This window comes from Schistocerca serialis, chromosome 3 (assembly GCF_023864345.2).
Source record: "Schistocerca serialis cubense isolate TAMUIC-IGC-003099 chromosome 3, iqSchSeri2.2, whole genome shotgun sequence".
Taxonomy (NCBI): domain Eukaryota; kingdom Metazoa; phylum Arthropoda; class Insecta; order Orthoptera; family Acrididae; genus Schistocerca; species Schistocerca serialis.
The window spans coordinates 412,466,795-412,610,973 of record NC_064640.1 but is presented as its reverse complement, the minus strand read 5'-3'; the positions used below and the strand labels follow the sequence as shown (position 1 = coordinate 412,610,973).

The window sequence follows — 144,179 nt, the reverse complement described above, 5'->3', positions numbered from 1 at the left end:
CTCTCACTGTGTGTGTGAAGGAGCTCTGCTGCAGGCATATCCTGACACAATAGTAGTCATCATTCCAAGATAGCGCCACTCACGCATGTACTTGCACGAGATGGCTGCATCCAAGCCTGTAACACTCACATACAGTTATAAGAGTGACTCGCTTCTGTAGATTAATATATGCATGGGGGAATGGAATAGTGGATTGATTGGTCTAGATACATATAACAGCATTCTTAATGTCACCGTGGTGAACAATAAACTATATCTAGGAAGTGGTAAAGTTGTAGAAATACCTCCTGCCTCATGAGATATTCACAATTCAAATGCATTTATAAACTTACCTGTAGAAGGGTTTGAGGTATGTATTAACATTAATATTTCAAAATGGAGGCGAGAACGAATGAACAGGCAATAGACTGCAGCTGGAAAGATTCAATAAGACCACTACTTGGTTTCTGAAGGAGTGAAGTTTTGAAGAAGAAATCTAACAACTTCTACGAATCGGCACAATCTCTGGGTATCCCATCACCAGCTAGAATTATACGTATTGAGTGTATTCGTATATCAACAACAGACGGATTCATGCACTCTATGGCTTCTTCTCTACAGTAGGTCCAGGGTATAAAGTCGTTGAGATGCTAAACAACTTCATATATCTTCCAGTGGCAGTCCTGACATTTGATCATTTCGAGTTGAATATTGTAGAGCAGGACTGTAATTTAGTTGATTTTCGTGGTGAAGAGATAGGTCTACACCTCTATTTGGAGCCACAGGGATGCAAGATATAAAGCCAATGCAGACATCCATCCGTACACCAATTACCAATGAAAATTACAAAGTGATAACACAGGAGAATATATGTTCCTTAAATTGATAGGCCTGAGAATATGCCTATTATGTATGTAGAGCAAATCATCTGCCAGGAATATTTCTCCCACAAACCTTTTGCTTCAGCAAAATTAATAATTCTCATTCAACATTAATTCTCATTCAACATTAATAATTCTCATTCAGCACCAGGAAACATTAACAATTCTGAGCAACAGTTTCCTATACTTAGAAGTACGATTTGTGAAGCAGGATAGAGACACTGCATCGACACCACAAGTCACATGAAACGCATTTACACTCAAGGCTTCTACGACGAATGCAGACGGTTTAAGAACGTCGCCTCTAACGCTATCACAAATGCTGGACGTGTAATAAAGACATTCACCACAAGTGTGGCGGTGTCCAAGCCTACCAGAAACATTAAACGTTCTAAGACTCAGTGAACTATATTATGACTGAATCATACTTCCATTCAATCTGTTGGGATGACCCTGGACTGGCCTACGAAGATATACTGATGTTGGTTCACTTTTTTAATCACATAGATTGTGCTGTCTATGCCAAAGGCAGCAAGAAAGCGTCCTGGATCTGAGAAATCTATAAATATACTTCAATTTGTAACGTAAAGTCATACAACTGCCCACCTGTCTAGCAACTGAAGCAGATGTACGAAGGAGAAGAAGAAAAAGGAGGTAATAGTTTTATGTGCACTTCAGGTAATGCAAATTTACTTTCAAGTTGTATGACCAATAGATGGTGTTTAAAAAAAAAGAAAAAGAGAAAGCTATGATTTGCTCTACTCAGATCATTCTTCTCGCCCTCTAGATACACGTTTGAGCATTTATTCATGGTAAGTATGTGTTATCATCCACATATGTCCTCTATACTGCAGATCTAGCACAGCAGACAGCATTTCAGACATCTCTCCAACATCTTTCGAAGTGGCATCAATCTTGATCCTCTTTCTCCCACCTCCTAACCTGTGTGACGCAATATGCAAGTATTCAAATGATCATTCAACGAACTGATTTATGTCCATCTGCAAATTATATGCTCTTCTTTCTTCATTCCATTGTATTTCACAGCTCATGTGGTGTCAGTGGAGTTCAGCATCTTACCCCATCCAGCCCATGCTGTGCTTTCACTGGTAGGGTGCTGAGGTGGGCAGTATTTAGTCTGTTTGCTTGGGATCATACGTGGTCTGACCCACAGTAGCGCTGCTGTGTAGACACCGCATCTGCTGACTGGTCCTGATGCAGCAGCATATACAACATGTGTGCACTTCCACATATTTAATCTTAGTGGGCAGTAAATTTTCAAGCAGTCGACATAGTGGTTATGTGTTCATACCAGGAAATAGTACACTGTCACACTGCTCTGTGTGTGTGTTTGTACAAGACTGTATGTGGCTTCCACACATTGCTGCATCTGCTTTTTGTTAAACAGAGAGATGCATCTGTCGGTCTGAGGCGATCTTACACCACACACTGACACAGCAGCAATTTGATGAATGCAACCACTGAGATCACATACTTTGATCACACTGAGATGGACTGAATATCAGCAACAACACATGTACTGTACATGTAATTATGATTAATTCATCACCTCCTGCAGAGCAAAGTGTAAACATAACCAGTACAGATAGTGCATTTGTTAATAACAATCGCACCATGAAAAGCGATGTATTAAGACACAACTGTGTAATATAGCAGCTCCAGACAGTGCCTATGTTAAGAACTTCTCACATTCTTCACAGTGATGCGTTAAGACACACTAGTGTAAATATAACTAGTGCAGACAGTGTTCGTACTGAAGTCTGGTAGAAAATTTATTACTTTATCGAAGGTTGTGCTCTGCCTGTATCAGCACCACCACTGTGAAGAAATAGCATCAGCTAAAGCATGTATGCACTTGCAGCAGACAGTGTGTTCTTTAAGACCTCTGGTAAAAATTTTTATTATAGAATGCAGGATTGTTCTCTCCCTGTATCAATACCCACTCTGTGAAGCAGTTGGGCTAGTAATGTAATCTCGGAGCTTGCAATGGCGTCGGCATACTCTGCTCTGATTGATCGAAAATACGGTGTTGGCGTCCTCTGTTCTGACTGGTCGAAAATATCATGGGAGGGAGTTTGGGGGGGGGGGTACACTGTTGGTCGGTTTTGACCCCAACACAGAAGCTAGCTCTCCTGCCAGAGGACTACTAATAGGATAAGCTGTCGGACTGCATGTCATTCCTGTTCCGACAGCAGAAGTGCTAGGATCAGCAGCTATAAAGTCAAAGTGTTCCCACATTGGTCCTGGTACATACCACAAAATATGTCTCTATGTAGGCTACTTATTTGTCGTATAACCGCAATCTGATGATTTCCATTATTTGTTGTGGACGCGGTATTATATCATCGCCATCAATGGCGAGCTGTTCGCTTGATTTCTCAATCTCTGTCAGGAGGAGGAAGGGGGCAGGGGCAACTGGTTTGGATTTGTAGAACCATCACCATTAATGGAAGAACATTGCACTCGTAAGACCACATCCTTATATATATATATATATATATATATATATATATATATATATATATATATATATATATATGTGTGTGTGTGTGTGTGTGTGTGTGTGTGTGTGTGTGTGTGTGTGTGTGTGTGTGTGTGTGTGTGTGTGTGTATGTGTGTGTATGAATACTACATTCAACTAATGTAGTTCTTCTTCTTCTCTCTTATAGTCTCAGTCTCATCTGTGTCGTGTCAGCTTATGGCTGAGGCAGCTTACAGGACTCCCCGTTATGTTGCTACCTGCTAGTCTATGAACACGCAGCGTTCCGTGTGAATGCAGTAGCCTGGCCGCACTCCGCAGTTGGAAGACGTCTGCAGTTGCTAACATTCGCCGTTTCTGTTATTTGTGGAAATCGTTGGAAATTCCATGGTGAGTTTTCATAAAACTTATTAATTTTTTGTAATGAAGTTTGGAGAGCGAGCGAGTTATCCCATTTCATTAGATTACTGTTTGTTTGTATTTGTGACCCAATTGATTTTAAGTGCAGTGCAAATTCGTTATCGTTACCCGTAGTTTTCAGTGGGGCATTAGTTTTATAGAAACGTCATGAAGGTGTGGGAGTACAGGCAAACACCCCTATACTTCTGGAAGTACAGGAATATGAAGTTATCTAGTAAAAAAATGGTTCAAATGGCTCTGAGCACTATGGGACTTAACGTCTGAGGTCATCAGACCCCTAGAACTTAGAACTACTTAAACCTAACTATCCTAAGGACATCACACACATCAATGCCCGAGGCAGGATTCGAACCTGTGACCGCAGCGGCCACGCGGTTCCAGACTGTAGCGCCTAGAACCGCACGGCCACTCCGGCCGGCAGTTATCTAGTAGCTCTAAAAGACGTACAGTACACTTTCTCATCACTTGGCCTCTCCTGTGCAAATGATTGTATCATTACTTTATTGATTATATGAACTAGCATATTTTTTGCTGCTGGAAAGGATGTCGTACATAACTTATGGGTTTGATAGTGCATTATAGATAAAGGTGACAACTACGACATTCAGCTCGGTCGTTTGTACTATTTGCCATACAGTAGCTGGCCTCAGGTACCGGGGTGATTGCTATGCAAAAACAATCGTTTTATTTATTTTCTTTTTTCATCTCCAATTTAGTCTGGCGGTAAAAACATCGAAATCGAACAAAAATTTAAAACAAAATTAATAACCCTCTCCTTATTTTGAAAATTTACAATAGCAAAAATTCTGAACATTTTCCAGCCCTAAATGTGCTGAATATGGTTGTATCAAAAAGCATAATCCAAAGTTTAGGTAAAGTGCCCAGACGTCCCATATTGAAAGGGACAGTCCTGTTTTTCAACCTGTCGTGCCTACAGATTTTGTTTATTCTCTACTATATGATAGCCGTGACTTCGTTTGAGTAGCAGATCATAATGTCAACAAATGCTATATTCACAGAAAAATATTTCTTCTGTGTGACATTTTTAGCACTACAGATAACGATCACTTATAATATGTAACAATGTTTCACTAAAGCGCATTGTAGACATTCACTCAATAATGATATGGCCGCTATTTGGGAGCTTGCTAAACTTTTTGGCATTGTTCTTCAGGTTTCTAACTGTATGAACTAAGGTGTTTTGTACTCCTGGATCTGACTGATTTGCGAATAGTACACTGGTTTCAAGTGGTGCTAAAGGACTGTGTAATAGAGAAAGCTGTGGTATGGTGTGTTTGTACATCTGTGTCTGATTCAGTGATAGCAAACCAGGAATAATTAGTAATGGAGCACATTTTTTTTCTAAGTTTCATTTCTTTTCTGTTTTTGAGAACACAATTTTATGTCCAAAATTTGTCAAGGACCAAGATGTTTGCATGTCATATCCAGTGTTGTCGCTTAATTGAAACAAAAGCTGTTTTTACCAGTTATCTCATAATGCAATTGAACGTTTAAAAATTATTTAAATCTTTTTCACGTTTTCGTTTTGTCACTTGAATCTGAAATAACACCCTCACATAATTCAAATGTTTTATTCTCGACATATCAAAGCTTGGTGCAGATATAATATTTAGCCAGCTATTTCATTTTCTATAGCAGGCTATTACAATATGATGAAACATGTAATGAAGCGTTTGGAGACCTGTGTTCAGTCCTCAGACGGGCCATCAAGATTTGGATATCTGTGGCTTCACTTATCGCACCAGGCAACTTTTGGTATGTTGCCTTGAAAATTCCATGGCCAGTTCCTTTCTCCCCAATAATCTAAAACCTCAGATCGAAAGTTCTTTCTCCAGTAACCACAGCCTTTGACAAGACGTAAAACATCAAGCTTTACTTAGTTTGCTTTTCAGAGAACATGTTCGGCTTTCTGCATATTGATAGCTCAATGTCAGCATGTCGAGGTTCTAGTTTGAAAACTCCTGTTTCACTCAGCATTCACAAAACTTTTACCGTATGTAAGTTAGAAGTTGTGGTGTCACCGCCAGACACCACACTTGCTAGGTGGTAGCTTAAATCGGCCGCGGTCCACTAGTACATGTCGGACCCGCGTGTCGCCACTGTGTGATCGCAGACCGAGCGCCACCACAAAGCAGGTCTCGAGATACAGACTAGCACTCGCCCCAGTTGTACAACGACTTTGCTAGCGACTACACTGACGAAGCCTATCTCTCATTTGCCGAGAGACAGTTAGAATAGCCTTCAGCTGAGTCAATGGCTACGACCTTGCAAGGCGCCATTAGCCTTACATAGTTTGATAGTTAACGTATGAAATGTCTCATCAAGGAATAAAAGTTAAGTATTCGAGGAGCTGCATACTTTTCTTGCTACCATTCACTACTTATCCTGTTCCAGAATTCACGCCCGTCTGCGTTAGATAGCGTGCATTTCGGCCTCCTCTATCTACAAGGTGTTGGCACATTTGCCAACACATCAGAAGTCAAAGTCTGTACAACAAAGGGTGGGTGCCTCACGAGTCCTTCTTCAAACATTCATACCAAAAAAACATGCCTGTAGCATGATAAGGACAGACAAAGAAACAAATAAACAAACGGTCTTAGAGTTCTCCCAGAATCATCATGTCTTCGAAAATGGCTTATCGATCACATAAACGCGACAAATTTTAAGAAAAGGCAGTTCTGCTACAAGCATAATGATGCATCAGTCACATCAACAGACTTTTATCTTTAGATTTCAATACAAACACAACAAATTTTAAGTAAAAGCAAATAAACTTCACGCCTTATCTTTAACATATGCCACACATGTCATTGGTAACTCGTTGTGTTGCACTTACATTTTCAATTAGCTTAAATAAAAATGAATTTTATGTTACTGCTAGTGGTTTAACTCATTTATTATGGCTCTGAGCACTATGGGACTTAACATCTATGGTCATCAGTCCCCTAGAACTTAGAACTACTTAAACCTAACTAACCTAAGGACATCACACTACACCCAGCCATCACGAGGCAGAGAAAATCCCTGACCCCGCCGGGAATCGAACCCGGGAAATCGGGCGTGGGAAGCGAGAACGCTACCGCACGACTACGAGATGTGGGCTCATTTATTATGGTCTAGGAAATTATCGTTACTGCAATAGCTTCAATGAGAAAAAAAGGGTAGCCAACATTTCCCCTTTATATCCCTGAAATCAGTTAGTAGCACATTGTACTAGAATTGGTAACTCATTGACTCAGATTTTTGTTTTATTTAATTGGTCATTACAAAATTAAAATTTAATGATATGAATTAAGAAATCGTCCACTTAAATTGCTGCGAGTTCCATTCTGCTTATGCCCCCCACGTGTCTTTCCTTTCTTCTTCTTGAATATGGTACTACTTACCCCTTTTAACACTAATTTCCTTCATCCCACCGGCAAATCAACGACCACCATCGTAAGTGAAACGAACCCAAAGCATCGACTCATTTTTTCAGCCTGTCCATAAGCGGGCAGTTTTATCTTGTACTCCAGCTTCTGGACCTCGGCTTGATGTGGAGGAAAGTACTGAAGTTGTGACTACTGTTGCTTCAGCTTTTTCCCAACCCATCGAGTCTACTGCGTGCGACAGTTTTAGTAATGTGCCTGGGGTCGCTTAATTCTTCTGAGTCTAATTCGTATACTGGGTCTAGTGTCTCCTATGACACTGGAAATTTCTTAGATAAACATGTTGATGACTACACAAAATATCATCTCTTATCGAATCCTTGGCAACCGAAAGATGACTATGAGTTTCCATTTTCCTTACACATGATCAAAGGTAAAGAGGTGAAGCGATATTTTGGGAATAAATACCTCAGCAGATACCTTTGGCTTGTCTTTTCACATGCAAGCAGAGGTTTATTTTGTAAATACTGTCCGTTTTTTGCTACTGGATGCGTTGGCGGAGGTCAAAAAACTGTGCCTTTGCAAAAGCTTGTGACCAAACTGCTGACAAACTTCAAGGATATTGCAGGGCAGAATGGCGATTTGGAAGCACATGCCAGTCACATTTATCACAGAAGAGCCGTAGAACAGGGGAATGCATTCCTCAATACGTTCAATAAACCTCACTTGGAGGTAATCAACCGTGTACACCAACAGCGCAGCAAAGAGGTGGAAGGAAACAGGGAACGACTTCGTCCTATAGTCGAAACGGTTATTTTCCTTGGGCGGAAAAATCTACCATTTCGTGGACACAGAGATGATGGACAGATATTTCATAAACAGGCAAATTCCGAGACCTCCATTGTTGCTGTGAACGAAGGAAGTTTTAGAGAACTGCTAAGCTTTAGAGTGTCTGCTGGCGATAAAAAACTGGAGCAACACCTGCAGTCAGCTTCGTCAAATGCTACATATACTAGTAAGACAACTCAAAATGCTCTCATTTCATGCTGTGGGAAAGAGATTGCAGAGCAAATTTTGAGTAGCGTACGCTCATCACAATACTATTCAATACTTTTTGACGAGACAACAGATACTTCTCACTTATCTCAGCTGAGCCTTACGTTACGACACGTACTTAACGGTAATATCCGTGAGGATTTCATTAGTTTTGTTGATGCGTTTGTAGAACTTGGTCATACGAATTTCGATGATAACTATCAGTCTGATGAAGAAGACTGGAAAGAATCCAGGAAGCTAGTTAACACAGAAGAGAAGGTAGATGGAACTTCCACAGCTAAGGAGTTATAGTTAACTGGTAAGGCCATTGGTAAAATTGTCCTGTACCAGCTGAAGAATAGGTTCAATCTTCCATTGGAACGTTGTATTGGCTTTGGAACGGACGGATGTGCTGTTATGCTTTCCGAAGTTCGAGTACAGAAGAGTTAAGACACCATGCTATAGCCACAGACTAAATAACTCTATATCCCGTAATTCCAAGGTGCCTGCTGTTTGGGACGCTATATCAGTAATGAAAGAGGTCATTAATTTCTTCGAGACACACCCTAATAGTGTCTTAATGAACACCTTGGGTTGTGCACTCACATCATTTTGTGAGACCCGGTGGGTAGAGAGGTATGACAGTGTACTTCAGTTTTCAGCTGATCTTGTAAAAATTGTGGAGACTCTCGGAAAGATTGCTGAGTGGCATGTCCCGAGCACAGCTGGTAAGGCTGCTCCTCTGGTGTTAAATTTGTGCAGCTCACAATTTGTGTTGTCATTATTGTGTCTGAAAGATGTGCTATCTCTAACGCAGTCTCAAAGTAAACTATTGCAGAAACCTTCTATTGATCTCAATGACAGTGCTACACACGTCAAAAACACTATCGCTGTTCTTGACAGTCGTCGAGAAAATTTGGCCACTAGCTTCAGTAACGTCTGGAAGCATGCAGAGAAACTTGCGGATTAACTAGGCATCGAGCTCAATATTCCTCGCATACCTCGCCACGGTCGACGCCAAGTTTATCGTGACAACCCTCAAACAAATTCGGTAGAAGAATATTAGATTAGATTAGATTAGATTTACTTTCATTCCAATTGATCCGTAGTGAGGAGGTCCTCCAGGATGTGGCACATGTCAGAAAAACAACAATACATGACAAATATTTACAACTAAAACAAATAAGCTAATGTACCATTCCACAGGTCCCAAGTGGAATGATCGTCATTTTTTAATGAACACTAAGAGTCATTTTACAAACACTAATGCACTGAATTTAAAATAAAAACGTTTTTTATTTATTTATAAGGTAATAAACATGTAATAGAACGACTGTAATGCTTATTTACAATAAACACATTACTGCACTGAAATGGTGCAGAAGTTAGATTATACTTACACACACACACACACACACACACACACACACACACAAATTTTCAATGAACAAATTACTGCACTGAAATTGTGCAGAAGTTATGTTGTACTTATATACAATTCAGTTGGTTTTACTAAGAAATTCATCAATGGAGTAGAAGGAGTTGGCCACTATTAAATCCTTTAGGCTTCTCTTAAACTGAATTTCATTGTTTGTTAAGCTTTTTATGGCTGCTGGCAAGTTATTGAAAATGTGTGTTCCTGAATAATGCACACCTTTTTGTACAAGACTAAGTGACTTTAAATCCTTGTCATGATTATTCTTATTTCTAGTATTGATTCCATGAATTGAGCTGTTGGTTTGAAAAAGTGATATATTTTTAATGACAAATTTCATTAAGGAATAAATATATTGGGAAGCAGTAGTTAGTATCCCTAGTTCCCTAAACAGGCTTCTGCAGGATGTTCTTGAGTTCACACCACATATAACTCTTACTGCATGTTTTTGTGCCCGGAAAACTTTAGCTTGGCTTGATGAATTACCCCAAAAAATAATCCCATATGACATTATGGAATGAAAGTAAGCATAGTATGCCAGCTTTTTCATTTTTACGAGGGCCATTCAGAAAGTAACCTCCGGTTGATTTAAAAAAATACACCAAGTTAAATAAAAATATTTTAATATATACATCTTACAACTACATCTTTGCACTATTTTTCTACATAGTCTCCATAGCGATTGAGGCACTTATCGTATCTCTTCACAAGCTTTGAAATTCCTTCTGCATAAAAATCACCCGCTTGTGCCTGGAGCCAGCCTGTGACCGCATCTTTGAGCTCTTCGTCGTCATCAAACCGCTGTGACCCGAGCCATTTCTTCAAATGCATGAAGAGGTGATAATCACTTGGCGCCAGGTCTGGGCTGTAAGGTGGATGGTTGATAACGTCCCACTTGAAGGACTCAAGAAGGGCCGTTGTTCTGCGAGCAGAGTGAGGACGGGCGTTATCGTGCAAAAAAACGATACCGGAAGTCAGCATACCACGGCGTTTGTTCTGTATAGCCCGTCGTAACTTTTTTATTGTTTCACAGTACATGTCTTGATTAATGGTCGTACCACGTTCCATGAATTCAACCAACAACACCCCTTTGGCATCCCAAAACACCGTTGCCATCAGTTTTCTGGCAGAAAAATCTTGCGAGGCTTTTCTTGGTTTGGTAGGCGAATTTGAATGTGCCCACATCTTTGATTGTTCTTTTGTCTCAGGGTTCACGTACTTAATCCAGGTTTCGTCACCAGTCACGATTCTGTTTAACAATGGTTCTCCTTCGTCCTCATAACGTGACAGAAAGTCTAATGCAGAGGCCATTCTTTGAGTTTTATGGTGGTCGGTAAGAATTTTGGGCACCCATCGTGCACAGAACTTACGGTAACCCAATCTTGCTGTCACTATCTCGTACAAGAGAGTCTTAGAAATCTGTGGAAAACCAGTAGACAACTCCGACATTGAGAAACGTCGATTTTCACGAAGTTTTGCATCAACTGTCTGAACGAGTTCGTCAGTCACCAATGATGGTCTACCACTCCTCTCTTCATCATGAACGTTTTCTCGTCCACTTTTAAATAAACTTACCCATTCATGGACAACTCCTTCACTCATAACTCTTGGTCCATACACGGCACAAAGCTCACGATGAATAGCTGCTGCAGAATATCCTTTGGCTTAAAAAACCTTATGACAGCACGCACTTCACATTTGGCGGGGTTTTCTATTGCAGTACACATTTCAAACTGCCACAAAAACTAAACTAGCGCAGGTACGACGTTCACTCGACCACGGCTTGATGCCGACTGACCTGTTGAGTGCGTGAACGCACAGATGGCGTCGCTACTCCCCCCACAACCCGCACTGTGACCAATCGGAGGTTACTTTCTGAACCGCCCTCGTATATCCCCTATGTCTGACAAAATTCGCACTTCAAACAGAAATTTGTTAAGACGCTTCAGAAGTTCTGTGGTGTGCTCCTCCCAGTTGAATTTATTATCAAGCTGTAATCCCAAGAATTTAACACTGTCCACTTCTTCTATCTTCTTGTTATCGTATGTTAGACATATACTCTTGGGACACCCCTTACAAGTTCTGAACTGCATGTAGTGTGTTTTTTCAAATTTTAGTGACAAAGAATTAGCTAGGAACCAGTGATTAATGTCCACAAATATTTTATTGGCTGATCTTTCTAAGACTACACTTGATTTGCTATTTATTGCAATGTTTGTATCACTGGCAAACCAAACAAACTTGGCATCTGGTAATGTTACTGATGAAAGGTCATTGATATACACAAGAAAAAGTAAGGGCCCCAAATTGGAACCTTGTGGGACCCCACATGTAATTAGTTCCCAGTTGGATGATGCCTGATAGCTTGATACATGTCTCTTTCCTAATAACACCCTTTGTTTCCTGCCAGAGACATAAGATTTGAACCATTTTGCAGCATTTCCTGTTACACTATAATATTCTAGTTTACTTAAAAGGATATTGTGATTTACACAGTCAAATGCCTTTGACAGGTCACAAAATGTGCCAGTTGCCTGCAATTTTTTGTCTAATTAATTAAGCACATTTTCACTGTAAGTGTAGATAGCCTTCTCAATATCAGAACCTTTTAGAAAAATAAACTGTGACTTTGACAGTATGTTATTTGAGATAAGATGGTTATAAAGACGACTGTACATTACTTTTTCGAAAATTTTTGAGAATGCTGGCAACAGTGAAATTGGACGGAAATTTGATGCTATTTCTTTATCTCCCTTCTTAAACAGTGGCTTAACTTCAGCATATTTCAGCCATTCAGGAAATATTCCACTGATAAACGACTGGTTACACAGATAGCTTAATATGTTACTTAGCTCAGAATCACATTCTTTAATTAACTTTGTTGATATTTCATCATACCCACTAGATGTTTTTGATTTTAAAGATTTTATGATGGACATTATTTCTGTTGGGGTAGTGAGGGTCAAATTCATATTATGGAAGTTACTTGAAATGTCTGGTATAAGGTAATCCATAGCAGCATCTACCGAACCTGATAACCCCATCTTTTCAGTAACAGTTATAAAATGTTTGTTAAAAAGTTCTGCAACACTACACACATGTCACCAATGTGTCATTTACTCTTAATGCTATTTGTTCCTCTTCGTGTCTGGTGCTACCAGTCTCCTCCTTCACTATATGCCATATTGTCTTTATTTTGTTATCTGATATGACTATTTTTTCCTTGTAATATATTTGCTTTGACATCCGTATTACAGTCTTTAATATTTTGCAGTATTTCTTATAATGTGCTATAGCATCAACATTGGAAATGTTTCGGATTGACAGTTACAGTTTTCTTTTTGTTTTACAAGATACCCCTATTCCTCAAGTAATCCATGGCTTCTTTGTAGACTTTGCTCTAACCTTGGTAAGTTTTGGGGGAAAGCAGTGTTCGAATAAGGTAAGCACTTTATTAGCAAAAATGTTATATTTTTGATTCATGCCATGAGCACTGTAAACATCAGTCCAGTGAATGTCTCTGAGGAGTGTCCTAAAATAATCAATTTTTGGCTTACTGATTCCCCTCTTGAGCTCAGATTTAACAGATTTTATATCCTGTTCAGTATTAACATTTAACAGAAGGAACTGCATATCATGGTCTGAGAGGCCACTGACTATTGGTTTTGTAATATAATTTTGTTCATTGAACTTTTCTATAAAGATATTATCAATGGCTGTTTGTGAGCAAGTGGCTATCCTAGTGGGGAACCTTACAGTCGGAATTAAGTTGAATGATAGTGTTACTAACTCAAATAAGTTCTTATTGGGAGAGTCTTTAAGGAAATCTACATTGAAATCACCAGCAACCACTATTTCTTTGTTTTTGGTTGTTAAATGGGCCATTACAGCTTCAAGGTGGTTTACAAACAGATTAAAGTTACCTGCCGGTGCTCGATATACACTTAAGATTATGAAGGATTTTTTGTGAAATTCTAATTCTGTTGCACATGCTTCCATATGCTGTTCTAGGCAAAATTTATGAATGCCTATGTTCTTAAATTTATGACAGTTCCTAATGAATGTGGCAACTCCCCCTTTCTCCATTTCTGATCTACAAAAGTGAGATGCTAACCTAAACCCTGTAACACTTAAAAGTTCTATACCAGTGGTCACATGATGTTCAGAGAGGCAGATTATGTCAGCTGGGTTTGAAGACTCTAATTCATCTATGCAGATAGTTAATTCATTAATTTTATTTCTCAGTCCTCGACTATTTTGATGCAATAAAGATAGCTGACATTTCACATTGACTGAATTAAAATTGGGTGGAGTTAAAATATCTGCTGACAGCTGAAAATTCTTAACCAATGGCTGTTTATGCTGATGTAATAAGCTGGAATTATGTTTTTTGATTTCTTTCTCAAACTGAAGGTTTGTCTCAATTTGAAGGTTTGTCTCAGTCTATGCTCCCCTACTGGAATTCATTTTAACTGCTTTACGAGAAAGATTCTCTGCTGAAACTTTGGATGTGTTCAGTCTTTCTGTTTTCGGTCCAGAAAGTATTGTGAAGATCTCTGCAGGTGAAACTGAAAAAATTGCAGAGTCACTCACCAACCGCTTCGGTTCGTTGCTTGATGTGGACAAAGGGATTGCTTCTCTTATCTTACGGGATGAAATGTTGTTGTGGATAGAGAAATGGAATCAAGAAAAGAAACGACAAAAAGAGCTTCCAACCATTGCCATTGACATATTGGCTAGATGTGATAAGGATGCATATCCTATAATACATAAGCTTTTATTGGTCCTGGCAACGCTTCCAGTGACAACTGCACCTGCTGAAAGATCGTTTTCGTCGTTGCGGCGCCTGAAAACTTATTTAAGAACATCGGTAAATGAAAACTGCCTCGTTGGTCTTGCACTAATGCGTATTCATTACCAGATTCCTGTAGACATAGAAAAAGTAATTACAAGATTTTAAAAAAGTTGGTGTAGAAAGAGATTAGAATTTAATATTTAAGAGCAGTATTGTGAATATACATATTTAATATTAAATTTCATTTTATTTATACTTTTGCATTTTTATTTTATTTCTTATTTTTTTACAAGAAGAAAGAAAGAAATTTCTTATTGTTAGTATTTACATTCATGAGGAAAAACAGCTTATTATGAGCATAAAATGACGTAATTAACAATATCATATGATTTCCTGAACACAGTCAAATACCCTATTATAACTTATCGCAGTCGTATCGTCATTGCTGCATATAAACACATGCGCGAATTCGATGGCAACATTCTGTCAAATGAAAGCAATTGGTGAACTAATTTCGAAAATTTAAGAATGGAAACAAATAAACATTAGCATTTTTATAGATTATTTTACATTAGCATACAAAAACAGAGTTTTTCAAGTGCACATGTTGTATTTGAAGAATATTTTTTAGGTAATGCAGTAAGTTATTTCATTAAACACACTTAACACGTAGTGATACACAATTAAACTGTGTGTGTGTGTGTGTGTGTGTGCGTATAGAGTATTAATGGTTTTATTTGGAATTAATTTTTTGGAAGGCAGGTACCAAAAAATTTGCCCCCCTGACCGAGATCCTGGATCCGCCCCTGATCCTACAGGATGCCTAACCCTCATGTAGCTCGCAGTGCTGGACTGTAATTGTAGATGATTGCATATGTATGCACTGATATGTATTTCTTCTACTGCAGTTCTTATTACTACTTACATCTGCAAGCATTGCTTAGGAGTTGTTCTTGTTTCTAGATGCTATTGACACTGAGAATGGGCCACCCAGGCCATAACGCCTTTTTCATCCATTTAATCACAGGGTCACAGGTCACAAAAGTCATCGGATACCTCCTGATATTGTGTCAGACCTCCTTTTCTACATCTACGTAGATACTCCAAGAGTAGAACAAACTATGTGTCACCCCACTCTGCATTGTAGCCAAATGTATTCACGATGGAGGATCCAGGACGGTGGCCATAGATATGGCAACATCGAAATGACATCATGGCAGGAAGTTCAAATTTTGGCGGGCAAATAGGTCAATTGGGCTACCTCCACTAACCTAACACCCTCCCCCCTTCCCTCCCCTCCACTAGAAAATGGAGGGAAGTTCAAATTCCATCACAACAATGCAATACACCACGTCTACCTCCACTAACCTAAAAAAATGGCGGGAAAATAGGTCACTTGAGCTACCTACACTAACCTAAGTCATCTGACCGCCACCTCTCCCTGGGAATTGGCGGGGAAAGGAGTCATCCTGTGCTGGGTAAGATAGACGTAAGTCTTTATTTTCAGTCTCTATTTAAACAATTTGAGGCAGTAGCTCTATCCATTGTGTAGACCATAAGGTCTGGAGTCCAACTGACCTAGTGCACAGTACTGCCACCAGAGGGCGCTGTCGTCCCATGGCTGTCTGGGGTAGGGAAATAGGCGTGAAAAGGACAGTCTGTGCTTGATAGGATGTACATAAGTCTTCATTTTGCAGGTAGCTTTTATTTAAACAATTTGAGGCAATACCTACATCCAGTGTGTTCCCCACAATCTCCTGAGTCCAACTGACCTACTACACAGTACCGCCACCAGAGGGCACTGTCATACCTCCTGAGATGTAATACAAGATGGCGGTCTGGGGGGGGGGGGGGGGGGGAATGGCGGGAACAAGACTCAGCCTGCACTGGGCTATTAGAGATAGGAAGAAGTCTACTTTATTTATTTTTGGATCAATTTATTTAGGGACGTATTTAACATAGTTTATTTATTACACTGATACAAAACACTCGCCCTGACATACTTGGGGTCACAGTAAATAGTCTGCAGACCTGCAAACTACTCGCAAATAATTCAGTACACTGATGTGCAGAGACGCAAACAACTCGTGAATTACCGACATAATGCATTACACAGCATACAGGTACGCAAACTACTCGTAAATCACCGAAATAATGCGATACACTCATGTACAGACACACAAATAACTAGTACACTGTCGAAATAATGCAATGCACAGCCTAGAGACACGCAAGCAACTAGTAAATTCTCAAAATAATACAAGTTAAACGCTCACAACACTTAAACAACCGAAAATAATGCAGTACACAAACACTCAGTGCATGTAAAAAAAAGCTTTCGAACTATCGTCAAACGTTAACTGTTCCAACATGCGCACTTGTCGACGCTGCTGCAAGCCACCGCCGGACGCAAGCCAGCGCCGGAGCGTGAGCCATTGCTGAATGCCTCTGCAACCTAAACCAAGCAGGTAAAAGTTGCTTCTACAGTTAGAGTTCTTCTAGTGTTATAATGATGTTACATGTCTATGTAAATGAGAGCAAGATCACCCTCTGGGCCATGCGCACATGTTTGCTGTTGCTGGTGCGAAACCTCTCCACCTGTTGATACTGACGTCACAGGGCGTGCTATAGAAATCTGTTCCAATGCTTCCAAGAATAGCACAGCCTGCATTGTTCCTAGCGATCCTAACAGGGCATGCGAGCTGCGTCTAGCCATGCACATTTGCATACTTGGCCAGTCTGGCTGACACATCGGCGCGAAATGCTCACGTGGCGACTCAGCATCTAAAAGGTTCTCATTGTTAAACAGACGTCACATGGCAATGTAAAATAAGAGCCAAGTCGACCTCTCGGAAATTGTAAAGTGCTGTAGAAATAGTTCACGATGTCCTGACAGAGACTGTTTACGAAAATAGCGCAGAATAGCGCCGAATGCATTCTTCCTTATGGTTCTAACGAGGCATCCCATCCATCACGTGTCACCCTTCCTGGAAATCGCTGCTCCTCGACCAAATCTTGTCGATTAGTAGGTGAAGTAATGAACACGTGCGTAAAAAAGCACTAACATAATGCATATACAGCCCGCAATAGAAGGTGAAGAAGAATAAGTGGGGTATGATACAAGACAAAGAATTCTTGTCTTACGTTAGAGAGCATCACTCAGTTACAGAGAACAACTTGTGGGGGCGGCAGAGAAAAGAGTCAGGGTGGCAACTTGGCACCCAGCTGATCACAACAATGTAGCTTGCCTCTTCAGGACGCACCAGTCTGGGAGGAATGGAGTCATGGTAGTGGTAACTGTATCAGTCTGCATACTGTATAGATATTTTTCTAAACGTTTTTTTTTTTGGTTAGTGCTTCAAATTCTACAATATGATCACAAGGATCTTTATCATCCAAGGATGATTACTTGTGTTCATTTTGTGGTATGTATTATGTTCTGCCTTCACATGTCGTCTTCAGACGTGACAGGAGTCGTTGTCGAGGATGGTGTCGCTAGCAAGGCATAGTGCTGTAGTTATGCTGTAGTTAGTATATTAGACAATTAGTCATATGATAATAGGTAGACAATACGTGGATTTAATTGCGTTATTAGAATAATGCATACTGGGAATAGGGTTAATTATGACATTAGTATTTTTTTCTGTGTTTTGAGCTTGCATCTATTTATTGTTTTGGATTAAGGTTTCGTAGGCCATAAGAGATCTCGAGTCTTGTACCATTACTTTAGATTGGTAATAACATTAATGTTATTACGTAAGAGGGCCAAAGTCTTGTAAATAAGTATAGTTTACTGTAAGCTATTCAGTCACTAAATTTTTCGGACATGGTAGTGGCAAAATTATAATTTCAATTGAAGACTAGTGATTAACATTGTTAGTATGTAATGTATTCGTAAAATTGTATTGTAAAAGTATTGGGGATGATGACCGACATGCAATCCATCAGTATTGTACAGGTGAAGCGAGGCAGGCTCCACGACATAACCTGAACCCAACTCCGGGGTCACCAGGCCTGGGGGAAAAGCCTGGGACTGTGCCAACGTGCTAACAGGCACCCTGCCGAGCGAACACTGGGGCCCTTCCAAATTCCAAAGCAGCTAACTGGCACATGGTTTAACAAAGCCAGAGCCTGGCCCAGGTGCAGTGCTGTACTTGGGCATGTGCAAGGTGTCAGCCACAGCAGACTGCGTAGCGCCTGACCAGAAGAGGACTTCCCTGCAGCTCCCCTTCACAGCAAGAGAAAACGACTAGAAGCAGATGCACCTGCATGGCGACAATGGTATCGACCAATAAAATCAGTAGCTCCAGTGCATAATGATGACATGCACTGTCGACACTATACTCTTTTCATGCTTCAATCTCCCACCCAATTGGCCAAACAGCAGGTTCAATGCAGTTCGTTCTAAGAAGTGTGGACACTTATATACTAATCCAATTTCTCCTCCACTCGAGAGACTGAAACATGAGCGATCAATGATGAATGATTCGATCTGAAAACCAGCTTTCAAATCCTTGTCGCTGACTAACAAATCAGTGGTAGCACCCCATCCAGGCCATCCTATTCCTTGCTCAGCCCTGAACTAATCATTTTCTTTCCTCTCATCAGACAGCTGTCTCATAATCATGTCAATATCCCATATGAGGTGAGAGCCACAGAGGGAATGAGGCACATGCCACGTTTCAGTCACGACTGAGAGACCTACAGAGACTTCCTGCGAGGGCTGACGTTATCTCCCATAGAGATGTTTACCTGTGATGAGCTGATGAGCTACCTTGTCATGGTGTGAGCCACCTCTATCGAAGTGGCAGGATGTCTGGTGCTGCTAAATCAGTGGGTAGCTTCCTTCAGATAATTTCATACAATGCTCGCTGTCAATGACTTTTTTACTGCAAACTCAAATCTTTTTTCTACATCTACATCTACATCTATACTCCGCGAGCCACCTTACTGTGTGTGGCGGAGGGTACTTATTGTACCACTATCTGATCCCCCCTTCCCTGTTCCATTCACGAATTGTGCGTGGGAAGAACGACTGCTTGTAAGTCTCCGTATTTGCTCTAATTTCTCGGATCTTTTCGTTGTGATCATTACGCGAGATATATGTGGGCGGTAGTAATATGTTGCCCATCTCTTCCCGGAATGTGCTCTCTCGTAATTTCGATAATAAACCTCTCCGTATTGCGTAACGCCTTTCTTGAAGTGTCCGCCACTGGAGCTTGTTCAGCATCTCCGTAACGCTCTCGCGCTGACTAAATGTCCCCATGACGAATCGCGCTGCTTTTCGCTGGATCATGTCTATCTCTTCTATTAATCCAACCTGGTAAGGGTCCCATACTGATGAGTGTTTGTGTTTTATTCTAGGGGTGTAAATTTCTTATGTATATTTGATGCCACTGGGGTAACATATTTAATTCTGTTGAGTTTTTTTATTGTGATGTTGTTTGGATCTTTTGAATTGTCTCATGTAATGTGATATATAAATATGATTGTTTATCACCACCTACTTAATTTCACATCCTATAGATGCCACACAAATACCGATAATGTTCCAGCGTGCTGTCAGATGTATGAGTGCTGAATATTTGTTGCAAATTTCCTGTATCAAGTACTGAATGTCAGCTGAAAGGACCATCAGTCACCTGCATTCAGCGTACAATCCTCTTTAGGAACAGGATACTGTATGTGTGAGAGTCAACTGAACCAATGTGAAAGTTAAACTGTTGTAATAAGATCATTTGCTTTCTTGGAGGATGACCAATGCGTTTGTGTTGGGTACACAAAAAATAGATTTTTAATTGTTTCAGAGTGTCTATGAAGCTGCAGGGACCAAATAGTCCTATAATTAACAGCAACTTCCAGCACAGCCTTCTGCCAAGTGTCCAACTTTCATTTGTATGGATGACTTGCTCATTGAGTGGGTGTGGTGTCCAAGAGCATAAGTCAGTGTTGGGTAAGGTGTTGTAGTTAATTGGAAAGAGAGGTTGGCTGCATCGTTAACGCTTCCACCAACTTTGTATCCACGCTGATTTTTTTCTGATTTGATTAAGATGCAATGTAAGTTCCAATTTCTCAGGCTTTTTCTTTATATGAATGACACACTATCCTAACATTAAGTGAGCCAATCACTATAAGACAAAATCTTTTGTGAGTGAGGGGCTGTGAAAGACGCCAAGTTCCCATGGCATGTTCCCTTCCCTTTTTTTGGCTTTGATTCAACTTTTTCCTGTTAAGTTCCCAAGTGGTGATGGCCAATTAAGGTCACTGGAGTAATGAAATTTAGAATGAGAGCTTTGATTTTCCTTAGATAGTAACTGGGTGACGGGGCTGGTGCACTTTATTAGGTGTGGGACAACGAGTGATAGCATGGTTACCTGAACGACAAGAGCAGAGTATGGCCCCGCTCATCGCACTACAGGAGGCTGCCTGGCGTTTTCGCCTTTTGTAGTGAGACGAGCAGGATGGTTGCGAGATGGGCAGCAACGTGGCCGGCGCCTTGCAAATCGTTTTAGTGCACTGGCGCCCACAGTTCGCCTACCAGATGACGCTGGACGGCTGCCTTGTCTGCGCCGGTTCGAAGAATTTAATGTTTGCGTCCATATGGGGGTCGACCATGGAGGTAACTATTCTTACCTCCATGGGGTCGACAGTACGGCGCCCACGTAGACGACGGTCTTCCAACGGCCAGAGGCAGTTTCAGGCCTACACTTTCCTGAGTGTAGACTGAAAAAGACCATCTGATTGGTGAACCAGCGTGACGTGCGCTGACACAAAAGAAAGCACTCCAAATTTTCCGGGCGACCCACGATAGGAGGAAAATTTACTGTAATAGTGTGGAGGGAAAGGAGCGGCAGAATCTAAGTGTATGACTGGCAGCTGTTTCTGTGTCCTCTCACGATTAGAGATTTCCTTGTGTGCTGGGAACAAGGCGCTAATCTTTTGGTGTGAAGGCGAAGTGAGGAGTTCAGTGGATTCGTTTCTGGACGGCCAGAGAGATCTGTCATGTTTCGCTTCTCGACGGCCAGAGCTAACGTTAGAATTCTTCACTTCTGGTCGGCCAGAGGTAATCGTAAGAGCCAGAAGTATTATTGTCACGGTAGTCTGGGCAGAGCCTGTCTGTTACCTCTTGGTGACAATGGTTGCTTTTGTCTGTCGTTTCGCGTTCGTACTATTTCGGTCAGGTCTTTATCCACGGACGCAGACTGCCACTTAGAGCAGCTGCAACATCATCCCGTCTAAAAGGGACCAGGTAAAACATAGTGAGGTAGTTGTAGAAACGATGGGTATTGTAGTTGTAAATTGATGTAGCTGTGTTGGGAAAGAACCACAGTTCCAAGCCCTGATAGAAAGCACTGAAATTCAAATAGTTACAGGTATGGAAAGCTGACTAAAGCCAGAAATAAGTTCAGCCGAAATTTTTTCAAATGACCTAACAGTGTTCAGAAAGGATAGTTTAAATACAGTTGGTGGTGAAGTATTTATTGCAGTCAAAAGTAGTTTACCTCATAATGAAATCGAATTAGATAGTTCCTGCAAAACACACATAAAAAAACTTTGCATCACCTCAGTTCCGAGAGTTCCGGAACATGTACATAAAATTTTAATAGAGATCAACATAAACATCTTTCCTGCCCTTTTTATTGCTCATGAAAACTGTGATATCGACATTCGATACCACACTTGTTAGCGGTTGCAGTTATCGACCGCGGTCCGTACTAGTATCGCTGTACCCGCGAGTCAAGACTAGCGCCACTGGCGCACGCTGTTTAGCGTGCCCTCGGCCTGCCACTCTTGCTCGGGACGTGAAGTAGGTAAGTAGTATAGCCTACAGCTAATAGGAAGCAACCTCTAACAATGCGCTTAGTTAAAGTAATGCCTCCTGACTGTGAAGACTCCTGTACCACCAGTTAAGTATAATATATTATTTTTTACCAACGACTTCTAATTATTTTAGTCGTTGTCGACCCAGACCAAGCAGCCAGCTCCTTATCGACTTCACTGACAAACCTGCTGTATATGCAAAGAAGAGATGTGTATGTTTCTATTTAGCATTGGCCACCAGTCATTCACATTGGTGACGAGTCGTTCGTCATCATCATAACAAAAACCACACATTGCATGTTGTACCATACAGCGAGACCTTCAGACGTAGTGGTCCAGAATGCTGTACACATCGTTACCTCTAATACCCAGCAGCACGTCCTCTTGCATTGATGCATGCCTGTATATGTCGTGGCATAATATCTGAAAGTTCATCCAGATTGTCCCACTCCTCAATGGTGATTCGACGTAGATCCCTTAGAGTGGTTGGTGGGTTACGTCGTCCATAAACAGCCCTTTTCAATATATCTCAGGCATGTTCGATAGGGTTCATCTCTGGAGAACATAATGGCCACTCTAGTTGAGCGATATCATTATCCTGAAGGAAGTCATTCACAAGATGTGCACGATGGAGGCGCGAATTGTATTCCATGAAGACGAATGCCTCGCCAATACGCTTCCAATATGGTTGCACTATTGGTCGGAGGATGGCATTCACGTATCGTACAGCCGTTACAGTGCATTCCATGACTACCAGCAGCATACGTCGGTCCCACATAATGCCAATCCGAAACAGTAGGGAACACCCACCTTGTTGCACTCGCTGGACAGTAAGTTAACATCTTAGGTCATCAGTCCCCTAGAACTTAGAACTACTTAAACCTAACTAACCTAAGGACATCACACACATCCATGCCCGAGGCAGGATTCGAACCTGCGACCGTAGCAGTCCCTCGGTTCCGGACTGCAGCGCCTAGACCGCACGGCCACCGCGGCCGGCGCTGGACAGTGTGTCTAAGGCATTCAGCCTGACTGGGTTGCCTCCAAACACGTCTGCGACGATTGTCTGGTTGAATGCATATGCGACACTCATCGGTGAAGAGAACGTGATGCCAATCCCGAGCGGTCCATTCGGCATGTTGTTGGGCCCATCTGTACCGCGCTGTATAGTGTCGGTGTTGCAAAGATGAACCTCACTGTGGGCGTCGGGAGTGAAGTTGCGCATCATGCAGCCTATTGCACACAGTTTGAGTCGTAACACGACGTCCTGTGGCTGCACTAAAAGCATTATTCAGCATGGTGGCGTTGCTGTCAGGGTTCCTCCGAGCCATAATCTGTAGGTAGCGGCCATGCACTGCAGTAGCAGCCCTTGGGCGGCCTGAGCAAGGCTTGTCATCGACATTTCCTGCCTCTCTGTATTTCCTCGATGTCCGAACAACATTGTTTTGGTACACTCCGAGACGCCTGGACACTTCCCTAGTTGAGAGTCCTTCCGGGCACAAAGTAACAATGCGGACGCGATCGAACCGCGGTATTGACAGTCTAGGCATGGCTGAACCACGGACAACACGAGCCACATACTTCCTTCCTGATGGAGCGACTGGAACTGTCGGACCCCATCCGTCTAATAGGCGCTCCTCATGCATGTCCCACATCTTTGGACGGGTTTAGTGACATCTCTGAACAGTCTAAAGGACTGTGTCAGTGATACAGTATCCTCAGTTAACATCTACCTTCAGGAGACCTGGGAACTGGGGGATGCAAAAACTTATTTTGATGTGTGTAGTATGGGCAGAGGTTATATTTGACAATCGGACTAAACTATTAATTGGATCGTTTTACCGACACCCCGACTCAGAAGATATAGTTGCTGAACAGTTCAAAGAAAACTTGAGTCTCATTTCAAACAGGTACCCCACTCATACAACTATAGTCGGCGGCGGCTTCAATCTACCATCGATATGCTGGAAAAATTCTACGTTTAAAGCCGGCGGCAAGCATAAAACGTCATCCAAAATTGTACTGAATGCTTTCTCAGAAAATTATTTTGAACAACTAGTTCATGAGGTCACTCGAAGCATTAATGGTTGCGAAAGCATAGTTGACCTCTTAGTAACAAATAATCCTAGACAAATAGGGAGTATCATGACGGATACAGGGATTAGCGACCACAAGGCAGTTGCTGCTAGGCTGAATACCGTAACACCCACAACCATAAAAAAGAAATGCAGAGTACATCTATTTAAAAAAGCTAATAAAAATGCTCTTAACGCCTTTTTAAGAGACAGTCTTCATTCCCTCTACTCCTTCCGATCTGATCACGTAAGTGTAGAAAAGATGTGGAATGATTTCAAAGAGATAGTATCGACGGCAATTGGCAATTGAGAGGTATGTACCACATAAATTAATAAGTGATGGTACTGATCACGCGAAATTCCCAAGATTGGCAAAGTTTTGCAGATGTTCGAAATATAGCGCGTACTTCAATGTGAGATGCTTTTAACAATTTCCGCAACGAAACTCTGTCTTGGAATCTGGCAGAAAACCCAAAGAGATTCTTGTCATACATAATGCACACCAGTGGCAAGACGCAATCAATACGTTCACTGCGCGATAACAACGGTGAAGTCACTGATGACAGTGCCAATAAAGCAGAGTTATTAAACACGGTTTTCCGAAAATCCTTCACCAAAGAAAACAAAGTAAATATTCCTGAATTCCAATCAAGAACAGCTGCCGAGATGAGGAACATAGAAGTAGATATTCACGGTGTAGCAAAGCAGCTTAAATCACTTAATAAAGGCAAGGCCTCTGGTCAATATTGTATATCAGTCGGGTTCCTTTCAGATTACGCTGATGCAATAACTCCATATTTAGCAATTATATACAACCACTCGTTCACAGAAGGTTCTGTACCTAAAGACTGGAAAATTGCTCAAGTCACACCATAACCCAAAAATGGAAATAGGAGTAATCCGCTAAATTACAGGCCCATATAACTAACGTCGATTTGCAGTAGGGTTTTGGAACATATGCTGTATTCGAACATTCAAATTACCTCAAAGAAAAATGTTCAAATGTGTGTGAAATCTTATGGGACTTAACTGCTAAGGTCATGAGTCCCTAAGCTTACACTACTTAACATAAATTATCCTAAGGACAAACACACACACCCATACCCGTGGGAGGGAGGGAGAACTCGAACCTCCGCCGGGAACAGCCGCGCAGTCAATGACTGCAGCACCTCAGACGGCTCGGCTAATCCCGCGCGGCTACCTCGAAGAAAACGATTTATTTACCCACAGTCCGCATGGATTCAGGAAACATTGTTCTTGAGAAACACAACTAACTCTTTATACACATGAAATAATGAGTGCTATCGACAAGGGATGTCAAATTGGTTCAATATTTTTAGATTTCCAGAAGGTTTTTGACACCATTACTCAAAAGCATCCTCAAACCAAACTGCGTGCCTATGGAATATCGCCGCAGTTGTGCGGCTGGGTTCGTGATTTCCTGTCAGAAAGGCCTCCATTGGTAGTAATACATGGAAAGTCTTCGAGTAAAACAGAAGTAATATCTGTCATTCCCAAGGAAGTGTTATAGGCCCTCTATTGTCCCTGATCTATTTTAACGACATAGGAGACAATCTGAGTAGCCGTCTTAGATTGTTTGCACATGATGCTGCCATTTACCGTCTTTTAAGGTCATCATATGACCAAAGCGAATTGCAATATGATTTAGATAAGATATCTGTGTGGTGCGAAAAGTGGCAGTTGACCCGGAATAAAGAAAAGTGTGAAGTTATTCACATGGGTAGTAAAAGAAATCCGCTAAATTTCGATTACGCGATAAGTCACACAAATCTGAAGGCTGTGAATTCAACTAAATACTTAGGGATTACAGGAACAAAAAACCTAAATTGGGACGATCACATAGATAATGTTGAGGGTTGAGCAAATCAACAACTGCAATCATTGGCAGAACACTTAGAAGGTGCAACAGACCTACTAAAGAGACTGCTTACACCACACTTGTCCATCCTATTCTGGAGTATTGCTGTACGGTGTGGGATCTGAATCAGGTGGGACTGACGGGTGACATCGAAAAAGTTCAAAGAAGGGCAGCTCGTTTTGTATTATCTCGAAATAGGGGAGATAATGCCACAGACATGATACATGAATTGGAGTGGCAAGTATTAAAACAAAGGCGTTTTTCGTTGCGGCGGGATCTTCTAGTGAAATTTCAATCACCAGTTTTCTCCACCGATTGCGAAGATATTCTGTTGGCACCCACCTTCATGGGGAGAAATGATCATCAAGATAAAATAAGAGAAATCAGGGCTCGCACAGAAAACTTTAAGTGGTGGTTTTTCCCGCGAACCTTTCTAGAGTGGAACGGTAGGAAGACAGCTTGAAGGTGGTCATTGAACCCTCTGCCAGGCACTTTATTGTGAATAGCAGAGTAATCACGTAGATGTAGATCCCTGTGCTCCATCTTGCAGGTGCTAATGTATACGCAGCACCGGCGCAGTAGTCTAATTAATTTGACCTCTCCCAGCTTACACTGTCATCTTGTCATCATACACAGCCATGGCTTGCATGTTTGATCTGTATCAAGGATTCTTATTCGCTATAGATTTTGTTCGCAATAGTCGGGGGTAACATGTTAAGCCATACTTTCACTCATAAAGTTGGTATGGCTCTGTAACGTGATAGTTAATACCACTCCTGTATGCGAATTCAGCCAACATCTCAGTATCCAAGCCACATTATTCTTATTTATGTTCCAGTCAATATTTGTCTCTTTTAATACTTTGGGAATTCTCTCAATAAATCACTCTATGATAGCAAAATTTTTACATCATTTAGTAGTTGAATTTCACCTTTATTAGCAGTGCCCTTTGCCAAATATGAGTGATCAGTTATTAAATTCCAAAATCTTTCTATTATTTAGTAGGTGAATTTCACCTTTGTTATCAGCGCTCTTTGCCAGGTACTAGTGATCAGCTATTAAATTATCATAAATAGAATTATGTGGAAGACACAACTATTAAACTGACCACAGACAGTGCCATATCACAATTTCCTCCATAAATTGTCTGCTGAATGATAGGAAGTGTGGTAGTTGAAGGGGGGGGAGGCGGTTGAGTGTAATAGCCTATCTAATACGGATTTGTCTAATGAATTTAGGTGACATGACCATCTCTAAACTCCACAACCTCTGAAAATTCCATCATTGTTTGGGAACATGAAGTCCATGAATGACTACAAATGGTCTCCAAGTAGCCAAACATAGTGATTCCCAGTCAATGATCGGTTCAGTTGAACCAGAGGACCCAGTCCATTCCATGTAAACACAGCCCACACCATTACAGAGCCACCCCCAGCTTGCACAGTGTCCTGTTGTTAACTTGGGTCCACGGCTTCATGGGGTCTGCGCCCCACTTGGACCCTACCATCAGTTTTTAAAAACTGAAATCAAGAATCGTCTGACCAGGCTACGGTTTTCCAGTCTTCAAGGGCCCATCTGGTAAGGCCACAAGCCCAGGAGAACCGCTGCAGCCAATGTCGTGCTCTTAGCAAAGGCACTCGCATCGGTCGTCTGCTGCCCTAGCCTGTCAACGCCAAATCGCGCTTCACTATCCTAATGGATATGTTCGTTGTGCGTCCCTCAATGATTTCTGCGGTTATTTTACACAGTGTTGTTTGCCTGTTAGCACTGACAACTTTACGCAAACGCTGCTGCTCTCAGTCACTATGTGAGTGCTGTTGGCCATTGTGTTGTGTGTGGTGAGAGGTAATGCCCGAAATTTGGTATTATCGGTACACACTTGACACTGTGGATCTTGGAATATTCAATTTCCTAGCGAGTTCCGAAATGGAACTTCCCATGCACGCAACTCAAACAACTATTCCGTACTCAAAGTCTGCTAATTCCCGTCATGCGGCCATAATTACGTCGGATACCTTTTCACACCAATCACCTGAGTACAAATGACAGCTCAGCTAATGCACTACTCTTTTATACCCTGTGTAAGCGATGCTACAGCCAGGACCGTCAATGGCGTGTTTAACCCCTCCTGACCTTTCAACGACGTCTTTACCTCGTGTGGAACCGTCAGCGGCTAATCTATAGTCACCAGTCGGCTATCAGCAGCTTAGGATCGCACCAGGTCAGTCACATCCCAGTATTTAACTAATCTGTTGTTGCAGGCGCATTTCGGGATCGAATCTTATATGTTCACATAAATAACTCTACCGGGGGCTACCAAGAACCTACTCATTTCGGCAACCCTGTGAGTCCCAAAAGCCGGCCGCGGTGGTCTAGCGGTTCAGGCGCTCAGTCTGGAACCGCGGGACTGCTACGGTCGCAGGTTCGAATCCTGCCTCGGGCATGGATGTGTGTGTTGTCCTTAGGTTAGTTAGGTTTAAGTAGTTCTAAGTTCTAGGGACTGATGACCACAGATGTTAAGTCCCATAGTGCTCAGAGCCATTTTTTGAGTCCCAAAAACACCTTTTTTTTATTTTCACAAAATTTACCTTCATCATCACAGTAAACAATGAATACAAGAAGAAGTCGGCAAAAATGAAACAATCAGTTGTTTCAAGGAAAGAGTTTCACTTTGCAATCACTGGGACATACATTTTTCAACCAATCATCTTTTCATGACATATATTTGAAGGCTATTTCACATTTTGCCTTGACACAATCCAACATCTCGAAGTTTCCATGAACTCATAATGCTTAAAACAAATTATAGTCCTAAATAAGAAGCAAAAATTAGCCTCAAATTTAACAAACTTAAATCAGAAGTACAGACTGCTCCATCAGTAGTACAAAATTCACAATTATGTTGCAGTATCTTTAGATATCATTACTTTCACTGTCAACGATCACCTCAATATGATCACTATAAAAGAACCACGTCACAATCTCCTACAAACACGTAGCACTATCTCTGTAGTGACTGTTGGTTTGAACACTATGAGCGACTCCTACGATACACTACATTCACAAGAGTACCTCAGTGTACCACCAGATGTCGCTGTCTTGCAACAGCGTCAGTGGTTTAATGGGAAAGACGCTGTTGTTTCAAAAAAAAATTAATAAAAATTGTGGATTTATTCAGAAACGACTGGTATTCAAAGGGTTAACATGTGTCAACTCGTTTTGGAAAGCGAGCTCTTCAAAACTGTATATAATAGATAGTATCCCAACATTAAGTGTTATACACTTTTATACTGTGAACCACTATACCCCTGAGACAAGACAGTAATGACTTGGAGGAGAAAACTGAGGGAGAAAGGGGGGGGGGTGGAAGAACTAATGTGGCACGGTGGAGTGGCTCAGTTTCAGACTATTCAGTGACTTCATTTCGAGTGTCTGACCTACTGGGTGAATTTTCCAGTATGCAGTAAAGAGAGTCTAGTACGGCACTCAGCCATTTGGACATGCACTCGTTAATCATCCATTAAGAAGAGGTACTCCTACATCCCACTTCCAGAGGATATAGCTGCCAGATAGGCCTGTACCAGTGCCAAAAATATAGATGGTGAATTCTGTTTTGCATGGTCAGTGCTGGCTTGTGAGAGAAATTACAAGACACATCCTGAGTATCTGAAAAAATATGGAATTGATGATGATTGTGTATTTTATAACCTTGACGGCATTCATTTAATTGACTGCACCATCAGGTGTCTGCCACATGGTGAGACAAAAATAATAATAGTATATATATATATATATATATATATATATATATATATATATATATATATATATATATATATATATATATATATATATATATGTTGTTGTTGTGGTCTTCAGTCCTGAGATTGGTTTGATGCAGCTCTCCATGCTACTCTATCCTGTGCAAGCTTTTTCATCTCCCAGTACCTACTGCAACCTACATCCTTCTGAATCTGCTTAGTGTATTCATCTCTTGGTCTCCCTCTACGATTTTTACCCTCCACGCTGCCCTCCAATACTAAATTGGTGATCCCTTGATGCCTCAGAACATGTCCTACCAACCGATCCCTTCTTCTGGTCAAGTTGTGCCACAAACTTCTCTTCTCCCCAATCCTATTCAATACTTCCTCGTTAGTTATGTGATCTACCCATCTAATCTTCAGCATTCTTCTGTAGCACCACATTTCGAAAGCTTCTATTCTCTTCTTGTCCAAACTATTTATCGTCCATGTTTCACTTCCATACATGGCTACACTCCATACGAATACTTTCAGAAATGACTTCCTGACACTTAAATCAATACTGGATGTTAACAAATTTCTCTTCTTCAGAAACGCTTTCCTTGCCATTGCCAGCCTACATTTTATATCCTCTCTACTTCGACCATCATCAGTTATTTTGCTCCCCAAATAGCAAAACTCCTTTACTACTTTAAGTGCCTCATTTCCTAATCTAATTCCCTCAGCATCACCCGACTTAATTAAACTACATTCCATTATCCTTGTTTTGCTTTTGTTGATGTTCATCTTATATCCTCCTTTCAAGACACTGTCCATTCCATTCAACTGCTCCTCCAAGTCCTTTGCTGTCTCTGACAGAATTACAATGTCATCGGCGAACCTCAAAGTTTTTATTTCTTCTCCATGAATTTTAATACCTACTCCGAATTTTTCTTTTGTTTCCTTTACTGCTTGCTCAATATACAGATTGAACAACATCGGAGAGAGGCTACAACCCTGTCTTACTCCCTTCCCAACCACTGCTTCCCTTTCATGTCCCTCGACTCTTATAACTGCCATCTGGTTTATGTACAAATTGTAAATAGCCTTTCGCTCCCTGTATTTTACCCCTGCCACCTTTAGAATTTGAAAGAGAGTATTCCAGTCAATATTGTCAAAAGCTTTCTCTAAGTCTACAAATGCTAGAAACGTAGGTTTGCCTTTCCTTAATCTTTCTTCTAAGATAAGTCGTAAGGTCAGTATTGCCTCACGTGTTCCAGTGTTTCTACGGAATCCAAACTGATCTTCCCCGAGGTTGGCTTCTACTAGTTTTTCCATTCGTCTGTAAAGAATTCGTGTTAGTATTTTGCAGCTGTGACTTATTAAGCTGATAGTTCGGTAATTTTCACATCTGTCAACACCTGCTTTCTTTGGGATTGGAATTATTATATTCTTCTTGAAGTCTGAGGGTATTTCGCCTGTTTCATACATCTTGCTCACCAAATGGTAGAGTTTTGTCAGGACTGGCTCTCCCACGGCTGTCAGTAGTTCCAATGGAATATTGTCTACTCCGGGGGCCTTGTTTCGACTCAGGTCTTTCAGTGCTCTGTCAAACTCTTCACGCAGTATCGTATCTCCCCTTTCATCTTCATCTACATCCTCTTCCATTTCCATAATATTGTCCTCAAGTACATCGCCCTTGTATAAACCCTCTATATACTCCTTCCACCTTTCTGCTTTGCCTTCTTTGCTTAGAACTGGGTTTCCATCTGAGCTCTTGATATTCATACAAGTCGTTCTCTTATCTCCAAAGGACTCTTTAATTTTCCTGTAGGCGGTATCTATCTTACCCCTAGTGAGATAGGCCTCTACATCCTTACATTTGTCCTCTAGCCATCCCTGCTTAGCCATTTTGCACTTCCTGTCGATCTCATTTTTGAGACGTTTGTATTCCTTTTTGCCTGTTTCACTTACTGCATTTTTATATTTTCTCCTTTCATCAATTAAATTCAATATTTCTTCTGTTACCCAAGGATTTCTACTAGCCCTCGTCTTTTTACCTACTTGATCTTCTGCTGCCTTCACTACTTCATCCCTCAAAGCTACCCATTCTTCTTCTACTGTATTTATTTCCCCCATTCCTGTCAATTGCTCCCTTATGCTCTCCCTGAATCTCTGTACAACCTCTGGTTCTTTTAGTTTATCCAGGTCCCATCTCCTTAAATTCCCACCTTTTTGCAGTTTCTTCAGTTTTAATCTACAGGTCATAACCAACAGATTGTGGTCAGAGTCCATATCTGCCCCTGGAAATGTCTTACAATTTAAAACCTGGTTCCTAAATCTCTGTCTTACCATTATATAATCTATCTGATACCTTTTAGTATCTCCAGGGTTCTTCCATGTGTACAACCTTCTTTCATGATTCTTAAACCAAGTGTTAGTTATGATTATGTTGTACTCTGTGCAAAATTCTACCAGGCGGCTTCCTCTTTCATTTCTGTCCCCCAATCCATATTCACCTACTATGTTTCCTTCTCTCCCTTTTCCTACACTCGAATTCCAGTCACCCATGACTATTAAATTTTCGTCTCCCTTCACTACCTGAATAATTTCTTTTATTTCATCATACATTTCTTCAATTTCTTCATCATCTGCAGAGCTAGTTGGCATATAAACTTGTACTACTGTAGTAGGTGTGGGCTTCGTATCTATCTTGGCCACAATAATGCGTTCACTATGCTGTTTGTAGTAGCTTACCCGCATTCCTATTTTCCTATTCATCATTAAACCTACTCCTGCATTACCCCTATTTGATTTTGTGTTTATAACCCTGTAGTCACCTGACCAGAAGTCTTGTTCCTCCTGCCACCGAACTTCACTAATTCCCACTATATCTAACTTCAACCTGTCCATTTCCCTTTTTAAATTTTCTAACCTACCTGCCCGATTAAGGGATCTGACATTCCACGCTCCGATCCGTAGAACGCCAGTTTTCTTTCTCCTGATAATGACATCCCCTTGAGTAGTCCCCGCCCGGAGATCCGAATGGGGGACTATTTTACCTCCAGAATATTTTACCCAAGAGGACGCCATCATCATGTAATCATACAGTAAAGCTGCATGCCCTCGGGAAAAAATTACGGCTGTAGTTTCCCCTTGCTTTCAGCCGTTCGCAGTACCAGCACAGCAAGGCCGTTTTGGTTATTGTTACCAGGCCAGATCAGTCAATCATCCAGACTGTTGCCCTTGCAACTACTGAAAGGGCTGCTGCCCCTCTTCAGGAACCACATGTTTGTCTGGCCTCTCAACAGATACCGTTCCGTTGTGGTTGCACCTACGGTACGGCTATCTGTATCGCTGAGGCACGCAAGCCTCCCCACCAACGGCAAGGTCCATGGTTCATGGGGGGATATATATATATATATATATATATATATATATATATATATATATAAACAACAACAAAGTGACGTGTCATGAAGAAATTATCTGAATGGGACAGAAATTGGTAGATGTGAAGCATATGTACAGACTGGTCGTTGGGGCTCAGTTTGAAGTGGGACTCATCACTGAGGACAATTCCACTCCAGTCAATGAGGTACCAGGCCAAAGATGCGTTTGGAGACCTCCCAGACAACAGTGGGATACAAACCAAGCTGTCGCCTGCTATACAGTGTGACAACTGGAGTGATGATCTGGGGTGTGAGGTGCCATTTCGTTTCATACCAGGAACCCTCTGGTCCGCATCCATGTCAAACTTACAGTACAGTGGTACGTCGACGATATTCTATGCCCCATTTTGTTGCCCTTTATGGTAAGCCATCCTGGGCTTACATTCCTGCAAGATAATGCCTGTCCAAACACAGCGAGAGTTTCTACTGCTTGTCTTCATGTTCGCCAGAAATGTCACCTGATCTCTTCCCAATTGAGACAGTTTAGAGGATTATGGGCACAGCCCTCAAATCAGATTGGGATTTTGATTATCGAACACACCAATCGGGCCGAAATTGGCACCATGATTCTCAGGAGAACATCCAACAACTATTTTTTTTACCAAGAAAAATTGCGAAATAGCCGTATGTTTTCAGAAGTTAATTTATTTAGACAACCATTTTCGGTATCTCAATGATGCCATCTTCAGGCCCCTATGCACTCCATATACAGACAGCTGGATACATCAGTAGTTGTGTGCTAGTGCCATCAACATCTCGATAACGTGAATTTGTCTCTGGAGAGTTTACTTCGCAGGCTTGACAATAACTTCGAAGTAAACACTACAAAGAAGAATTCATGGTATCCAGGTATTGATGGCTCCAGAATGTAAGTATCTGATTGTACATGCCGTGCACAGGGAGCCAATGGACAGATAATAAATAAAAAAATAAATTTATTTATAAATTTATTGGCGCATGTAAAAACCACATACGTTTGTGGAAAGTTGAAAGTACAGAACGCAGAGGCTGGGATAAGAAGACAGCTGTTTATAATTCCTTGATTTTTTTAAAAAAGGACCCTACAGCAGGAAGATTAATGATAATAAAAAATTGGGGTCTGTTTACCACAAAGTCAAACAAATGAAAGATATATCTATTCGATCTGAGATATTTTATTTGCCATCGCGAAATATTTTTTTCAGAAGTGTGCATAGCTTTGTAACATCATCTCTTGAATAGTGCAGTCGAGAAATTCAAATCCTTATTATTTATACCTGTTGTTGTGAATCGTAACGTCACTGTAAACCTCGTGTCGTATTACGTTAGGGGCTGTGAGCTTCGATGAATAATTATATGTTATTATCTCCATTCTCAAATAATTCCAGCCGTCTTCCCTTTCGCCGTGCAACTAGCTTAATAAATGAAAGGGGGAAAAGCTGCTATCGTTTAACGTGCCGATGTCTTCACCTTTAAGATCTTTCCTAGCGCCTCTGACGCTTTTCTTTTCTTCTCTTTTCTTTTTTTTTCGTTTTTGCAAAAACGCGTTGCGAACACTGACCACAAAAGAATTTCGTACACTTAGAATTAGCGTCCAAAACTGAAAATAAAATATTATTTGAGAGAGCTTAGCCACTTAGTTATTTGCTAGGCTGGCAGCCAGTATATTGATAATGCACAGTTTTCTGTGCGGATATTTCTTCAAGTAGTTTTATTGACATTTTAACTGTGCAGACATGAGCACAGAGAACTTGTAGCGTGTTTGCTGCTCGTATATCTTTGCTATAAGCTCTCATGTGGTAGGGGCGTGATCGTATTGAATTGCGTTGGTAGGAGGTGAAGTGAGGGGGAGGGAGTCGAGGATACATGCGCTACTGACTTTTTTAAGTAGTTGTGTCTTCCGCCCTTGGTTTAACCTGAAGCTGTAGGTTAGGTTGCAGACGTTGAGTAATAATGACAACCAAGATGTTGCTGGTAATTGTTATTTAAGATTTTTTTTCTATCAATGTGTATATCGTAAAACTAAGTATAATATTTCTTATTGCAGCCAGCAGCAAGAATTGCAACGAGAAGGCTATTGTCAACGTCTGCAGCTGCAAGTGCTCAACAAGTAAGTTTCTGTGTTAAAGGTAACATTACATTTATTAGTTAAGGTCTTGCGTGTATAAAATTAATGAAATTTGTCGACCACAAATGTTTATAGTTATGTTCAAGTATTGTCACTGGAATAGTACTTCAGGTCACATAATGTAAAGGCCGGGCCCCCACGATTTTTTATTATAATTGTCGGGGGGCGCGGTAAGATCCATTGTTAATGACAAGCCTTCAGCTATCACGTTATTACACTGTCTGTAAAGTGTTAATGAAGTTACACTTGGATGGAAGGCACCTGTGAGCAGTAAAATGTTTGTCGTCTTCAGTATTCGCTCACGAAAGATGTGTTAAAACAATAAAGACTTTTTATCCCGGAGGCTAACAGGCGTTGAATACAGATGTTCTTGGTGTACAGCGAACGTGTGTTGGGAATGAGATTTTCCCCACAAAGTGTTGTGGTCTTGGCCTACAGTTGTAAATAGAAGAAATGTTAAGACTTGGATAATTGTTGACGTATCAGTTTTTGCGACTATTACTAATTTGCAGATTTTTTTTCAGTGTTCTCTACGGACTATTAGAAACGTAGTCTAGATTCAGTGATATGTGAACATTGGAGAATGATACTTGCCACCTTTGTTGGTCTTGGCAACACCTATATATGGAAAATACAGTGAAGTCAGTTATGTACACCACCACAGGAAAAGTCTGACGAAAAGTAAGCAACTGCTACTGTCACAGGGATAGATCACGTTAAAATTGTAGTTGAACTAATTTCATTTGCGCAATACAACTATGAGCATTAGTTATTTGCATAGTGTCTTGTGCATATATTCATTCAATCATTAAGTATGGTACAATTACCCTGGAGTCAAAACATTAGAAAAATTGTGGTAAGTTACGTATTGGATACCCCTTGCTTTCTCAATATGACATGGACGTAAACATTAGGCTGTGTTACCAATGACTTAGTTACTGCTACATTTATGTGGCTTACACATTTCTTTGCTTCACCAACTCACAACCTTATTGTCACCTTTCAACCTAACTGAAACAGTGGGCTGCACTACAGTTCAGTCTGTCAACACAACCAAAATATCGGGAGGCTCCAATGCCACACTTTAACCAAAATTTTAGTGTTATGATAGGACTCTCAAAGTAATAATTAAACATCTACCTTTAATTATTCAAAAACTATTAATCTTAACTACCCCCCTCCCCTCTCTCAAACTAAATTCCGCACCGTCGAGATGTCACACACCACAACAGCCTTACATCATGGGTCAAAGCTGACAGGTGGAATCGGACGCTTCCATTGACCCGTGTACACAAGCTAAACATGACAAAAGACCTAGTAAGTTCTTACACCTGGAAGGTAAACATAAATTACGAACTCAGATTATAGATACCAGGGATTAAAGCTGAAAAATAAATTGTCTGAAGTGATTTGAGAAATATTTCAAATGGACACCTTTTCTCACATATTAGAAAATATTATTGCGTGGCTAGGGAATATTGAACTGAAATACAGTAATGTAATAAAAATAACATATATTGCAGGTGCAAAAGTACTGTTGTATAAACAGTAATAGCCATATGTATACTCTGCAAACCACTATGAAGTGCATGGCAGAGGGGTACATCCCATTGTGTCAGTCATTAGGCTTTTTTCACTCCATTCACCCAGAATGACTGAATGCCTGTGTGCTCACTGTACTTAATCTAATCTTGTCTTCAGAATCCCTATTTTAGCGATAAGTAGGGGATTGAGATATAGAGGAAAGTTTCATATGAATTGTCGACTTTGACCAGTAACATAGAAAATGTGCGAAGAATGCCATAAAGAATAAGGTGACTATGTGATGTTATTGGCAGTTTTATTTCAAACTGGCTAAGCTATAGATCAGTCTGTCATTACTACCAGATTTCTTTAGTAATCCGTTTGTTAACTTCGCCAGCTCACAACCACGTTGCGCTAAGCTATAGATCAATATGTCATTACACTCAGTTTTTTTCTTATATGTTGGCTTCGCCAACTGACAACAAAACTTTGAATATATGCATGAGGAGGTGACGTGGCAGCAGCCATTAATCCCTTAATGTTGGGCATCACAAACTTGCATCATACCAGTATTGCTCTAATAAGTGTAAGGTTGGTTAACTGTTTTTGTGTGGCAGTATTGGTAGGTGCAGATTCTATGCGAAGCTACCAACACCTCTGACATGTGCTGCCATGTCCTGGGTGTTTCTGGTACCTCTTCCTTGAAGAAATTTTTTCAGGCATTAAGGGATTGACATTATGCCAGTGGCCAAAGCCGAAGACTCGTATTGAACATTCCTTTTGACCCGGGGCTTGTAGTATATTCCTAGAGTCATCATTTAGAGCTAGTTCATGAAATTTTGTAAGTAGGCTTTCTTGGAATAGTTTACGTCTATTTTCAAGAGTTCAGCTCTTTCAACATCTCTGTGTGGGTGAAACAACCTGTGACCATTTGTGCTGCCCCTCTTTGTATACATTCAGAATCACGTATTAGTCTTGTTTGGTACAGGTCCCACACACATGAGCAATATTCTTGAATGGATCACATGAGTTCTTTGTAAGAAATCATCTTTGTAGACTGGTTGTATTTTCCTAGTATTTTACCAATAAAGTGAAGTCGTGCTCACAGTTGAGCTGATGTGATTGTTCCTTTTTATAACCCCACGAATTGTTACACCCAGTTATTTGTATGAACTGACATGTTCCAGATGTTATTTGCTGATATTATAATTACAGGATACTATGTTTTTTCATTTTGTGAGATGCGCAGTTTTACATTTCTGATTACTTAAAGCAAGGTGCCAGTATTTGCACCACTTTGAAATCTTATCAAGATGTGATTGAACATTTATACATCTTTTTCAGACAGTGCTTCATTATAGATGGTTGCATCATCTGCAAAAAGTCTAGGGTTACTATTAATTTTGTCCTTAAGATCATTAATAAATGACTTGAATGGCTAGGTTCCAACAGACTACCCGGGTGCACTCCTGAAGTTACTTTTACATTTTGTAATGACTCTCCATCCATCCATGATAACATGTTGTGCCCTCCCTGCCAAGAAATTCTCAATCCAGTCACAGATTTCGCTTGATACGCCATATGACCACACATTTGATAATAAGTTGTTGATGGATAAATGTAAATACATAGTTCCATTTTGTGGTGATATATTAATAAGGGAAATTAACTATTGATAGAACTTTAGAAGAGAATTGTGTGTGTGTGTGTGTGTGTGTGTGTGTGTGTGTGTGTGTGTGGAGCTAATTTTCGTTGTATTAAGATGATAAATCCTGTATTGTTGAAAGATTACAACTGGACTGGTAAATAAATTACTTTTAATACACTTTGATGTCATAGTTATGATACACCAGTGCAGTGTAACTTGCTGGTATCTACTGAAGTCATGGTAAGTGCTTTGCAAACCTAGTCAAAATTAATCGAGATATTAGTGCACAGTTTTTGAACCAGTAGAATACCTCAAAGTGAGGCAAATCTATAATAATTACTGTGCCCTTACTTCGTGTACAGTCGTTGAGGACAGCGATACCCTGCCACATTGTGATGCAGAATGTTGAAAAGTGATTTCCAGATATTTAAAGTTAGATTAAATTCAACAGGACATACTTAGCTGTGGTATGGAGTGATATTCTGGCTGTGCAGAACCTCATTTTCCAAAAACTGAGCTGTCAGTAAACAAACAGTGTTGTTCATGTATTGCTGTACAAATATTTAAAGTGGGGAAGCGGAAATAATTTTCCAGTTGCATAACTGTAAATGTCAGAACAAAGTGTTTGAGGTCTTAAATCTGTATATTTGAGCTGTTGACAGATTACGTGGAAATCATACATACAACAGTGCCAATCATACATACAACAGTGCCATCCTGATCATACGTCACCTTGCCAGCACAATGTGCAGGTGTCTGTTTGTTTCATATTTATTGTTCTTACCTGGTCTGTATTCTGATTATCCACATTACCAAAACAGTGCACCCCATTTATGTGTATTGAAGTGAACATTAGTTAGGAGCCAATTTTAAAAACTGAACGAAAGAAGCTGGTGCATCACAGCCATCTTAGATTACACAAAAGTGCGAAAATATCATTTGTCTGCATTCTTTGTAAACTTGGGTGTGTTTGGTACAAAAGACCGTCCTATTTCCCTTGTTCATAGCACCTACATCAGACAGGTAGATCTTTCCTCCTTCAGCGCCCAACAACCCTTTCAGTATAGTCGGTGTTTGATTCTTTCCTTCCTCAGAACACTGACCTGATAAAGGGTAAAGAAAATGTAAGTAGAGTTTAGAAATTGGTACAGAGAAACAATTTAGATTTCTCCCTTGTGAGGTTAAGGAAGGTCATGAATGCATTGTTTCAGTGTAGATTACAGAGTTACAAAAGATCATAGACCGTCTTAGAACGTTAGCCATTAAGTGAGCGTGTTTTTTTTTTTTTCCCCCCCCCCCTGCTAGACCATTGTTTACCAAAAATGCTGCTGCTTTATGAAAACTGAAAAAAATAGGAGTATGTAACCTTAAGGAGGACCCCATTTAACTGCCCCAGGGAGTGCCTGTTTCATGATAGAGTTCTGCTTTCTGATTCATTGAACATGATGGAAACCAACCATATTATTTCCACCCCATTAAAAAATTCTTCACAGTGATGCCTTATTGCTTAACTTTGGTTGCGGATTTAGTTGTCGCATTTTATTCATCCACTGACTCTTGCTAAATTAATTTACTTTCACAGATGACTGTCCGTGATGCACTGAATTCTGCACTTGATGAAGAGATGGCGAGAGATGAAAGAGTATTTATTCTTGGTGAAGAAGTTGCACTTTATGATGGAGCATACAAAGTGTCTAGAGGTCTTTGGAAAAAGTATGGTGACAAGAGAGTTATTGACACACCAATCACAGAAATGGGCTTTGCTGGACTTGCCGTGGGAGCAGCAATGGTGTGTTTCTGTGCATAGTCTTCGCGATAGAACTATTGGATAATTAGTTTAGAAAACTGCTATATTTACTCCATGTTTCAGGCGGGTTTGCGGCCTATATGTGAATTCATGACATTTAATTTCTCCATGCAAGCAATTGACCAGGTTATAAACTCTGCTGCTAAGACATTTTATATGTCTGCTGGTTCGGTAAGTGTACGCTAACTATTATCTTATGCTTTTCAGTCACCAGTTCATTTTCTATGGTCTCAGACTGAAAAGTTTCCATTTGATGTAGCAGATGTTTGTGATTAGTAATTCAGTTTTTGAAACTTGCATGTGCACATTTATAACAATCGTAATTTTTCAAGACGTCTTTCATGAAGCATAATAAAGTTATCTACAATATTCTATCTAGGCTAATGGTAGGTGGTGCACCTATTAACCTCATAAAAAAGGGAAAAATGTCTGAATGTCTGGTGTAAATAATAGCATTAATAATGAAGATTCATTTGCTAATAGCTGAATTTTTGAGAGATTATGTTGTGATGTTTACTATTCGTACATCTAGAAATAAAGAAATGATTTAATTTTTATTGGATTATCCAAGAGGCCAGAGTAGAATTTGTGGCATCTCAAAATGCCAGACTTAAAGCTTTAAGGTTCACATTAATCAGCATAAAGAAAGAAAATAAAATGCCTGTTGATCAGCAATAAAATTTCGTGTATTTATCACAGGACCGTGAGTCAGGGTCAAATGAACATATAGATACCAGATGTTAGCTTTGTCCTGTAACAGAATGTGGCATGTGACATTGTATTAGTATAAACAGAAAGGCAGCAAAACAGTGACAATATTTATTTGGCATTAGTATTAGTTTTTGAAATATAGGCTGCGGTGACACAATTCTGTATCGTAGCCCAAGGTGTAGGTTAGATTGAAAGGTGACTGCTTAGTTGTGGGTTTGTGAAGCAGTCAAGTGCCTCAGTTAATCTGTGAAACATGTGCCTAGTTATGGGGCTCAAACTGTAGAAACGTCTACTGCGTTCAGCAGATTTGGTGCCTTCTGCATTTATAAATATACTTCACAGGCCACTTTGAAGAGCACAGTGGAGGGTATGTGATACCAGTATTAACCACTTTTTACTATTCCATTTTCACCTAGAACAAGTAGAAAAATGACTGTCTTTGGTATGCAGCTTACTTTGTCATATATTTCCAGTGTTACTATATGAGTAATACTATGAGGCAGAAAATCTGTTACAGTCTTCCTCGAATACCAGGTCTTTAAATTTATAAATAATGTTTTGCAAAATAGATGCTGCCTTTCTTCGGAAGATTTCCACTTAAGTTTATCAATAATCTACAAAACACTTTTGTATGAGCTATACTGACCTGTTGTGATCTTAGTCCTAAACTTCTGTCTTTCCTCATACAAAGAAATTTGTGGCTGGATGTGATCCGTATTGTATTAGAGAGATTGACAGACTTGCATATAGATATTTTGCAGAACTCCTGGAACCTCATTTCAGTGATGCAGTTTTCATTGACTCAAAAGGGAACTAAACTAAATAATATTACTGCAAAGCTGGTAAAATTGATCTTTGTTGTTTTGTAGATACATTGCATTGAAATAAAATAGTTATCAATGTGCAACTGCTGAGGTACCTGTGATACAACAGTTCTATTATGCACAGATGGGCATGCAGCTGGTATTAGGATGGACCCTCTAACTTGGGGGGGGGGGGGGGGGTTATCCATCTCATTTCCAATTGGCAAGCTTACAGTTCCAAAGCATTGAATAGCCATATTCACTCAGTATGCAGGATCATCTTAGCAGTATTAGTATTTTGTGGGTATAAAGTAAATGTAAAACAAAGAAACTGGATACAACAAATAAGTTACAATGTGTTTGTAATTGCTGAAAGAGAAGTAGCAACATTTTGGCTGCTATGAGCCATACATAGCTTCACCATTATGGCTCCACTAGCTGTGTCTCAGCTAACTATTCCTATCCTTTCTTTTTATTCCAAACTTGGGCATACATTGAGATGGTTAGAAGTATTTATTTACATTCATAATAATGTGGGTGGTAGTTGTATATGTGCTCACGTAGCTTAAAACTAGTTTGAGAGACAGGTAGATGAGACAGATCCATATCACAATAGGTCACATTAATGACCATTGGTCTGGTACACTGGCCAGCTGAGTGTAGTTTGTATGTGGGTTTTTACTCTTGTCTAGGCAAATGCTGGACTGGTTCCTAGTATACGCCTCAGAAAATACGATACAATTAAAATATAAAACACAGAATCAAGTTCTCACAATTCACAGCTAAGTGATGCACTAGACTTCAATCACTTAGACGAACTTATCACTGTGGCGACAAGCAGGGCTACTGTTTACAAAGTTCAGATACAAATAAATTTGCTAAATCACAAAAAAGTCCCCCCCCCCCCCCCCCCCCCCCCCCCAGAGTGGCAACACAGTGTGAAGAGTGTCCACGAGAAGTTCTTCAGTCAATACAGGTGTGCAGCTGAGCTATAATGTGTGAATCTCTCACCTTCTACAATGATTGAGTGGCATATTGAGACTGAAACTGTCTATCACAGACAAGTATCTTACATTTTGTAATTTGACTCTATACTTTTATGAATAAAGGATTTAAGTATGCCAGCATAATCAAATCTGAAAAAAATCCAGACTGTAACTCTTCTTCTAAATAAGAACGTCATCCAACCAGTCTCTAAAGAAAACAACTTGACAACTATTCAGCAACAGTTGAACTGTACACAACCTTGAGACTAGTAATGGTGCTGTAACAGAGAGAGAGAGAGAGAGAGAGAGAGAGAGAGAGAGATGATGTATACAGCTGACTCAGGAGTTCAGAATTCATGTGATGTGGAAATTGAAGTACATAAGTGATCAGTTGGCATCTACCACCCTTTGTCTGTTTAAAATTCTGTTTTCAGTAGACTATGTAGATCGGTGTTGAATAGACCTCAGAGTTCACCTTAAATATCTGGTGGTGACAATTATTACTAACAAATGAGGACACCATTATACCACAGGTGCTGAGTGAGATGGTGAAGTGGTTAAGGTATTGAATTTGTTCTCAAGGCAAGTTGGGTCCATACGCATTTCTAGCTATCCCAATTTCTGTTTTCTCCAATTTCCCTGTATTGGTTAAGGTAAATTTTAGCCTAGTTTCTTAAACAGGCCACTGCGACTTTCTTCTTCCATCCTCCTCCAGCTGAAATGTTGCTCTGTCATTGAGGAAAGACTAGTTTTGGTTTCCTCTCTGCAGGCTTGATACTTTCTTCATCAGAAACCTTCTCGTTTGGAGTCGGTTTCAGATATTACACAAAGGAAAAAAGAGGTTAAAGCTGAAAATGTGGGTGCCTCCCCACTTAAAACTTGGTTGTGAGCACGTACTCTCAAAACAAATGCTCCTGTCAAAATATGTTTATTTCATATACATTCTTCATTGTCACCATTGAGCAAGGTGTTCTGTCAGATATTGTGACATTAACACCATTTTCCCTCACTAATTGGAGTACAGTCTGTAATGTTCCTGGGCCTCATCTATGAGGTGAACAGTGCCCTGGCTACAGCACCAGAAGGATGTAGAAATAAGCTCTGAAGTTTCTCAGCATTCTTAAATTTATGAGATAGGTAGATCACCTGTGTTTTCATCCCTGGCTATATTTTCTGCACGCTAGAGATGGGCACAATTTTTGTTCATGGCGATCTTAGATGCAGTGCACTTTTTATGTATTTGGCTTGCTTGTAGAGCATACACAAAGGCTCTAAACGTGTGTCTAACCTGATGAACTTTCAGTGAGTCTTGAAACTGTAGCTGCTGCTTATAGTGTGGCATGCATAGAAATTACAATCAGTCCCACAGTGAACATGGACATAAGTGTAGTTGCCTATAAGCCTAAAAAGTGCTCCTATCAAAATATCATAAAAGTGTCCAGTTCATCTGGGATTTGTATGAAGAGTTAAGAGGGAGACAAGTATGAAATAGTTTTTGGGGTTGGATTGAATTGGTGTGACTTTCAAAGGCTTAGAATATCTTAATAATTGATTGATCAAATACAGCAGAATTAGAGCCTCCATATTATGTGTTTCAGAACATTATTTCAAATGTGCACAGCATTTTTCAGTTTATATATACTGATATTGTCAAGGAGAATAAGTTGCTATATTTTTAGTTTGTTTTTCTGGGACACATCTTCAGGATTTTTCTTCATAATAATTACAATTTTTTATTATGAGCTTCATGCAAGCCTGGAGTTTTCTGTGTAAACGAGACATAAGCAGAATGTGAAAGTCATCTGTCAAGGTTTCTATACTTCCATAAAATACCATACATATGCTAATCGTAAAAACTGTTCTGGACACTCGGAGAACCTGTATAGAACTGCAAAGACAAGGGATGGTGTAGGTATGAAGGTGTAAGGCACCTAAAAATATTGAAATTTGGGAGGAAATAAGATTATGCTTGTTTTTGACCAGGGGAGTATGTAGTGGAAAGAGCGTGCTATCGTTGAAGTAAAAACTATGCATCAGGGGGGTATAGCTCTGAGATGGAGTAGTAACTGTATAGAACCAATTGAGCTAACAGTCACTTATGTTGTATAGTTTTACTAATATCTCGGTTATTAGGTTAGGAGAACAATGTGTTGCTTTGAACTGGGAGTGCAGAGATTTATATGCCTTGTGGATTTCCAAGTCTGCTTTTCGATTTGTGGGTCACTTATTTCCATTATTAAAAAATAATTTTCATGAAACAGTGAAATTTTAAAGTCTTACAGATTTATTTTTATATAAGAAATTCTGATTATTAGCAAAATTCAAATTTAGGTTTTAAATAACTGTAAAATATTATCAACATGAATTAACAGAACTATAGTATTGTGCAACATTAGCCAAATTTTAGCTTATACATTGGGTTTCTTGAGCATTCCAGTGCAACCACCTGTAAAAATAGTAGAAATACTAGGATTTGTTGCACAGAGTTCAGAAATACTGATCTTGTTTTTTAGGAAAAGTATATTTCACATTTTGGAAAAGGATATATACAAAATTTGGAAAGCTTGAACCTAAGTGTGTTACGCAGAGCATAACTCACTTAAAATTCTCTTACCAGTCCAACTTGCCAACTGTTTTTTCCTGAGTGATGAAGATCGATGTGAGATTTAGTCCAGATCAGTGACCCACAATACCCGTGTTCAGTATATCAAATTTTCAGAAAATTAATTTTATCTGTTGACACATTGTTGCTCATGGCCTATCTCGCAATATAGGACTGAAGTATTTCAGAAAATCCTCATTGTGTAAAATATTCTTGATGTCCTTGCTGTGTTTCATATGAATAACATAGTATAAGCCATTTACATCATGCCGTTATCGTAATGGGAAAACTGCATGTTGTAACTGCTCCTCTAAGCTGATATAACATGTAGTGAGTTGAAATATCATTTTGATGTCACACAGATTCAGAGGAATGAATATATTTGTAATCAAAGATTAAGTTATGCAAACATCTGTGCATATTTCTCTTTAACCTCCAGGAATCGTGTACTAATTTGTGGTAACTACTAATGTCCTGGTTAAATTTGTTTCTGAAATTTATCATTTTTTCTTGACAGTGAGCAGATGCATAGGAGATAAACATCACAATTTTATTTGTATGTGCAAGGCTGTGCTCTCTCCCAGATTGCTACATTGTTCTGAATTTTTGTATTAGTATTTAAAAGTCAAGCATAATTAAGGAAATGAATAAACAGAAAGAGAGAATGTCACCAATCACCAGAAACTGCTGTCAAGATTTCTCAGCAAACAAAAATGGTTGACTTTTGCATAGTGTACCATATGTAGTCTGTTGATGAAATTTACAGTAGAATGTCCCAAATTCAACATTTCGACATTGTTTTAAAGGGTAGAATCCCCAGGTACCACAAAACAGCTCCAGACACAAGAGCACCATCTCAGCAGTGTGAAGTATCTCATGATATGTAATCTCCAGCAACAGCTCAAAGACTTGAGAAATGTTGGTCATCAGATAAAAGTAACCACTCACATCCAGTATTGTATTGATGCACTCCAATGCATATACAATTTTTCATAGGAGCATTTGATCGAATACTTCTCTATACTCATTGTTATATCGCTGAGATGGGGGGGTCTCTCTCTCTCTCTCTCTCTCTCTCTCTCTCTCTCTCTCTCTCTCTCTCTCTCTCTGTCTCTGTCTCTCTCTCTCTCTGTGTGTGTGTGTGTGTGTGTGTGTGTGTGTGTGTGTGTGTGTGTGTGTCAGACCACACACGAGCACTGGGACATCTGCAGTTACCAAACACTTTCAGTTCACTGTTGTTCATAATCCTTCATATAGACTCAACTTTGCCCAATCCTATTTTCATCTATTTCCAAAACTCAAGGAACAGCTTCGAGTACTTCACTTTTCTGGTGATGAAACTGTGCAAGTGGACATGCGGTTGTGGCTTTATTGACAAAGTCAAAAATTCTACAATGACAGTATCAACAAACCAGTCTCTCGGTGGGAGAAGTGGGTTTGTTGCCAGAGTGTATACATTGAGAAATAAATGTGTAGGCATGAAGAGTAAAGAAGTTGAATGTAAATAATGTTTTAACCCTGCAGTAGTTGCACCATGTTTTTTATTGTTAGTAGTCACTGCAGGCAGTCAACATGGAGAAAAATCAATGAAGTAATTGTGAATATGTAATTTGTTATGTTTAAATTGTAGTGGGAGCTTGGGTTTGGTCTGAAAGCAGCTGATAAAACAACAGGTATGGAAAATCTCTTTAGGCCATTAGCAGTATGAATTAGTAAAGAATTGATACCTTCAACATTCAGTAGGAATAAAATGTGACCATAGGCCATCTGCGAGTGTTTCGTGAAATTGTAGACAGCACAAAACTTGTCACGCATCTGCACCTTTCATCTTGTTGTACATAACTATCATTTCTGATTTGCCTGTCTTATTATCTACACCGTCAGGTTACCTTCCATTCGGAAAGCGGTTGCTCTCAGCGACTGTTATATTGACTTGTAAATTATAGGTTGCAGCAATCAGTCATCCTTTTAAAATTTTATTATGCACATCTAGATTTCAGCCAGAAGCTAGCCATTTTCAGTGCTAAGAATACAGAAGTACATAGTCAGATGATGTCATAAAAAGTTACAAGTAATGGCTTAACTCATATGGTTTGTATATTACATACCATTATTATTTTTGCTCAAAGCATGTAAGTCCCTGTTGATCGGGCTTCACCCACAGTTCATTGAATACTACTGTTTGCAGAAGGCAGGCTGTATGGAGAACACAACTTTGGGTGTATTTTGCAACACTCTGTAAACGTAAAAAACATATTTCATGCTTCTGGAGTTCATAAAATTGATTGCCAAGACTGTAGGGCCTGTTACGTTGGCCAAACAGGAAGGAGGCTGGAAATCAGGTTTGGGGAACACGTCGCGTTGAGGAGGGAGGATACCACGGAGAAATAGAGTATGGCTGCACATTTACTTACAACAAAACATAAGGTGCTGACTTTGACATACAGTGTGAGGTTGCTGTACAAGTGCAAGAAGGGCAGGTTCCTCGACCTCCTAGAAGATGTTGAGATCTGCCATCACAAAAATACTGACAGCAACCTGGTTAATGATCAGGTTGTTATGAAAAATGCGCGGTTCTGGGAATTGTTCGAAGATTTGTTGTTGGGAAACAGTTTATGGTTTGACTCAGGGGGAATGAGGTAACACCTGCTGTCTTGCCAATATGTAGCAGCCATTTGCATAATACTGTATGAGTACGATGATTATAATTCTGAACCAACAGAACTTCTTCCATGATATGTTAGCTCAGATGCATATACAGTATTATTAACAGCAATTCAGTATATATTGGTTGTTTTGCATTTACAAGGAAAATCGGTTTAAAGGGATGATGTGGTTAAATAGCCAAATTGCACCAACCATTCATCTGACTGACATTTGGTGCCATCTGTGAAATATTTAGTAAATATGATGAACAATATATGTATTATGTTTTAATAAAGGGAGGTATAATATAAAGATAGAAATATTAAAGCCATATCAACTAATAGCTGTATACAGCACATGTCTTCTTGTGTCTTATAAATTTTTAAAAAATTTTACCCATTGATGTAATTTAGATGTTTTAATAATAATAACGGACTTACAAGGAGTGAATATGGAAATTTTATTACTTACCGGCAAATATGAAATAAGTTGGACTACGATATAAGGAATTTCACTTATGTTTCATTTTATGTAATTCTCATGCAAATTTGAAGTGGTTTACTTCCCTTGAATTTTATATACGTAGTTCATGTAGATGGCGCCATGTAACCAACCGATGTGTTCTCTATACAGCCTGCCTTCTGCAAACAGTTGTATTCAATGAACTGTGGGTGAAGCGCGATCAACAGGGACTTACATGCTTCGAGCGAAAATAATAGTGGTATGTAATATCAAAACCATATGAGTTAAGCCATTACTTTTAACTTTTTATGACATCATCTGACTATGTACTTCTTGTATTCTTAGCATTGAGAATGGCTAGCTTCTGGCCGAAGTCTAGATGTGCATAATAAAATTTTAAAAGGACGACTGATTGCTGCAATCTATAATTTACTGATCTACACTGTCGTTATGGTGGAGACTGGATACAAGTAAAACATTTTTGCCTCTGTATAAGAGTACAAGATTTCCTGAAGGCCAATGTATTTTAACCCTCTGGATGCATATGTGGCCTCATGAACTGAAATGGAAATTCCATTCTGCAAACATATATAACTAGAACGATGAACAAACCTATAACTAACAAAATGATGCAACTAATAGAAAGTAACACTCCAATCATAAGAAATCATTTGAGAATAAAGTATAAAATGGCTTCTGTTTCACTATTTCTCCTAAAGAAAACAAAACAAATTATACCCATTGCTGCTACTCATGTGGGACTGTCAGTCTGTAGCTGTTTACCATTCCACAACCCCTGCTGTAGTCCAGATGAAACAAAGGAGCACCACTGATTGCAGGAAGGTACTCAGATCATTTGATTCATGGCTCCAAAGTGTTTATAGAACAGAAAAATACATTCGCATGGTCTGTCAGTCTATGTGCGACTTCTGCAGGTTTAGAAAGCTTTCAGAGTTTTCACATAAAAAAATTGAAGGCATTACTTTTTGACACTGCCTCATATGCATTTATTTTCTGATAATGTTTGACTTCTGGGCACTACTGTTTATGTAATGTGATAAGAGTTGTCTGTGCAATGAGTGCACATGGTACACACAGACAGTGCAGTATAGCTTCTGCAGCATTTACAAGGAATATTATAAAGTCCAGACTTTCTGCGACATTTTTTTATTCTTCCTGAATGGTTAGCTAAGATGTACACTCTCAAGTGCACATGAAATTGAATCTGTTTTGTTAATTTAAGTGTGGAGAAGGGAAGCGAGTATAGTCTCTGGTGTTAGTGTAATTCTACAATTTTTTTATCTGTTTCAACTTAAGACAACGTTTACCATAGACACTGAACTAGGGTATTGTCATATGATAATAGTGGAGGGCTGGATATTGATAAGTTTTAGGTTAATTTAATTTTGAATTATTAGAGATTGACAGAATAGGTGAAGCTCTCAACTATGACCAGCATGTGATGTCCACTTTTTGCTTGGCGTGCTGGAAGATGTCTTCAGCATCCTGTTTGCAAAGGATCAGACACAGAAAAATCTCTTTCACCATAACTGACTCCTACATTCTTGGTGATAGCTTATTATAGACACTGATGACCAGTACAACAATTAAAGATAATCCTGTAATAGCAATTTAATTTTCCCTTGAATGCACTCCCATTGAATGTTCAGCATATTTAATGAAGTATTTCCTTCAATCAATACAGTTACTACCTATACATAGAGAGAACAATGCAAGTTGTCTTAAACTTGATAATCACTATACTTGAGAGTACTATTTAAGAACAGGTCTGAAAACTACTAATGCAACAGGCACATCATAACTCAACAATGAATCTAATAAAAAAACTAGTCGTTCAATTTAAAGCTGAAATAATTACTTTACCAACCAAATTTTGAAAAGAATAACTTAACTGCCAGTGATGATTAGATAACCTTAAAAATAACCGAACCTGTCTTGGCAAACTGGTAGTGAAATTTAGAGGAAAGCCCCAGAGAAGCCAGTAAATTAAGCTGCTGTACTAAAATACTATTCCAATACGGGTGCTAGGTCTGTTTAAAATATAATAAAACGTCAAGATGATAATGACAACTTAAGAAGTTGATGACCTTAAAACTGGACGGCACAGAATTACTCAGTTTACACTACACACCGTCAGTGGAATGCGGCGACACAACAGACCCACAGGCTGGTTTGGGTAACAGTTTGGCCTTGCTGCCTACATTAAATACATTGTGCAGCAATAAGTTTTCATGTGTATGGCAAAACTTACTCAAATAATCAGTTGCAGAAAATGATGAGATAAAGGAAGTCAAACACGTAAAGCCATTATAGCTTTTAGGTGTTCACAAATGCAGTAACACTTGGCTCCAATGCTAAACAACATGAACTAAGTGATAATTGGCAATCTGCCCCAAGCAAAACCAGTCTGATACCAACTACCCTGTTGTTAGAGCCAGTCATTACTGTAATACACAGCAGCAACATAAGGCAAAGTTATCCTTCATGGTGGTGTAACACCTGGTGCTTATCTTTGTGTAAATGGATGTGCAAGGTGATGGAGTTATAGCTCAGTAAATTAAAATATCACTAACAACTTCACAGACAACAGTGTAATTATCTGCAAACGCACCAGCAAACACTCGGAACCAACAGCACCATTGAACAACGGATTACACTGCTCTGCACCTCCACTGTACTATGAACTATGGAATCAAACCAAATACCAGGACTATAGCAATTGCCACCATAGAGTCCCTTGTCAATGCTGTTATCATAATCACTGACAGCATGCCACTGAGAGCCTCCCAGAAAGCACTCCATGCCTCATGACCAGTCTGGACATCAGCAGCGCCACTCTGTAGCAGCACGCAGATCACTGCTGATGAATGGTCAGGAAGACAGGCTGAGGAACTATTCAATTGCTGGCTTGGAGTGAATTCGAAAGTGCCAGAGAGAAAACAAACCAGCACCAGGGTTCAGGATGGTCCTTCTCAGAAATTGCTTCCACTCTGTGTATCAGAGCATTTAGAATGACATTTTTTTGGAGTCAGGTATTAGATCTGCATGATGAAGTTAAAGTATGAATGTGTAACTTGCAACATACAAATTGACCCAGACATGCATCTGATTTGCATACAACCAAAACATTTGCAAATGTAATTTTTCTCTACTATCAACAAACGTAATCTTGTACATATTTTCAATGAACTGCCAAAGAGACAAACTGATGGATAAATTTGTGATGCTTTCATAATGGAGTCACATTGTATCTTGATTGATCTTACTGCTTTTTATAACCAGCAGTCATCCTGTCAATTGCTACTGACGATGGTTGTGATTGTTGAATGCTCGAGATAATTACTCAAATTTTACATGACAAGAATGCTGAGAAAATCTCCCAAACTTGCTTGATTTTAGCTGCCAATATCTGCACCTCATTCCCAAACTGATGAAAGGTTGTTTACAGGCCACATAAGTCTGCTGAGTAGATTCCGAATTTTGGCAACCTGCTGTCCCAGTCTACATCTGTACCCTGCAATCAAGTGTGAAGTGCATGGCAGAAGGTACTTCCATTGTACCACATATCTCACACAAATGTGATTTTTTGATCAGTGATATTTGAAAATGAAATGGAATGATATGAATGTTGAGGGGGAAAAGGTGATATGTTGCTGAAGAGGCTCAGTGCATAGATGTGAAGCGTAAAGAAGTGAACTATTTTCAGTTGAAATTCATTTGAGAGAGACAAAATGTTAATGAGCCCTAGTTTGATTCACATGTGGAGTGTGACACTAACACTGCTTTAGTCTGGTTGGAGTGCAGGCAGCAAGTACATATAAAAACACAGCTCTGAGGATGATAAGCAGGTTGGTTGTTAAAATATTGTGCATAAAATGGAATAGACAACTCGGCTGTACCCTGAAAGGAATATCATCAATTAATGATTGAAATGTGGGAACAAGAAGATCAGAAGATTCTGAAAAATTGTTGCATTTCCAGTGGGATATTTAATTCTTCTGTGACATTATAATAAATATTGTACTTACGTCCTGTAGAAGATGATGATTTAATAGATGCTAGTAATATATGTATTCTCTACTGATACTGCAAAAATTGGCAAATATTTAACAGACGTTAACTCGTAGGGGTCAATAATAATTAAATGAAGCTATTAAGATATCAGTCCAAGATTGTGGCAGGATGCTGAGAGAGGGAACAGTAAGAGTGAGTGAGTGACATTTTTAGAGAAAATATTTGGCTATGGTGTAGAATTATTTGGTAAAAAAGTTAGGACATACTGCTTCTAAACTACTTTGTAAGATATAGGGCATTCACTGCCATAATACAGTTAGTAATAGTAGCAGCAGCAGTTGTGTGTTGCAGAAAATAAAACAAGTGTTAATTGCAGACTAAATAAATATCAAGGTATCTTCATATATTCAGTGTTCAAGGATGAATGGTCTCAGCAGTATGAGCATGTCATCTTCAATACTGTGAAACAAATCTCTTCTACAGCAAGCTCTTTGCTTTCCATGTTTTGAGACGTGGTAGTACGGACCATAACACGAAACAAGTCCAGTAAATGTGGGCTCTAAACGGCATACCTTAAGAGCTATGAGCACTTGTTCATCTTCGCTACTTTTGAAGACATATCTTTTAATGCACAAGTGCTCATAGCTCTTAAGGTGTGCATGTTAGAGCTCATGTTTGCTAGGCGTTTTTGCTTTGAATGACCTTTCCTGTCGCATCACAAAATATTGACCATTTCTACTGGGACACACTGAATAATTGCATTTTTAACTGTAGTTAGATAAACAATGTTACTTTTGGCTGTACAAATTGGTACATTATTGATGTGACCTGTGTTTGGGTGTATTTATGTGGAAACAATTTATGTGCAGGTGAACGTACCAATAGTTTTCCGAGGACCTAATGGTGCTGCAGCTGGAGTAGCAGCTCAACATTCCCAATGTTTTGGTGCGTGGTACAGCCACTGTCCAGGACTGAAGGTATTTCTCGAAATCATAATTTACACTGATTTTCTGAAGTAATGTAATGAATAAACAAGATAGGAAAGAAGTGATACTACACCGTGTGGTTGAGTTTGGTAGTTTATTGTCTAGTGGGTGTGAAATGTTTTTCACATTTATATGAGAAGATGCCTGCATGAGCTCACTTTGCTTCAACTATTTACTAGTAATTATCTCTGAACACAAGCTCGGACATGTCACACTGCACTGTCCCATGTGTATATTAAGTTATGTTATGCCAAAGGGTAACATTGAGCATTTTGTGTGCCCTTAATGCCACTTGTTTATGTGACTACTTATGTTTTCAGCCCAGTATTACATGTATATCTCTCTCTCTCTCTCTCTCTCTCTCTCTCTCTCTCTCTCTCTCTCTCTCTCTCTCTCTGTGTGTGTGTGTGTGTGTGTGTGTGTGTGTGTGTGTGTGTGCGTGCCAAAAAATGTTGACTAGAGGAAAAATTTGTGTAGTTGCAAATTTTTGTACAGTTGCGGGATGTTTCACAACAACATACTAAAAATTCTGACTGGTGGGGTGTTAGTGCATGGGGCATGTAAAGGTCACTTTTTCTTGAATATTTTGAAAACTGTACCTCATCACAAAAATGTTTCCCAATATAAAACTAAATTAAGTTATATTTCGTACAAAAAAGACCCTATTCATTTTTTCTCTAGGGCAGTGGTTCTCAACCTTTCTGAGACCATTACCCCTGAGTGTAACCAGAAATTAGCTGGTAATTAGCCAGTACCACCTCCCCCTCTCCCCCTGCACCATCAACATCATCAGTGCCTAACTAAAAATTAGAACCAAAAACAATATTCTTTAAGCACTTTCACTCCTAAAATTCAAGATAAATTTTGTATATTTGTTGTAGATTATTAACCCACAAACAAATAAGTCAATGAGACAATTAGTACTGCACGTTTCTAACAACCTTGCTACAAAACATGCTTCCTCTGTTATACTCCTCTCCCTAATGACACCTGCTTCACCCATAATCTGCACCCACATTTAAAATCCACCAAGTTAAGATATATGCACTATACATATTACTTGCAATTTAGTTGATGGCTGGACTCCTTACCTCTTAACTGACAGAAATGGGAAGACTGCCACTGTGAATGCATAATCAGGGTGTATACGACACGAGACAACTGGGAGATCAGGGAAAAACCCGGGAATTTTTACATCCGGGAGAAAACCGGGAAAAACCTGGGAATTTTTTAGAATTCCAGGAATTTTTCATTGTTTTAGTTTTCAGGTATATTTTTGTAACTTTGACTGGTAAGAACCAATACTCTAACAAAGAATATTACTGTATCTTGCTACTGCAGAATAATGCTACAACAATAAAACACGAACGAAAGGAAAAAATGAAAGTAAAACTTAAGTTACAAAGGAAATGCACCATATACCACAACAAAACCCAGTGGTCATAAAAGCGTCTGCCAACAGCAAAATGTGTCAAACGCTTTAGGAAGACTATGCAATGTTTCATAACAATAAATTGCCTCCAATGAGCTTGACGTCACAACTGTTTATATTAGATTTGTTTGAGTGGTTGCGAGAAAGCTCATGCGCAGTTGAGTCGCGTATGAGTAGTACCTTCTCTCGCTTCTGGCTACAGAAGTGTGGCAGTTAGCTGTATACAACAGCAAGTAGCCAGATGCTATCCGGAAAAATTTTATTGGTGCTGCTAATCTGCCAGATTCACGTATGTGCAACAGGCTTGGAGCTATGATTTTGAACGCATCCCTGTTGATTTTTGAACATTTTTGAACAAATTCTAAGTTTATTTCTGAATTTATCATAAGTTGATTTTTGAATGTGCACATAGTGTATGTGTTACCTCTGCCAGGGGAATCCCCATCGCATCCAGAAATAAACTTTCCTGCAGACAAAAGGGGACAGGGCTATATGAGCTGATCGGAATAAAGCTGAACGGGTGAATGCCAATCGCTGTTTATGTGGTTGACTGGGTTTGCAAATGATCAGCGTTATAATTACTAGTGAAATCCATAGATTCAGACTACCAGAGTGGAAATAAAGGAATAACAGGAATAACAGGCAACAAAGATTATGTATTGTCTTCTCCATGTATCCAAGAAAATGAAATTTTGACAGAAAATTTTTGACCAGACCGCTGCACTATTAAGGGCCAGTTATACAGTCCCTGGCTAACAGCCGCTAAAGTCCTATTCTGGGAGTAGCGTGGAAAATGCGTTGTACGAACACGTAATAATGCCTAACCGGGGAATAAATGCGATAACTAAACCGGTGATTGTGGCAGGGTTAGTGAAGTTAACCAGAGGATAAGTTTTGACACTGTCAGGAATTGTTACAGAATTAGTGACAACAAGATTGTTTGTTAGAACGAAGAAGGAGAATAAACGGGGCCTCACACAAATTACGGAAGAATATGACAATTCCAAATTTATATAAAAATTTTGTACTACTGCTTTTTGATCTCTTGCTTCAGAAACTAGAGAGTATGAATGAAATGTGAAACTATTTCCTAACATAAAACTTTTTGCTTGTAGTTGGCCTAATAGGCATTTGATATTGGTACTTCGTGAATTATATTCTATTGTGTTATGAGAATGACCATTTGTGCCAAAACAGTCTCGTTTATTTGGTGTGTGTAACAATTGTTGCAATATTAGGCAGGCCTATTTTGTTTTATCTAGCAGACAGTGACAAAATACACGTAATCAGATCAAGAAACCACACTAGTCTTGGGTACTATTTTAATCAGAGCTTTTCTAGTATTAGACAATGACATTTCGTTTTTCCGTTAGCAAAATCTTGATGAACTTTGGTGAGGTAATAGGTTCTTTCCCAGAAAGGAAAGTATGCCATATAAAGCTGTGGCAAGATTAGAGAGGGGGAAAAAAGCTAGGGCTTAAGGATTGAAGAAATGTGTACTGTCCTGCTTGTCTCTTGTCTTTACTCGTTTTATGTATCCTGTGTTTAATTTTATGTCACACAAAACAGCAAGTTATTTGCTAATAGGCAGTAAAGACTGCAAATTTTCTGAAGAGTCCTTGGTCTGTCAGTTACAAATAATCCCATCCAGTATTAATTGCAAGATTTTTTTTTTAAGAGGGGCAGGGTGTCAAACTGGCAGACTGCGAGCAGGAGAGGCACCACAGGACATTTTAATTTCCACTGGCCTGAATATAGTTTGATGGCACCCATTACAAAATATTACACGTTTGAATTCCACGGAGCGAAATACAGCGACGTGTGATGGAAGAATGCTGTGTGAAGAGGTGTGGCACTGCACTTTGTCACACTTAAGACCAAATAACATGTCTTACGTTCCCTCGAACATATATGTTTTATGTAGCAGACTCTTCAGTAAGATGTGCACTGCAAAATGAAGATATTTTTGAAAAGTCGACTTTTTTAAATTTTTGGCGTCCTACTTTAAACGCTCGAGGGAGGGGGAGTGCCGCTATCTAATATTGCACAGGTTTGGAAATATCGTAGATCTGGACCTGATGCACAGAGCAGTCCGAGGTGGTGGTCTCCATGTGACCCGTGTTACCAGTAAGTGTTTTTGCTGTTTCCTCTTCGTTTATTGCTCTCACGTCAAATGAAAACAAAACAGATTTTTGTGCTCGGAAGCTATCAAGTGAATTAAAATACATTCACATAATTATGGAAGGCTAAAATATGTTATTAGTTTCAGATTTGATTTTGTTTCCACCTTTCTGTAAGTCAGGCATTAATCACCTTGCAGAACAATGAAGTTATTTTTGTCAGTTTGCTAAAGAAATTTTGCTTTTATTAATCTTTTCTGCTGAGGCAGTCAATTTATTTGAAACGAAGTGTTTAATTCCACACTATTGGCTAGTTTCAACTGTTCACTTCATTTGAAGTTCATGTTTTCATATTCTAGCACGTATGGCATTATGCCATAATAAAGAACCAAACATGAGATAATACAGTACTGGTACTGCAAGAAAATTTACATCTGAATTTGGACATACGAATGTGCACTTTAAGCCGAATTATGCATTTTAGTATGGTTCACAAAATTCCCATGCTCTTGGAATATCCTCTAATGTCTTGTGTCTTTTATGACATAATGTAAGATCTTTTAATGTTTTACACATACGAACGTACCAGCTTCCTGCGTCATCGTAGCTGCATAAGCACAGGACACCTGTTATCTGGCAACTGCTGAAACAAATCTATTTCTAACAGGTCGCAGGAAAATATTCCGAATGGTTGTTTGAAAAGTGTTACTTTCAAAGTAAATTTCCGTTTAAGCAAAAAGAACTCTGTTCACAAATGTCTGATGAATTTCTTAAATCGCAGAGCGGTTTGAATCTTATTCAAAAATCAGATCTTTGAGGATGACCATTTACAATATTTTTGAGCCCAGAAGACAGACATTTACGTCGTTGTTAAAAATTTTAGAGGCACATTTGTGTGATGTGTCTTAAAGTGTAACATGCGCAAAAAGATAAACATTATGTGTGAAAGCTTAGCTTCTCTTGCAGCCTATTAACCTTAAAGACAAATATTATACGTGAAAGCTTTTCTTTTCTTGCAGCAACACTGTGTGTATTAATTTAAACCATTACCTTTACCTATTTGTGTGTTCACACTGCTCAACAGTGATGTTGGTATTGGCTGATTGTCACATGTGCTATACTGTGAATATCCGCAGTCATCGGCTGGCGCGATCGCTTGACATGAGCTATGACTGGCTTACAAAACCGCATCGCAAACTCAATTTCAATCGTTCAGAAAGTAACATGTGGTGTTTGGTGTAGTTCAAATTTATACTTCCGTAATACAAAAATATGCAGTATACCTGTTGCTGCGCATCAGACATCTTTCCAAAACGTGTTTTTTTCCCCTGAGCTTCGTTTTCTAAAGTGCCAGGAAATTCTGTGCTGATGTATAAAACCACAACCATCAAAAGGATTGATAAGTTTTATGGTTCTGAGGAAGTATACTGTTACTTAACACAGAAAAAGTGTATTTTCATCTGGGAGAACGTGTATTTCTAACCGGGAAATTGGGGAATTTTTTTTTCCTCGTCTACGTATACACCCTGATAATGTCTGACGACAGCCAGTAGTAGTAGTAGTAGTAGTAGTAGTAGTAGTAGTAATAATAATACTGGAGTAACACAGACCTGGAAGCACTCAATACACTTACACGATCACAATGCCACAAATATAGAATACATCACATACATTCAGCAACTGAAAGATTCACATTAAGCAGAAAGGAAGGAGGAAGGGGATTTATCGACATAAAAAACCTACATTATGGACAGGTAGACAATTTAAGAAAATTCTTTATAGAACGAGCAGAAACTAGCAAAAATACACGAAGCAATCACTCATGTAAATACGTTGGCTACACCATTGCAATTGCATAACCACTTCTACAACCCTATAGATCACATAACATCAACAGGTACAAAGAAAGTAAATTGGGAAAAGAAAACACTACATGGCAAGCACCCGTATCATCTAACACAGCCACACATCGATCAGGACGCATCCAACACATGGCTAAGAAAAGGCAATATATTCAGTGAGACAGAAGGATTCATGATTACAATACAGAATGAAACAATAAACACCAGATATTACAGCAAGCATATTATTAAAGATCCCAATACCACAACAGATAAATGCAGACTATGCAAACAACAAATAGAAACAGTAGATCACATCACAAGTGGATGTACAATACTAGCAAATACAGAATACAGTAGAAGACATGACAATGTAGCAAAAATAATACATCAACAACTTGCCATACAACATATACTAATAAAACAACATGTTCCCACATACAAGTATGCACCACAAAATGTACTGGAGAATGATGAATACAAATTATACTGGAACAGAACCATTATAACAGATAAAACAACACCACATAACAAACCTTACATCATACTCACCAGTAAAAAGAAGAAATTAACACAACTAATAGAAATATCCATACCCAATACAACAAGTATACAGAAGATACCAGGAGAAAAAATTGAAAAATACATCCAACTGGCTGAGGAAGTCGAGGACATGTGGCATCAGGATAAAGTTGACATTATACCAATTATACTGTCAACTACGGGAGTCATACCACACAATATCCACCAGTACATCAACACAATACAGCTACACCCAAACGTACATATAAAACTACAGAAATCTGTAATTATTGATACATGTTCAATTACCTGAAAGTTCCTAAATGCAATGTAACACATACCATACAGTTAAAAGGAAGTCATGCTTGATCAAGGTCCGTGTCACTTTCCATTTTTAACCAGACATAACGTCTGAGAAAGGAAAGAAATAATAATGATAGTATGTAGGCCCTACCATACTACAGTAACCATTACACAGTTACAGTTGTTTTGTGCTATCAATTAGTTCGTTTATCTGTTGCAGAGTGAATAATGAAGCAATTTCTTGCCCATTGCGGGAACTACCAAAAATTTTGAGAAGGCATTTGCAAGAGATATGTAAGCATATGTGATCAACAAGTCTCAATTTTACCGTTGTTTGTGCGTGGTACAAAGTTCAAAATATGCATGCAGTGGCTGGATTATGTGAGGAAGATGTCCGTATCTTTGTTTCATAATCTGTAATCACCACCACATAGTGACACATGCTAATGGTAGTATTTGAGAAAATACAGTTACTGGTAAGTTGTTGTAATCAGTATTACAATATACAGAAGATAACAGGAGAAAAAATTGAAAAATACATCCAACTGGCTGAGGAACTCAGGGACATGTGGCATCAGGATACAGTTGACATTATACCAATTGTACTATCAACTACAATAACGATGATAACTTTTGAAAAATAATTTACTTTCATGACCAAAACACAGTAGAACCTTTTTATGTTTACCCCCTCAGAAAATTTCGTTGTACTCTTCAGAGGTTAATTACCCCAGGTTGGGAACCACTGCTGTAGGGCTAATACTTTCCACATTGCACATTTGCATTCTTAAAAACATTGTTATGATGGTATAAAATTTATATTTATTGTTAAATCAAGTGGGTTAAGAATAAACATTAAATTTATGCACCACATCTAAGCACAGTAGAACTGCATTAAAGAAAAAATTGTGTTCTGGGGGTGTAACAGGGTAGAAGCACGAGGGAGGGTGTGTCTCCAGATTGTGGTTATGTGGGGAATTGCCTGCTCACTCTTAATTTTGCTGGTCAGTGAAGGAGGGAAATGCATGACCACAATCTGGTGACCTATCTCCCGTCATGCTTCTAACCTACCCCCTGGCCCTCCACTGTATTACACCCCCAAAACAAAGTTTATTCCTTGATATGCTTCTACTGCACTTAGATGTGATACAAACATTTAATATTTGTACATAACCCACATTATTTAACAATATGCATTGATTTTTATTCCATTGAAACTCTGTTTCTAGTAATCTGGGAGTTCTCTCTCACCTGCATTGTGGAAACTATTAGTCCTAGAGAAAACATGAATATGATGTTTTTTGTAAGAAATTTGATGTAATTTATTGTTGTTTCTTGTTAGATTGTGCAGTTTTTGACATATTCAATAAAAAGCTAAAAAAGTAACTTATACATGCCCCCTACACTCAAACCCTACCAGGTAGAATTTTTAGCAAGCTGTTCGTGACACACACCCCTACCAATGTACAAAAATTTATGGCTACATTAATTTTACCACTAATTTTTCTTCATTCACTAGACTATAATGTAGCCATACAGTGGTGAGGGGGAAGGGGGGGTCACCAGCAGGTGGGTGCACACGCAAATGCTAGCTCGAAAAAGGATTCGTCTGCAAACTGGTGAATTGTGTGCTTGTAGACAATTTGATGCGTCCACTATCTGGTGAATTGTTACCTGTACTCTTAAATTATTTATACTCTGCCAAGACTTTCCACACCATGTTAACAGTTCATTATTTTGTGTATGTGTCTTTAAAAGGGTAAATTTAGTTAAGCTGTTAAACTTTCCTGTCATTGCTAACAGAACTCCCTTAGCCTGTTTTTGTGTTGTAGAGCCATAGTGTTCTTGTTTCCTGACTGTTTTCCTAACTAAAGTCACTGGATTTATTGATATTGTATAGACCAAGCCTCCTGAGTATTTTGTAATGTTTAATGTGTGGAATGGTCTGTACATAGTCAATGAAGTAAGGATATTTTAATGTGTGTTCATTGTGTAAATACAGAATAGTTAATACACATTTTAATAAAGTGTTTTGGATTCTTAAATGGGTCAAAACACTTTAGGATTCTTGTAAATAAAATGCCATATTTTCAGATACTCAGACTTATTTACTGCTAAACGTAGCTGAACAGGAGAGTTTGTTTGTAAGACTTTGGTGGTTATATTTGACACGTAATAACCGACAGCAAAATTGGAACCTGTTAAGTTTCATAATGAACTGAGAGTTCTCACATGCAGTGCTTTAGAAGACACAGTCAACATGAACTGAAATTAGTCAGTGACTAACAGGAAAAGCCAGCAGTAATATGAAGTTGTACTGCTGAACTGAAAATAGTCTGTTTTACAGTTCTGGTTGACTAATGAGAGATTCCCTTTACTATGTATGCAATGCTGAAATACTTACCTGAAGGTGGTAATCTTAATTTTATATTTGAGTTTAAAGAAATTACCTAAAACACGGAACTTCCTGGCAGATTAAAACTGTGTGCCCGATTGAGACTCGAACTCGGGACCTTTGCCTTTTGCGGGCAAGTGCTCTACCATCTGAGCTACCGAAGCACGACTCACGCGCGGTACTCACAGCTTTACTTCTGCCAGTATCTCGTCTCCTACCGTCCAAACTCCGCTGCAGAGTGAAAATCTCATTCTGGATACCTAAAACGCCATTTTTAATTGAATTACAAATAAACTATACTGCTAAACTTGTAATGTATGTAGTAGAGTTCTGTGAATTTGTAGTTTATCAGTGTAATGAGGTTTTGTGCTTATTTCATGTCAATTATTTGGTGGCTTGGGGAAGAAGTAGATTAATAATCCAACAAAACAATAACATGTGTAGTCATTTTTTGGTCCAGTAATGTCAGTCGATGTGCTAAAAGTTGATTTTTGCCACAGCATGGACTGGCATATGTGGAAACTTGCTATATTAAGTCCCAAATGTTGAATGCAGTAGTAATTTGGATACAGGTACAGAAAAGTTTAATGTTTTGACTGTACCTGAAAGGTTTATCTAATACAAAATTTGCCAGTCATGTTATGTGAAAATTATTTTTGTAGTAGTGCTTAGGTATTTTAGTACTGATCCCCCTAGGTTTTCAGGCATGGCTTGAGAATCTTGCAAACAAAATACGACTGCCATAAAGAAGTTAGTTTCATTCTAACATAGCTTCATTTTAATTTAATTTTTCTCCCCTTTTCCTCGGAAAGGAGAGGAGTGTCTTATGTATTTTGACTTCATATTACATTAAAACGATGTCTACATTCACTTTTACAACACACTACAGAAAGAACTGTCCTCATTTAGAAGGAAGTTAATTAGTTAGAATTATTTCTTTCCTTATGGCACTGTATTTTAGAATTAAATTAAACACACAGTCACTAAATTGTATAGAAATAAAGGGTAGAACCCCCAACACTCCAGTGATTGCATTGCACAATTCATTTCTAGCTGGAGGGGAGGGGGGGGGGGGTATTGCTATTGGGAGCCTCAAATAAAACAAGTAATTACTTTGAACTATTAAATATTTTTCACTGATATTTTTAATCACAGTTCTGACATCATTTTAACATCAGCTTTGAAATGGCAACATATACGGAAAAATCATAAGATATTACCATCATTTACACCTATATCAAAAAGCAGTGATCTGATTTTTTATACATGTGTAAATGAGGGTAATATCTTATGATTTTTCCACATATGTTGCCATTTCAAATTGCTGATGTTCTTCCAGTGAAACATTGATAGTGGTAGGTGGAGCATTATGGTTGAGGATTACCTTGGTGGAGACACCTGTTGAGGACTGTAATGCAGTGCACTGTGAACTTCACACTGTAAACATAGCATAAACTGTAGGTGTTGAAGCTGGACTCTCAGGGCCTCACATGGGTAGTGTGACTTACTGATAATGGACACTCAGTTACATAACTGGATAACTGTACATACAGTCATTACTCACAAATTTCAAAATGGTTTTAAAAACTAAATTTGCTACTGAGAAAGTCAAATATTGAGTAGTTCATAATGTGTTTTCTGTTCAGAAATGGAAACCACTTTCCTTATCACAGCAAATGTTGCAGCCACTTTGTATGCTGAACATCCCTCTTCTTCCTCCTCCTCCAAAATTTTTCAGACTGTGGAATTTTTATTCTGGTATGTGATATTTTAGGTAAAATACTGACACACTTTCTGGATAGATATTCAAAGTGACTCATTTAAGTGATATGAACACAAATCTACATGTCACAGTGTAATGTGTTGCAGTTGGTGCAGTGTTATCAATTTAAAAAATTATTTTTATGCTTTTGGTCGGTTAATGGAATTTATCTTACAATATTGACATTGTGAAGTGCTGTTCCCAAAAAAAATACAGTATATAATAGTCAGTTATTAGAAGAATTAATGGCAAATGAAAATACCTCCTACTGATTAATGCACAGTTTTACTTCAAGCCCAAAAGCATCTTATTAGTGAAATTGCCTGACTAATGTGGTTACCCATTTCTTCAATATTTTCTTTTGAACATTATTCAGCAGTTACATGATTTTCATGTTTAGTTAAATAAATTTTCCTCATAAACTACATTTTTATCTTGTTCAATGTTCACTATTTATTTACATCCATGTGGAAGGTGAGTATTGATTGTAGGGCCTGGTTTCTGCTTTTCTGGCACCTGTCACTTTTTCAGCCATACTGTTGAAAGAATATGTGGTTCGTTGAAGCCGAAAGAATCCAAACTGCCATATTGTGTGTGTGTGTGTGTGTGTGTGTGTGTGTGTGTGTGTGTGTGTGTGTGTGTGTGTTTTGGGGGGTGGGGTGGGCAGAAAGTGCAGCAGAATTTGTTGACTACATCTTCTCATCATCTTGTCCTGTTTCTCATGGAGAATCTAGTTCAGCTAATAAATGTCGTAGACAGGTGGAGGTATGTTAACCCGAAAAATACTAATTGGCGACTGATGGAGCTCCGTAGGGAAACAGCGAGCAAGGAAGGGAAGTCAGTGCCCACCTGTCTACTTGCCAGGGATCACGTCAGACATGTGGAGCAGGCTCTACTGGCAGTAACTGAGTGCACTGGGTGCACATGGTTGCAGATTCTCTCTCATGTCATGCCTGTTGCATGGGTTCAGAGGCAATCCTCAGTTCCTACAGGCAGTTGGCTTCTTAGGTGAAGACAGTTAGCTTCAGGCATGAGGTGGAAGCAGAGTTAACATTTTGTAGCAGCATTCCCTAGTCTGATCATGGTCCCCTGGTTTGAAGCAGAGAGTGGAAGGCTGGAACCAGAGGTTCAGACAATTCTGTGATCATCTTGGATGTCTATTTCTCAGCCTCCGCTATTGGGTAGATAATTGTGGCAAACCTTTAATAGGGTAGGTATGAAACACACACACACACACACACACACACACACACACACACACACACACACACACACACACACACCTGCACATGCTACTAGGGTAGTGGAGTGTGTGAACACTTGGATGTTTTAGGATAGAGAAATCCTGTTGTGTCCCAAGTGTGGGTTTTGCAAGGGATTGAGTGACATGGTTTGTCAAAGGGGTTTAGCCAGTTGACCTTAGTGAGAGGGAGACTTTGATCTGGCAAAGATGTTGCAATCCCTGGTGTGAAAGTACAAGGCTAGGAAGTGGGTGGAATTCAACTCTTGCAAACGTTACACAAGTTCTAGTTTATTAAGAAAGAAATACAGATCACCGTAACTGCTTAGTGATTGTACCTGCGGAATTGCCAAGTCTATTACAGAGACGGTGACTAACTTCACCGTTCCGACTGCCTGACAGACGCTCTGCAGTAACTGCTGCCCACACTAGCACCCTACGTCAGAGTACCACGGCTACTGCCTAAACACTCATCGGCAGCTATCTCCGGCTGCCTGCCTACAGCCCGCTCCTCAGTTCAAGTCGGCTGTTGCTATCCGCACTGACTACTGTCGCTACCGGGAGCCTAACCTCTAGAGCGTGAAAAGACCGCGGAGCAGCATACTCCTGAGTTTTGTTAGTGTTCCCCTTCGACCCCACCAGCGCTTGACATGACGTAGTGTCGAAGGCAACTTGTCCTTATTTGGTATTGGCAAGTATTAATTTCATTATTTTTCTTCAGAAGCTGGGTGGAGGGACAGAGGTGCCTCTCCCTATATGGTCACGCACTGTGTCCTGAGCCCTTCATTGGCTCCTCATGACGTAGTGCTGTCCCCACCAAGGGCCCTCTTTCTTTCTCCACTCCCAGACTTCTCTCTCTAACCAGAAGTGCTTTCTGTTGATACTCTTAATTGGCTGCTTATCACGGGTCCCTGCACAGATCATCTTTTGTATCTTTATAACTTGGTGGCTGTTTGCTTTCTTATCAAGCGCAGCTGCCCGACAGTTTGAACTTCTGCCCTGACTGACCCCTCTACCACGCCTGGCATCTAGCTCTACAATTTTAACTCTTTCCTACGTACTATTCTTGGCATACTGCTTGAAAACGATTGTAATTAGACTTGGCTTTTCCTGTAGTTACAACAATCCCTCCACATATCTGATAAGATAAATTCTGATTTAGGACAAGGAAGAATACTGTACCAGTAAAGAGTAATATTACTCAATTGCAGGAGTGTCTATGGAAAGGTATCAGAACTGGTGTCACCTATAAATGGTAACAATGCCCACTTAGTATAAGGGGCAGAAATCTTGCAGAAATTGGATGTTAATAGCAGTTAATTTCTAAATTCCAATTTGAATTTACAGTGCAAAGATAGATTGGCAGTGGATGTGTGTTTATAGCTGAAAAAGAAGAAAGAAACCTAGTGAGGTTAGTGCAGATTCCGAAAGTGAAATATTTGGATGAAGATAAAGTGTTAAAAGATGGATTCCTCCCTGCGGGTCCAGGGGTTAGAACAGGTCAGAGGTATTCCTGCCTGTTGTACGAGGTGACTAAAAGGAGTCGCACACATTTTGGCTTTCATGTAATGGTCCCCTGTAGGCTTTGACCTCCGTATTTCCAAATTTTCCTGAGGAGTGAGCCAGTTGGGGAAGAGTGCCTTACATTGTGCATCGTGTCCATAGTGCGTAGAGATCTCTAGCCCCCTTTCTTGTCGTCCCATTGCAGTCCCACTCGTTCTCTCTCTCTTGGGTGAGGATACATTCCTGGGTGCGGTTTCCCCCATGCACTTTGCAGAGTCGCTTTCTGCACCGACAGTGACCATGGACTTATTTGCACCTGATATCCAGCACAGTAGCCAGTCCGTTGTGGTGGGGTCGCCATGTACCCTGTTGGTTGTAACCCCCTGACAACACAGGGATCGCTCAGCTGATGCCTGTGCCGTTAACTGCCCATGTATGCCAAGGGGTAAATACCTATCTCTCTGGGGCATCGGGACTCCCGGCAATGGCCATCCTGCCAGGTGGCCCTTGGTGCAGGTGGGTGGCACCTGTGGGGAGGGCCCTGGGTCGTAGTGGATGGCATCAGGGCGGATGACTTGCAATGGAGCGTGGTACATAATCTCTTGCTGTTGGCCAGCCACCAGCAGTCTCTAAGCATTCCAGGACTCAATTCAACACACAGAATTATGACCCCCAAGTCGTTCCCCTCCCTGGCCACATCATGGGAGGAGTGCAAGACTAAGGATGGGGGCAGATCTTATTCTCCCTGCTACCTCGTTTGTACGCGAGCTGATAGGGAATCCTTTGTGTCCATGACGCCTCAGTTCTTTGTAGCGCATTTAGAGGACAAGTTTGGGGGGGTGGAGGGCTTGTCCAAAATGCGATCTGGGTCAGTCTTGATCAAAACAGCATCCTCTGCCCAGTCACGGGCGTTACTCGCTTGTGACAAGCTGGGGAATGTTTTTGTTACTCTCATGCCCCATAAGACCTTAAATATGGTCCAGGGTATTATCTTCCACAGGGATCTTCTTTTACAGTCTGACGACGAGCTGTGCACCAATTAGAGCGATGACATGTCCATTTCGTCCAGCACGTCCACCAGTGTTAGAGGGATTATTAGGTTGCCACCGGTGCCTTCATCTTGGCCTTTGCGGGTGATAAATTACCTGAGAAGGTCAAGGTGATGGTCTACTGCTGTGATGTCAGGCCGTATATCCCTCCCCCGATGCAGTGCTTTAAGTGCTGGAAGTTCGGCCATATGTCTTCCCGCTGTACTTCCAGCCTCATATGTCAAGATTGTGGTCGTCCATCCCATCCCAATAGCCCATGTGCCCCACCTCCCATGTGTGTCAACTGCGGGGAGCACCATTCCCCTTGCTCGCCGGATTGTAGGATTCTGCAGAAGGAGAGGAAAATAATGGAATACAAGACCCTGGACTGAGTGACCTACACTGAGGCAGAAAGAAAGTTTGAAAGGCCCCATCCAATGTGCATGATAACCTCTTACTCTGCCACTATAACTGCAGTTCCAGCCCCATCCGTTTCACCAATTCCAGTCAGTCCTCAGAGCCGTAAGACTACACCTGCCCCCTTGATGGTGGTGGTGGTGGTGGGGGGGGGGGTGTTTCCCTCCTTGTTGCTCCTGCACCTCCTCCTTCGGGAGCAACACCCCCCCCCCCCCCCACCAAATCATCAGGGACGTCCATCCCCACTTCTCAGCTGGAGAGACATACCACTTCTTAGGCTCCTCTCAATTGGAAGGGGTCCCTTGGGTCCCTTCCTCCCCAGGTTTTTCTCCTAGTGGGAAGGATGACTCCTGCCAGTGACTGAAGTGTCCAGAAACAGCTGGTCATAGGGCTTCACTATCCTCCTCAGTCCTGGAGACTGAATCCGTGAAGCCCTCTCAGCCAGAGAAACCAAAGGAGCTGTGAGACAAGTCAAAAATGAAGGCCCCTAAGACCAGGAAAATTGTGGTGGCATCCCAACCGTCACCGCTACCTACCAGCTCTGCAACTGAGGATGAGGTGGAGATTCCGGCGTCCCCTGACGAACTCGATCACGCCTCTACCTCAGATGCAATGGTTCTAGATCCTGGCTCTTCTTTGGTGGTGATAGATGACCCAGCAGTGTAATCTGCCTCCTAGGTCCCTTCACACGTTTTTCGGCTGCGGACAATGTCATTCTCCAGTGGAATTGCAGCGGTTTTTTTCCGCCACCTTGCTGAGCTCAAACAACTTCTCAGCCTTCACCTTTTCTTCTGCATTGCTCTCCAGGAAACTTGATTTTCAGGGATGTAAACCCCCGAACCCCCACCCTCCGTGGCTATTGGGGTTATTATAAGAATTGAGCAGCTTATGGGAGGGTATCTGGTGACGTCTGCGTCTACGTCCTTAACTCTCTTTACAGCGAGTGTGTCCCTCTTCAAACATCTTTAGAGGCTGTCGCTGTTTGGGTGTGGAAGCCTCAGGCCGTTACTGTGTGCAGTATCTATCTTCGACCGGATGGTGATGTCCCACAGCATGTGTTGACTGCGCTGATAGCCCAAATGCTGCCACCTTTTCTTTTACTGGGCAACTTTAATGCCTATAACCCTTTGTGGGGTGGATTGGTGGCAACAGGCCGAGGCACTGTCGTTGAGCAAATGTTGCCAGAGCTCGACCTTTCTCTCTTAAATAATGGTGCCTCCACACATTTCAGTGTCACACATGGCACATACTCACCCATCGACCTTTCGTTGGTCTGCAGCCGTGGCCTTCTACCATCCATTCTCTGGCATGTGCATGACGACTTGTGCGGTAATGACCACTTTCTGATCTTTCTGTCACTGTCACAGCGTCACTCTTCTAGGCGTCTCCCCAGATGGGCTTTGAATAAGGCTGATTGAGACTCGTTCACCTCCATTGCCACTATTGAGCCTCTTTCTCATGACACCATTGATGTGGTGGTTTACACGATCGCCATCTGCATTATTTCTGCAGTGGAATCTGCAATTCCGTGTTCTTCTGGGTCTCCTTAGTGGGGGACTGTGCTTCGGTGATCACCAGAGATCACTGAGGCAATTTACGATCGCAGGTGGGCCCTCCGACGTCCTAAGTGGCACCCCTCACTGGACCACCTTATTGCCTTTAAACGGCTCCATGCCTGAACTCGATGCCTTATTCACCGCTGGAAGCAGGAGTGCTGGGAAAGGTATGTCTCCACCATTGGCACTCGTACCTCTCCATCGCAGGTTTGGGCCAATATTAGGCGCCTATGGATATCGGACCGCTGTCAGCATACCTGGGCTTTCCCTGAATGGATGCATCTGTACTGACTCAGATGTGATTGCAGAACTCTTAGCAGAGCATTATGCTCTGAGTTCCACTTCTACGAATTACCCACTGGCCTTCTGCTCCTTAAAAGAGTGGTTGGAACATTGGAGGCTTTCGTTCCGTACACGCCACCCCAAATCGTACAATGCTCCATTCAGTGAGTGGGAATTCCAAAGTGCCCTTGCCGCTTGCCCTAATATGGCTCCTGGGCTGGATCGCATCCACTATCAGATGCTCAAATGCCTCTCAGTGAACTGCCAGCAATGCCTGCTAGACCTTTTCGACCGTATCTGGGTTGAGGGCGAGTTCCCATCACAGTGGCGGGAAAGCATCGTCATCCCAGTGTTGAAACCTGGCAAGAACCCACTGGAGGTGGACAGCTATCGCCCCATTAGCCTCACCAACATTGCATGCAAGTTGCTCGAACGTGTGGGGAGCTGGAGGGTGGCTACTTGAGTCTTGGGGCCTTCTGGTTCCGTCCCAGGGTGGGTTCTGTAATCCATTAATCTGGTCTGCCTGGAGTCTGCCATCTGCATGGCATTTGCCCACCATCAGCATTTGGTTGCTGTCTTTTTTTGACATGCGGAAGGCTTATGATACAACATGGCGAAATCCCACGCTTCGTGGGTGGGGACTTAGCGGCCCGTTCCCGATTTTTATTCAAAATTTTCTGTCACTTCGTTCCTTCCGCGTGCAAGTTGGTCCCTCCCGTAGTTCCTCCCTAGTCCAGGAGAATGGGGTCCCACAAGGCTCTGTCTTGAATGTCTGCCTCTTTTTAGTTGCTATCAGTGGGTTAGCTGCAGCTGTGGGAACGTCTGTAAGGGCTTCTTTGTATGTTGATGACTTTTGCCTGTACTGTAGCTCCACTGGCATTGTGGTTGCTGAACGGCAGCTACAGGGTGCTATCCGCAGGGCGCAGTCTTGGGCTGTCATGCACAGCTTCCAGTTCTCGGCCACCAAGACCTGCGTCATGCATTTCTGCCAGCATCGCACTGTTCACCCTGAGCCACGGCTTTATCTTGACGGCGAACCTCTGGCCGTGGTGGTGATGCATTGGTTTTTGGGCTTGCTTTTTGATGCCCGGTTGACTTTTGTTCCTCATATTCTGCAGCTTAAACAAATGTGCTGGTGCCATCTTAACGCTCTTCGTTGCTTGAGTCGCACCTGCTGGGGTGCCATTGGTCTACACTTCTCTGACTGTATCACGCATTAATTGAGTCCCGTCTCGATTATGGGAGCCTGGTTTATGGTTCGGCATTGCCTTCAGCCTTGCGGTTGCTTGACCCCATCCTTCACTGCGGGATCCGGCTCGCAACTGGAGCTTACCGCACGAGCCCTGTCGACAACCTACTTGTGGAGGCTGGTGTCCCTCTGTTGCGGATCCGGTGCCAATGACTGCTGGCCACTTATGAAATGCATGTTTTTAGCTTGCCCAGGCATTCCAATTACCGTCTCCTGTTCCCCAACTCGGTCGTCCATCTTCCCGAACGGCGGTCCCGCTCAGGGTGTCCGATAGCGGTTTGCATCTGGTCTCTTCTCTCTGGGCTTGAGTTTTTCCCTCTCCCACCTCTTTTCCAGGCCCGTATGCATATACCCTGTGGTGTGTGCCCTAGCCATGCCTTCAGCTGAATTTAGCTCAAGGCCCGAAAGACTCAGTCCCCCTGAGGCCCTCTGCTGACGCTTTCTTTCCATCCTCGCCGCGTTTCCCAACTCTGCCATAGTCTATATCAACGGTTCGATGGATGCTGGTCAAGTTGGTTATGCCTTTACTCTTGGGCAACAATCTGAGCAATGCTCATTGCTGGATGGCTGCAGTGTTTTCACTGCAGAGCTTGTAGCCATCTCTCATGCCCTAGAGTATATCTGCTCCTGCTCAGGTGAGTCCTTCGTTATCTGTAGTGACTCCCTGAGTGACTTGAGAACTATCGACCAGTGTTTTCCTCGCTCTTGTCTGGTAATGGCTATCCAGGAGTCCATCCACACTCTTGCCCGTTGCGGCCGCTCTGTGGTTTTTGTGTGGACCTCGGTTCATGGCGGCATCCCGGGTAACAAACATTTTGACAGGGTGGCCAAACGGGCTATCAATGAACCAGCCCTGGAGATTGGCCTTTCGGAATGTGATCTCCAGACTGTGTTGTGGCAGAAAGTCCTTGGTACCTGGAGTGATGAATGGTACACCCTGCCTTCACCCAACAAACTTTGGGTCATCAAGGAGACCACAGGTGTGTGTGGCACTCCTCCATGCTAGCCTCCCGCAAGGACTCTGTTGTTCTCTGCCAGCCACGCATTGGCAACACCTGGCTGACATGGTCATTTATTGCGCCGTGAGAACCCACCTCTATGTCGCTGCTGGTCAGTATTGACAGTGGTCCACATCTTGGTGGACTGTCTGCTTTTAACTGCGCTCAGACATACATTTGCGCTGCCTGATACGCTCCCTACTCTTTTAACGGATGACGCTGCAACGGCAGGCTTAGTTTCGAGTTTTATTCAAGCAGGGGGCTTTTATCGCTCAATCTGAGGGTTTGCAGTGAAGCTCTATTTGCTTTTGAAGCAGCTTGTTATCACGGTTGTCTAGCCACATCAGATCTGTTCCACCCCTCGCAACTTCGCTCAGCAAATACCTGTATGAGGCATATTGTACAATACTATGTTAATTGATGCTCAACATTTTTGGTCCTTAGGATGAATTTTTCATGTTAACTGCCCAGGTAATCTGAAATCTATTTCTTATCACACTCACTAAGCCTTACCCTATTAATCTGAAACACCCTCATGATTGCCAATTTCCTGTTCAACATAGAGTCAAACATTTTTGGCTTCTTGTTGGCCAGGAGATCTAATACATTATTTTCATGAGTCTGTTCTTTGATTAGCTATGCGATATAATTTTCTGATAAGGCATTTAGGACAATTTCATGTGATTCCCCATCTCTACTACCTGGCTTAATCACTTGAGTCTTCAAGTCTATAGGTGGTAAGTTGAAATCTCCATTTAATACAATAACACAGCAAGGAAATACATGTGTAATCTTTTCTAAGTTTCACCTCTGATGTTCTGGCTCTACTACTCCCGAGGCAGAGGATCAGTAAAAGCAACAAATGATCATGTTTAATCCACCTTTTGGTTTGTGTGAGTTGAAGGGACCAGACTACAAAGGCCACCTGTTCCTTTTTCCACAATCATGAAAACCCACAAGGAATAAAAACAAATATAAATGTATCCCAAGCCTCACAAACAAAAACTGAAGTGAAAATTAGTGTAAGGGTAGCCATGGGTGAAGGGTCAATGGATTTAAAGTAAAATTCTGTCTACGAACTTGACAGAAAATCCAAAGAAACTTTAGTGTTACATTAAGTCAGTAGATAGATCGAAGCCCTCTATCCAGATCCTGTGACCCCAATAGTATCAAAGCCGAAGATGATGCAGAGAAGGCCGAAAAACTAAACGTCTTTTACCGAAACTGGTTCGTTCTAAATGATGACTGGATTCACAAGGAATTGAAATCACCTAACAGAGGAAAGGTCATTGGACACCACAGGATACCAGCACAGTTCTACACAGAGTATGTAAAAGAACTTGCTCCTCTTCTAGCGGTAGTGTACCGGAGTGAAGCATTCGATACAGATATTATTATTTACATTGAATAGTTGCAGTGGTGATTGGGCTTGTCTACCTTAATTCCACAGTGTCTTAAGTAGTGGGAATAAGTCTACAAAAGTACTTTAAAGTGTCACTCATTGTTTACATTCAGATTTAATTAAGAGGAAGCTCTTCTGTATGTAATTTTAATCAGAGATAGGAGTCAGTGACGACCCTGACAACTAACAAGTGGGACTGGTCAAGAACTCTCAGATTAAGTTTAAAGACGAAGAGACCCAACTGAAAGAGGAAGGAAGAAACAATTTGAGACATGACAAGAGTGTGCACGTTTTATCACAGTGTTGATGTAGCTGGGTGGGGGAGGATAGGTGGGTGAGGTATTGTTAGAACTTTTAACTTGGTTATTTGAGGTTAGCTTTAGCCCTTCTGGCACAAACAAAGTTATAAAACCATTAAACAGAATACATTAAATAAGTTGACTGACTTCTCATTAATGTTTGTAAATTTGCCTTTCAACTGTCAAATTTCTCCAGCTCCTAGCTAAAGGGTGTGACTTCTATTGGTATAATAATTTGGCACTCGTGAACAACTTGAAGACCACACAGAACACTGAATGACCAAAGCTATAATCATCCCACAGGAAGAAACTGAAAGAACCGATCACTTTCCCAAGACAATTAGTTGCAAAACAGTGGCAGGTAATGTGATACTGCACAAGTAGTTTCGGTATGTCATTCAAACCCCAACACCTTGAAAGTTTCTAGTGGGGAACCTATTATTGAGCATATGCCTCTCTTCTCCTTTTTTTTTTTTTTTTTTTTTTTTTTTTTTTTTTTTTTTACCATTTAAATGTTTTCCCATGTTCCATTTTTTGTTATACTAATTTCTATTATTCTAGTTTGGAGCACCTCTTGTCTTTTATTACACTCTCCGCTTTTCACAACATGTTTATACATATATTTTTCTGATGAGGAACTTAGGGACAATCTAGGATGGCGGGGGGGTGTTCACTTTGTTCGACGTGTTCAGAAGGGCTTGAAGGACAATTGCATTGATACTGGTGCCTTTATCCTGGATTTTGAAGGGGGATACCCTCCATGAGAAGGTCAAGATTATGGTTTATCAATGTGACGTGAAGCCGTACATCCCACCACCTATGAGATGTTTTAAGTGTTCGCGTTTTGGACACATCTTCCCACTGTTCGCAGACCCCTCTCTGTGGTGGCTGTGGACATCCACTCCTTGAGGGGAGTTCCTGTGTTCCCCCTCCTGTATGTGTTAATTGTTATGGTAATCATTATTCACGGTCACTGGAATGCCTGGCTTACAAGAAGGAAAAGAAGATAGAGAAGTATAAGTCCCTTGATCGTCTAACCTACGCTGAGGCTCGTAAGAAGTATGCATGTCTTCATCCTTTGTCAATGATGTCTAGCTATGCTTCAGTTACATCTTCACCCCTTCCTCCCCTTACTTACCCCAGTCTCGAACGCCTCTCCTCCCCCCCCCCCTCCCCTGCGGTTCCCACCCCCTCCGGGCGCTGTTCCCAACTCCCCAGGTGGAGAAGTGTCCCACTTCTTCGGTGCCTGCCGGTCAAGGGCACCCCTCCCGGGACTCCCCTTCTCGGCACCTTCCAGGCCAAAGGTCTGCTGCCACACCACGGCCACAACAACCATGGTCTGTGGGCCCCCAGGTTGCCTGCTTTCTTTCTGATCCAGATATTGCTGCAGCTGGCTCCCTTTTGCAACACAGCCCTCCTCGATCTCAAACAGAAAAGAAGAAGAAACATAAGTCCCAGGACAAGGAGCCTCTGGTGTCGCCAGAGGTCCCGTCCCCACTTTCGCAACCTGACTCTGACCTGCTGTTTATGGACGTTGCCCCCTTCTTGTCAGTGATGGATGGTGACCCGGCGGCATGACTGGCTTTAGCCTGTTCACAACCCCCCCCCCCCCCCCATTTGAGTCATCGTTCTGTGATTATCTAATGGAATTGTAATGGATATTACTGTCACCTCCTGGAGTTGAAACCCCTTATTTAGTTTTACTGTGCAGCTTGTGTGGTTCTACAGGAATCTCATTTTACTGATGATCACTCACCGACCCTCCGTGGGTTCTGTGCTTTCTGCGAAAATCGGGTCGGCCCCCTGCGGGCCTCTGGTAGTGTTTGTACGTTGGTCCGTACAGACGTTACTAGCGTGTGGATTCCTCTTCAAACTGCATTGGAAGTGGTTGATGTTAGGGTCCACCTGGACTCTGGGGTCACAGTTTGCAATCTTTATCTCCCTCCTGACAGGACTCTTACACCTGCTGCCTTAACTGCCCTTCTTCAGCAACTTCCTCTTCCCTTCCTCTTTCTCGCGGATTTTAATTCTCATCATCCCTTGTGGGGCAGTGCATTTCCATCTAGTCGGGGTATTCTCATAGACCAGTTTCTTGCAGACCACGATTTGTGCCTTCTTAATGATGGCTTCCCTACCTATTTCAGTGCCAGTCATGGTACCTTCTCTGCCATTGATCTTTCTCCTCCCTCCCTCCTCCCTTCATTACATTGGTTGCCACATGACGACCTTTGCGATAGTGACTATTTCCTGTTGATTGTCTTGCTACCTTCCCACTCCCCGATGGACAGGTTACCTTGTTGGTCTTTCCAACACACCGATTGGCCTCTATATACTTCATAGGTCGTTTTCTTTCTCCCTCTTTGTCGGGTTGTATTGATGACGTCCTATGTGACGTGTCTGATGAAATTGTTCATGCTGCTAGCCTAGCTATCCCACGCTCATATGGACCATTTCGCCGCCAGTAAGTCCCGTGGTGGAGTACGGCCATTGCCATTGCTATTGTAGCAAATGGGTGTGTTGGGAACGCTTTGTTTCTTCCCTCGGTTCTACTGCCCCTCTGTCACGGGTATGGGCTACACTTCACTCTCTCCAAGGTTGCCATCGGCAGTCTACCCTCCTGGGCCTTGCCATCCCAGATGGCCTTGGCATGGATCTTCTGATTCTCGCAGAACATCTTGCGACTCATTTTGCAACAGCATTTGCATCAACCTCCTATACGACTGCTTTCCTTCACCAGAAACAGCAGGCCTTAGCTTCCACCTTGTTTTACCCCTTGTCAGTGAGAATCTTACAACAAACCTTTTACTGACTGGGAACTTCTTTCCACACTTTCTTGTTCTCATAATACAGCCCCTGGACCAGACTCCATTAATAACCAATTGCTTCAACATCTCAGTGCTCCACAACGACAACAACTTCTCCGGGCGTTTAACTGTATTTGACTCCAGGATGACTTCCCTTCACAATGGAGGGATAGCATCATGGTTCCCATCCATAAGCCTGGTAAGAACCCCGTTTGTCGAAAGCTATTTGCCAATTAGTCTGACAAATGTTGGTTGCAAGTTACTTGATGGGATGGTAGCCCGTTGGCTCAATTGGGTCCTCGAATCTCGGGATCTGTTGTCCCCTTATCAATGTGGCTTCCGAGAGGGACGGTCTCTGATCGATCATTTACTTCCCGATTTTTATCTGCCAGTTCCTGTTCCATCGGTCGTTCAGGGTTCGTATTGGTACTGTTTCTAATACTCCACAGACCCAAGTGAATGCCATCCCACAGGGTTCCGTACTGAGTGTACTTCTTTTCCTCATTGCTATAGATGGACTTGTGGCCTCTGTCAGTCCTTTGGTCACCCCTGCTCTGTATGTGGATGATTTCTGCATTTGGGTTAGTTTCTCTTCAATGGCCTCTGCAGAGCAGTAGCTCGAGGGTTCTATATGACCTGCCTCTGCATGGACCCTCTCACACGGGTTTCAGTCCTCTCCTTTAAAATCGCGGATGGTCCACTTTTGTTGCCGTACTACGGTCCATCCCAATCCGGAGCTCTACCATGATGCACAAAGATTACCTGTGGCCTCACAGTTTCATTTCCTGGGTCTTCTTTTTGACAAAAAGCTCACTTGGCTGCCTCATATCAGACTTCTGAAGATAGGATGCTTCCATAAATTCAGTGTCCTTCCCTTTCTTACCCACACCTCTTGGGGTGTGGATCATTCCACTTTTCTTCACGTTTATCGGGCTTTAGTGCTGTCTCCCTTGGACTATGGTTGTCAAGTTTATGGTTCGGCTGTTCCTTCCACACCGCACCTACTGGATCTGGTCCACCATTGTGGTATCCGTTTGGCCACCGGTGTCTTCCCTACTAGCCCTGTTGATAGTCTCCTGATTGAAGCTGGGATCCCCCCACCCCCTTCTGTTGGGCAGTCCCAGCTTCTGGTTTCTTATGCAATCGCTGTCCGTTCCTCTCCCACTCATCCTTCCTATTCTATCCTGTTCCCAGTCCAAGGACGTCGCCCGAGGGCGGGTTTACCAGTTGGGCTCCACCTTGTGTCTCTTTGCCGTGATTTTCAGCTCCCTTGTTTGTCCTGTCTCCCACATTCCCTCCCCAATAACCTCCCCTTGGTTAGTTCTTCAGCCCCAGATTCAGATGTATCTCCACCGAGGTCCAAAAGATTTAGTTCCCCCAATAGTGTTACATTGTGTGGTTTTTTTTTTCTGCCGATTTGATGGGAGTTTCGGGATGCTGTTGTTTTTTACACCAATGGCTCTAAATCTGCTGATCATGTGGGATATGCCTTCACATCCTCTGTTGGTATGGAAAATCATCTCCTGCCAACTGTTTCTGGGATGTTTATAGTGGAATTGATGACAATTTCCCAGGCCCTTACATTTATTAAACAGTCCCAACTCAACCGTGTTTTGTTATGTATGGACTGAATGAGTGGCCTTCAGACTATTGGTGGATGTTTTTCCCACCATTTCATGGTCTTGACCATCCATGACTGCCTCGCTGATCTTCACCATGCTGCTTGTTCCGTTGACTTCCTTTGGGTCCGTGGCCATGTGGATATCCCAGGTAATGAGCTTGCTGATTGTTTAGCTGGGGGAGCAGTCACATATCCCCCCCCCCCCCCCTTCTCTGTAACCCCTCCTGTGGTGGATTTATGACTTCATATCAAATCCCTCCCTGTCTAATAAACTTCGTGCGAATAAGGTGACACCTGTCCCATGGTGTTCTTCTTTCCGCCTCTCCCGGAAGGGCTCTGCCACACTGTGTCATCTCCGCATCGGCCATACCAGGCTGACCCATGATTTTCTTTTGCGTGATGAGCCACTCCCACTTTGTGGTTGTGGAGGCTTCCAGTCGGTAGCCCACGTTTTGGTGGAATGTACTAAGTACAGACTTCCCCGCACTGTACCTTTAATATTGGCCGACGTTTCCTAGGTGGTTGAACTGGTTCTCTGTTTCCTCTGTGAAAGTGGTTATTATTTTCAGTTCTAAGGTTTTTAATCTCCCTCTGGAGTAGGGTCGGGGAAGTGAGGGTTGGGGTGTCTCCCACTGTAAGATGTGTTTGGAGATTCCAGACTCCCCTCCTGGCAAAGATCCTCTTCTCTCTCCCTGTTACTCTATTTCTATCGCTTTTTAGATTTGGGTAGTCTCCTTATACAATACACACTTTTACATTCTGGCGGTTGAATGCTTTTGAATAGCAGGTGGTCTTGCGTGTACTACATCAGAGGTGGGATATTTCCTGCCTCTAGCATAGCCTTGCTGACTTCCGTCCTTTTGTTTTTACCATTGACAACATGACTGCACTTCTATGTTTTTTTTAGCCTTTTACCTTTTATCATTATGACTCTTCTGATATGTACATCCATCCGAATGGACCACCTTTGAAACAAGGGACTGATGACCTTACTATTTGGTCTCTTCAGCCCCAATCAATCAACCAACCAACCCTTTTTTTCTGTAGTTGTTCATTTTTGCATTACATATTTTGAGCCTGTCCTTCACTTTTCCTTCTTTCTATCATACACCCCTTCCCTAGTCATTTTAATGTCCTCTTAACAAACATGATTCCTCTCACAATACTTATCATTGAGTGAAATAATGAAAATAAGGTTTCCATATTACATTAGGAAGTTATATCTTACCTGTATAACTTCTAGATGTAAAATGAGATTTTATCTCCTCCCCCCCCCCCCCCCCCCCATATTTCCCCTTGGCTTTAACATTTATATCATTCATTCAGCCATCCATTTTATGTCTTACATACAGTTGAAATAGCGGCACTGTAAATTTGTGTTCTACCTAGATGCAATTTTAAAAAATAGTTAAAATAATTATTTCTTCCACTATATAACTCCACCAGTAAAACCTCAGTGTAAGGCTCTCTCTACTATAATATGAATTTTATATTTTGCTTTTGATAGTTGTCTTTTATGTAGTCTTCTCTTGTGACTTGGGACTGGAAAATACTTTATAGCAAACAAATTCCTTCTTGCAAAATAGTTAGCTGTAGTGAAATAAAGTGCACTTCATTTATGGATACCTTATATTTCCACTCCCTAATATGCCTGTGTCTTCGTACAGATTTTATTCACTTGATTATTGTTCTCTAATGGTAATGTCCTCCCCAAATACAAAGAGAATATGCAATTCTAAATTTTCATTGTTGGCCATATATTAGAGCTGTTTTGTGATTCATACTACTGTTAATATAGTTTCATCTGATCCTTTCACTTGAATAAACAGAAAAGGAATGGGCTGTATTGTTGAAAAGGGGAAAATGAACAACTATGGTCATATAAAATATTGCACCAGTGGGATGAAAAGTAGAAAAAGTGTATCATATTTACCAAACTATGAGGTTTTCTCCTCAAATTTGCCATTCAAAGAATACTTAGTTATCTTACATTCACAAATTAAATTATTGCTGTTGTGGTAAACAGTTTTACATTGTGTAATAGATTAATATAGGGCCATCTCTTATTTACAGGTGATGCTTTGGCAATTAAGGTCACATCCAAATATAATTTGAAGAATTGTGAGAAGTTAGAGGAAGAATAGTGACAGCAGTTTGCTTGAGCCAACTAGTACAAATTTTGGGAGGAAGTGGAAAGTAGGCAGCAAATTTCACTGCACTGCCAACCAGAGGCACGTCTTATGTACTTCGGCTTTTTATGAACATTTACCACATTTAAACTGCAGTTCACATGAATCCACTATTGGCTGGAATTGAATTGACTTCAAAATTTGACAAATATTTTACAATACTATATATTCCTACACTAGACAAATTAATGATACCCAAAAGCTTCAGCAATGCTGTACTGCTCTGCATAACTGTTGATTTTTGGGGTTGGCTACAGTTAATCTGAAGTGGTAAAATTTCTGCTGATTCAACTTTAGGGAGCCAAGAGGACAAAGTTTGTTGTTATTCAGTTTGCTTATATTGACAGTAAGAACTGTATCCTGTAGCAATTGATAATGGATGCAGAGTGAAGCCATGACTATGTTGACAAAAATGGATCTAGGAGAGTGCAGTTCACCATTGGTTCTTGCAGATATTAGAGTGCTAATTTTAAGTTAATTTGTGATTCATGAAGCAGAGGCTACAAACAAAGGAGCAGCAGGAATAAAATTTTGTCACACACAAGCACATGTTCTTAAGTGGCAGTAGACGAAGAGTAAATTAAAAAATGTGAATTCTGGATGCCGAACTATCAGGGGAATGAAGCAGAATTGTTGCAGCAGGTTGTTCAGTACTTGCAGGACAAATGCAGTGAAGACATCCCAATTACTCAAGAAATTATCCAAATTAAGACACTGGAGGTAGAGGAATTTTCCAGTTGCACACATCACAGATTTCAAAGCAAGTACTGGCTGTCGCATGATAAGAGGATGGAGCTTACAATGTGGAACAGTGTTAGCTCAGTGAATTCCCGCAGTGTTTGACAAAAAAATTCTTGCATGTCAGCATCATATAACCAAGAAAATATTTCTAGACCATATGCGCAACATTGGTCAGACATCTGTTTACTTTGATATGCTGTGGTGGTGGTCGTGGTGGTACTACCACCACAGATGGCTGCTTTGATAGTAAGCAGAGAAAGTTAGTGAAGATAAAAATTAATGTAAACCATTTCTTTTTGTTTGTTTTATTTCTCCTTGTATTATGAAAATGTAGACAATAAATGTCATAAGTCTTCTATAACATTAACTCTTTAGGCAGATACTTTATATCAATAAAACAATTGATAATATGATTAGTCAAAACATGTTAAATGATAAAAATCTCTCAAAGAGCCTGTTAAGAAATGAGTGGTGGTTGTCTGATATTCAGAGTAGTCTTATAGTCTGGTAAATATGATATTTTACTGCTTTTGTGGAGTTGATACACAACTCTTTGAAATTAATGCACTAAATCTTAAAAAAAGTTGTATCACTTGTAACAAACAAATATTTTAGTATTTTAAGTATCCTCACCAGCTGTTGGAGGCAGATGAGCTGGCTTGGATAGCACTGTGAAATAATGTGGAAACCTGCCATAGGGAGCTCACATGGTGCATAGTATGGGCATACCCGCCGACAGAGATGTGGCTGCAGGGCGAGCAGGCTGGTGCTTATGCTAAGTTCTACTACCACAGATCTCACCTTGCACATTCTGCCAAGTATTGTTGCCTAGTGCTAAGTCAGCAGATGCCTGCACCAGCCACGGGCAGAGCTATCCCTGTGCACATATCTATGAGGGCACAGACTTTCTGCTTCTCCTAGATTGGGTCGGATGGCAAGTATTTGTTTACTCTTGTGGGGTTCTGTTGCCCAGTCATTATTGAGCCATTGTCTGCCCATGAAATACCTGCACAGTCAGTGTAGTTTAGCCGTATTGTCGTGCCATTGCAGGTACTAAAGTGGCAATTAAGGAAATTCTTACACGTGCAACACCCCTGTTTTTTGTGTCCCGTTCCCTAGGGGTAATTTTGTGCCACTGTGGACCTGACATTTCTACAGTGTTGGCAGGAAGAGTTGGGTCTACAAAAGGAACAGCAGTAGCAGGAGCAGATGCCGGCGCAGATGGACAGAATGCTGAGTTACTTTGCACCCTTGCCCTGTTGGCAATGGATCAGATGCCCATTGTGCTGTTTCTTTCTCCACTCCTGATGCCGTTTGGTGGTTTCAGTGACTCTACGGAAAGGTAGAAGAGTTACCTGTTGTAGTTTTTGCTGCTCTGCCGGTAAGGTGTGTCGTCAATCCCATTGATAGTGGTTCTGTATTGTTGTTCGGCAGTGTGGCTTTTTGCCAAAAACTGTAAGTCCTCCACTGAACTCCGTCTTGGCACACAATACAAATATGGAATAGCAACTTATATTTTCATGGTCAAATTTTTGGGCTAGGTGTCCTTTCTGCATTCAGCTTCCAGATAGTTAATGAGTTACATTTGGTGTCTCAATCTGTTCTTTTTCATGTGGGCTCCTTTCTCTGGTCATATAGCTTGATGTTTGAGAATACTTAGGGCCGGGCTGCAAATTTCGAGGCATGTGTCTCTCTTAAGCCGTTGGCAGTAACTAAATTTCCCCCCCCCCCCCCCCCCCCCCCCCAAACTTTCACCATGTGCATCTGTCATCCTCTCAACTGACTCCACCAACAGAAGAGTGATAAGTTTGTGTAGTCTTTGGATTGTCAGTGGGCTTTCCAATCCCTCAAGCTCTGTTTGTGGTCTGCTCCCCGACTAGTTTCTTTTATGCTGGGTAAACCTTAAAACTCTGGCCTATGGCACATCCCAGTATGGTGTTGGCGAATTCGTGTCCTATCCGAACTCGGATGGCACTGGAAAGCCCTTCACCTACACGACGAAGACACTTTTGCCGTGCTTCTATCTAGCTGATAAAGTAATCCAGGATATCTAAGATGCTCTCCTCCGGCTACAAAGGCTCAGGAAGGTGGTGTCGTCCTGCTGGGTGCCAGGGCACATGGGTATTGCAGGGAATAAAGGCCAAGTGTAATAGCCACAGAGACGTGTCATGTTCCTCAGTTCAGTATGCCATCCCTATGCGTGCTATCATCTTATGTTTGATGTAGTACAGGCAGACCCACAGAGAAAGATGTTTATCTGCAGGTGGCTGTAAGCCAAGCAGATCAGTGCTTACACAGAGTTCAACTACCGTAGACCTCACTCACCTTGCACATCAAGCCAAGTGGTGTTGCCTAGTGCTCAGTTGAAAGCCGCCCGTACCGGTCACGTGCTGAGTTATACCCATGCTCTTCCCTATGAGGATTCAGACTTTTGGTACCATAGGTTGACTCATACGACAAGTATTAGTTTCCTCTGATGTTCTGTTTCTCAGTTATTATTGAGCTACTGTCGGCAAGTGAAGAGCCCACACTGACAGTTTAGTGTAGCGGTGTTACCCAGTGCAGATGCTTAAATATTAATTTGTGAAGTGGTGAGTAAGGAAATTATCTACATGTGTACATATACCAGAAAGATAGATCAGACTCTCCAGGAGGAGGAGGAGGAGGAGGAGGAGGAGCCTCCTAATTATTTGCGGGTGTCACCAGTGAGAGAGGGATTAGTGACCATGATGCTGATACAGGAACAAGGATCACTAAATGGAAAATGTCATCAAGAAATAAGTGAGAATATTTGTGCTTGGACAAACTGATAATCATTCACTCATTTATGGGGCCAAATGAGAACATTTAGTTAAGATCTGACAAACACAACAGTTAGTTATAACTAAAAGACATTATAAACTGTGGACTGGAGAAATATGCTTCAAGTAAAGTAATAAAATACAGCAAAGACCCATACTGTTTAATAATGTGACTAAAAAAATTTTGCAAGAAAGACTGCTGCACTCTGTCTACAAAATGACACTTTGGGGAATCAGACAGAATAAAGTTCATAGCAGCTGTACATAAATAAAAAGTGCTATGTGTAAAGTCAACACTAAATTTCACATTCAGATCCTGGCTATCAGAAAATCTTAATAAGTTCAGGTAATGTGTATAAAGTCAATGAGTGAGTGGATTTAAACCTTTCATATAATCTCTCATGGATCTGCCCGATGTTGAAACTGAATACAGTAGATGGAAAACATATATTTTAAATTCCACATTTAAAACTGTATTCACACAAGATGGGATACTATCTTACCATTATTAGACTGCTGCACAGACTCACAAATGAGATGTATTAATAATAGCACACATTGTATTGAGGAAGAGTGAAGACTACGTAAATCAGGGACTGATTTTATAGTGAATACACTGTGGAAGTAGTTCATTTCTTACCTCATATTTTTTGAGGATCAACTGTTACATGTAGCTGAAAATCTGTAGAAAATTGGATGCACAGAATTAAAGATCAATATTGTTGATTTCTGTCTGTCTGCAGGATCCTAGAGCATATTCCAAGCTCAGACATTAATACGTTCTGGGAGAGAAAGAAGCTTCTTTCAAAGAATCGGGATAGATTAAGGAAAAACCACTCGTGCGAAACATATTACTTTATTCAGCACCAATTCCTAACCAAGATATCCTATGGAGTCTCTTTGCAAATATGTGTTTAGCTCGATGAGTATTTTTCTAATTGAGCCTAGCATATAACATTGGATGGTGAGCGTGTCCCCCCCCCCCCCCCCCCCCCCACACACACACACACAGTGTGCTCAAAGGAATCATAACAGACCTCTAATGTATTCAATATACATACACTGTGTGTCAGATCAGATAAACAGTACTATAAGATTGTTTGGTGATGATACATTTTTATACAGGAAAGTATTGCTGTTGGACAATTGTAAGGAACTGCAGAATGACTTGGACCAAATTTCCCCTTGGTGTAATGAATGAGAGCAGTCTTTAATGTGGATAAATGTAAGAAAATGTGTGTAACAAAGAGAAAGAACCCAATAGTATCTGATTACAAGATTAGTGGTGAACATGTCGAGCACATATCACATAACCATGTAGGGGTAATACTAAGAAGCAATATGAAATCGGACAATAATGTGTTATCGGCATTAGGGAAGGTGAATCGAAGAAGTAGACTTGTTGAAAGGGTTCTGAGAAAATGCAATATACCTGTAAAGAAACACTAGTGTGACTAATTTTAGTATATTGTTCCATACTTCCAGGTTCTTATCAAGTAGGCACAACACACATCCAATAAAATCAGACTGCTAGAACTGTAACAGGTCAGTATAGGTGAAATCCTATTGGGTAAATATAGAGAAACTGTATTCAAAGAAGGCTGTGCGAGCTTTATGCTGCCACCATTGTATATCTCACATAGAACTAGTGAGAATAAGAGAGATTGGGGCAAGTATAAAGGCATATAAAAAGTCATTTTTCTCTTGCTCAGTGAATAGAATAGAAAATGCTATTCATAATATTGGTAAGATGTACCCTCCACCATGCACTGTACAGTGCATTGTGGGAAAGTATATGTAGATGGAAACACATTAAAAAATTTTATACCTGAGTGGCCAATCATTTAAATGTTTTAAATTAAATTTTTATTTTTAGTTGCCTTAAGGAAAGGCTAAAATTTAGGTGATAAAATCAGTTTTTTAACATAGCTGTGCAATTTGCAGTGCTGTTTTTCTGGGGGGAACGCTGGGGGATGCGTACCCCTAAACTTTTTTGTCAACAAAGTAATTTTTTTATGATGTTGAGAACTTGGAAGAGTGCCAAAGATTTATTTCATGGACGTAAATTTTTTATTTCATTTTTTCGTGTTGGTAATTGCAATACGAACTGTACCAGTGCAGTTTTTGGTGGGAAAAGCAATGTCGTTGACACTTTCAAGCCTATCGAAGCTGCGGTAACTGTTCTCAACAACTGAATTGCTGGCAGCCAGTTAAACAAACGTGTAGTGCTCTGGCCTGGGCCGAAGGTAGTGCTAAACAGGGCCGATGGTAGTGCTAAACGATATGTGTACGCTCAAATGCCGAGCTACCGATAGATGTCTGTACGGTCCCGTTACCATCACCCTTCGTGATTCATTGCCATCTTTGTTTTGTTATTCTCTATTCGTTTGCGTTTGCTGTTCCATTCTTGTCGGTTGTGCGAAGTTTTACAGTGTGTCCTGTCTTGCAACTTGTAAGTTAAGTTGGAGGGGAGAGATGAACAGAAAACTAGGAGTTGATGGGAATCACATGCTTCATTTGAGGTGATGTAAACTGAAGTGTTCGATACCACATTTTCTTGTATGCTTCGGTGTTTCTCGGTATAATCTGCTTCATTTGAGCAGTATTTCTACTGAAGAGTCCGATACCTTTTTTTACATGTTGATGACATTATGGCTAAAAGCAGACAGATGGTATCCCATGCTTCAGTTATAAGTAATTTTCGCTGCATTATATCCAATGTCGGAGTATCCTCAAACTTTTTTTTTAGAAAAAATGCACTGGTTATTTGTATGTTTTCCTTTATTTTGTGTAATTGCTTTTGGCACTGACTGTCTTTGATATAATGATTTTCACCCTCACCTCACGTTTCCACTCTCTCCTTAAAAAATCTTTTTCCTTTAAAAGTGATGTTGTCATAGTAGTAATGAAAAAATTATGTCCTCCATGTGCAGAGAAGGATCACAAAGAGTGAATGATGAGAGAGCTTGAAGAGGACTGCCACAGAAATGAAACATATACTGTATTCAATATTCAAAAAAGAAATGCAAGATAATGCACCCCAAACTTTAGACTTTTGAAATTAACTTTTGCTTTTAATATTTTGTGTTGTAACTAGTCAAGACACGCCAACTGTAAGTCAAGTGTTTGTTTAGGTATTCAGGGATTTATTTTATTTTATTTTTATTTCTTTTTTTCCATCCTGAAATACTTTCTTTATGCTCCTACCAAGTTACTGTAGATTATGTTGGGTGCAATTGCTATAGACACAATCGACAGTGTGATAGCCAGTGCTTGGAGAGTACCTTACAAAGGTCAGTCAACCTATGACACAGTCAATAACTAAGAATATTTGTTGTAACAGTACTTTAAAAATGCCCACAGTTAAGCAGGACATTGGTATGTGGTCTCCTTTTAAATTATATGTGAAGTGAGTCATGGAATGTGGGAAAATCAGAAAAGAATGGAATTAAAGCATTTCAGATGTAGTGTCACAGGAGAATGCTGAAAATTAAATGGACTGACAAGAAATTAGGAAATCCTCTGCAGAATTGACAATACAAGGAATATGTGGAAAAGACTGACTAGAAGAGGGACTGAGTGATAGAACATGTATTAAAACATCAAGGAATAACTTCTATGATACTATAGGGAACTGCAGAAAGCAAAAGCTGTAGAGATTGGAATATATGCAATAAACAAGAGAATGTTGGATGTAGGTGTTGCAGCGATATGAAGTGATTGTGTCAGGGCAGCATGTTATGGATGGGCTGTGTAAGACCAGTCAGAAGGCTGATGAGCTTTCACAACCCCCCCCCCCCCCCCCCCCCCAAAAAAAAAAAAGAGTGTGTGTGTGTGTGTGTGTGTGTGTGTGTGTGTGTGTGTGTGTGTGTGTGTGTGTGTGTGTGTGTGTGAGAGAGAGAGAGAGAGAGAGAGAGAGAGAGAGAGCGGGGGGTTTTGATTCATCAGGGTCAAGGAATTTAAAGTTGTTGTGACAACCACTAAGCCACTGTAGCCAGCTGCATAGCAGACAGTTATTTTATTGAACTGAACAAAAAACTTAATCTACAACAGTCATGTCCCACTGTATGCCTAGCTTTTATCTGCTTTTTGTACTTTCCATTTCTCCCTCCCCGCCGCAACCGCCCCCCCCCCCCCACTCCCCTCATTCTTTGTGTATGCTATTCCTCGATCCCCCCCCACCCTTTTTCTTTTCACTGCCTATATGCATCTCAACTGTACTGTTTAATCCCCAGGCTCTTTTTCACTTCCCTGACTTGTCAACTGCACTAAATAATTTTTAATTTTTTTCAAAGCTGATCTCCTGCTGCCTTTCACTGATGATTTCTGTCTAAAGCTGCCCTGCTGTGGTCAGTATTGCAGTTTCCTTACCAGTGAATTTTTCATTTTGTCTCCTATAATTTCCTCTGTCTTAGCAGAAAAACTCCTGGTTCCATAAACTAATTTCATTAACTTTTCTTGTGTTACTTTGCCTGTGCTTCAGAAGTTTTTAATTCTGTGCAGTATAATTGTGGAGATTATTTTCTCTGTAGATGTTGTTCCAGTGATAGCATAACATGATTTGTATCTGTTGCAACAGGTGGTCTCGCCCTACTCGTCAGAAGATGCAAAAGGACTCCTTAAGGCTGCTATCAGGGATCCAGATCCTGTAGTTTGTTTAGAAAATGAAATATTATATGGTGTCCAGTTTCCTATGAGTGATGAAGCTCTTTCAAATGACTTCCTTATTCCAATTGGCAAAGCAAAAATAGAGCGACAAGGTGAGCAATTTTTGTGTTTAAAAAATTAAAATTGTCAATGCACACTTTTGTTACCTGTTCTATGACAATATTTGTTATACATGGAATATGAAACAAATATGGGGTACAAGATCCCTCCCCCTCTTGAATCGGCACATGGGGCTGAAACTTTCCAGGCAGGGTGACAAGGTGGCAGTGGACTGTTACTTATGGAAGTCCTTGCAGTCAGTACAGGGTTGACACTGATCCCTGTACAATAGTGTTGGAATCAAAGTTAAAGGCTCCAGTGGTGTGGGAATTTCAGAAGCAGCTTGTACTGGTGCTGGTACCTGCAGCCCTGGCAGTTCTGCAATTGCAGTAGCACTCCAGACAGTGGAGACGTCTGGCTGGGGTGCTGTAAATGAAGCTGGTTGTGATTTCCGTACAGTTGCAGGTGGTGGTTTCCTATGAACAAGAAATTCTTCAAAGCTTTTACAAGCTGGATAAAAAGGTAAGGTCATTAAATGCTTCATGCCATAGCAAGTGCAGAATTACTAGAACTCTGATGCTGTGAACTGAAGTCAATCGTCCATAAAGAAGGTGCAGAGAAGATGCCAAAAAATTTTGAGTGCCCTCACTATCACAAATGTTGTCTGCTGCAACCTGAGAACATAAGGAAAATGAAAAAAGGACTTCAGTACAAGATAAACTGCATCTTTCCAAGGGGCCAGCAAAAACAGGATCGACATGGTTGCTTGGGTGTGTTGATCTTGGCCATGGAGAATAAGATTTGGGGGGGGAGGGGGGGAGAGACTTATGTGCTTGGTGGGCTGTATAGTGATGGTCTACCTGTGTGTTGCTATCCCGTTATCCATCCGTGGCCAGCAGCTTCATCTGGGGGTAGTTCCCAATGTGATTGGCTGAGTAGCTGCAACACTTATTGCTGCAGGTGTGTTGCCACCCCAAACCACCACTTGTCAGTTATCGTTTACTTGTGTTAGTAGCAATAAGCTTCTGTAAGATCAATTTTTGAAAAATGTTGACCCCACAATTTAGAAAAGAGCTCCTTGGCAGCATGGTTAGAGGTATATACAACTGCTTTTGCATTGCACATAAGTTTAGAATCGCCACACAGTTGGATGGAGCCCCCCTGGCTTTCGTACATCACCAGAGGGGAGGCCCATTGGCTAAGAGAGATGGTGGAAAAGCACTTGTTACTGTTCCAAACAGTTCAGTTCAAGGTTAACTTCATCTTGGAGTGCTAGCTGAATTTGATATGCCTTAAAGAACTGCGGCCCCACTGTACTCGTCCATAGTATGTGGGCATGAAAATTCAAAGACTAAGCTAAACCTAGCTCAAATAACTACAAAGCAGATAGTCTCTCTGGGTTCATGTGGCACTGAAGGTTGAATAAAAAGCACAGAATGTTGAATAGAAAACCAAAATGTGGAATAAGCAGCCAGTACAGATTTGTTTCCTACAGATTGGTGAGTAAGGAGAGGCACTGTCAAAGTAACTTGGCTATATTTGACTGAAACTTGCACTTGGTCTATCTGTGGACTCTCATAATGTCTTTATGCCCATAATTTTGATTGCCATAGTGTTGGAGCACAATACTGAAATATGTGGACTGAGTGATCATAGAGAATGACACACCAGTATTTAAGAGAAACTTCACTGGCACTTCTTATAATTCTGCATGTAACAGTATCTTTCTAGATGCTACTACATGATAATTGTCTGTAATGCCATGCACTTTGATGCATCTCTGCAATATGGTGGCATTCTGCTTTGTAAAGAGGACACTTAGCCCATGGCATGCATGCTATATAAAATGGTCTAAATAGCTAGAGAACAACTGAAACCACAGGGATAGGTGCCTCAGAACAAGACGACGTAGAATGGTGCGGGTGGGCTGCTACCAGATGCAACATATATATCACATTAGGATCTGACATTGAAGTTTGATGCACAGAGTCCATCCTTACCAGAGTTATGGGAGAGATTTTGAAACCAGAAGAAAACATCTACTGTTAGATTCCAGAAGCAGGTGCAGTGCATAACACTCCTGCTAGAGAGGAGCCTGTGTGCACACATCTTTATCATGGGCCAGACAGATTACATCATCTTGAATTAACCTTTCAAAATACGGTTGTCCACATATAAATGTAAATTTGCACATTCCTCTTAGACCTTTAAGGTCACGCTGACAGGTTCGATAGTGGTGCCGATGTTTGTACTAACTGATGTGACAGATGTGGGTGACGACCAAAATGTCTCCTCATGACAGACACTATCACTTACCTCTAAATTCAGTGCAGACTGTTTGTTTAACAGTCTTTCTGTACACCAAGAGACAGTCAAGAGGTTGAAATAGCTGGCAATGCTTGTGACTGTTGAAGCATTGAGCTCATCAAAAGCTTTACCAGTTCCTTATGCTGAATGAGCTCTTCAAAAAAACTTTGCATCTTGACAGTTGTGCCTTAATACTGGTATGGTAGGAGCTATGAAGGAGTGGTAAGGGGCAGGGCTAAGATTAATTCAGACATCCTTTAAAACAAATTTCATAACACACAGTTATTAAAAAAACATATCGTCCTACCCCTTTTAATTTTTTCCTCATTTAAAGAGTAACCATTTCAAGGCTTACTCTTAATTGATGATACTGACACTGATTCAATATCAGGAGTAAAATACTGGCAATACAGTAGTGTCAAATTTGAGCCCACAGCAATTGTAACATCAATTAAAATTTTCAACTCAAGCTTGATAACTACTTGCGATAAAAAATTTAAAATCCCCAATGGTATCATAAAAATACATGTAGTAACCCTTAAACAAATTTATAACAACAAACTGACAGAAAGTCTTACCTAAAAACAAAATTCACATCAATCGAATTTGGCAAAAGCACTTGAAATACACAACAACAAATTACAGTGGGACCACCTTATCACAAGTTTTGCACACACTAGTCTTTCTCATGCCACAATTTAAAATTTGCTCATTTGATGTACAGGAGTACCGAACACTTTCAAAACAAGTTTAGGTTCAAAACTCCTTCAGATGAGTGCCAAATTGAGACACATGAACTATTCAATTACAAAAGGTAATTACTTAACTCAGGAACAGATTTGGCATTATAATTCATCCACTGCTACCACCGTGAGTTTACAGAGCTGTAATCTTATTTTATTTCACATGTCAGTATTGGGCACACTTCCTGGCAATACATTACACACATTATTAAATTGGCATAATAAGACCTGAAAAATAAATCAGTTACCACACATGTATACAAAATAATTGCCCCCACCAGGGCACACTTAATGAGAACCTTGTAACATGAACAGTTAACACAAACAAATGACCAGTCACAAAATATTGGAACTAATGGCGCCCCACAAGAAGAGACTCAATTACAAATTTGCAAGATGAGCAACTAAAACACACAGATGGGCAAGTACTCAATAATAAAGTTGCTCAGCTTCATGTGGAGTTATCCAGTACTCATGGGTAAATGCGACCAGGGCGCAGTGACAGTATAGTGATGGCCATGCAGACCTCTAACCATTGCTTTAGCTGCCGATCTCCTTCAGGCAACACCAGTATTGTGCCACCGAAGCACTCTTGCATGTAAAAGGGAGTTCCTTTCCAAATTACAGTTTTCCAAACAACGGCTCTCAACAACAACTAGGCCACACTATCACTCCAGGTGCGGCCACATCGTGTTCCAGCACATACGTGGGCTGCTCCCAGCACAGAGGCCTGCTCGCCACCTGCTAACTCAAGACTCCCATCGCTGCCAATCACACACCACCTTGCAGATCACATTCACACCACAAGCCTCTCTGGCAAAGTGATTCCACCAAAGAGGCACAAGTTGAAAAATACCAAAACTTTACGGAAGGTTTCGACGTGCAGCACAAATATGAAAATAACCACCTTGTTGCCAGTTTTGTAACTCGTGCTTCTGTGGCAACAGTTATTTATTACTCATGCATAAGTCCACTGCAATGTGAAGCAAAAGTCACTAAGTTAAAAAAAAAAAAAAAAAAAAAAAAAAGGAAGAAGAAAATAATAGTCCTCAGCCACAAGAAAATTAAAAAACTTGCACAAATAATTATTGTGCACACAGAACATAGGCCAGATGCATTATAGTAACACAGGTGTGGCAATACTGATAGTGGTGGGTGTTGTGACTTGGCAAGACAGCCAAGTCACAATGAGAGGAAGCCGAAAGGCACGCGTTAAGCTCACGCAGATTGGCGTGAGGTCTGAAACAGTTAAAGGAATTAATAGTAGCAAATAAAGTACGTAGTTGATGTAATACTTAACTTTAATCCACAATTGTAGAACATCTCTCTTGACGGTACATGTTATAACCACAATATAAAATAATATCAAATGCTATGGCGCCTTGCTAGGTCGTAGCAAATGACGTAGCTGAAGGCTATGCTAATTATCGTCTCGGCAAATGAGAGCGTAGTTGTCAGTGATCCATCTCTGGCTAAGTCGGCTGTACAACTGGGGCGAGTGCTAGTAAGTCTCTCTAGACCTGCCGTGTGGTGGCGCTCGGTCTGCAATCACTGACAGTGGCGACACGCGGGTCCGACGTATACTAACGGACCGCGGCCGATTTAAAAGCTACCACCTAGCAAGTGTGGTGTCTGGCGGTGACACCACAGTGGGAACCACCATAATGGTTAATTAGTTCCCTAGACTGAATAAGTATACCAGACCATAGGTGCTGAAGTGTAACTTCACTCTAATAATACAGCAGATAGGTGTAGTACAGTTCTACAAGTGTAGAATAGCCCACTTCATGGCCCAGTAGTGTGTGTTAACATTGCATTGGTTCAATTGGAACAGCGTCAGCTGACTCACAGAGAATGAAGGCGAGCTTGTGACCACTCGGGCTGAAATCAGCTGGCTAGCTGCTCATCGGCTAGTAAGCCAGAGGTGCTGTGTTCTTGTCAGCAGCATCACCACCAAACACAGAAGTAATGACACTTGTCAATAATTCCATGTCTTACATCAATACATGTAGTGGGGTTACAAGACGTGCAATTTGCAAATTTAATTTTGCATTAATAAAGTATACAAATAAAGTAAGGAAGTAAACAAACAAACAAACAAACTTGCATTATAAAGAGCAGCTTTTACTTATGAACTCAATTATTTGTCAACTCATTATAGCAAAAAAACTCTCGTCTAAATTTAAGCACTTAAAATTTAGACTGCTGAAACCGATGATATACACTTTTCAGTATTTTATACAGTTTGCTTGTTTATGAATATAAGTCAAACAACAATGGTTTTACTCATTAAGAGGAGCTGTGTTCATGGTAATAGAAAAGTCCTGAAAGTGTCTGGAATACTTACCAACATTATGTACTGCTGTCATTAGGATGAAACTTCCAGTAAAAGAAAATGGGTATAGACAGAAGAGATTATGTGTTAGTAACAAACTGTAAATTTTCAAGGCATCTGGCAAAATATGCTGTCACCTTTTTACCTTAACAATTGTTGTTAGGTTTCTGCACATTTTGCAGCTGTGAACTCTTTGTTAGTCCATGATTTTACACTATTGTCAGTTTCCCTTTACCATTTCCTGTGCCTGCTATATCAGTTGATCTGCTCATTTCCATTTTACATATTTTGCCACCATCTTTCTCTTTCTTCCACTTTCTTGTTCACCTTTTACTGATGATAATATCCGAACTGTTTACACTGGCTCATATCCAGGAGAAACGGGTTTCAAATTCAGATTGGTCCATCCTTATTCAGGTTTTTTTTTTATGATTCCCATAAATTATGCTGAGGTGATCCTTCCATGAGACATCACCAGATTCATTCCCCCATTCTTGTATAATTTGAAACAATGGTCCATCTGTAATGAATTCTTCCATTTATCGGCTTCTCATATTTTATTCTTTGTTTCATCTCCTCAGAGCCACTGAGTACAGTGACACATCAAACTAGCAACGAGGAAAGTGATAATTTAAATGCTGGTTCAGTGGTCCTGCTATATGTTTCCTGTTAGTCATATCGAAAGGATAGCCAAATAGTTTCTGTTGAAACTGTGGTCGATGGGCCATTACAGTTTAACAAATTTAATAACTCAGTTTGTTGTACCAGGTTTATTGTATTGCCACAGTCTGTTTTTTAGAGGTTTATATTTTATGTTATTTTTCATCTGTCTTACTTGGGAAAGCTAATTTTTGGTGAATCTAACTGTATTTTCTATTTCAGGAAAGCATGTGACTATAGTTGCACACTCTAAGGCAGTCGAGTTGTGCCTGCATGCAGCATCGCAACTTGCTGGTGAAGGAATAGAAGCAGAAGTAATAAATCTGCGGTCATTGCGCCCTCTCGATGAAGAAACCATTGTCAAATCGGTAGTTAAAACTAACCATCTTATTAGTGTTGAACAAGGATGGCCCCAATGTGGAATTGGTTCTGAAATCTCTGCCAGGATTATGGAAAGTAAGTTTTACTCCTTTCACTTTCTGATTCTCAAACCTGCCTCACTTACACAATTTATATAAATACAAAAAGGTAGCAAAGCCAGTTTTAGAGCAAAGTGGTGTGTACAAGTTTCTAAAGGAAGGACCCATTAACCCCTATTACACTATGCGCATAAACCATATGCCTGTGCTGCACCAGTGCCCTAAGCATGCACATCTGTAACTACAAGGTGGTTCATGTAGACCTATTACACCATCCACACAGGATATACCTGGTCCACATGCGCAGCAGACGGTAATAAAGTGCAAAATGCAAATAGAACTGTCTGATCTCTTGTCAAGTCGTTCATTCTACCACGCGAAATACAAGGGCGACCATATGACTTAATGGAACGTCATTCATTCAAATTGTTTATGTGAGATCAAGGTTCCTATTTAATAAGAAATTGTTTTTATCATTATTTATTAAGTAATTGTTATTCTATTATCTAGGCTACAACTGTTCTGAATTGCAGACTCAACAGTTAGTTTCATATTATGACACTTGGTTGCAAAGGTATATGTATATCTAAATTTACATTTTACACATGGAGGACCCACTTGTTTTTGGAGCTATTGCCCTAACAGTGACAGTAAATCTTCGGTTTAGGGCAGAACGACGACAAAAACGAAAAGCCAGATGTTGTTGAGTTCGACCCTGGCTGAAAAGAAGGAACGAAGGCTGGGGATTATATTGCTTTCGAAAGAACTGAGGCCCGAAGACCTGCCACAGTTTCGGAACTTTGTGAGGATGGACATGGCCTTTTTCGAGAAGCTGCTGTCTATGATACAGGATGGAATTAGCAAGTGTGACAGTCATAAGGGAGGCTATCTCACCTTCTCGAAAGTAAGAATTAAATCATATAAATACATGTTTTGTTATCTTACCAACCTATATCACTGATAATATACCAGTACATGTCCTGTTATGTTTCGGGCTGGTTGTAACATTCCGTTTCCTGGGGACTAAGAAATCTTTTGAAGGGTTCGGCTTTTAGCCACAGAGTAGCACAGCCCACAATTTCAAAAGTTGTTGTGGATCTATGTACTGTGCAATTTGCAACACTTTAAAGGACCAGTACTTAAAGGTGCACGTGTGTTATTTTTCCAAGTTTGGAAAATGGAATGCTACTAAGAGTTTTGCAGTCCTCGTCTGTTGCACTGGGCAAAACTACATGGACTTTCTCACCATCACTGCCAGTTTCTCCTTTCTGGCATGCTGAAATAAAGCAAGAGATGCAATCAGATCAAACATGAACTTTCGTAAGCTGAGGCATTACGATACAAATTGAAAATTGCCCTGTAATGTTTTACGCATATTACTCAGAAAGAAACGATTGCCAACATACCGTAATATGGTACAGTGGGTCATAAAGACACCTTTCCTTACTGTATGCTGGAATTAGACGCTTAACGCCTCTTTGCTCCATTTCACCTCTATAATATGAAGTAATCAAACGCCAAATAATAAGCAAATAACAAGCAGAAATCACTGAGGTACCCCCTTCTGCACATGTGCGAATTATCAGTACCTAGTGCACATGCGTGGATAGATGGCAGTTTAGAAATGCTGTCTATTCTGGCGCATGGATAATTTGTCTGCTAATTTTCATAGTTTCACCCATTCTACTGTTAGCTGGCTATCACACTAGACTAGTACCGTTTGTGGTGGATCGTCGTGTAATACCCGCTTTAGAGGCTGCAACATCTCATTTCTGCTGGGATGCAGGTTGAATTTCTCACTATTTTTCACTGTGACAAAATTTAGTTTGAGCATAATTGCCATAAAAGACATATTGTATGAGCAGTCTGTAGAAATCTTGTATGTTTATAAACCTTATATGTTTATAGTAAAGAGGTCTCATCGATACACAGTGGTGTACCATAAATTATGTTTTGAAAGTCAATTATTAAATATAATAAATAGCAAATAATATCTAAAACCACATTCTCAGAAGGAAAAGTCCAAAATTTTGTTTGACAGTGTGGGATATTATGTGACAGGATTAAAATAAGTAGGGAGCTAGAGGGTTGGAAGGGGTGGCTAATGGCCTCTGACATACGAAGTCCACTTGAATGCAGCTTTGGGGGAAGGAACCTTGTGGCTCTAGTGACAAGGTACCTGCTGTGAATGCTGATTGAATGCTGTGGTTTCACACATAGTTAAGTAATATGCCTTTGCTGAATAAATACAATTTTTGAAGTCAGAATATGCAACTCTGAGTATCGCATCACATCCTGTGATTTGTCCCTTCATAAAGCATCTGTCCACATGCTCCGGTGTGCCTACCAGAGCAGGTGATGTGATTTGATGTTTGTATAAAGTGCAATTGGTACCACTGTGTCAAACAGTTTTTCGACTGCCTATTAAGTGTTGGTTCATGCCTTCGAGAAGAGGAAGCAGCTGTAGTCTGAACAAAGTAATAACTCATCAGTCTAGGTATAGCAAATAAAATGTCTTCCATTAACAGGACTGAGATGAGTCTTGAATATTTGTTGTAAATGATAACTGAGAGTTTAATACACTGACAAGTCTAAAAATGGAATTTGTCTTCTGGATATTCACTCATTTTTCTCAGTAGAGCCTTGGAGTTGTGCTGCTTAACTGAATTTACAGTTCTTGATGGTGACATGTTATCTTTAGGGCACTGAAACCAATTAGGATGAATTGTGGAACTAAATACCTTGTCCTCTCAGGTTTCCTGAATGGCTTACGCAAATGTGCACCAGCCAGAAAAATTTATCTACAGCATTTGGGACACCCTTCTCCATCTAGAATTACTTGCGAAGGCAGGCTCATTCTGCTGAATACCAGGGCACCATGAAGCTGACACAGTGACCAAAGAGGCATGTAAAGAATTCACTGGTCAAAAAAATGGCACATTTTGCACACACTGTCACAGAAGGAAGGTCATCTATATCCACAAACATACTCTGCAAGCCACCATATGGTGTGTGGCGGTGGGTACTCTGTACCACTAGTCAAGTCCTTTCTTGTTCCAGTTGCAAATAGAACAAGGGAAAAATGACTGTCTGTATGCCTCTGTATGTGTCCTAATTCCCCTTATCTTTGCAGTCCTTATGTGAAATGTACATTGACAGCAGTGGAATCATTCTGCTGTCAGCTCAAGATGCCAGCACGCTAAATTTTCTCAGTGGTAATCCCCCTCATCTGCAAAAAAATCACCTTCCCTCCAGGTTTTCCCATTTGAGTTCTCGAAGCATCTCTGTAATACTAGCATGTAGTTTGAACGTACTGGTAACAAATCTAGCAGCCTGGATCAAAATTGCTTCAATGTCTTCCTTCAATCCAGTCTCGTGTGAATTCCAAACACACTAGCAGTACTCAAGGATGGGTCCCATTAGTGTCCTTAATGATGAACCACACTTTCCTAAAATTCTCCCAATAAAACGAATTTCACCATTTGACATCCCTACTACTATCATTACATGCTCATTCCATTTCATATTGCTTTGCAATGACATGCCTAGACATTTAATTGATGTGACTGTGTCAAGCTGCACGTTACTAATTTACTAATGCTGTATTCACAGATTATGGGTTTGTTTTTCTACTTATCTGCATTAACTTCTCTGGGGCACTCCCGATGATATCCTTGCTTCTGATGAATACTCCCCTTAAAGGACAACATACTGGGTACTATTACTTCAGAAGCCTTCGAGCCACTCATATATCTCGGAACCTATCCTGTAAGCTCATACCATTTTTAAGTCTGCAATGGGGCACAGAGTCAAATGCTTTTTGGAAATCTAGGAATATGGACTCTACCTGTTGCTCTCCATCCATGTTTTTCAGGATGTCATGTCAGAAAAGGGCAACCTGAGTTCCGCATGTAGGATGCCTTCTAAAACTGTGCTGATATGTGGACAGAAGCTTTTCCGTCTCAAGGAAATTTATTGTATTCAGGCTGAGAATATGTTCAGCAGTTCTGCAGCAAACTGAACATATTGATACTGAAGGATATTGGTCTGTAATTTTGTGGGTCCATTCTTTTACCCCTCTTATATACAGGAGTCACATGCACTTTTTCCGATTCACTTGGAACTTTGCGCTGGGCAAGGAAATTGCAATAAATGTAAGCTAAGCAAGGGGCCAGTGCCATTGTAGAGTACTCATTGTAAAACTGAATTGGGATTCTCCACAGACCTGCCAACCTACAATACTAAGAAAATACAGTAAAGGCTAAGTACGTAACTTGCCACTTCCAGGTGTGTGCTAAGTGATATTTTGGGCCTAACTGGGGAAAGACTGGCACTGGAGGCACAAAATAACAAATTAAGGATCCTAGAACCAACTATCTTGTCCTGAAGATGATCATTCAAGCCACTCAGGTGGAAAGAACTGAGCCAACATGAGTGGGAATAGAAAAATTCTGGCCTATAGTGGATGGTCATTTTCTGCAGCCAGAGCATGCACTTATTTGTGGTCCTTTTTGTTTTCCTGTTTCACTGTGCCCTATTTTGAACAACTCCATGTTGTAGACTGATATGAGGGCATACATAGGTTTGACCAAGGCTATTCTGTAAAGGTTGGGCCTGAAGTGAAGTGAAACAGATTGCTGTTGGAATTACATCAGCAGGGAAGCGGAATTGCAAGGGAAGGGCATAAAGCTGTATTGCACTGTCACAAACAAAGCTACTTCACACACAAAATTTACTATATGTGCATCGTTTATGGTGGTTACCTTGTTAGATTGCTCTGACTGCTGAACAGTTCTACTGATGAGGTTTCCATCTCTTTGATACTACTGCTTCCTCTGTCTTCAGTTTCATATTGAGGTAGTGTACTCTTAATAAAAATTAGGATCCATAAAACTGTTTTAATTACCTCCTGCGCCACATGAGTATATTTCTGTGAAATCATGTTGGCTAATCTCTTAGACTTTTTTTTTACTACATGTCAATTCCATTGGCCTCGTAGAATGTGACCTCAAATTCTGAGATTGGTCACAGCCACTTGTCACGCAGCACTATTAAACCACCTCATGATAGAAATTCTATCCGTGCGTATTCTGAGAGGAATGTTGGAGGGCAACAAAGTAATTCTTTCGATGATGATGTTCACAGTGTATTGTGCAGCATGATGTGCTATGTAACTTGCTAGATATCTGAATCCTTCTGCAGAGCATCCAAGATATGTCACTGCAGACAGTGCAGCAGGCTGACAACTGAAATTTATATCGTGTATCTCTGCTTCCTCATCTAGAATGGCCATTGCTTCAGACGTACCAGGCAATATTCCACGAAGCAAACTCAGTAAGAGGAACTGTTGTTGGTCATCTTCCAGTCCCACAGAGAAAGAGCTCAACAATGGAATGTCATGGGCGTTCTATCTCAGAAGCAAAACATATAGATGATTTTTCACTTCTTTTGGAGGATGATGATGATAAAAAAAAAACCAATGCTTCTGATCTGTGAAAACACATTTTGGAGACAATCTTGATTCAGCTGTCCTTTGAAAATATACTTAATGCCAAGAGACAGGAGGCCAGAATGAAGGCCAAATAAAGAATTAATTGCTGTTAACAGTACTTTCTGGAATTACAATAGTTGCTTTCTGTTATGAACCCGCAAATTTTTTTTTTTTTGAGTTGCTCATTATTTCCATAAGTGCTCATTAATACCGTTTTGTTGACTATTGTATGAGAATTCAGGATGTCAAATGAGTCACTAACAAACTGAAAGAATGTTGCGTGTTTGTTTGGGTTTTTTTTTTTCTCCCCCCCTACAGATATTGAATTGCCTGAGTAGTTGTATTTGAAAAAAGTTGCAAGGCTAGATATACTCTTTGGCGGTCCTTACCTTTAACACTGACATGAAATAGTGACAGTTTTGGGCACATTTTAATTTCTGTGTTATCTAATGATTGCAATTCATTGATTGGTGCTTCAGTAATTACTTTCCCATCAGAAAGCTTTATGCTTTTGTCAAGGAAGTGGTTGTGGAGTACTTTGTTAAAATGAGGCACATCTGAAAATACCCACAATCAATATGCAATGTTACATTGCATTCATGTCTGAAGCAACAGGCACTGCGGTGACTACAGCCATTATGACATATGTGAATTATATTCATGTTTTTGAATATGGACAAACTTCAGCTGTATAATGGAGTGATGACATTGAAAATTTGTGCCAGACTGGGACTCAAACCCAGATTTATCACTTGTCCTGAGCAGTCACCTTAACCATTTCAGCTATCCGAGCAATCGTGGCCAGACCCAAACTTCCATATGTCGTCAGTATGTCTACAACCTGCACTCGTGCATTCATAATGTATATTGCTGTACAGAGGAGACATTTTAATTGAAAGTTGCTTGCCAAATATTTACCACAGTAAACTGGAAATCTGTGTTAGTCCCAATCCAGCACAAATTTTCTTGGTGCCCATTTCTTCTGACATGCATTTGCTACAATATCGTATCTTTGTGTCAGTAGCAAGTGACTTCCAATTGCAGTGTCTCCCCTGTAAGGAAACATACATGATGAATGTAAGAGTGCAGATCATAGGCACATGGATGACGACATATGGAAATTTGGGTCTGGCCATGAAGCATGCTGAGATAGCCAAACTGGTTACGGTGATAGCTTGCGACAAGCGGGAAATTTTGGTTTGAGTTTCGGTTCAGCACAAATTTTAAATATCGTAATTTCATTATACAGCTGAACGTTGTATATATCCACAGCTGTGAATACATCTCATGATTAGTGTGCAATTTGTTCCACACACATTGATTTTTTTTTTTTTTTTTTGGGCCAAGATCAGAAATAACTGCACCAACACTGTAACCCATATTATGAAGGGGGGAAACTATTGAGTTTAGCAACACCGCAGTCCTCTGAATATCAGTCATAAAATACCAGCTGTTTCCATCCTGAGGTAAGTCCACAAACCATGACAACGTGCACATTATTATGGAGGCCAATAACACAATCTACCACTTCACCAAATGCCACACATCAGTTGAAGTTAAATTCCAGGGAGTGGAAAATTGAGTTTGTTCTTTAATCAATTGATTGCTAAAAGTATGCTTGCTGCATTCCGTGGAAAGCATGGCTTTGTCGTCGCCCTATACTGGTACCTGGGAAACTGCTTAGACACTCTACCTGACTGCTAAGTGCCTCACATGTTAATGTCAAGGGCACATGTAGACATGTCCAGAGCACTGGGGGACAGTAGCAGCAACACACATTAACATGTCCAGAGCAATCAAAGGGTTAAAAAGGTGTAGCTCTTCCTAGAGAGTGTGAATTGTCACTGCTGTGTGTGTGTGTGTGTGTGTGTGTGTGTGTGTGTGTCCCCTCTTTCCCACTTCGCTTGCTTCTTTCCAAAAAGCAAACAGCTGATTTGAGTTTCAGAGAAAAGATCTTCAAAACATCCTTTACTTTACTGTATACTACATTATTTGCAGCTAATTGACTCTCCTTTTGTGTGTGTGTGGGGGGGGGGGGGGGGGGGTGAAAGGCCTCAATTTCTCTCACAAGTGTCGTTCTTTCTTTTACATCACTGCTCACAGTTCAGAGTTCTTTTTAAATGCTCCATTTCTTTCACACAATTCCTGACACAATTCTTCATTTTCTAGGTTGGTTACGTCAGTTAACGTGGACTGATGGACCTTCAGTTTCCATGTACAGCATCTGGTTTCAGAACTTTTCTGGCAGGTATATTCAGCAGATTGGCTCACAAATCCCACATGTAATGGTCTGATTTAAAATGCCATGAACAAAAACTAGCATTTGAGACATAAATATGGCCTTCTTGGTAACACTTTCCTGCCCACACTCATTGAAGCTGTATGTCCCTGGGGAACTGAAGGTAATTCCAGTTTGTTTTTTCTTCCTGTTGTAAGACAGGGAACTAGTGACAGCATGCACATGAAGAAATGAAACAGAACTCCTCCCCCCTCCCCCCCCCCCCCCCCCAAACGTTCTCTCTCACACACACACACACACACACACACACACACACACACACACAATAACAGTAGCTTCCTTGCTGCTACAGCCACATGCTTCATTGGTGATGTCATGTGCAGAACAATAATTTTCAAACTTTCCGGCAGATTAAAACTGTGTGCCGGACCGAGACTTGAACTCATAGTTGTGCCACTCCAGTTCTACTCCTGGAGAATTTCATTAGGCAGACTTGTATTCTAATTTTATCCCTTTCTGGGCACTGCCAGTGTTTCTGCACCATAAATTAAAATGGGAACATGGTCTTGTACAAATTTCTTTCTCATTTTGGTACAATTTTTTGTTTTAAATTAGGCTTCTTGTGTCCTGAAAAGTTCTTCCTATCTATGTACTTCAAGCACTCTGCTTTTTGCAGCATCTCCTTCTCTGAACAAAAATTGTTACTCAAGTCTGTTCTTGCTTTACACTATTTCCACTTAAATCTATTTTCCCAAGAATCTCATTCTATAATGGGCAACTATTTCTTATTATGCAACTAGCTGTTTGTGGATCTGTCTCACTGTTTCATCATGAATGTTATTGCAAATTACAGTGTCTTATTTTTTATATTTTCTACCAACTTTTATGTTGCACTCTGAGCTACACTACCCATGGCTACAATAAGAAGCACTGAGATGACACAGTCTTGTCTCGGATCATTTTTCAGTTCAAACCATGTAGTTACGACCATTCTTACTTTCACCCAGCTAAGGTAGCTTTGTACATAATTCTAACTTTGCAGGCCGGCCGGAGTGGCCGAGCGGTTAAAGGTGCTACAGTCTGGAACCGCACAACCGCTACGGTCGCAGGTTCGAATCCTGCCTCGGGCATGAATGTGTGTGATGTCCTTAGGTTAGCTAGGTTTAAGTAGTTCTAAGTTCTAGGGGACTTATGACCACAGCAGTTGAGTCCCATAGTGCTCAGAGCCATTTTTCTAACTTTGCAAATTGTTTTCATACTCTCTCTTCTTGCTCCCAGATTTTGCACGTGCATATGCTGTTGCATGCTTTCTTTGTGTCTGAGGAAGCCTTTGATCTGAATCACTTTCATATTCATAATGGCATCACTATAATTTCCTAACTGCAAATTTTAGATCCACAGTTGATCTTCCTAACCTTAAACAGCATTGGTCTCCTCTCAAGCCAGGCTTACTATTTGGAACAGACTGTGGAAGAACCAACAAAAAGAAGAAGCCACAGGAGATAAAACTTTAGATGCAAAGAAGCAGTTAGTCAATTAAATGAATAGTGACATTTTCATTACATTCTTAAAAACTGAAGAAAAGTTGACTCTTTCCTATGCTTTTCTCATATTGCAAAAATCTACATTACAGGGAAACCAAAAATTGGCACAGGAATGAATATTTCATTATAACAAAACATCAGTTATAGGAAGTAACTGCCAAACAGTAAATTCACAGATGATTAAGCTCTGAACATAATGAAAAAAATCTTTATATACCATTGAGTATGAAAGCTTTGATATTCTCTGCATCATACTTTTATTGTTCCAGGTCATTTTCATATAGTGAGTAGCACTGCCTGTAGTATAAACAGTCCCTTTCTTTAGCTGATTGTTTCCAAACTTTCTCTCGCTTGAAGAAAAATAAATTGTAAGTTTGTAGACATTCCAGAAATTAGACTTTGTATGAATATGTTGATTGAATAAAAAAGGACGTGTAATTCCAGAATAAAATATTCACCCTTTAAATTACAATATTATTTGCTGAACCATTAAGAGTGTTACTTAAGTGAAATCAGTAAGTTTGTTTGTTGTTCATATAAGTGGCAACAAAGTGTACAGCCACAATGAGATCTCTGTGCTGATTATGATACCTCTTCGAGAGTAACAACCCTGCATTCCTGTATTTTTGATGGTACAGTAGTGTATTTGAGGCAGCAGCCAGGCCTGCCAATAGTTTTACACTAATTGCTGTAACCATTGTTCTGTGCAGTATTGCTGCCAGCATTGTGTTCAATGAGATTACATTTCATGTACTGCTCATTCCATAGATTCATTGTGAGGAGACCCTTGATGATGTTCAACAAGTCAGAAAACATGAATATGCAGTACATATTTACACAAAAACTGTTGTTAAAGTAGTTGTATGGGACCCTGAGTGCTGAGGAAGTGGTCTGTACCCTATCAGTGCTTACTCCTATGTACTTTGCAGAATTACCATACTGACTTCATTATATGGCTTACAGAGTTTGTGGTTGCATCAGTCTTGGCGTGAACCTGATAATGTGAATCATGATGTATAGGATGTGATGTAATAAGACACTCAAATTACTCATTGTATCTCAGATTCACAATAGTGTAATACAACAGTTTAATGACTTTTGCTCCAGGTGAAGCCTTTTATCATCTGGATTCTCCAGTAATCCGTGTAACTGGAGTTGATACACCTATGCCATACTGTAAGACGTTAGAAGAACATGCTTTACCACAGTCAAAAGATGTTGTCGATGCAGTAAAAAAAGTTTTGGGTGTAAAGTAACTGGTAAGTTAAAAATCTATATTTAATTTTGTTAGCATGATGGTACACTCGTTACCTTACCCTAAAGCTGAAGGGTTAAAACTTTCATTAAGTTTAACATTAAATTGGAGATACTATAAAATTTGAAATATAATTTGAGCTATTAAGTTTAGGGACACTTTCTTCAACTGCAACTACTCCAGCGGTCTTTCCTAGATAGAAACATTAAAATTTTGATGTGAGTTTATAAATTGACATATATTTAATGTGCATATTTTAAATTAATAAACTATATACTGTGCTTAATATAAATGACAGATTTTAATCAACTACCATGTAATTTTTTAAATATGATCTCTGGAAATAACCACAGGAAAAATATGCAACAAATAAGTGTAGCTGTAGTGATTACACATCCTAAATTTTAGAAACTAAGATAAAAAAAGCATTCACAGGACATGTGGATAGCATAACAAAATTAAGTAGTTAGTGGCCCTTTTCATAAACTTTGTGACTAATTGGTCATATTTGACACCAAAAGGATTAAGTGTTAATAAGTAAGCTTGTTATTTGGCATATTTTACATAAGTAGCCCCCAGTATCCTATTTCTGTGTCTGCTTTAGAGGTAATTTGCAAAATTAGTCCCTGCAATTCCTTATGTGCTGTATTTGTGTACCCAGAAGGTGAAAGTGAACACCTTAAAATAGACCAGTAGCGGCTGCTATGTTAATGATAAGTGGATGCTTCCTGTGTCACCTGAGAGTGCCCTTTGACTGTTGTTACATATCTTTACTGAGAGTGTTGCATCTTCTGTAATGCTTTGTTGAGTGAAATTCTCAACCAGACTGTTAGAAGCCACACACACACACACACACACACACACACACACATTGTCAGAAAAAAACTGAGCAAATCATGATAAAACTGCTCTTCTTAAAGAGGCTAGAGGCAGAAATTAAGTTCATTTCATTTGTGCATGAAGGCAAGGATATATATATATATATATATATATATATATGTGTGTGTGTGTGTGTGTGTGTGTGTGTGTGTGTGTGTGTGTGGGCGCGCTAGAGGCAGAGTGTATACCCATCCTTTTTTCCCCCTAAGGTAAGTCTTTCCACTCCCGGGATTGGAATGACTCCTTACCCTCTCCCTTAAAACCTACATCCTTTCGTCTTTCCCTCGCCTTCCCTCTTTCCTGATGAAGAAACCGCTGGTTGCGAAAGCTTGAATTTTGTGTGTTTGTTTGTCTGTCTATCAACCTGCCAGCGCTTTCGTTTGGTAACTCACATCATCTTTGTTTTTAGATGTAATGTTAGTGATTTGTTAGAAGTGCATCTCATATTCTATGCATCACTACTATGATTTCTATTGAATTTATGTGGAATGAGTTAATTTTCAGGATACACAAATAGAATTGGTTTTTGTGTATGGCTACATGCTTTCTCATTTTCATAGAACAAATATCTCATTTTACAGGCTGTAAGACACACCTTAATTTTTAACCAATTTTTTAAAAATGTAACTTTATCATTTTTATTATTAGATTGTAAAGCCAGCCTAAAAAAATTTTCAGTTTATAAAACTGAACTGACCTTCAGAATCCTAGGAAATCATCACCTGAATTTTCTCCTTCTCGTTTTTCGTCACCCTCTTCATTGTCATCTTCATATATAAGATGGTCTTCACTGCCATTGAGAGCATTACGTATGTTGCACTTCTTGAAAGATTTAACAATAATATTTCCTCTCACTCTAGATCACTGTTGTTTTATCCACTGACACACTTGTTTGATTGTAGATAATTTTAAATTTCCCTTAGACATGAATTCATGCTGGATTTCATCAGTTTGTTCCATTCCTCTCTCATATACACCTTAAATGGTTTATTAATCGTGACATCAAGAGGTGGAAATTGTGAAGTAAGTCGTCCTGGAATAAGAGCAAGCTCTCTGTTTACCTGTTTCAATTTCTCTTTCACAGAATTTTCAAATGACTACTAAACTGATCTAGCAAAAGATGATTTCTTCTTCAATAAAGCACTTTTCCTTTTCTCCCACACTATCTTAATCCATAATTCCATACCAGCCTCATCTGTCCAACCCTTGGCATTTACGTGAATGACAACAGTTGGAAGTATTTAAGAAGGTTTTGGCATGTTTTGCACTTGCTAATCATTGGATTACGTTTAGTACTGCCAGTACAACATGAAATAACAACAGTGTAGTGCATTTTTTTGTGTCCACTTGTTTTTATAGTTGTTCTTTTAGCACCTTTCATGGCAACAGTTCTGTTACTCGGCACATCAAATGTCAGAGGAGTTTTGTCCTTACTCGCTGTTTGGCTTGGTACCACACAGGTTTTCTTTCGGTGTTAAATAATAAAGCGATTGAAAGATAATATTTCCTCTTCATACTCTTGTAGCATTTACAGAGATGTTTTGGGTTTGGTTTTGACACTTCATAAACTAATAGCACCAACAAACTCCACCCTTAAAATCTGTTAAGTTCCACTGTAGCACTAGCTTACAAGCATGTATTCGAATCATTTTTGTATTCCAGTGCAATTTTGACGGTGTCCTTGAATCCCTTTCAGTACGTCATCTTCTAGTTTTGGCCATTTTGTATTCAGTCCTGTATTTGCACATTTAGTCTTCATCATTTTTTTCAGTTCTTCTTTACTAGTCCTTCAATCATGAATGGCTTTTTCTGTTGGGTGAGGGCCAAAATGCTACTCAGCTACTCTGTTTCCATGTTCTTCTGCACATGCTATTACTTTCAATTTATAGTCCGCATCATATGAATACCTTTTATTTTTTAAATTGCAAAACTAGGTAGTAACAAAAATATTGTACTGTTACCAACACAGGCAGTCGGGTAGATGCAGTATTTCTTGATTTCCAAAAGGCATTTGACTCAGTATCCACCTACGCCTGTTATCAAAAGTTCAATCATATGGTGTGTCAAGTGAAATTTGTGACTGGATTGAGGACCTTTTGTTAGGGAGGACACAGCATGTTATCTTGGATAGAGTGTCTTCATCAGATGTAGAAGTGACTTTGAGTGTGCTTTAGGAAGTGTGTTGGGACCCTTGCAGTTTATGTTGTATAATAATGACCTTGCTTGTCCCCGGGGGCTCCCCACACTTTGGTGGGTTCGTTTTTGGCTACCATGGGGCCCCAGCCTTTGCAGTGTCTTTCCCCTTCCATGCTGCATGTATATATCATCTTGCTGATCGTTTTTCCCCTCCCTTGGGAAACATATCAGGGATGTTTTTTAGCAATGTGTTCTACATATTCAGTAACCAACATCAGAACACACTCTCCACTGCTTTTCGTTCCTTTTTCCTTTATTTGTTCCCCTTCTCCTATCCTCCACTTCAGCATTTGAGGTTCCTATTCTACTTCTTCTCTCTCTCCTCCCCCCCCCCCCCCCCTCCTCCTCCAGGTGTGCTTCTGAAGGTGACTGGGTAGTGCGTAATTCCCAGCCCTGGGTCAACAGGTAGGGTTTGCATGTATCCCCTGGTACAGGCCAGGTGCAGGGAGGGGTGATCCCCTGAGCTGTTGGCTTCCCAGACTGCCAATTGATCCTCAGTCATGTGTTCGGGAGATGTGACCTGAGCTGTGAAAAATCATGTAACGCGGGTGCAGCCCCCTCCTAGTGGGGACCCCCAGTTGGAAGGAGTGCTCATTGGAGGCACTTTCAATCATGGAGGTTTTCTCGCAATGAGTCAATCATCATCCTCATAGTCTATGTCTGTTAAATGTAAATGGAATGAGGTTCATGATTCAAAGACCCTCTCAGGTGCACCATGGTTCCTCATGGTTTCAAGTATTGAAGGTGGTCAGTCCTTTGCTATGGTAAATCTGTTTATTATTCAGAAAGGTGTTGATGTAATTGCCAGCCCTGTGAAATGCTGATCTCATTTATGCAATGGCAGTTTGCTTTTGAGACTACTTCTGATTCAAGCCCAACTGCTTGCAGCTTTGCTGAGGCCCATCCAATGCTGAATTCATCATGTGCTTGTATTTACACTAGGCTGCTCGATGGTCTGACCGAGGCAGAAATCCAAGCATACCGCTCTGATTAGGGTGTCATTACAGTCCATCGGGGCTGGCTCTCTCTCTCTCTCTCTCTCTCTCTCTCTCTCTCTCTCTCTCTCTCTCTCTCTCTCTCATTCTCCTCGTCTCACTTTTGATAGAGTGGTGCTTCTGTCCAAGATCAAAATAGATAATGAAGTTATCACAGTCCAAATGTACATTCCAAACCCTATGTGCTGTTATCAGTTTCAGCATTACAACCACACTCGAATGTCCTGTTGACACCCGGCCAGATGTATAACATCTGGTACGGGTGCTCACAAGGGCATTGTCCGCCTCCTCGTCCCCACTGTATCAGTTTGCAATGGTGACCATGCAGCCTCCTTGTCCCTTGTATCTCGATGATCGGGCCTTCCATAAGATCCAGGTGAAGAAAAAGTGCCTTACCCTGTCGCTTGCAAGTTGTTGGCTAGTCAGAAACAGTGTTCTACCATTTGGCACTTACAGTACTGTCTTGCTACATCTCACTCCAAAAAGGACATGGCCACGCAGACATGTGACCTCAAATACAGCAGCACAGTTTAAAAATCGTCCAGTGTCATGGTAACATTCCCGTCTCCTCCTCCTCCTCCTCCTCCTCCTCCTCCAGCTGTGCAACAAGCCAAAAAACATTCTGCCTGACAATGTAAAGTCACCTGCTACACAACCGGCAGGCCAGAAGGAATACACCCATGGAGACTTTTTACGTCCCTCCAGCCAACAGACATCTGACTACTGCCCTGCCAACCAGAAAGGCTCCAAGAAGTCAGTCAAAGGCAAGCAGTCTTCTTATTCACTAACTCAGAGATCCTGTTCAATGGTGTCACCACGTGATACCCTCACCCGGCTGACCACCATGTCGCCGGTGTGTGCAGCCAGCCGTTTTTCTGCCCTGGACTCCACAGACTGGCAGAGAGAGAATCCTGATGCCTCTGTAGATCTCATGGAGCAGGATCCTCGAACCTCTGCACCCTTTGGAAGTGAGTCTTTGAAGGCTGTTACTTGGCAGCTGCCGAGTGACACCACCTTGATTTTTTTCCCTCCTCCACTTTCCTCGTCATGGCTCTCCTTGAATGGAATGTCCATGGCCTTCAATCCAACAAGGAGGAATTACAGCTGCTCTTGGAATCGCAGCGTCCATTTGTTTTCTGCCTCCAGGAAACAAAATTGCATCCTCACGACTGCTTCGACCCCTTGCATTTCTTTCTGGTCTCCTTTGATCCTTTGACCTTCTACATCTACATATCTACATCTACATACATACTCTGCAATCCATCACACGGTGCGTGGCGGAGGGTACCTCGTATCACAACTAGCATCTTCTTTCCCTGTTCCACTCCCAAACAGAATGAGGGAAAAATGACTGCCTACATGCCTCTGTACGAGCCCTAATCTCTTATCTTTGTGGTCTTTCCGCAAAATGTAAGTTGGCTGCAGTAAAATTGTACTGCAGTCAGCCTAAAATGCTGGTTCTCTAAATTACCTCACTAGCGATTCACGAAAAGAACGACTCCTTTTCTCTAGAGACTCCCACCTGAGTTCCTGAAGCATTTCTGTAACACTTGCATGATGATCAAACCTACCAGTAACAAATCTAACAGCCCGCCTCTGAATTGCTTCTATGTCCTCCCTCAATCCGACCTGATAAGGATCCCAAACGCTCGAGCAGTACTCAATAATAGGTCGTATTAGTGTTTAATAAGCAGCCTCCTTTACAGATGAACCACATCTTCCCAAAATTCTACCAATGAACCGAAGACGACTATCAGCCTTCCCCACAACTGCCATTACATGCTTGTCCCACTTCATATCGCTCTGCAATGTTACACCCAAATATTTAATCAACGTGACTGTGTCAAGCGCTACGCTACTAATGGAGTATTCAAACATTACGGGATTCTTTTCCCTATTCATCTGCATTGATTTACATTTATCTATATTTAGAGTTAGCTGCCATTCTTTACACAAATCCTGTCCAAGTCATCTTGTATCCTCCTACAGTCACTCAACGATGACACCTTCCCGTACGCCACAGCATCATCAGCAAACAGCCGCACAGGGCTATCCACCCTATCCAAAAGATCATTTATGTAGATAGAAAACAACAGCGGATCTACCACACTTCCCTGGGGCACTCCAGATGATACCCTCATCTCCGATGAACACTCACCATCGAGGACAACATACTGGGTTCTATTACTTAAGAAGTCTTCGAGCCACTCACATATTTGGGAACCAATCCCATATGCTCGTACCTTAGTTAGAAGTCTGCAGTGGGGCACTGAGTCAAATGCTTTCTGGAAGTCAAGGAATATGGCATCAGTCTGATACCCTTCATCCATGGTTCGCAAGATATCATGTGGAAAAAGGGTGAGTTGCGTTTCGCAGGAGCGATGCTTTCTAAAACTGTGCCGATGCATGGACAGCAACTTCTCTGTCTCTAGGAAATTCATTATATTCGAACTGAAAATATGTTCGAGAATCCTGCAACAAACCGATGTTAAGGATATTGGTCTGTAATTTTGAGGATCCATCCTTCTACCCTTCTTATATACATGTGTCACCTGCACTTTTTTCCAGTCGCTCGGGACTTTACATTGGGCAAGAGATTCGCGATAAATGCTAGCTAAGTAAGGAGCCATTGCAGTAGAGTACTCTCTGTAATACGGAATTTGAATCCCATGAGGACCTGGCGATTTATTTATTTTCAACCCATTCAGCTGCTTCACAACGCCAGGGATGTCTATCACTATGTCCTCCGACGGGAATCTGTAAGAGACTCAAACGGCGGTATGTTTGTACAATCCTCCTGTGTGAAAGATTTCTCAAAGGCTAAATTTAAAATTTCAGCTTTCATTTTGCTGTCTTCCGTTGCCACGCCAGACTGATCAGTGAGTGACTGGATGGAAGCCTTCAACCCGCTTACTGATTTTACGTAAGACCAGAATTTCCTTGGGTTTTTGGCAAGATCTTTTTACAGCAGCACGAATCTCTACTAACTTTTGCCTGTCCTCATTCTCCCAATCTTTCTTGTACCACGAGTGCAACTGTCTTTGCTTCCTGAGCATTCTCCGAATTGTGCTGTTAACCCACGGTGGGTCTTTTCCATCTGTAACCCACTTTTTCGGCACATACTTGTCCAATGCGGGATTTACAATGTGTTTAAAATTTGCCCATAATTCTTCCACATCCTTCATACCAGAAGTAAATGAAGTCGATTCATTTACTAAGTGGGATGCTAACAACTGCTTATGTGCTCTTTTGAGTAAGAATACTCTCCTAGCCTTCTTGACCGACTTTTTAACTTTTGTACCCATAGTCATAATGACAACATCATGATCACTAATCCCTGTCTCAACACTAACACTGTCAATGAGGTTTGGTCTGTTTGTGGCTACCAGATCTAAAATATTTCCATTACGCGTTGGTTGTCAATTTAGCTGCTCAAGACAGTTTTCGGATAAAGTGTTCTAAAGTAATTCACACAATGGCTTGTCTGTACCTCCTGTAATGAATCCATAGACATCCCAACCTATACTAGGTAGGTTGAAGTTGCCTCCAACTAATATAGCATGATCCGGGTACTTCTGCGATACAGAGTGTAGACTACCTTTGAATGATTCTAGAACTGTCACGGTGGAACCTGGTGGTCGGTAATAACACCCAACAATTAACTTTATTTCTCCTAGCCCTATTAAACGTGTCCAGATAACTTCACAATCACACTCTACTTCGACCTCAGTAGACACAATATTTTTGTCAACTGCAATGAAGACACCACCTCCTACGGTGTCTAATCTGTCTTTCCGATACACATTCCAACCCTCACTAAATATTTCAGAACTTCCTATCTCAGGGTTCCCCCCCACCCCCTAAACACACCACCTTTACATCTTGGTCCTGTTTCTCTTCTGTTCGTTGAAACTATGAATTTCCTGAGGCTCATGATCGGCAGGAAACTTGCTTGGTCCTCCCAAGTGTCTTACTTTGCTGCCCACTGTACTCAGTCCCTCAGTATCCTACGTGTCCTCAGCGGTACTTGCTGGGGAGTGGATCGGACCACCTTCCTCCATTTGCACTAGTCCCTTGTCTGTTAGAAACCAGACAATGGGTGCTTTGTTTATGCATCTGCATGTCCATCCATCTTACGCTGTCACAATACTGTCCACCATCGAGTGGCCACTGGTGCCTTTTACAGTAGCCTGGTTGAGTGTGTGTAGAATCTGTCAAACTACTGCTGCCATACCGCCATGATTTTCTCCTCAAGAGATATGCATGCCATTTGTCATGCCTGGCCACACATCCTATGCCTCCTTCTTCAGTGACTCCTTTGATCACCAGTATGGGGCATGCCCCTCTTCTCTGTTACCTCCTGGAGTTCACTTTTGGCTATTGCTCGGGTAGCTTAACTTCACGCTACCTGCCACTTTCCCAGTGGGTGTGAACTCTTCGTCACCTTGGCTTCGTGCGGTGGCCTGTGTTCGCCCTGGCCTTCATTTGCTCCCTAAGGACACTACTCCATCCTTGTCCTATCACCTTCGGTTACACAACCTTTTTGTGTACACTGATGGCTTCAGACTGACCATGGTATCGGGTGTGCCTTTGTCATTGGTACTGACAATTTTCTGTTCGGCTTCCAAAACACTGCTCAGTATTTACAGTGGAGCTCTTTGCACTGCATCAGGCCACACAATACGTCCGGCAACACAGGCTTTTCAATTGTGTCATCTGCTCTGACTCTCTCAGTGCTCTTCAGAGCCTGTGTGTGCTGACACTGTCCATCCTTTAGTGCAATGGATCCAGGAAAGATTTCACTTGCTCACTCTTGATGGAGCCATTGTGATCTTTATGTGGCTCCCTGGTCATGTCAGTCTGACAGGAAACAGATGCTGATGCTGCTGCTGCTGCTGCTGCTGCTGCTGCCAAGGCTGCAGTCCTCGTACCTCGGCCCACTAGTTCTTCCATTCCCTCAAATGAGCCCTCTTGTCATGAGATCATTTTAGCTAGGTTGCATACTGGGCACTGTCTTTTTAGCCATTGCCATTTGTTAAGTGGTGATCCCCCACTACTTTGTGCTCATTGTCCTCCATCTTTGATGGTTTGTCATTTCCTGACAGAGTGCCCTTTTTTTTTTTAACCACTTACCTTCTGTTTTATGTTTGTCGTCTGAGTTACCAGCCATTTTAGTGAATGATGCGCAGGCTGTTGACCATATTTTACTTTTTATATGCCATAGCAATATGGTGAAGGACATTTAATTTTTCTTTCAGGACCTCTGTTGTCACTATGGCATATTTTGTGGACCTTTCTCCAAGTCCCTGCTGTTAGCTGTCTTTCCTTCTATCGATTGGGCTTAACATGTAATCGCCTTTAACTCCTTTGTTGTCTTTGTGTTCTATGTTCCTGACATGGGCGCGTATGACCCTAGTTGTTTATGCATGCTGCAACAAAACAAAAACAATAATGACCTTGACGTTATTAATACTAACCTCAGTCTTTTTTCAGATGATGCAGTTACCTATAATGTTAGTAGTCTGAAAGAAGTTGCTAAATATTCAATCAGATCTTGATAAGATTTCAAAGTGGTGCAAAGATTGGCAACTTGCTTCAAATGTCCATAAATGTAAAGTTGTTCCCTTCACAAAATGAAAGAAATGTAGTATCCTATGACTATAATATCAATGAGTCTCAGTTAGAAAAGGCCAAGTCATACTACACTTTGTAGGGATATGAAATTGAATGACGAAATAGGCTCAGTAGTGGGTAAAGCAGGTGGTAGACTTCGGTTTATTGGTAGAATACTGGGGAAGAGGAGATTGCTTCACAATTACTCTTGCAACCCATTCTTGAATATTCCTCAAGTGTGTGGGACCTGAGGACTAGATTAGAATAATTACAGCATGCACAGAGGCATTTAAACACTCATTCTTGCCTCACTGTTTATATGAATGGAACAAGAAGAAACCCTAATAACTTGTACAATGGGATGCACCCTCTACCATGCACTTTTCAGTGGTTTACATAGTATGGACATGGATGTAGACAGTGTTAGCGTGTATTTATTGATATCACACGTCATATTTATTGGTATCACATATTTATTGACATCACACATCGTGCTTACTTAAATTATTTGAAAAAAAAAGGTTAAATTTAATAAATTAAAGAACAATAACTGTGCAGCCAAACACTGAAAGTTTCTCAAAAGAAATCATTGTCATAACTGTAGAGCTTTCTACTGAGAGATTGTTGTTTGTTGTTGTTGTGGTCTTCAGTCCTGAGACTGGTTTGATGCAGCTCTCCATGCTACCCTATACTGTGCAAGCTTCTTCATCTCCCAGTACCTACTGCAACCTACATCCTTCTGAATCTGCTTAGTGTATTCATCTCTTGGTCTCCCTCTACGATTTTTACCCTCCACACTGCCCTCCAATGCTAAATTTGTGATCCCTTGATGCCTCAAAACATGTCCTATGCCACTTATAAACCCTCCCCTATCTATTTCTTATTGTAGTGTTCACTGTAGTTTACAGCAATCAGACGAGTGAACGGGGTTCATTACATCAGTTACACAGGCAGTTATTAAATCGAACTGTGGGCCTAAAACAGTGTTCAGCAATGCCATTTGTCAAAAAGAGCAAAATTCCAGTAGTAAGTGGTTAAAAAATGTTCTTAGAGCCAACTTATTTTCTAAAACTGTGCTGTAGGAGTCCGCTAGTAGTACTAACAGCAAATAAATATAGAGATCACAATTAATGATGATGCTATTTATTGTCAAATAAAATGCAATAGACAATATATGATAATGCATATTTCACGCAAACAGTGGCCTTTCATTTCTTTGGAAATTTTGACTTGGTCCGCTTTGTTTGTTTGTTAACTTCAGGAAGGATTCCAGAGTCTTGTCAATAAGGCTATTTCTCAGTTTACTTTTTATGAGGTTCGTGCTTGAAAAAGCTTGTTGACATGTATATGTGGAACTGAAAAATGAGAGAACAACAAATGCTAGTTGCTTCTAACTGATGCAATGAGTCTGGAATAGGTGTTAGAAATTACCATGTCTGCCTTCTCTGGGTCTTTCAAACCAGACTGTTTGTGCTGTGAACTAAGGTCACCATTTTTTTCTCTCTAATTGTTCCAAAACAGCATTAAGCAGCTCAGATTTGGAGCTCCATAATTCCTCGTTTTTTAGCTGTAGCAATTGCATTTCAAAAGTGCCAGTTTCAATATCAACGGGGGAATTTTGTTTTGTTGCTTTAGCACTGAGTGGCTGATGACACTTTGCTATTCCTGAACTCCTGAAACCTCTGCAGGAAAGCTTTTCTCGTGTTTAAAATTGTTCTTGTGTAAAAGGAAATGTCAGTTAGCAAGTTATTTTCCTGCCAATATTTCAGCAGACTTGGGAAGTGAATTAACATTCCTCTCTCCAAATCTTGTGCCAAAAGAAACAATATATTTTCAAATAAAGTTATGTCTTCTAACATTGAAAAGACTGTTTTCCATTCCATTGTAGTTCACAATTCAGCTCATGTAGATGGGCTGTAATGTCTACCATAAAACAGAGTTTTTGGATCCATTGCCCTTATATTAATTCAGGATATTCATTTCCCTTTTGTAGGAGAAATGCTTTAATTTCTGATAAGAAGGAAGTGAAAAGCTGTAGAATGTATCCTCTTGTAAGCCAATGTACCTCGTTATAAAGCAGAAGATCCGCATATTCACTCTCCATTTTAATCAAACATTCCTTAAATTGCCGATGATAAAGAGTTTTAGCCATTATTGTGTAGACCATCTTAATGACTAGGTCCATCACACTTTCAGTTTCTTCTGGGAATGTGCGGGCACAGAGTGCTTCTTGATGACTGATGCAACAATAAACAAGTACATTTTGGCTAACTTTTTCCGTGAAAAGAGAAGCAAAACCCTTTCTCAGTCCTGTCATACTTTTTGCCCAGTCTGTTGCAGCTGAAAAAATTTTATCAATTGGAATATGGTATGTGTTCAAGCATTCAGTGACACTATTTGGTCCCTTGCTTACTGGTACTTGGCACGTGAATATAAAATGTGGAGTGCTGACCACTGAACTCCCTACCACGTAGTAACTGACTCACCGCAATCTTACACTAGTTGCACACGACAGGTAGAGTGTCATTATAATTTTGTTTTGCTTGTCAAGATATATTATCCAGCTTGCAAACACATGCATTGTTAATGCGCAGCTGGAGAGTTTTATATCATGGTCTGTAGTAGGGAAGACAGTGGCTGCATGAATCTTTGACAAAAAGTTGTTACATGGGAGACTAACATCTTTTGTGTTTATTACAGTATGAGAGATTTTTATGAAAAAAGTGGTCGTTGTGCTTGGATAAATTTGAATTCCATAAAAGGGAGCTAGCTTTCTGGAACATCTTAGAAGCCTTTCCTCAATTAAAATCATTAAATAATTTTAATATATCCAAAAGAGTCACAAAATGATCCTAGAGCAGTCAATGTCAAGAGATAAGAAGTAAATTTTATGTACTACTCCTGAGGATGCATATCTTTGATACTGCAGTAGTTAAAAATAAATAAAAAAATAAAAACAGGGTCCAGTGGGTAATTCTAATTCGAATCATGTGACATTTTACCTACACGTAGCACCTAAAATATGAGTCATATTCAAAAACAAAAATAAAAACTCACAAAGTTATATAGCTTACTAAATTGAGAGCAGATATACCTGTTAGATTCACAGCTAGTTGGAAGATACAAGAAGTTTAATACACTGTGTAGATATTTTCGTCAATCACACTCCTTTTCTCTGACCCGTCTGGCTCCTACCACTACACTCTTTGATAATCTTCTGTCAAAGAGACACTTAAAATGATTGCAGTGCAAAAGTAACGAACACTCTGCATAAGCGCATCTATAACATCAGTTTAAACCTCATCATGGTCGTAAAGTTTGGCAGGAGTTGTAGTCGGAGATGATTTGTCAAAGAACCACATTGAAGTCGCCAAAGAGTTGCATGTGGCTCATGAGCCATGGTTTGCCAACCACTGGCCTCAACCAACCTTTGCACTGCATTTTTTTGTGTATAGGGAAACTATACTTAATGAATAAGTGTTTTGAAATAACTCACTCAAATACAATTTTGTTTCCCACTTGCAACAAGTTTGTGTTCACTCATCAGTATCAATCCAACACTCAGTCTGCTTAGTCATGGGAGTCACTTCCTGCACCCCCCCCCCCCCCCCCCTCCGCCCCACCTCCCCTTTACCCAACTATTTCACAGTACACATTTTTCAGCAGTTTAGTTATTTCACCCAAAATTGTTCAAGAATTCTTCCAGATTTCAACACAACTGCCATGTACTTGTAATGGCTGCCACACACACATCACTCCATGATCTTCAGACAGCTCAGAACTTGCAATTATACACATTTGCTTCACAAATTTCTTTCCATGATTATTCAGTCATGAACACTACTTAGATACTTCCCTTTACCACACTGCCCCTTGTATTTCAAAATTAACTTCTGTCCACATTTCTGGGCTGCAGCCTGACTGTCATCCTCAACCACTAACCACTGACTGACTCACTCCAATGCCTCAGAAGCACATGCAGCCCATCTAGGATTTCCTGACCATTGGCATGTAGCTAGCTTCCAGAACCTTCTAGATAATTAGCGATATCACAGCCATTGTAAATGAGCTGCTAATATTGACCTTTAGTAATGGTGTAGACAACATTTACACAATGGTTCGTTTGCCCATGTCAACTGTTACGCTTACACCACTGTTGTTGGATGGCCACTTCTGCCCCCTAGAATTGTGTATGCAGGAGGCTGTGGGGTTGATATTTCCAGTACCAAATCCAGTCAAGAACTCTGACTCAGTCATTGGAATGAAGTTAGAGTGCGTGCAAAATAATGTGGGTGGCAGATGTGCAACTGGCAGGGCACACATGGAGAGAGCAATACTGGTAGGGTTGCAGGCAGGCAGGTGGTGCTGTAGGGGAAATACCAGGCACTGGAGGGGAAGTGTCCTTCTAAACTGAAGCCTATGCTTTTTTTTATTTATTTATATTTTTTATTTATTTATTTTTGTAAATATTAAAAAGAATGCCACTGAAAATGCAGCAAAAGCAGCAATTTATTTTCACCTGGCTTTTGTCTTAAAATTTGCTTCTTTTGCCAAAACACAGTGGAGGTTATGCAATGTCAGCTCATTAAATGTTGTGGAGACACAGTTGCAAGATAATTCTGAAATAGCGGTTTATTAAGTGAGGAACTGAGGAAAAGTAAGATCAATAGCTTATGAAAAAGCACATCCTCAGTAAAAAAATACACATGAAATATCTTAACTTATGTTGTTGCAAAACCCACAGCATTTCTCTTTTCACCAGTTATTGATGGTCCTTAAAAATTACATTCTTTCATTGAAAAAGTCTGTAGTTAGTGGAATAGCACAGTAGATAATGAAGTGTTGCATAATGACCATATGGCAAAATACTCCCCTCTTTGTGTGCTATCATTTGCAAAAATCTCACTTCGATATCACAAATCTTTAATGAAAAATGTGAAATGTCGTGGATATTTCATTCTGTCTTTATTGCTGTCGCACGTGATTGCAAATGAGCGTGCTACATCAGATAGATTTTCTTGAGATTCATGGCAGATAGAGACCTCCACCCAAGTCAAAAGAAAACTTCAGTATGTTAGCTGAATTTCATATGCAGCTACATATTATGCAATATGCACCGAATGCAAAATCGTAAAGATGTGTATTTTCCATTGCAAACATTTTCAAAATTCTCCCAGTGTCTTACTTAAATGCAAAAACTCCACTAACCATGACCATTTATGAAGTGAAGAGCACATCATCATGAAGCTGACATACAATGCTATACGTAATGCAAATTTTTTTACCCAGTAGTGTCTGGGAAACTGTTCGAGAAAGATTCAGGGCAGGTGCCTTCATTCTTTCATCGCAGCACGTCGCCAACCAGTTGAAAGCAGGTATATGGTGTCAGCCTTTCCTTCTGAACAAACGAATGAATTGACTCAGTGCCTTGGATGAAAATTAGTCACTGCACATCTGGCACCATACCCTGCATGAACTTTACTGTTAGAATTGGCCGGTGGGTGGAGGGTGGTGGCGGCAGCATGTACGTGAGGTCTGTTCAAAAAATTCCAGAGCTTTGTACACAAAATTATTCTACATCTTCTTTTTACTTATTATGAATGTTCTCCTTCAAAAGGCTCTCCTCCACAATTGATACTCTGCTCCCAATACCATTTCCACTTCTGGAAGCAGTCTTGGTATGCCTCTTTTTGGATCATACGAAGCGCTGTCTGCAAATTTTCTTTTATCTTGTGTATTGTTGCAAATCTTCATCCTTTCAATGGGGTTTCTAACTTTGGTAATAATAAAATGTCTGCAGTGGCCAAGTCTGGAGAGTACAGAGGATGAGGCAGCACAGTGATAGCAATCGTCACACACCAACAGGAATGAATGTGTGGGTGCATTATTGTATGCAAGAGCCATGAATTGTCTCGCCACATTTCAAGCAGTTTCCTTCTCATATTTTCTCACAGGTGTCACAACATGTCCCGGTAGTACCATTGAGTAACAGTTTGTTCCTGTGAGACAAATTCATAATCCTTCAAAGTCAAAGAAAACTATCAACATGACTTTGACATTTGATCTGACCTGACGAGCTTTCCTTGGTCTTGAAAACCTTTCATGACCCATTGTGAAGACTGAACTTTGGTCTCAACATCATAACCATGGGTCCACGTCTTATCGCCTCTCACTCTCATTTACGTAATCCGAAAGCTCCTACAGATTGTGAAGTGAAGGTCTTTCTGGTCTTGACTCCTGAGCCATGGCACGAACTTGGCTGCAATGTGATGCATTTCAAGATGCTTTGTCAGGATTTCATGACATGATCCAACTGAAATGTTACATTCTTCTGCAATCTCTTGGACAGTCAGTCTTCAATTGGTGTGCACAGTTTCATTGATGTTCCTGACATGAGTGTTGTTGGTAGATGTTGAAGGGCAGCATCGTCGGTAGATGTTGAAGGGTGTCCAGAACAAGGGTCATCTTTAACTTCCCATCAAGCCATTTGCAAAATGTGATGAACCATTCATAACACTAAGTATGGCTTAAGCACTCATCACTATAGGTTTCCTGCATCATTTTGTCTCTCTCTGTAAAGGTTCTCTTGAGTTTCAAGCAAAATTTAATGCAGACATGTTACTGCTCTAACTCCGCCATCTCGAAATTCGCAAACTGTGCAACACAATGTTCTATCCTACAGCACTGAACAATAAGTAACAGAGATACAACAATGAAACTTTCAGCAGTTACACATTAAACACAGGTGTTTGCAGGAATGCAAACCACATTTCAGTCCAACACACCATTAACATGAAATTATGAATGATCCAGAATTTTTTTAACAGACCTCATATACTTCCCATGTCTGGGTGTGTTAGTAGGATCTTGTTTCCAGTCATGTAGCCAACAGTGTAAACGTGATTTACAATACAGCATGTAGCAACACAGCCCACTGGTATGGTAGACCATTGCATTGCAGAACACTATACCATCATGCTGGCACTGTCTGACTGCAAAGTTACACAAGTGGCTGCTGTGGTCTCCCTGAGACTGATACCACAACACTGTAGTGTGGGAATAGCTGTTCAGAATCTGTATTGTAACATGCGACCAAAACTGCCTTCAGTGCAAAAGCAGAAAATTGTTAGTTATCAGTTTTTGGCGAAGCCCGTTTTTCTTGCTGGCATGGAAAGTTGATTTTCTACCAAATTTGGAAAGGATTTATTTTGTATCCCTTCAGAATATGCACACTGCAGAGACATGCCATTTGAGGTTTACATACAATATTTTGACATGTCACCTTTGACAGAGACTGTTGTCATTGTCAGGTTGAAACAAGTACCTTGGCCTGCGAACATAGACTTGCAGTAATCTGTCGCCATAATAGTTGGCAGCATAGTTCGAAGGTGCAAGTATCTGTCTTTTTAATTTTTTTCACCTTTGCTTGACGGATTTGCCTCATCACGTTTTTTTGGGCTTGCCAGTTTAATCACTGGAAATTCTTTTTCCCCCTTACAATAAATCTGTCATCAAGCCCTTTTAAGTGGACATCACATTTCCCAACACTTTTGCACAACCATTTTTAACAAAAATGATCCAGTGTGGAAGATCTCTGGTTTGGTGCACCAGTCAAACATCATATTTTTGTTGTACACAAATACAAAAATGAAAACCTTCAAATACGACACTTTGGTGTTAACGAACATGTAAATAACAATATATAATGCAATTGCAACACATGGTGTGTGTGTGATGCTACGCAAATCTATTTCTGGGAACATGACAGAACACTGAGACTGGTTATTTCCATATTTGTTAAATATTTGTATTCACTGTTATGTGAAATGTGGTTTATGGCAACAGCTTTATCAGAAGCGTGGCCAGAGGTCTATGTTTGGTTGAGAGTTGGTGAAGCCACACAGTTTTATCTGCTCAAAAATTTGTAAAGCATGCTTAGACAAAATATTAAGTAAATTTCCCTTCCTGTTGTTTTGCTTAACTGTCCCTACTTGTATATGTATGTCATGCTATTATTTACAGTGTAATTTATCATTGATTTCTGTGTGAGGATCAGATTTCTTCAAACTGTTTCACTGTAGCTACTACTGTATTGGATCTATCTGCCATAGAAAATGTGAATTAATTGCTTATGAAACCATGATTTGTTGTGTTTTTGTAACAAGTACTTACAATTTTTTTCTTTCTTTTTTAGGTGAAGCTGGAGACATAAGCAGTGTGACGTGCATAAATTATTGAATTCCGTGTGAAATGATGAACATTTGTTATATAGTTTGTTAAAATTTTTATTGTTTGTTGTCTCATTTGTTTGTTGTAAATGTGAAGTGATTCTCACAGTGTGGCTGCAATTGCAGAGGAATTTGTTATGTCGCTTAAATTAAGTCTACCTCATAGGCAGCAAATGAATGCTTGATATTATGTAGACCAATTTTTCACATGATTCCTGTGTAATTTTTTTTTTTACTCTGATGAACAAAACAGCTGCAGAACAAGAGTTACGCGTGTTAGTGTACTGTCACTGCAAGTTCAGGTGCGGCTTGAAAATTGTAATGTTCTGGATGGAAAGACATGCATAGTAGTTGGTGAGAATAGGTATCATTAGAGATAAATTTTATGATACTATTTTGAATCTTCACTGGCTACTGATGAGATTCAAAAGTGTTTTTTGCTCATCGATAAATACATAAAACTGGACTATATCATGGTGTAGTTGTGTGAGATTTAGGTTGTGTATTAAATGAAAAACCTTACCAAACAAAAATACTATAGTGCTTACAATCTTAAAAGAAATACCATTCCATTCTCAATGTGCCAGCACAGATGACAAAGTTTAACAAATTTTCATTTGAAGCATGCAAACCAGCTGCACTCATAACAACTTCATCCTTTTTAATACATGCTGGAGAGAATTTTATGCATTGGTTATTACTCAAAAGAGGCAGTTCCATTGTGTGAAAAAGAAATGTGCTACATTTCACCATTGACGAATAACTCAGTTTATTGTGACCCATCACTACTAGCATGTAGAGTGTAAGGAAAATGAATCTCTTTCCCTCCCCCTCTCTCCCGGAGGGGGCGGGGGGGGGGGGGGAGAGGGGGGGGGGGAAGCAGAATTAGCGCGTGCATGTAAAAGTAAATCAATATGCAAGTTTGTCCTGGTGCATATACTGTCTTATATAACTACATAAATAGACAACTTGATGCAAACAAGCATAAGCTGTTCTGAAACGATAAGCTGTTCTGTTGCTTTAAGAAAAGTTTCCTCTGATGTGACAGATTCACAAATTGCTTCCTCAGTAGTTCGGCAAGGTGTGAGGCACCTTCAGACAGTAATAAATGAACACTAAGCAATACCCTTTTGTATTTAATTTATATATTATTGCTGTAACAGCACAACGTTTCTCCCTTTGTGTAATATTGGATCTACATATTTGTAGTATGTATATTATAGTTTTGCTTTTTAGTATATTTATCCCATCAAAATTTGAGAATTTAAATCTCTTGTCATTTAGCAGCAGTCTCCAACTGAGTGGAGCAGAAATCGTGAGTTCTTATGTGTTGCATTCAGAAATATTCACTAAGCTGAAACGCACTTGTGTTTTGTAACATTTGCGGTGTAATAAAGGTTGGTCAAAAGGGGAGGGGGAAGGGTGGTATCCATGGAGAGAAATGACTCGTTTGGCTGCAGCTCATTGCCAGTAAAAGTGCAAGCAACAGTGACTTAGCTTATCGTAAATTAATATTCTCTTGTACCAAACAATAGCACACAATAAGTATGATTAGATTCAATCATATTGTGGCAAATTTAGTTTTAAGATCAGATAGTTTTCAAAATATCTTCTTTTAGCTGGTATTTCAGCTGCTCTTCCTTGCTTCGTGTGTTACAACTAGTATATAGCAGCACTTTGAAATTAGTGGGACCAACTGAACTTTTTGTGGAGACGGTCAGAGTTAACTGAGATGAATACACGTGACATATTTTGTGGACATTCAGTGTTCAGTATTTACTGTACATTATTTTAATGCTGAAGTAAATTATAAAACCCACAAGGTCTTGAATCTTGTGTTTTAGTGTGGAAAGTGCTGGAGCTCATTGTATTGCAGGTAGACCACAAGCAGTTTGATAGTACTGAAGGGGAAAAAAGTCTAGAGCTGTTTACAGTTGAATAATGCAGAAACCAGGAAAAAGTCAGGAGAAAATTAGTGTTTAAATAAAAAAAAATCACTATTTCTACATTATACATATCCCACTAGCCACCAAGCGGTGTGTGGCAGAGGGCGCTATTCGCGCACCAAAGTCATGCCCCCCCCCCCCCTCTCTCTCTCTCTCTCTCTCTCTCTCTCTCTCTCTCTCTGTTCCACTCGTGGATCATGCGAGGGGAAAAATGACTGAATGAATGCCTCAGTACGAGCTCTAATTTCCCTTATCTTTGAATGGTGAACATTGCGCAATATGAAAGTTGGGGGTAATAATATATGCTTCACATCCTCAGTGAAGATTGGTTTTTGGAATTTAGTGAGCAGCCTCTTCCATTTAGCGCGTCGTCTGTCTGCAAGTGTGTCCCACTTCAAACTTTCTATGAGATTTGTAATGCTCTTGCGATGGCTAACTGTACCAGTAATGAATCTTGCCAATCTTCTTTGGACCTTCTCAATCTCTTGAATCAGACACAACTGGTGAGGGACCCATACACATGAACAATACTCTAAGACTGGACAAACTAAAGTATTGTAAGCAATTTCCTTTGTTGAAGGACTGCATCGCTTCAGGATTCTACCAATAAACAGCAATCTAGAGTTTGCCTTACCCGTTACTTGTGTAATCTGATTGTTCCATTTGAGATCATTTCAACTAGTCAGACCCAGATACTTGACGGGTGTTACCACTTCCAAAGACAGGGCATTTATTTTGTACTCCTACGTTAATGGGGATTGTAGCTTTTGTTACATGCTGTAGGTTACACTTACTAATATTGAGAGATAACTGCCAGCCATTATGCCAAGCATTTATTTTCTGCAAATCCTCATTGATTTGTTTACAACGTTCATGTGATACTACTTTCCTGTGGACTACAGCATCATCGGCAAACAGTCTAATGCCGCTGTCAATACCATCAACTAGATCGTTTATGTAAATCGTAAAAAGCAGCGGACCTATTACACTGCCCTGGGGCACACCTGATGTTATGCCTGTTTCTGTTGACGTTTCCCCATTCAGGAAGACACACAGCTCTCTGTCTGTTAGAAAGCTTTCTATCCAACCGCATATGTCATCAGATAGACTGTAAACGTGCACTTTTTGGAGCAAGCAATAGTGCGGAACTGAGTTGAACGCCTTTCGAAAGTCGAGGAATGTGGAATCAACCTGGGAGCCGGTATCTAGAGCCTGTTGTATTTCATGCACATACAGGGTCAGCTGTGTCTCGTATGACTGCTGTTTCCTAAAACTGTGCTGGTTTCTGCAGATGAGCTTCTCAGAGTCTAGAAAGGTCATTATGTCTGAATACAAAATATGTTCCATGATTCTACAACAAATCGATGTTAGTGAAATTGGCCAGTAATTATGTGCATCTGATTTTCTACCCTTTTTATAGATTGCTATGACCTGGGCCTTCTCCCAGTCCCATGGAACTTCCCGCTGTTTGATTCAGTTAGCGAAGAAATTTATTGAAGTTTGAGAAAATACTCTGGTTAAGCAACCACCATCAGTTTAAAGTTTAATATTAATGAGAATGAGCTTACGGGTATATGTGTGTACTTTAAATCAGTGCTGAAACAGAAAAAGAGCAATAATGTACATATAAACAAGAAGTAATAAATGGAATATTTTCAATGAAACCTATGGTATTTTATGTATCATAGAAACCTCTAACTATTGACCTCCTTGATTCATAGCTTAAAAAATATAATTTTACCTTTTTCACCTGCTTGGCTTCAGAAAAAAAGGAAATATTCTTTAAATGTATTCGATAGTGACCTCTTCAAGAATAATATGGTTTGACAACCATTCTTCAAATTTTCCACGAAGAGCGTGCCAATTGGAGAAGAGCGACTTAAAAGGTGCATCATGTCCATCTTGCATTGAGATCTTTAGCCCCCCTTCTCGTCGTCACATTGCAGTCGTGTGCATTCTCCATCTCTTGGCTGGGACACCTTCCTGGGTGCGTTTTCCACCATGCACTATGCAGTGTCGATTTCTGCATTGACGATGACCGTGGACTTCTTTGCATCTGATATTCAGCATGGTAGCCCATCCGTTGTGGTGGGGCTGCCATGTACCCTGTTGGTTGTAGCCCCCTGACCACACAGGGATCCCTCTGCTGATGCCTGCACCATTAACTCCCCATGTATGCCAAGGGGTAGATGCCCATCCCCCTGGGGCATCGGGACTCCCAGAAGTGGCCATCCTACCAGGTGGCCTTTGCTGTGGCTGGGTGGTGCCCGTGTAGAGAGGCCCTGGTCGGAGTGGGTGGCATCAGGACGGATGACACGTGATGAAGCGTAGTCCGTCATCTCTTGCTGGTGGTGAAACACCAGCAGTCTCTAAGAGATCACGAGCTCAATTCAATCCACAGAAGTATGGCCCCAAATCATTCAACCCCCCCCCCCCCCTCCCCCCGGCCACACCATGGGAGAAACATCAGGCTAAGGATGGCAGCGGATCTTATTCGCCCTGGTCCCCGGTATGTTCGAGAGCTAATGGGGAATCTTTCCTGACGGAGCCTCAGTTTTTTGTCGAGTATTTAGAGGACAAGTTTAGGGAGGTGGAGTGCTTGTCCAAAATGAGATCTGGGTCAGTCTTGATCAAAATAGCATCCTCTGCCCAGTCACAGGAGTTACTCGCTTGTGACAAGGTGGGGGATGTTTCTGTAACCATCACGCTCCATAAGAGCTTAAATATGATCCAGGGTATCACATTTCACAGAGACCTTCTTTTGCAGTCCGACAATAAGCTGCACGGCAGTTTAGAGCGACGAGGTGTACATTTCGTCACGTGTGTCCACTGGGGTCCAGAGGATAATCAGGTTGCTACCGGTGCCTTCATCTTGGCCTTTGAGGGTGATACATTGCCCAATATGATCAAGGTAGTGGTCTACCGGTGTGATGTGAAGCCCTATATCGCTCCTCCGATGCAGTGCTTTAAGTGCTGGAAGTTCGGTCATATGTCTTCCCGCTGTACTTTCAGTGTCACATGCCGAGATTGCGGACGCCCATCACATCCCACTACTCAATGTGCCCCACCTCCCAGATGTGTCAATTGCGGAGAGCACCATTCGCCTTGCTTGCCTGACTCCAGGATTCTCCATAAAGAAAGGAAAATCATGGACTACAAGACCCTGGACTGACTGACCTACACTGAGGCTAAGAGAAAACTTGAACACCTGCATCCTGCGTGTATGACATCATCTTACGCCACCACAACAGTAGTTCTGGCACCATCAGCTCCGCCAACCAGGTCACCTCTCAGAGCCGGAAGACTACACCTGCCCCCTTGATGGTGGGGGGCATTTACCTCCCTCTTGCTCCTGCACCACCTTCTTCGGGAGCAATACCCCCCCCCCCCCCCCCAAACCATTGGGGACATCTGTCCCGACTTCTAAGCCGGAGAAGCATAAGTCTGAGCCAGTGAAGTCCTCCCAGCCAGGGAAACCCAAGGAGCAGCGAGAGAAATCCATAAAGAAAACCCCTAAAACCAAGGAAATTACGGTGGCCCCCACACCATTGCTGCCTCCAAGCTCTGCGGCTGAGAATGGGGTGGAGATTTTGGCGTCCACTGAGGACCTAAATCTCGCCAGACCCTCAGACGCAATGGATATAGACTGCTCAGGCAATAAATCGGTGGCAGCATGTGACACCTGCTGTCTGCATTACCCTCCAGGAAACCTTGTTCCCAGCAATGCGGAACCCTGCCCTCCACGGCTATAAGGGATATTACAGGAACTGTTGCGACTATAATCGAGTGTCAGGTGGAGTTTGCGTTTATGTCCTAAACTCAGTCTGTAGTGAACATGTGCCCCTTCAAAACCATCTTGAAGCTGTGGCTGTCAGAAAAAGGACAACGCAGGAACTAATTGTCTGCAATGTGTATCTTCCTCCAGATGGTGCAGTACCCCTGAATGTATTAGCTGCACTGGTTGATCAACTCCCTAAACCTTTCCTACTTCTGGGAGATTTTAATACCCATAACCCCTTGTGGGGTGGTACCACGCTTACTGACCGAGGCAGAGATGTCGAAACTTTACTGTCGCAGTTCGACCTCTCTCTCTTAAATTCTGGGGCTGCCACACATTTCAGTGTGGCTCATGGTAGTTACTCGGCCTCTGATTTATCAATTTGCAGCCCAGGACTTCTCCCATCTATCCACTGGAGACCACATGATGACCTGTGTGGTAGTAACCACTTCCCCATCTTCCTGTCACTGCCCCTGCATCAGGCACATGGATGCCTGCCCAGATGGGCTTTGAACAAGGCAGACTGGGGAACTTTCACCTCTGCTATCACCACTGAATCTCCCCCACACGGTAACATCGATGTGATGGTTGAGCAGGTGACTAGCACAATTGTTTCTTCGGCAGAAAACAAGCTGAAGTAATTAAGGAGCGTTGGCGAGCTCTACAGCGGCGTAAGTGGCACCCTTCCCTGGAGCACCTTATATCGTTTAAGCGGCTCCGTGCCCGTGTTCACTTCCTTATCAAACAACGGAAGGAGGAGCCACATGTCACCTTCCCAAGTCTGGGCAAAGATCAAACAGCTTTTTGGGTACCAGGCCCCAACAGCTGTCCCCGGTGTTACCATAAATGGTGAGTTATGTACCGACGCAAACACGATTGCCGAGCACTTAGCTGAGCACGTTGGTCAAGCCTCTGTGTCAGATAATTATGCCCCAGCCTTTCGCACACTCAAACGGTGGCTGGAAGGTAATGTCCTCTCATTCATTACATGTTGCAGTGAATCCTATAACGCCCATTTACAGAGTGGGAGCTTATGAGCGCCGTTGCACATTACCCCAACACAACTTCTGGGTGTGATCGCATCCACAGCCAGATGATTAAATATCTCTCATCTGACTACAAGTGACATCTTGTCATCTTCAACAGACTCTGGTGCAATGGCGTCTTTCATCGCAATGGCAGGAGAGCACCATCGTTCCGGTGCTCAAACCTGGTAAAAACTCACTTGATGTGGATAGCTATTGGCCCATCAGCCTCACCAACGTTTTTTGTAAGCTGCTGGAACGTATGGTATGTCGGTGGTTGGGTTGGGTTGGGTTGGGTTGGGTTGGGTTGGGTTGGGTTGCGTCCTGGAGTCACATGGCTTGCTGGCCCATGTCAGGACAGCTTCCACCAGGGTTGCTCTACCACTGATAATCTTGTGTCCAGTCAGTCTGCCATCCGAACAGCCTTTTCCACCAACACCTGATTGCTGTCTTTTTTGACTTATATAAAGAATATGACACGACTTGGTGACATCATATTATTGCCACTTTGTATGAATGGTGTCTCTGGGGACCACTCCCGATTTTTATCCAAAACTTCCTGTCGCTCCGTACTTTCCGTGTCCAAGTTGGTGACTCCCATAGTTCCATCCATGTCCAGGAGAAAGGAGTCCCGCAGGTCTCTTTATTGAGTGTGTCTCTATTTTTAGTGGCCATAAATGGTCAAGCAGCAGCTGTCAGGCACTCCGTCTCACCTTCTCTGTATGCAGACAACTTCTGCATTTCGTACTGCTGCTCCAGTACTGTTGTAGTTGAGCAACACCTCCAGGGAGCCATCCAAAACGCATTTGTGGGCTCTAGCCCATGGCTTCCAGTTTTCAGCCGCAAAGTCGTGTTGTGCACTTCTGTCAGTCATACCCTTCATCCGGAAGCCGCACTTTACCTTAATGATGATCCGCTCACTGTAGTGGAGACATATCGATTCTTAGGACTGGTTTTTGACGCCTGATTGACTTGGCTTCCTCATCTTCGTCAGCTTAAGTGGAACTGCTGGCAGCACCTCAATGCCCTCTGTTGCCTGAGCAACACTAGTTGGGGTGCAGATTGCTGTACACTGCAGCAGCTCTACAGAGCCCTTGTCCAATCCCGAATTGACTATGGGAGTGTGGTTTATGATTCGGCAGTGTGTTCAGCATTGCATTTACTTGACCCTGTGCACCACTGTGGGGTTCGAATAGTGACAGGAGCTTTTAGGATGAGTCCAGTGACAGCGTACTGGTGGATGCTGGTGTCCCTTTGCTGCAGATCAGATGTGCGCAACTGCTCGCCAGTTACGCAGCACACATTCATAGTTCCCCTGAGCACCCGAATTACCATCTCCTTTTCCTGCCCGCGGCAGTCCATCTCCTGCATCAGCGGCCCAGATCGGGGCTAACGATTGCGGTTCGCGTGCGATCCTTTCTCTCCGAACTGGAGTCCTTCCGTTTGTGAACACCACTACTTGCGGTCTGTTCACGTACACCTCCATGGTGTATGCCTTAGCCGCAGCTTCATCTGGACCTTTTGCATGGCCCTTCCTCTCGATTCTTGATGTGTTCCGGGGCTCTGAAGCGGTTTACACCAACGGCTCAATGGCTGACGGTCACGTAGGCTTTACATGTGTTCATGGAGGACATATTGAGCAGCACTCCATGCCAGTTGGCTGCAGAGCTGGCGGCAATATCTCGTGCTCTTGAGTACATCCGCTCATGCCCTGACGGGTCATTTTTCCTGTGTACTGACTCATTGAGCAGCCTACAAGCTATCAACCAGTGCTACCCTTGCCACCCTCTGGTAGCATCCATTCAGGAGTCTGTCTATGCCCTGGAACAGTCCCACCGTTCCATGGTGTTTGTGTGGACCCCAGGACATGGAATCCCCGGCAATGAACTTGCCAACAGGCTGGCCAAACAGGCGACGCAGAAACCGCTTCTGGAGGTCGAAGATGCCTAAGCTGACTTGGGTTCTGTCTTGCACTGCAGGGTTTTCCAGCTTTGGGAGACGGAATGGCATAACAGTATGCACAACAAACTGCATGTCATTAAGGAGACTATGAAGGTGAAGGTGTGGAGGTCTTCCATGCAGGCCTCTCACAGGGAATCAGTTGTCGTCTGCCGGCTCCGCATTGGCCATATGTGGCTAACACATGGTTACCTAATCTGTCGCGAGGACCCACCTCAGTGTCGCTGTGGCTCCCAAATGACAGTCGTCCACCTCTTGCTGGACTGTCCACTTTTAGCCACTCTGCGGGAGACTTTTAACTTTCCCAGCACCCTGCCTTCGGTGTTGGGCAACAGTGCCTCCACAGCAGCTTTAGTTTTACGTTTTATCTGTGAGAGTGGGTTTTATACTTCTGTGTAGCATATGTCCTTTGTCCCTTTGTGTCTTTCACTCTAGTGCTTTTTGGGGTGAATGTTTCAATAAATTGCAGAGTGGCTGGCTTTCTCTTTTTTATTCTTGTGGTTGGCCAGCCACTGTAATCTGCTTTCATGGTTTACTCTCTTCTGCTTCTAGCGTGTCTCTGTTGTTTTCTTGTCCTTTTGTTCCTTTTAGTGTTTGTTGCCTTCCCTTCGATCTTGTGGCTTTTCCTTTCTTTCCGTTTTGCGTTATATGTTTTGTCAGTTTTGTTCTCACCCTTGTGGCATTGTTTTATTAGGAACAAGGGACCGATGACCTAATAGTTTGGTCCCTTCTCCCGCCTTTAAACCATCCAACCAAAAACTCTAGCATTATCAAAGGAGAGTCATAGCACAGTGATTGATGTGTGTTTAAGATGTAATATTTTTGTCTGCTCAACTTGAATTACGCAGTAAAGTAATTTGACAACACTTCTTTCTTAGGTTAAGAGTTGGTAGAGGCAAAGTTAAGTGAGTTGCACTGGAAACATGCTGCCAGGGTCATATTTCAGGCACTGTTAGTGTTGCTGTGCTGACTGGGATCTTCTCAAAAATGTGTGGTGTTTTTCTGAACCATATTTTACATAGAAAGTGGAGAAACAAAATGTGGAAAAGCCCTCAAGAGCTCAGCAGCTGTGAATGGCACCCAAAGCAAGACAGAATACTAAGTGACAACTAATTTGTTCTGGGAACATTCAAATCTCGTTCTTTATGAGATAAAAATCAACAACCTCTAACAGCTGATACAGCTGAATTGGTGTGAATCCAAAATGTTCGTCTGTTATTGGCAGCACTCTTTGTAGTTATTCTCACAATGCAGTCAACACTAGAACCTTTCGGGGTATGGTTTAAATTCAGCCTATGGTTGATTTTATTATTCCTCCCATCACATACACTGCATTTGTAGTTTAGTAATTCAACCCACTGTAAGTCTATTGATGTTAATTTGCAAAATTCAGGAAATTATGCGGCTAATGAATTGTACAAGAACCCCAGATCTTTCAGACAAATTCAAATTTTCCGAGTAGTTGAGTCAAGCCAAGAAGACTGCCTCTTCTTCTTTGTACCTTCTCCAAATACTGTAGGAAGAACATTTTGAATGTCCCATATTGGAGGATGTTTGTGTAGCCACCTAATTACTTTAAGCTTTGTCCCTATGTCATCGATAAATATTGTGTCCTACAGGAAATGGTGACTTTGGGTTTTTTGCCATGATTGCAAGTAGTGTACAAACTTTTTAGATGACATTCAAAGTGAAGGTGGACTATATCAGTGATTGATGTGAAACAACCTTTGACGTGAAACCTTTAACACACTGATTATTTATGCTTATGCACACATGAAGGTAGAGACAGGTGACGTGACACAGCAGTTAGCACACTGGACTCGCATTCGGGAGGGCAATGGTTCAAACCCATGTCCAGCCATCCTGATTTAGGTTTTTAGTGATGCCCGTAAATCGCTTCATGCAAATGTTGGGATGGTTCCTTTGAAGGGGCATGGCCCATTTCACGTGAACAGTAACATACCCCCGTACCAGCCAAATTGTGATGATGAAAATATCTACCATCACCAGGATTCAAACAGGTTACCATATGCGGTGAGCGCCACAGCTGTACCCTTGACATTGGAGGTGATGTGACTGTGTACTAAACCTTTATGCAGTTGTCCAAACCGCTAAATGTGTGAAATAAAAGGTCCTTCCCCTCCTCTCCCCCCCCCCCTTCCCCCCTCTCAGTCTATCACCTCTTCCACAATCTCCTCCTCTTCACTTTCTCTGTCCATTTCCTCCTCCCTGTCTCTGTTTGTCCATCTCCTCTGCACCCCTTCTCTCTCCATTGCCATGTTATCATCCCACCACAACAGGAAGTTGGTGCTTCTCACGTCCACAGTATTTCTTTCCAGTTAGTAATGTGGTCACACTGACAGTGCTGAAAATATTTCACTGTACACTGTACATCACAGCCATTGGGAAATAGAAATTAAGGGGAAAGGAAGGAGAAGGCAGGAAATGGCATGGAACGTGTGTTCCAGTGAAGCAACGAAAAAGCAAGGGAGCAATTTTTCAGCAGTACAAACTATTTATGAAGGCTGAGATTACTACATTACATTTAACAATAACAAAAGGGGACTATGTGAACCGTACACAATTCAGGTGTGACTTACACAGTGAAGGTTCTCAGTTTATCGGAATTGTATTGTATTTATTGGTCCTGTTGCCTACCAAACAGCTTATGCATACGACATTGGACAAGTCAAGTATACAGCTGAAAGTCATTTCTCGGTATACTTACTTAAGGTTATAATAATACACTTTATACACAGGTATGTATGTAACACACTTCATAAATCAAATATTCTTCAGTACCAGTATAGTAACAAACACATTCTTAAAGTTCATATGTGGGAACCATCTCTAAGAATCACACAGAGTTCAAAAGCTTAACATAGACACGAAAAGTTTATCCCTTTCAGAAGCCACATGCAGTGATGAATAAAAGTAAGAAATGTGATGATGCGACATTGCGCACAAATGGAGATGAAAAGTGCACGATAATCGAATGGGTCCATCCACAGGAGTGCTTGGTGCTGGGACAAAGTAGTTCAATGTATAGGGCATATATGTGTGCTTCTGCATATAGAATTCACAGCCTCTGGAAATCGGTAGGCGACTCTCCAGAGCATCTCAAGGAAACTAAAGGGGAAATGATGCGATGACTGCTAAATTGTGTCAAGTCCTTCTCAGGAAGCTACAGCGCTCACGAGCTATCTGCGCAAAGCAATTCCCAAGCCTGACTCACCCGATTTGTTCTTGAATAGTAATTGTGTGGCAGCTGTGGGTCCTCACTGAGCATGCTGATCTGAAATGAAAGCACCGTTTCATACACAGAATCACTCGTTCCAAAATGGTAGCACTGGTTCACATTGAAAGGCAGAGCACCTGCATGGATGCTGTGTTGACCGTTGTCACTCGTGCATGCCAAAGAATGCTTCGCTTGCATGTGGACAGGAATTCCAGACGGAAGACGGTAGGCAGATTGCGGTAATGGGGAAAAGACATTCCAGTCAGCAAGTGTCCACTGTGGTGCGGGTGCATGGGAAAAGTCATCTGTTAGGGCAGACTGTGGGACTTGCAAAATTTATAAATGAGGGAGGCACCACAGAAGTAACATGTGCACCAAGTTTGGATGAAATTGTTCCAGGAGTTAAGGAGGGGCTTTTTACCCACTGCTCTGCCCTGGTTTGCACATGTCACACATTTTTCATCTATATTTAACATATTTCACACATATTAGGCCAATATCTCTACTGAATTTCACCCTGCAGTTTCGTTTTCACACAGCTCAATGTTTGACATCATATCTCCTGAACTATGTATTGTACATTGATATAATTTTGCAGGCACATTCACTGGTATATGAATGCTGTCTGTGAAATGTGTTGCAAATAGAGTTAGTAGTAAAGAAGTAATAAATTAAAACATCATGCATGCTGCAGCAGTTTTACTGCGTGAACAGCGAAAATGTAGAAAGTGATAAACTTTTTTCCTTTCAGCATTTTGTGGGGAATCTGAGCAAGAGAAAGTCTCTCAAAGGTTTGAAATAATGTATAAAAATGTCGTTACAGGTCACTAAGGGCTCTCATTCTCAAATACTGTGTGAATATAATATGACAATGTGAGCATAATGATGTGTACCAAGTTTGGTTCAAACCAATTCTGTGGTTTAGGAGGAGATGTGGAACATACATACATACAATACATACATACATACATACCTCATACCTTCCTACGTACCTTATAATATGTATGGATTGCAGCACACACTTTGTAAGGCAGTTGTACATAGTTTATGAGCAAAACAGTCTAAATTATGTTTTATATATTAGATCACTTTCAAATTCAGAACAAAAACATAGGTACAGATTGTATATCAATTAGGTTTTTTTTCCCCCAGAGTATGCTGATATAATAACCCCATACATAGCAATTATATACAACCACTTGCTGAACAAAAGATCTGTACCTAAAGACTGGTCAGTTGCACAGTATGATCAACACTTCAAAAAGGAAACAGCAGTTATCTACTGAATTACAGACCCATATCACTTACATCAATTTTTAGTAGGATTTGCAGATGCTGTGTTCGAACAGTATGAATTAGCATGAAGAAAATGATTTATTGACATTTAGCACAAATTCAGAAAATATCATTCTAATGAAGTACAACTAGCTCTTTATTCACATGAAGAAATGATTGCTGTCTACAGGGGATCTCAACTTGATTCCATATTTCTAGATTTCCATAAGGCTTTTGACACATTTTCTCATGAGCAGCTTCTAATCCAGTTGTGTGTCTATGGAGTATCGTCTCAGTTGTGCAACTGGACTTGTGATTTCTTGTCAGGAATGTCACAGTTTGTAGTAATCAATGGTAAGTCATCAAGTAAATCAGAAGTGATAGGTATCTGGTGTTCCCAACGGAAGTTTTATAGGCCCTCTCTGCTGTTTCTAAATGGTTTAGGAGACAATCAGAGCAGCCCTCTTACTTTGTTTGCAGATATTGTCATTTACCATCTAGCAGAGTCATCATAAGACCAAAACCAATCGCAAAATGATTTAGATAATATATCTTTATGGTGCAAAACGTGGGAATTTACTGTAAATAATAAAAGTGTGAAGTCATACCCATGAGTACAAATACTAAAAGGAATCTGTTACACAATAAATCACACATATCTAAAGGCCATCAATTCAGCTAAATACCTAGGTACTACAATTACAAACAACTGAAAATATTGTGGGAAAGGTGAATCAAAGAGTGTTTTATTGGCAGAATACTTAAGAGGATGCAACAGGTCTGCTAGAGACTGCCAGCACTATGCTTATCCACCCTCTTATGGCATACTGCTGTGCAGTATGGGCTACAGACCAGGTACAACTAATGGAGGACATCAAAAAAGTTCAAAGAAGTGCAGCTCGTTTGTGTTATTGCGAAACAAGGGAGGGAGTGTCACAGATATGATATGTAAATTGGGGTGGCAATCATTAAGACAAAGGCATTTTTCATTGCAGCAAGATCTTTTCACAAAATTTCAGGCACTGACTTTTTCTGACTGCAAAAATGTTTTGTTGACACCATTCTGCACAGAGAGAAATGATCACCATAATAAAATAACAAAAAAGAGCTCTCACAAAAAGATTTAGGTGTTTGTTTTCCTGCTGCTGTTCAGGAGAGGAACAGTAGTGAAACAATCTGAAAGTGAGTCAGTGAACCCTCTACCAGGAAGTGAAAATGATGTATTATAAAAGTAAAATCAAAATAAAAAGCGTATTCATATATTAGCTACTGTAGAGTACTGTCATGGTGATTATGCCTACTCATCATCATTGATTTTGTCAAAATTTATTGTATACACACAGCTCAGCCAGAAATGAAAGTGAAAGAAGTGGGAGCTCCAGATGACCCAAAGGTTTAGGAAAAATAGCATTTTTGGTTCAGGTCAGGCAGGCTGTGAGCCATTTATGTTAGTGCAGCTCTCAAGCTGCCTAAAGAGTTCAGAACTGTGATGTAAGAATAGTAGGGATGAGTCCTATGCAGAAACAGTCTTTTTCAATTTGCAGGTTACTTACGCTGCAAATAAACCTAAACAAAGCTTAGTACATGGTATTTATTAATATTTTCATAAAAGTAGAGGACAATAAATCCCACAGTTATATGATGAGATTTTTCAAGATTGTCATCACTCAGACACAGTATTAAAGTGACACCCCCTGCCCCCCCCCCCTCTCCCCAAACACAATTCTCTAGTGCAACCCTGCAAGAGCACGCCTCCTTTTTTTTTTTTTTTTTTTTTTTTTTTTTTTTTTTTTTTTTTTTTTTTTTTTTTTTTTTTTTTTTTTTTTTTTTTTTAAAAAAAGGGGGTAGGAGCAGATCTGTCGTTATGGACTATTTTTAATATTTTGGACGAGGAGTGGTGACTTGTAAGTTGCCATAAGAAAGTTTCAGTTATGATACTGTTAAAAGCCTATGTAATACTGACTTTTAAATCATTTTCTAAAAAGAAAAACTCCTGGCTACACTATATTTTACCTTTCCTTGAGAGCTAGGGGCCATCACCGCCCCCCCCCCCCCCCCCCCCCAGACATGTGCACTCTTGCAACCATGAAATGTCTGTTTTCATCATCAGGTGAAGAATTTGATCAGAAAGCTTCAAAACTACTTTTATTTTATTGAGAGAAAAAGAAATCCCATCCCAAGAAAACTGCGGCATTTCTGTAATAGTTTTAAATAACCTTCCACTTCCTGTTGGCCAGCGGTACTAGGCGCCCCAGTCCGGAACCGCGTGACTGCAACAGTCGCAGGTTCGAATCCTGCCTCGGGCATGGATGTGTGTGATGTCCTTAGGTTAGTTAGGTTTAAGAGTTCTAAGTTCTAGGGGGACCGGTGACCTCAGATGTTAAGTCCCATAGTGCTCAGAGCCATTTGAACCACGTCCTGTATGTCACTCCTGCTACCTCCAGAAATTCCAATCAACATTGTTAAAAGCCTTCTCAAAGTCCACAAATGCTATAAATGTAGATTTGCCCTTTCTTAACCTATCTTCTAAGTTAAATTGTAGGATCAATATTGCCTTGCATGTTGCTACATTCCTCTGGAATGCAAACTGACCTTCCCCTATGTCTGCTTCTATCAGTTTTTCCATTCTTCTGTTTTGAGTCCGCTCCAAAATGATTTACACAACCAAAATTAAGTTTTGTCACTCGCAGTGTGTGTACTAAAATCTGTTCACTTTTTTTTTCATTCTCTGAGCGGAGTGGAGCATGAAGTTTGAGAACTGTTGCAACTAGCATAGCTGAGTACAGCCTTGTCGGCAGAATCAATATCACTTCCACTGTACAAAGTGCAAGATCACATGACTGCGAATGACTTACACATAAATGCTTTAACTGTTGAAAAAAGTGTATAAACTGGCAGTGCCTATTTGATGTGTCCATAGTACGTAAAGAAAAATTGCGTATGGTCAGTTATGACATGCCATGACCAAGATTTATGGCACACAACAAGCAGTTTAGAAAGCACTTCCATTTATTGTTGTGAAAAGTAACTGATCAAACACTTTGTGCATTTTAGTTACTTCAGCTCCAAAATAAGGTTTGAGAGGTTTTTACCGTATTAACTTACATATCAATATCTATTGATTATGGCTTTAACACTGAGGAAAAAAAAATCATTGAGGGAAAATTTAAAAAGAAGAACTATATAAATGGTATTAATGGTAGATCCAAAGGCGAGAGAGTAGTGTGTGGTGGTGGGAGGATGCCATACATCTTTCCACATGGAAAAGCCGCTTAATCACAACATGTGGGTTCGAAAGACTATGACATATGATGGGCAGTGCATAGTTTACTTATTCTTTCTCTATATATTAATGAGCGTTTTTCTCAGCGATACCCCTGAGTATTTAAGGAATTGTTAGACCATCATTTGCTGTCATTTATCTTTGTTTCTTTATTATGAAGTTTTTCACCTCTGTAGGGCCTTACAAGCTGCTGCGGGTACATTTCAAGTTTTGTGTAGATACATGGTAGAAACAGCCAACATTGCCAGCTGCAATCTTTGCTATTTTGAAAGACGTAACCAATGTGATCAACTCCAGATCTCATCTATTTCACAATGACACTGACAATTTCCTGTAAGACACTGAATTTTATGAATTATTTATATTTACAAATCCTTCACTGTCTTGTTTTATTCATCCTTTTGGAACCATATTAAAATTTAAGATCTTGTCATGCCCAGAAACCCACTGCTCTGGATGTGGCACAGTTAGCCATCCCCCTAGAGCCAGCCCTGCCAGAGTGAGACTCAAACCTGGATTTCCTGCTTGTCACAGGAAATCACCTCAGTAACTTTGGCTATCCAAGCATGCTTCTCCAGATGATGCGGACCCATAATTGCAGTTTTTGAGTTCATTCTAAACATCACTTATTTTTTAAAAAATCAAAATGCTAACTTAAATCTTCAGAAAAAGATCTATCACACCAAATACAAAACATAATATAATTTTCAGACTAAAAAAATCAGTTTGTACTACTTTTCTCTCTCTTTCAATACTTTTTGTTCTTTTTCTTCTTCAAGGCTCTACAGCCCTTGATGGACCTTAGCCTGCTCTAGGACAACATTCCACTCATCCCTGTCCAACGTCTTGCATCTCTGTTCCCTGACACCAGGAATTTTAAATTTCGAGCGAGTGTAGATTTTCGTTTTTGACTAGAGTTATCGCTTCAATGTCAGATTAATTCGTGTTGGTCATGCAGAGTTTAGGTAGTTAAAACTTTCGAAAGTAAGTTTAAAAGTTTGTGTACATTACTGTTTATTTACGGATTAGCTCGCTACAGGTTACGAAACTACTGTGGTCTTGTGCCAACTTATTCTCTGCTTTTGTGTTAAGTTTGTCTATCAAATCAAGTGTGACAAATGTGGTGGTTACCGTAGAAATTTGAAAGACGGGGTGTTCTGTGTAGACTGCAAGTTATGATTTCATTGGGGCAAATGTAGCGGCGAGGAAACACGGGTAACAAGGCTTTTCCATGGCAGTGTAGGTTATGTAGAAACAACAGAAAAATTGCTGAACAGGAGGCAAAAATTTGTGCCCTTAAGGCTGAATTAGAAAATGCAAACTTGGAACTATGTAGATTAAGGGAGGAAAAAGAGACTGGGAACTGGGAACACGTAGCAAGCAAAGGGTGAAAAAGGGTAACACTTGAAAAAAATCCAGAAATTCCATTAGTAATTCAGTTTGACTTGCTGTCTGAAGTGGAGGAAGGGCCTCATCCAGATGTAGTTGAAAGTAGGGTGAAGCAGAATATTAGCTTAAATAAAAAAAAAAAACAGGTCGGGATCAAACCAGAATAGGAAAAGAAGAATTCTGCTTGTAGGCAGCTGTCATGGGAGGGATGTGGGCCAACAGCTTCAGGAGAAATTAGGTGCAGGGTAAAAGGTCACTAGTTTTGTGAAACCAAGTGCTAGCCTTAACCAGGTGACAGAAAACTTAGGTCAGCTATGCAGGGACTTTGAGAAGGAAGATCAGGTAATTATAGTTGGGGGGGAGCAGGAAACAGCCTGGCTATGAATCCAAGATACAGTATTAGGAGTGACCTGGATAAAATAGGAGCAGAAACTGAGAACACAAATGTGGGGTTTGTGGAGGTCTTTCAGCACCATGATCTGCCCTGGGTAAACACAGGTGTAAGACATGTTAACACTGAGCTGAACAGGATGCTCCAGACACCAGCAAAATCTCACATAAGTGTTGTTCCAGTAAATGCTATTGGTAGGTGGGGGTACACTACACATGGCCTGCAACCGAATGTGATGGGGGAAAAATAAGTTAGATTCTCTATTAGCAGAAACTGTAAGGGGGTCAACAGTCACTAGGGGTGATCCCTGTGGTTAATGGGTCCAGACAGACAGGGTTTTTTTAGGTTAAAGCCAAAGGCCAGACAGATGACAATCAAGATAATAGAACAAAAGAAACTTCATGTACAGTAAATAGGGGTAAAGCTAAGGGCAGTATCAACTTACTTCATCAAAATATCAGGGGAATAAAAGATAAAGTAGATGAGCTATTAGTGTGTTTAGATGATATCAAAAATAAGAATGAAATTAATATACTCTGTCTGTCTGTCTGAAAACCATGTAACTGTGGGCATGGATAGTGTCAGTATAAGTGGGTATAATTTAGCATCTTACACTTGTAGGTCTAGGACGGATAAAGGAAGAGTTGCCATTTTCATAAAACAAGGGTATAAATGTAAAACTGTAGAAGTAAGCAAATTTTGTGTTGACCAAAACTTTGAGGTTTGTGCATGTGAACTTCAGCTAGATAATGTAGTATTGATGTTAGCAACAGTGTACAGGTCCCCATTAGGAGACTGGGAGCTGTTCATAAAAAAGTTTGACTCCCTATTACACTGTCTGTCAGACAAAAAGAAAAAGTTATTAATCTGTGATGATTTGAATGTAAACTTTCTAAGTAATTCTGATAGGAAAAGTGAACTAGAAGTGTTATTAACAACATATGACTTAGAATCAGTGATCAATTTCCCTACATGTATAGCTCAGGACAGTAGCATGCTAATAGATAATGTATTTGTACAGAAAGAGAATGTAAAACAAACACATGCTTTCCCTGTGGTAAATGGATTGTCAGACCACACTGCACAACTGATTAACTTACAAAATCTAACAGGGTGTACAGTTCGGAAACCATTAAGTAAAAGTGTGAGGTCGCTCAACCTGGTATCTATAGAGCACTTCAGGGAAAGCTTAAGAAATGTTAACTGGGGAAATGTATATAATGAGCCAAATGCTAATGACAAATGCAACATATTTCCTGATAAATTTATGTCCCTTTTTGAACATTGTTTCCCAAAGAAAATTTCCAAATTTAACAAAACACACTTTTCAAAGAAACCTTGGATTACTGCAGGTATTAAAGTGTATTCAGAAAGGAAAAGGAAACTGTATGAGACAGCAAGAACTAGTAAAGATCCAAAGTAGTTTTACACTTTAAAAATTATTGCAACATACTGAGAAAAGTTTTAAGGAAATTAAGAAATATGTATGTCAGAGAAGAAATTAACAACTCCGGCAATAAAATAAAATCAATATGGAATGTTGTTAGGATGGAGACAGGAAAAGTAACCACTGGGGTGGGTTGTATTACTATTAAAGAGAATGAGACCACCCTAACCAGCAGTACACAAGTAGCTAATGTATTTAACAACCGTTTCTTAAGTGTAGGAGAAAAATTGGTGAGAACAGTTTAAAAGAAAAAGCCAGGCAGTACAGGGAAGAGCCTGTTTTCAAAAATTTAGTCAGATTAACTTTCACCTAACAACCTCTTGTAAAATAAGTAAAATTATTAAATCTTTGAAAAATAAATGTTCCGTTGGAGTAGATGACAACTCTAATAAGATATTAAAATAATGTGGAGCAATTACAGCTGATGTTCTGAGTCATATGTAATGCATCACTAACTCAAGGTATTTTCCTAGATAGGTTACAATGTGCCATTGTCAGGCCTCTCTACAAAAAGGGGGACACCACAGATGTCAATAATTATCTGCCAGTATCCTTGCTTACAGCATTTTCAAAAACCTTTGAGAAAGTAATGTACTCAACTGGTTAGCCATCTC

At 40.7% G+C, this 144,179-nt stretch overlaps 1 protein-coding gene across 1 annotated transcript; it reads left to right on the top strand.

The window, feature by feature from the left end:
* Window positions 1-35,198: 35,198 nt before the first annotated feature.
* On the top strand, window positions 35,199-124,305 carry LOC126470283 (pyruvate dehydrogenase E1 component subunit beta, mitochondrial). Its single transcript, XM_050098034.1, has 9 exons — window positions 35,199-35,354; window positions 35,428-35,490; window positions 40,263-40,469; window positions 40,551-40,658; window positions 53,602-53,709; window positions 88,803-88,983; window positions 95,198-95,431; window positions 105,776-105,927; window positions 123,801-124,305. The coding sequence occupies exons 1-8, from the start codon at window positions 35,334-35,336 to the stop codon at window positions 105,922-105,924; spliced, it is 1,071 nt and encodes a 356-aa protein (XP_049953991.1). The 5' UTR covers window positions 35,199-35,333; the 3' UTR covers window positions 105,925-105,927; window positions 123,801-124,305.
* Window positions 124,306-144,179: the final 19,874 nt, after the last annotated feature.

Coding starts and splice junctions, on each gene's coding strand:
- LOC126470283 (XM_050098034.1), top strand. CDS start 35,334: ATGACAACCAAGATGTTGCTG. Junction 88,984..95,197: donor AGCAAAAATAGAGCGACAAG/GTGAGCAATTTT, acceptor TTTCTATTTCAG/GAAAGCATGTGACTATAGTT. Junction 95,432..105,775: donor CTCTGCCAGGATTATGGAAA/GTAAGTTTTACT, acceptor CTTTTGCTCCAG/GTGAAGCCTTTTATCATCTG.